The sequence below is a fragment of the Rattus norvegicus genome, chromosome 1 (assembly GCF_036323735.1).
Source record: "Rattus norvegicus strain BN/NHsdMcwi chromosome 1, GRCr8, whole genome shotgun sequence".
NCBI lineage: Eukaryota > Metazoa > Chordata > Mammalia > Rodentia > Muridae > Rattus > Rattus norvegicus.
Genome location: NC_086019.1, coordinates 241,798,629 through 241,942,807, shown reverse-complemented (window position 1 = coordinate 241,942,807; position 144,179 = coordinate 241,798,629). Strand labels below are relative to the sequence as shown.

Below are 144,179 nucleotides of genomic sequence, written 5' to 3'. Positions count from 1 at the left end.
AGATGGTCATCCACACCCCAGATACAGCAATTCCCTTCACATAGATATCCTATGCCACCAGAACTGAAATAGGGGTCAACCCTTCCATAACCTGACCAGGACTGCTTGACTCCATATATTTCCAGCCCTCCTCCCTCTCATGCATATAATCTTGGAGTGTGAAGCTAGGGCTGAAACACTTGGTCCCTGGTATAAATTTACTTCAAGTTTGTTTCCTGCCATTCTCCTTTTTTATTTTTTCCCCATTTCATTGCTGGGCCAAATGGCTGCACCTAATTCATTGGAACCCCCTGAGGTCAAGCCTTTCATAGCCTGTGACTCCAGTGACAATTGGAGTCTGCTCTCCAATTGTCACCACCACTACTCACAATAGCCAAGCTAGAAAATCTACGTAAGAATCCACCCACAGACAAATGCCTCTCAAGAAAGTGTGGGGTGTGTGTGTGTGTGTGTGTGTGAGAGAGAGAGAGAGAGAGAGAGAGAGAGAGAGAGAGAGAGAGAGAGAGTGAGTTCTATTCTGCCTTTTAAAAGACATTTACATGTGAAGTATAACAACAGGATCAAGGCATACAATGCTGAATACTAAGAGTTGTAACTGGAACTGACTATACTGGTCAGACGACACAAACTCTCAATTCCATAGAAGAAACATTTTCAATAGACATGCAGGACAACGTGAAGAAAACGGCAGTTTCTTTTTTTTTTTTTTTTACTTGAAAATATTTTTTTTATTTATTTTTTTTTAGGATTTAGTGCTTTTATTTTTTTGTACCATTTTTTTATTAACTTGAGTATTTCTTATTTACATTTCGAATGTTATTCCCTTTATCGGTTTCCGGGCAAACATCCCCCTAATCCCTCCCCCTCCCCTTCTTTATGTTCCCCTCCCCACACTTCCCCCATTGCCACCCTCCCCCCAACAATCACATTCACTGGGGGTTCAGTCTTAGCAGGACCAAGGGCTTCCCCTTCCACTGGTGATCTTACTAGAATATTCATTGCTACCTATGAGGTCAGAGTCCAGGGTCAGTCCATGTATAGTCCTTAGGTAGTGGCTTAGTCCCTGGAAGCTCTAGTTGTTTGGCATTGTTGTTCATAAGGGGTATCAAGCCCCTTCAAGCTCTTCCAGTCCTTTCTCTGATTCCTTCAACGGGGGTCCTATTCTCAGTTCAGTGGTTTGCTGCTGGCATTCGCCTCTGTATTTGCTGTATTCTGGCTGTGTCTCTCAGGAGAGATTTACATCCGGCTCCTGTCAGCCTGCACTTCATTGCTTCATCCATCTTGTCTAATTGGGTGGCTGTATATGTATGGGCCACATGTGGGGCAGGCTCTGAATGGGTGTTCCTTCTGTCTCTGTTTTAATCTTTGCCTCTCTATTCCCTGCCAAGGGTATTCTTGTTCCCCCTTTTAAAGAAGGAGTGAAGCATTCACATTTTGATCATCCATCTTGAGTTTCATGTGTTCTATGCATCTAGGGTAATTCAAGCATTTGGGCTAATAGCCACTTATCAATGAGTGCATACCATGTGTGTTTTTCTGTGATTGGGTTACCTCACTCAGGATGATATTTTCCAGTTCCAACCATTTGTCTATGAATTTCTTTTTTTTTCAGTTACTACTGTACTTTATTGTGTTCAACCAAATCACCATGTTACAAAAATAGCAAGCTGCCATAATAAAAAATAAGGCTCCTCTATCCAGCACCAGATAGCATCATTTTACTTTCAAGCCTAGAAATTGCACACTTGTATATAAACCAACCGAAGATGAGGATTGAGAGTTCATCTTGGTGGATTTTTCCTTTGATGAATATGAAGTGTCCTTCCTTATCTTTTTTGATGACTTTTAATAGAAAATTGATTTTATTTGATATTAGAATGGTTACTCCAGCTTGCTTCTTCTGACCATTTGCTTGGAAAGTTGTTTTCCAGCCTTTCACTCTGAGGTAGTGTCTGTCTTTGTCTCTGAGGTGTGTTTCCTGTAGGCAGCAGAATGCAGGGTCCTCATTGCGTGTCCAGTTTGTTAATCTATGTCTTTTTATTGGGGAGTTGAGGCCATTGATGTTGAGAGATATTAAGGAATAGTGATTATTGCTTCCTGTTATATTCATATTTGTATGTGAGGTTATGTTTGTGTGCTTTTCTTCTCTTTGTTTTGTTGCCAAGACGATTAGTTTCTTGCTTCTTCTAGGGTATAGCTTGCCTCCTTATGTTGGGCTTTACCCTTTATTATCCTTTGTAGTGCTGGATTTGTAGAAAGATATTGTGTAAATTTGGTTTTGTCATGGAATATCTTGGTTTCTCCATCTATGTTAATTGAGAGTTTTGCAGGATACAGTAACCTGGGCTGGCACTTGTGTTCTCTTAGGGTCTGTATGACATCTGTCCAGGATCTTCTGGCCTTCATAGTTTCTGGCGAGAAGTCTGGTGTGATTCTGATAGGTCTGCCTTTATATGTTACTTGACCTTTTTCCCTTACTGCTTTTAATATTCTTTCTTTATTTTGTGCGTTTGGTGTTTTGACTATTATGTGACGGGAGGTGTTTCTTTTCTGGTCCAATCTATTTGGAGTTCTGTAGGCTTCTTGTATGCCTATGGGTATCTCTTTTTTTAGGTTAGGGAAGTTTTCTTCTATGATTTTGTTGAAGATATTTACTGGTCCTTTGAGCTGGGAGTCTTCACTCTCTTCTATACCTATTATCCTTAGGTTTGATCTTCTCATTGAGTCCTGGATTTCCTGTATGTTTTGGACCAGTAGCTTTTTCTGCTTTACATTATCTTTGACAGTTGAGTCAATGATTTCTATGGAATCTTCTGCTCCCGAGATTCTCTCTTCCATCTCTTGTATTCTGTTGGTGAAGCTTGTATCTACAGCTCCTTGTCTTTTCTTTTGATTTTCTCTGTCCAGGGTTGTTTCCATGTGTTCTTTCTTGATTGCTTCTATTTCCATTTTTAATTCCTTCAACTGTTTGATTGTGTTTTCCTGGAATTCTTTCAGGGATTTTTGTGTCTCCTCTCTATGGGTTTCTACTTGTTTATTTATGTTTTCCTGGAATTCTTTCAGGCATTTTTGCGATTCCTCTCTGTAGGCTTCTACTTGTTCTCTAAGGGAGTTCTCCACGTCTTTCTTGAAGTCCTCCAGCATCATGATCAAATACGATTTTGAAACTAGATCTTGCTTTTCTGGTGTGTTTGGATATTCCATGTTTATTTTGGTGGGAGAATTGGGCTCCGATGATGCCATGTAGTCTTGGTTTCTGTTGCTTGGGTTCTTGCGCTTGCCTCTCGCCATCAGATTATCTCTAGTGTTACTTTGTTCTGCTATTTCTGACAGTGGCTAGACTGTCCTATAAGCCTGTGTGTCAGGAGTGCTGTAGACCTGTTTTCCTGTTTTCTTTCAGCCAATTATGGGGACAGAGTGTTCTGCTTTCGGGCGTGTAGTTTTTCCTCTCTACAGGTCTTCAGCTGTTCCTGTGGGCCTGTGTCTTGAGTTCACCAGGCAGGTTTCTTGCAGGGGACAAGTTGGTCCTACCTGTGGTTCCAAGGCTCAAGTTTGCTCGTGGGGTACTGCCTAAGTCCTCTTTTCGGCGGCAGCAACTGGGAAGATCTGCGCCGCTCTTTCCAGGAGCCTCCGTGCACCAGGGTTCCAGATGGCGTTTGGTGTTTTCCTCTGGCGTCTGGACGTGCGCAGAGTGCCATCTCTTCTGGCCTCCCAGGCGCGCCTGCCTCTCTGAAGGTTCAGTTCTCCCTCCCACGGGATTTGGCTGCAGAGAACTGTTTATCCGGTCTGTTTCCTTCAGGTTCCGGCGGTGTCTCAGGCACAGGGGTCCTGCCGCTCCTGGGCCCTCCCCTACGGGAACCCAGAGGCCTTATACAGTTGCCTCTTGGGCCAGGGATGTGGGCAGGGGTGGGCAGTGTTGGTGGTCTCCTCCGCTCTGCAGCCTCAGGAGTGCCCACCTGACCAGGCGGTGAGGTCTCTCTCCCACGGGGTTTGGGAGCAGAGAGCTGCTGCTCATAACGGCAGTTTCTTATAACCTGAAGAATGCTGAGGAGTTTAGGTACTCAAACCATTTAAAAGTGACTAATCTGAGAGGTAATCGAAGCACTAATTAACCTTGTTCAGTAATTTTGCAGTGTATATATGTCTTTTTTTTTTCTTTTCTATTTTTCGAAGCTGGGAACCGAACCCAGGGCCTTGTGCTTGCTAGGCAAGCGCTCTACCACTGAGCTAAATCCCCAACCTGTATATATGTCTTTAATATGCTACAGAGATGCAACAAGATGGCTCAGTGGGCAAAGACCTCACAAGTCTAGTGACCTGGGTCTGGTGATCAGAATCCACATGTAGGAAGGAGAGAACCAACTCCACAGTTGTCCTCTGACCTCCACATGTGCACCATGACATGTATGCCTACACGCACCTCTCTCATACACACACACACACACACACACACACACACACACAGACACACCATAAACAAATATGCTATATGATGTGTCTACACTTTTCAGACTTACAACTGAAATACGAAATAAATTAAACATTTTCACAATAATGCATGATGAATCTAGCTTCCAGGATATCACTTTTATTATGACCGTCTACATCAAATTTGATCAAGGATTTGACACAAAAGAGCTGAGCACTTGGGAGCCATCTTACTACCCGTCAGTATGTGGCAGAGTCTGCTCAGAAAGCCAACTACAATCACAATGCACTAGGAACGGGTGAGGGAGATGCTTACAACCCTCAGCAGCTTCCAATCCTAAGCGACCACTGACATTTACTCACAAGACCTTAATGACTGTGCTTGAGCAAATTCGTTTGGATCATCTCACAGCAGCTTTGCAAGGCATGCCAACTGGGATTCAGAGTCTTGAAGACCTCCCGAGACTGCAACAGTCCACAGTTCTACGGCTTAGCTAACCCATGTGCAGAGACTTCCTTCCCATGCCTAGAAACAGTTGCACAATAATGAAAGACTTCCATGTCCTTCAGTCTTCATTTTGACATTGATTTCCATCCACAGCAGATCCAGGAGCTGACTAAATTTTTCCAAAGCCAGCAATCCCCATTGCAAAGGTATTATTAAACAGCGATGGCATAATTAGTGTTAGTAACCAATGGAATTCAACATAAAGACCCCTGGGAAAGCAGATTGGATTTGTTCTCTTGCTTCCCCATCCAAAGAGGTTCCCTTGAGCACAACACCCAAGGGGCCCTATGATCTGAGCAATAGAACTGGCAGACTCCTATTTGCCTCACTTGTCCAGAGAGAAAGGCTTGACTGCTGGCTCCTGCTGCTCTTTTCCATGATGGGTCCTTTCTCTTGCAGCAGGAGCTCCGCCGCTGCAGAAGAAGACCAGCTGGAGACCAGCAAATGGGTTTTTAACTCTCTTTCGGGACCTCTCAGTGACAGGTGGAGGTGCCCACAGGAACTGCTCATTTTGTTTCCATGGTAACATGAAGCCATTTAGATAAGCAATGTTAGCATTAACTAGAACTGTTCTATAGGACAAACTGTCTCCTTCTTAAGGAGGAGACTAAAATTCAACTCAAAACACTATTTATTTTATTGAGCATTTACTACAGAACAAGCACCACCTTTATACAAGTACAAAGATAGGTAAAATAGGCATAATCCTTGTCTTTCTATAGCTGGCACCCATCTAAAAGGAAATATCCAAGGTACACAGACCTCTGAGAACACTGGACTATTCTAAAGTCTTTCCATTTGCCCCATCTATTTGCAATACTAAGCAGCAAGTGTGGGGGGAGGCTTTTGTGTCTGTCATTTCCTTATCTACTTGGGAAAGATCGTCAAAGAGATAGATTAGACTTCCACACCTGTCACCTGGTCCAGAAAGAGGTGATCAGAAGTGACCCAGTGACTGTCGCCTGGTTCAGAGGTGACCACAGCTAACCCAATGACTGTCACATGGTTTAGACAGAAGTAACCACAGCTGACCCAATGACTGTTACCTGGATTAGACAGAGGTGACCACAGCTGACCCAATAACTGTCACCTGGACTGGACAGAGGTGACCATAGCTGACCCAATGATTGTCAACTGGATTGGACAGAGATGACCACAGCTGATCCAATGACTGTTACCTGAACAGAATAGAGGTGACCACAGCTGACTCTATGACTGTCACCTAGGAAAGTTGATCTGCACACTAGGACAACTTTTGTTCACCTCACTACTTTCATTGACCTACTACAACTTACATCCTCCTACCCTGCAAGCAGTCACAGTCCCTCTATTTCTTTGTGTAATTCAAAATGCTATTAAAAGCTGGTTTGACCACAAATACTGAGCAAGAATAGGCACTGTGTTTGGGCACATAATAAAATCTGTTATTTTTTTCCTGTTAATCTGGCTATTTTAAATTTCTTTTATAGACTACAATAAATCAAAACAGGAGAGTGAAATGAGGCAATTTCATCCTTTACAACAGGTGTAGACAGAAATGGGGGCATTCATAGCCAAGGTAAAGAGCAGGAATCCATTCATCAGAAGTAGACCTTAACTGAAACCTATTGATGTGTGAAATTCATTGTCCTTAAGACATGCACTGTCCTCTCACAAGATACAATAAGACCAGGCACAGACCCTCATATCAAATCCGGGTGAGGCAACCCAGTAGGAAGAAAAGGTTCCCAAGAACAGGTAAAAGAGTCAGAGACACCCCAACTCCAATTTTTTTAACATGGGTGTGTTGTTATCCAAACTGATGGGGTTGGGAAAAGATCCCCCAAAGCATACTTGACCCAGAGTCTGGCTGCTAAGCCACATCGTCATCTACTAAATGCCAGGCCCAGCTCCAGCATTCAGTAACACTGAGTCCATAAATAAAAATCACTTCCTTCCCCTGAGCCCCATTTCTCACCTGAATAGAGAAGAGCAGATATGAATGAGGCAGTCATGAATAACACACAAGCATGAAATGCACCTTATTTTGGCACTATTTAAATTATTTATTAGATAGTTTATGTATTTACATTTCAAATGTTATCCTCTTTCCTGCTTCCCCCTCCCATCCCTCTTCCCCTGCTTCTATAAGGGTGTCCCCCCTCCCACTCACTCCTACCTCACCGCCCTGGCATTCCCCTACACTTGGGAATTCCCCTTCACAGGACTAAGGCCTTCTCCTCCTACTGATGCCAGACAATGCCATCCTCTGCTACACATGTGGCTGGAACCACAGGTCCCCCCATGTATACTCTTTGGTTGGTGGTTTAATGCCTGGGAGCTCTGGGGTGTCTAGTTGGTTGATATTGTTGTTCTTCCTACAGGATTGCAAATCCCTTCAGCTCCTTCAGTCCTTTCTCTAACTCCTCCATTAGGGACCCCATGCTCAGTCTGATGGTTGGCTGCAAGCATCTTAATCTGTATCAGTAGGGCTCTGGCAGAGACTCTCTGGAGACATCCATATCAGGCTCCTGTCAGCAAGCACTTCTTGGCATCAGCAATAGTGTCTGGGTTTGGTGGTTGCACATGGGATGGATCCCCAGGTGGGGCAGTCTCTGAATGGCCTTTACTTCAATCTCTGCTCCACTCTTTGTCCCTGTATTTCCTCCCTTGAAGGAAGGAAGGACTGATGCATCCACATTTTGGTCTTCCTTCTTCTCGAGCTTCATGTGGTCTGTAAATTGTATCTTGGGTATTCCAAGCGTTTGGGCTAATATCCACTTCTCAGTGAGTGCATATCATGTGTGTTCTTTTGTGACTGGGTTACCTCACTCAGGATGATATTTTCTAGTTCTATCCATTGGCCTAAGAATTTCATGAAGTCATTGTTTTTAATAACTGAGTAGTTCGATGTTTCTTTTATGACTGTTCATTTGTTCTCACCAATGACAGACAAGACAATAGGAATGGTAATTCTAGGTTTTATGGCTTAGTTCAGGAGTTCTGGTTCCTACATTTGTCTAAGAGGAAAAAGGATCAAGAGGAAAACAAGGGTTTTAAGTATTTTGTTGAAGATTTTTGTTTCTATTGTTCTTTAAGAATATTTGTCTGTAAATTTGTTATTGTTTTTCTGATCTGCTTCATTTCTTTTTTTCCTGTAAACTTCATTGCGCCTCTCTTTCTCTTAGGTTTGGACTCCCTTTGCCTTTTTTCACTACCCCCCTGAGTTGTAAACTTAAGATTTTTATATTTTAATATAGGCACTGACTACTATAAAGTTCCCTCTCAAAACTACTTCTGTCAATTCTACCAATCGTGGTATGTTGTGCATTAGAATTTACCTTTAGACTTCTTATATTTCTTTTCTAACTTGATTCTTCAGGAGTATGTTACTCGTGTCTATACATTTGTGAATTTTTATATCATCCTTGTTACTAAGTTCTGGGCGTCTTCTTTTGTGACAGGAAAAGATGGATGTAGTATTTTAGTTACCTTAAGTTGTTTAAAATTTGTTTTGCATGGTATAGTACAATAGATTCTGAAGGACATTCTGTGTGTGTCTAAGGAGAATGTGCATTCTACTGGGTAGACTATTCTGTATGTGCCTCTTAACTGCGTTTGATCTAAAGTATATTACTGGGTAGATTATTCTGTATGTGCCTCTTAACTGCATTTGATCTAGAGTATATTACTGGGTAGATTATTCTGTATGTGCCTGTTAACTGTATTTGATCTAAAGTGTATACCAAGTGCTGTGATTACTTTCAATATTTTTGTCTTTTTACTTTGGGAGTAGAGTATAAAGAACTGCAGTGTCAGGGTACTATGAAGATTATAGCACAATTAGCTTTGCCCATGATTTTCATATTTTTGTGTGTTTTTCTACCACTAACTCATGTGCTGTCATCTGAGCATGGAGATTTTCCCCTTAGTATTCCTTCTCAAATGCATTTAGTGATGATAAATTCCCTTGAAGCCTGTCTAGAAAAACCTTTACCTCCCATATCTTGAAGGGCTCTTTTTCCAATATTGCGAAGGTCTTATCTTGCCCTTTTGAAGTAGAAAATAATGACAGCAAGCAAGTAGTGGAGAAAAGGCTGCTTATGGAAGACTGTGAGCAGCAATGGGGTCGGGAATTGAGTCAGAATAATGCATACACTCCCTTCGGTCCGCAAGACACAAACTCCCAAAGTGTCCATGACTCACTGGTAGTCTTTTAAGTTATCAACCCATAAATGAATCAGGCCACTCATGAGTTCAGAGCTATCATGATGTAACAATCTCCACAAGGCCTTTCTCTGACCATAGCTAAGTGAGGAACTGAGACTTTAATACACAAGCTTCGGGGAGACACTTAAATGTAACAAAATAAGATGGAGACATAGTGTCCAGAAGTACACCCACGTGGCTCCTGCAGGGCCCTGTAGACTTCTTTCCCTCCCTCCTACAGAAAAGGACTCAACACTGTCTTTTCTCAAGTGCGTGAAGCTGGTCTGGATGTAAGCACATGCAATGACAACTTCTTTTTCTCTGTTGCCAACTGTCCCAGAGCACAAAGCAATCTTGTTTATTCCAGGCTTCTCATGAGATAAGACAGAGACCAGCTCACAGAGACATCCTGAAATGTGGATAGCAAAATACATAATAATTCTTTTCTTCTCCTGTGGGAAGACAATGTTAGGTCTCTAACTGCTCTCAATTTCACAATACCAGCTGTACACAGAACCTAGTTCCCTGGGACACCTAGGAATAAAGGAAAAATGCTTCAGTGAATTTGTAGCCCATCTTGAATACCAATACTTGGGAGGCAGAGGCAGGATCCATGAAGCAAGCTTTTCTCCTATCTATTCCAGAAAACCAGGTCCTCCAGGCCATTAGGATAAGATAGAAATTCATGCTTCAATGTGTACTCAAAACTGCCACATACACTCACTAACCTCATAGACCACCCAACACACACTGAAGTCACAGGCTGAGGCAATCTTCTCAATACTGAGCTAAGCTAAGTAATATTGATAATGTAAAATGTCCTTTTTCCCTAACCACAAGTGTTTCTGATTTAACCTTTCTAGGATGCTTCTATTTCTTAGTTGGACTCTGAACTTCTTTTCGAGCAATATTCTTGCCAATATCATCGCTTGATTTTTGTTTGTTTTGTTTTGCTTTTGAGAGAAGGTCTCATTCTGTTAACCAGGAGAGACTGGTACACAACCTATATAGCCTATGTCACCCAGGCTGGCCTTGAACTCATGGCAATCCATCTGCTTTGGTCTTCTGAGTACTGGGAATATAGACACTACACCTTGTATAATATTTGTATTATAGACAAATGAGGACTTTTTCTTCCAACATCTCCATCTTACTGATACAGTAACAGAGAATGGGAAAAGGACTGGCCATTATAAATTGTCAAAAGATGGCTTTTTGCACCCAAATGGTTATCTGGGGATTGTCAGTGTCTGAAACACAAGAAAATTGTAAGAAGTTTAAAATCTAGGGTGTCTAATTGGAACTTTTGATCAATCTTTCAAAATATTAAGGGAAGAGGAAAAGAGGCTTGATAAATGAAGATAAATACCAATGGAGGGGCCGAAAGATCCCAGAGCTTGAATGACATGGGAAGAGAGAGAAGGAGAAAGCAAAGGAGAAAAGGAGGGAGAAAGGGAGAGAGGGACCAAAAGAGGGAGAAATCAAGAGAAGGAAGGAAGAAGAAGTAATAAGAGAATCCCACAGGGCAAGAAATGGCAAGAATTTGATAGGTAAATAAGAATAATGACCAAAGTAACATGGAGACTTGAGACCTACAAACGTATCACACTGTTAGATTGTTGATTTTAAGAATGCTGAATTTGAAAAAAAAACAAAGATTGTGTGTATGTGCATGCATGCGTGTGTGCATGCATGTGTGCATGCATGCGTGTGTATGTAGGGGAGTAGATTATGCCTGTGCATTCACAGGAGCCAAAAAGAGCATGAGTCCAAAGCCACTTCTATCACTTTCCACCCATTCTATTCTCATGACACAGGTCTCTTCTTGAACCTGGTGTTTGTGTTTTTTCTACTACACTGCAAGTTACCAGGTCCCAGCTATCCTGATGGCTATGCTTTCCTTCGAGCTAGGGTTACAGGTATTCGTTCACAGGATCATACCTGGCTTGTTATATAAGTGCTGGTCTCCAAACTCTGGTCCTCATGATTGCACAGCATGAATGCTCCTGACCGCCGAGCTATTTCTCCAGCCCACAAAGAATATTTCTTGAGACAAATATTTCCTGAGTTAATCATCCTAAAGTTGAGCTAAGTGTGATATTTTCCTAGAAAATCGAACCAAACATTTAAACCAACCACATAAAGACACAGATTAAAAATAAGAAAAGGAATCATCTGCTGATAAGTTTCAGAAAATAATTTTTAAAAAGAAAACAAGGTTTGTGGAAAGGAACAAAGATTATGAGTCCAGTGTCTGCACATCTATTTTTAAGCTGTAAGCAATAAAATCCTAATAGGAAGTACATCTACATAAGTAATAGATATTATTACCTCTGCACAAAATTTAGTAAACCTACCAATTTGTAGCTGGGTTTTATTTTCTTAGTAACCCCCATTCACACTATGTAATATATTGCTCTACTTATAATAAGCACTCAGAAATATGTGTGTCGAGCAAATAAATGAAGATACTTAACACTTCCATTTTATCCTACATAATTATCACAAATCATCTTATTTCTTCTCTCGTAAGCCTTTTCTACTGGAAAGGAGGAAAGACATGCTGTGATTAGGTACAGGCTCTATGATTTATCACTTTGACTCAAAAACCATCTCGGAAAGAAGAAATTTTCAAATAGTGCTACAGTCTTAATCTTGCTGCAGGGAGAGATACACTCAGCCCCAATCAGAAATGACAGTTCTATTTTGTTGTTTAGCATATGTATATGTATGTGATGTGTGTGCAAGTATGTAGACATGTGTGCTTAGGTCCCCACCTAGAGTCCAGAGGTTGACATCGGGTGCCTTCTTTGATCCTCCTTCTCTATCATACAGAGTGCGAGATAGTGTCTCATATTTAAACCCAGAGCTTACTGGTCTGTCTAATCTAGCTAGCCAGCTTGCTTCAGGAATCCCATTTCTGCCTTCTAAGTGCTGGGATTCCAGGTGGGCCACAAATTCACCTAGCATTTCCTGGGTGCTGGAGATCCAAGCTCCAATGTTCATGCCTACGAGACAATTACTCTGCCCACTGAGCAATCTCCTCAGCCTGAAGACCAGTTCTTACCTATTTAACATATTGAGCTTCTATTTCAGAAATAGAGACAGTACCTAAGAGATGCAAAACAGGACCAGACAGTTTTCAAGACATTTCCCCTAAAGATCTTCCCAATGTAACAATCAGCTCCTAATGTGGGGTGTGCTTTTTTTAATCACCCCTCTGTACATTTTACAGTTAAAAATACTGACTGCATATCCAATTGAATTTCAATTTCAGATAAACAATGAGAAATGATTATTTGTATCTCAAATACAACTGTGCTTGTTCAATTGTCTAAATATCTGGGTCCATAAACCCTCATAGAATGTGATGCAGTGTCTATGATTTCCATGTACAGCTACTAAGAGACCATGCCTTGAATGCTAGATTGAACTTATAAGCCAGTCCATAAATCATATTCTTCAGCAATCTGTCCTAGGTTGATCTAAGTCTAACAGGCATTGTCATGAGAACCCTGAGGACACAGTAGGGTACAGGGAGGTCTTTCCTTCTGAAGGAGACAGACCTATCAGTGTCTCCTCACATGTAAGTCCCTGCATATATTGACAATTTAGCAATATAATATAATAATATAATTAATTATTATATTATTAATATAATTGATACTATAATTCTAAACAGATTTGCCCACTTAGAGCTGCTGAGAATATTCGTCTCTTAGGGAGTTGTAACATTTATGCTATCAACATTTGGGGCCAACTGGATAATCAAAGCATTGGCCAATCTGTCCTTGACTTTGGTGTCAAACAGTTTTACTTTCCAAGAAAACTCTTCACTTCCATTTCCATTCATTAATGAGCAAATCCCATTTACCAAGCATTGTTATATATACATAGAGGTACAAAAAGCAAAACTCCCTTCTCCGAATACCCCCATTCAGAAAGGGGGCAAGTAGGAAATAAACAAATTCCTTTGACTTTCTCCAAGTACATCAGCATCATCCCCTAGGCCACTAATGGAGCAGAACCCATCTAGTAGAACCCCTGGAAGTGCTGAGTCTCTCTCTCTCTCTCTTTCTCTCTCTCTCTCTCTCTCTCTCTCTCTCTCTCTCTCTCTCTCTCTGTCTCTGAACCTTAGATTTTTTCCACTTTTATGGACACCCCATGTGTTTGGTGAAATACTCCTGAGGTTGGCCAGAGAATAGTTATTATCCTTTTCATTGAAAATTCACAGAAAATACCATTCTGCTTAATCAAAACCCTATCTGTGTGGGGTGACCCATGCTCATAATCCCAGCTACTAAGGAAACTGAGGTAAGAGGGTCCCAAGTCTGAAGCCAACCTACATGACTTAGCAAGAGCCTGTCACAAAATGAATTTTTCCAAGTTCTGTAGATGCACCCCTCTCCCTCTCCCCTGCCCCGGGCCTGAGTTTGATCCCACATGCTGAAAACTTGGGCATTTTTTACACTAAGCCTCTTGTCAACACTTCATTACCCATTGCTATTTCACTTAGGGTTTTTACTCCATTGTCATTTGCATTTGTCAACAGCAGTGATCAATGAGCCTTGACTTCTCTGCCCTGAAGAATTGCAGGCTGTGTCAAGGAGGGTAATGGGACAGGTTCCATTTTCACGCACAATTCTGTGAAAACAACAACAACAAATTCTCTCTATAATAAGGTGAAATGTCAAAATGTACATTTTGGCCCAGAAGTGTCAATAGGGCAGAAGCATTTGGCAGATGGCCCCGTATTTACTGTCAGGCATTTAATTCATGCTGTTTAGGAATAAGGACAGCAAGAAGCAAGGATGTTGAGCTTCCAAGGGCCATGTTTCATCTAAAGGCTTTGTTTGGATACTAAGACCAGCATCTAAATTCAACACTACAAGCACACTTACAGTAGTAACCCTCCAATGATGGATAGATAAGGAAATAATTTATCCCCAAACAACAAGATGAAGTAATAGCAGTTTTCCTGTTTTCTTACAAGTTCAGACCTAGACAGGCTCTCCCTGGCATAGGACCCTGCCTGGCCTCTCTGCTATCCTGTTACAATAGCTTTGAACCTCGTGCTTGTCAGCTCAGGGATAATAATGGCCGCTGCACCTCCAAGGTTCATGCTCCCAGGGGGTTGGGGCAAGAAGAGTGGACAGGGAAGCAAGGTAGAAAAAGTTGTAGTGTGAAAACTTTTGCCATTTTATACAGCGATTCACACACACACACACTTACATAGTATTAGCTGACTCCACTTACAAAGTGGCAGGAGGGGCAGGCCTTGTGACTGTGGCTTTTACTTTTATGCTAGATGTAGGCAAAAGAGACAAGAAAGTAGCAATTACAACCAAGTACTTCAGGTCAAAACTGACACCACTGTTACCCACACATGCTTCTTATATTTATTCATCAGGGACACGGTCTTAAGCTAATTAATTTACTTGCACTACTGCTGGTTGCTAGCTTCAAAATTCTTGAGGTGATCACACTTCCAAGTTTTTTACTGCATAATACATGAGCAGCGATAATCTTCCCTTCCCCATGGTCTATTTCATCAAAATGAGCTAAAATGAGAATTGGTGACTATGTAGAACCCAGTTGAGACAACTGGGTGAATAAGACTTATTTTAGCCAAACTATTAAAAAATTAGTTCCTGGAATAGTCCTCAGTACTTACAAGAACTACCTGGTATGGAAAGAAACAGTATTGAAGATAATTTTACCTTGCTTGCCGTATTTTTGCCCTATTGGTATGTTACATAAATTAGAATTGGCTCAAATGGAGAGTCAGAAAACAGGGTCTGTGGGAACAGGTCCAGCAAACAGTGTTTTGTCTCCATCTGGTGGACGATGTTAATGCTGCAGTGTCAGCAGACCGTGTGCTCCTCTCAGGCCCCATCAATGAGAAGAGAGAATTAAAACTGTACATCTAATTTTTAGAAATCCTTTAACACGATGAGTTTTACAATGTATCCCTTTGACTCTATTAAGAACTGTGCTGTTAATAACAAAAAACAAAACAACCTTGCTTTCTGGGATCAACAAGATGTCGTGATGAAAAGAAATCCTTGCCTGACAAGCTGGGTTTTATCTAGAGATCCCACAGTAGAGGGAAAGCATCACCTCCCAGAAATCTTCTCTGTCCCATGTGCTCACACACACAGGCACATAGTAAATAAAATAGTTTTTAAACTTGGTTTGTGTAGCCTGCTTCTTTCTCACCTTGCTTTTTTTCCAGCTGGTTAGAGATATATTTAATACTGGTACATCAGACACACAGTTGACGAGACACATAAACCATTATAGTTTATGCCGCATGAGCAGTCATCTTACTTTTTTACGTTCTAGGAGACATTTCAAATGAAGCTACATTCAAATTAGTCACTATCGTCAAGTCTTCGTCATGACATATGCATGACTGCTATAAAATTTGTATTTAATCACATACATTAATTTATACATTAAAATGATAGCTGGTATTAGTTCTGAATCCTCTGAGAACCTGAAAATATATTTATCATTAAGTTAGTGAAAAGGAAGATCTGATTTATGTTTACAACATAATCTGTAATGCTGGAGAATTCATATGCAGAATGTAGAGTGCAGGAGATTCAAATAGATAGGAAGGCGGCTGGGGAGATGGCTCAGCAGCCAAGAGCACTGGTTCCTCTTCCAGGGAACCAGGGTTTGATTCCTCGCACCCAGATGGCAGTGTCTGTAATCACTCCCTTTTCTGGTCCCCATGGGCACTCAGCACACATGATACACAGACATACATACAGGCAAAAACATCCATACACATAACAATAAAAATTAATTTTTAAGCTAAGAAGAATTTGAAAAGGCAGGTTGTCATGGAGCTCGCAAAAAGGGTCAGTGGGTAAAGGCATTTGCCAAGCCAGCCTGGTATCCTGAGTTTGACTGTCGAAAGTCAGGTGCAAAGGTGAAGGAGAATACTGGACCACAAAATGGTCCTTCCACTTTCATACATGCTCATGTCACACACACACACACACACACACACACACACACACACACAAACACCACGCATACACTCACACTCATACACACACCATACATATACATGTACACACATACATACATCATGCAACAAATATACGCACACACCATGCATATACACACACATACGCACAGCATGCACACACACAGTAAAATACTATCACTAATCAAAGCACTGCAAATAAAAATTTCACGATATATAACCTGAAACATCTTTCAGAATATCTAAAACCAAAAAGGCAATACTAAACCCATGCTGAGCAAGTGCCACTCCCACATTCCATGGGCGAAGATGAGATTTGGTACAGTCGCCCTGGGAAAGTGTTCGGTGGGAGTTGTTAAGTCCAAGTCGTGTTTTGACTTGTGATTTCCACTTCTGGGTGTGCCTATAGCTATGCAGGGACTGTTTATGTGGCAGCATTGCCTATAAATAGTGAAAAAACTAGATGCCTAGATGCCTACTCATGGCAGGATGGATCAATCATGCTATAAGCTCATAGGATGCAATACTGTGATGAACCCCAAAAGGTATAACTCTTTAGAATAGGGGTAAATCTCACAGATGTGGTTTTACCTAGATGAAGTCCGGTAGTGAATACACACATTTGCAGGCATTCTTGCTGTCAAAAATCAAAATGGTGATTATCTTTAAATGTGTGTGTGTGTGTGTGTGTGAGAGAGAGAGAGAGAGAGAGAGAGAGAGAGAGAGAGAGAGAAAGAGAGAGAGAGAAAGAGAGATTGGGCAGGAGCAAGATACTTGTATTTTGGTAATTTTGTACATTTTATTTTTTTAAACCAACATGATACTTAGAATTTTGTTAATAATAATAATAATAATAATAATAATAATAATAATAATAAACAAGTATTTTTGCATTTTCAACTTAGATAGGGCAGCATTAATCCTTGAGCTATGTACATACTCTGAACTTGACCTGGTATTCAGTGAATAATGTAGTTAAAAAGCAGATTTTTATCAAGTAGTCTAAGAGAGGGCCCATAATCCTATATTTCTTGAAAACTTCAAGATGGGCCAGTGAGATGGCTCAGCTAGAAAAGCCACTTGGTCCCAGGCCTGATGACATGATTTCCAGTTCCATATCTCATGACGGGGCGAGTGAGAACCAACTCCCTAGAGCTGTCCTCGGGGAGGACACATACACCTGCACCCACACACACAATGCTGCAAAGTGATGCCAATGCTGGTCCATGACCACGCTCGGAGTACTGAGGCCCAGGGCATGACCACGCTCAGAGTACTGAGGCCCAGGGCATGACCACGCTCGGAGTACTGAGGCCCAGGGCATGACCACACTCAGAGTACTGAGGCCCAGGGCATGACCACGTTCAGAGTACTGAGGCCCAGGCCATGACCACGCTCGGAATACTGAGGTCCAGGGCATGACCACACTCAGAGTACTGAGGCCCAGGCCATGACCACGCTCGGAATACTGAGGTCCAGGGCATGACCACACTCAGAGTACTGAGGCCCAGGGCATGACCACGTTCAGAGTACTGAGGCCCAGGGCATGACCACACTCCGAGTACTGAGGCCCAGGGCATGACCACGCTCAGAGTACTGAGGCCCATGGCAGAGCTCTTCTGCTTTATGAAAAGTGAAACTTCTCAAGTCATTATGTGTTACTAACAGCCGCGATTTAATGATGTTTTAGATTTTTTTTTTAAATGCTATTGGGATCTTTCTCTTGCTTTGTAGAATTTGCTCTTAAATATAATACCATATGTTTATGCTTAATAAAATAAATAAGTAAATAGGAGATGTACAATACACAAGCTATATATCAAGAGCGCTGTCAACACTACCTCTCAACTCAGAATGCCAAAATACGGCAGGAAAAGATTGCTTGGTAATGAACGCAAGATGTTTGGCACTGCCCTGGATAAGCTGCACTTAGCAACTGGCATCGCTACTGGATTGTCGATTGCAGTGGCTGGCAAACGTTCTACATATGGCCAGATGGTAAATGTTTGAAGCCTTGCAGCACATAGGGTTTCTATCATAACCACTCAGTTCTGCCAGTAAGGCACAGAAGATGCTACAGACAATATGTACAAACCTGGGCCTACAGGGGCGGGGGAGGGCAAATAGATCCATTAGTCTACTAGGCATCATCAATAACAATATGTAGGTTATCTGAAATTTCCATATAGTTTTAAGAAATCATCCTAGCCAAATAGAGTGATACAGATCTATAATTACATCCTTTGGGAAGCTAAGAAAGGACAAGCAGGAGAATGGTGTGTTCTAAGCCAGGCTGGCTGAGCTACATAGTGAGATTCTGCCCCAAGAGGAGGAAAGGAAAAAAATTAGAGTGGGGGAGGGCAGAGCTAAGTGAAAAGGCATGACAGGAACAGAGATGGGGAAAGAATGAGATTAAATCTGTACCTCAACAGCTTTTTTATGGTGTCTTCATGGTTATTCACAGTCAAGTAACTTCATCAATGGTAACCAATGGACAAGACTTCCAACATAAATCATAAAATGAAGTGACAACCCAGAGAGAGTCTTGTTATATAATTTTCATCCTCCTAGTGGGATGCTGGCCTATCTGCCCTATCATTTTACAAGATTAGCAATCACCAATCATATTGCCAAACTGGCACAGAAATTAAATACATGAATTTAAATTCCATGTAGAACTTAATCACACTGAGTCTGCACTATAAAAAATATCATTTATTTTACATAGGTCTATTTTTAATATACATAGAAGTTATAACCAAAAATGTAAATGTGCTTTAGAATTAAATTAAATTTAGCCAGATGTAATGGTGCATGCCTTTATCCCAGCATGAGGGAGGCAAAGACAGGGAGATCTCTGTAAATTGGGGGACAGCCTGGTCTACACAGTGAGCAAGGACTATGTAGAGAGACATGTGTCAAAACAAACACAACAAACAAACACACACAGAGAGAGAGAGAGAGAGAGAGAGAGAGAGAGAGAGAGAGAGAGAGAGAACACCAAAGAAAAAGACTATAGTTGAAAAGTCATCCATTTACTGATCATACAATTTTATTGTACACACAAAATTTGGCTATTTTAGCTCAGCCATGGGTGGAGATGGATAGAAAAAAAAACAGTCTTTAATACCTATTGCTAAGATAGGGATATTGGTGGGGATGGTAGAGATAAAGGGACCTCCCCCTTTGTGGGAACCCTAAAACCAGAAATGGTTTTATTAATTGCCCTTAAGTCTTGTAGCAGTCTCCATCACCCTGAGTTCTTCTTTATAGCAAACTCAAGGGCATTCCATAGACTACAGGAAGGGCAAATATGGTAAAGCTGGGGTTGTTCTTTTACTGTGTGAGCTCTTGAAGTTTCTCTGTTGATAGAAGCCATTGTTCAACCCAGTTATGTCTTGGTTTAGCTTGTATACTATCTGAAAACCATTTTCTCTCTCTCTCTCTCTCTCTCTCTCTCTCTCTCTCTCTCTCTCTCTCTTCCTCTCTCTCTCTCTCATATATATATATATATATATATATATATATATATGTGTGTGTGTGTGTGTGTGTGTGTGTGTATGTGTGTGTGTGTGTATGTGTGCATTCTCATGCTAAATAGATAGCTTGGGTTAGCTAAGAGACTACAGTTAGTCTTCAATCTGGCCAGAACTCCCAGAGCAACATAAAATTTACCTGAAAATATAGGAAGCACCAACATAGCTTCCAAAACTGAAACAAAATGTAGAGACAGCTGCCTACCTACATAGTCTTCTATTTCTCAGCACGTTGGAGCATCAATCTGTGGCCTTCTAGCCCAGGATCATCTGACAGACCTTTTAATGCAGGATTATGAAGGACTCATTACCCTGTTTTGGCAGAGATTATGAGTCAACTATTCCAAATAGTTTGTTCTTTTTCTGGACAGTATTTTTGTCTGTAGAAGAATAGGCATTTTCTGCCCAGTGGCTACCTTGCCACAATGTACAACCTCACCTGGAGGTATAGATGCTCAGTTTCTTCTTTAAATCCAAGAACAGGGTGCTGTCAGGAGCAGATATGTCTCAACAACAAAAGAGTAAATAACTTTAAACATCACATTGTGTGGATTTCTGACAGTTTTGAAAACTATCTATGTAATCTGAACTGTTGTCCTTTAACTACTCTCAGCTATTTCTAATTAAAATATCTTGAAAACACCTTTACAATTAAGTCAGAACCATGACTTTGCCATCTGACCCTTAACTCATATGCTTACTCACCTAAAATCAGTTTGTAATGGCAGTTATAGAAGGACTGGGTCTAAGCTTTGTATACTTAAATTTTTATATCAATAGAAGAAATTCATACCAATGAAAACCTTAAATCTGTTATAAAATAAATTCTGTACCAATGTAAGAAATTATAACTTCAACTTAGTAACAATTAAGATTTCTACCAAATGAGATTATGGCTACATAACCAATTCTAGCTGTTCCCTCCATGTTTAATGACCATTTCTAAATTCCCTAAAAAGACAACCTAGAAAAACCACCCCTCAGAACCCCCAAGCCCAGAGAACCAGGACGAAGACACTTCATAACTTCTTCCTGCTGAGTATGGGCATTGATATATCTTTTGAGGGGTAGGGAAAATGGGGGAGTTGGTTAGGCCTTAAGAAGGTCATGCCAACAATTGTTTTAAGTCTCTGATGTCTAAGCTCTGGCTGGATCTATCTAAAAGGTTGACTAAGGCAAGACAACCTGGAATCCAGGACATCAGGAGTTTGAGCAGGTCAGTTCACCATGTCTGACGAGCTGTACACTCTGCAATATACAAATCTCAAAACAAAATTTAAGTACCATCAAGATATCTGTATGGATTGTGTTAGTCTGTGTAGGGTGTACAGCCTAGTCGAGATGAAATTCTGCTTTGTTTGAGCATGTGAAAGACAGTCTTTTTTATGAGTCAATTTTAATAATAACCAATCATGTCTTCATTTGTGCCATGTGAATGATGGCACAAAGAATCTTTGCCTTCTTTGTTTGATTCTCTTGAATCTAGTTCTTCAGGGGGTCTCCCTCTGTCATATCTGATCCATATAACTCTATAAGGTGTCCAGAGTCTAATCACCTCTTCTAAAACCACAACCACAAAGCCTTTCTCCCAAGTTAATATGCCCTTTAGCCAGAACCAGGAAAACATTTAGCTCGACCTCTCTCCCTAAGAATAATAAAATAACCACAGAACTCAGAATCATACCCATGTTGATAATTAAACAATTAAACAAATAATTTAAAACAAGAAAATTAAACAGATACTATTTAAGCCTGTCTTAGGCCTTTTCTAACCCGTCCAGCCAGGATTTTTAACCCAAAATGCACTCTTTAGAAAGAATATGAATATCCTGTAAGACTTTATTACAGCTTTTTATCTACATACAATCTTTCTCTTATCTTTCTTGGAGACCACAGCTTTCCTGACAGCTCAACTTGTCCTTGCAGTAGTGTACCTTACCTGAGGGCAGAATTCCCCACGTGACTCGGGCAACATCTGTATCTTATACTATCTTCAGATGACAGCCAACGTGGTAGACAAGAATCATCTAGGAACTTAAGATTCTTGGCCTGAATACAGAAAATGTGGTACATCTACACAATGGAATACTACTCAGCTATCAAAAACAACGAGTTTATGAAATTCGTAGGCAAATGGTTGGAACTGGAAAATATCATCCTGAGTGAACTAACCCAATCACAGAAAGACATACAAGGTATGCACTCATTGATAAGTGGCTATTAGCCCAAATGCTTGAATTACCCTAGATCCCTTGAACAAACGAAACTCAAGACGGATGATCAAAATGTGAATGCTTCACTCCTTCTTTAAATGAGGAAAAAGAATACCCTTGGCAGGGAAGGAAGAGGCAAAGATTAAAACAGAGACTGAAGGAACACCCATTCAGAGCCTGTCCCACATTTGGCCCATACATATACAGCCACCCAATTGGACTAGATGGATGAAGCAAAGAAGTGCAGACCGACAGGAGCCGGATGTAGATCGCTCCTGAGAGACACAGCCAGAATACAGCAAATACAGAGGCGAATGCCAGCAGCAAACCACTGAACCGAGAATAGGTCCCCTGTTGAAGGAATCAGAGAAAGAACTGGAAGAGCTTGAAGGGACTCGAGACCCCAAAAGTACAACAATGCCAAGCAACCAGAGCTTCCAGGGACTAAGCCACTACCTAAAGACTATACATGGACTGACCCTGGACTCTGACCCCATAGGTAGCAATGAATATCCTAGTAAGAGCACCAGTGGAAGGGGAAGCCCTGGGTCCTGCTAAGACTGAACCCCCAGTGAACTAGTCTATGGGGGGAGGGCGGCAATGGTGGGAGGGTTGGGAGGGGAACACCCATAAGGAAGGGGAGGGGGGAGGGGGATGTTTGCCCGGAAACCGGGAAAGGGAATAACACTCGAAATGTATATAAGAAATACTCAAGTTAATAAAAAAAAAAAAAAAAAAAAAAAAAAAAAAAAAAAAAGATTCTTGGCCTGAAAGTGGGAGAATTAGTTCTTAGCAAGTGGAGAGAAGTCACATGACTCCAGCGAGCCCTGGGGATTCTAAACAAAGAAACACAGGGATAGACCCAGTTTGGGCTCTGAGTTCACCTGCTATAAATCGAAAAAGTATAAAGTAAAAGCTTCCTGCTTCCTATAAGCAGGTATTAATAGAAGTTTGATTTAATTGTTGTTAAAGATAGAATAAGGTCACATGAAGAATTCTGACTATGGTTCAGAACTAGTGCAGGAAAATAATATAATGGCTTCAGGCAGAGAGCAAAGGTAAAAGCTGCCTGCTTCCTATAAGCAGGTATTAATAGAAGTTTGATTTGTTTTAAAGTTAGAAGGAGAGGATGAAGAGCCAAAACCACATGGTCCTAGGAGCCATAAGTAACCGGGGATTTCACAGATAAATTATTGAGTAATATATGTAGGGCACATTTGTCCAATCTAGGTATGCAGCTTGTATCTGTATCAGTTGAATTTTGAGTTCTTTGTGAGGGCATTTTGGGGTTTTAGGAATTACTGTTACACATCTGGCTGGTAAATTACAAGCCTCTGGAGTTTTCATTTTACAAGGCTATAGGATTGGAACCAGTAGTAGCCAGTTTCCATAGGCTAGCCACTGGGGCAGATGGCTTGGGAAGTGCAGTCCCTAATCTTGGTTATGACTTAAGTGGTTAGGCAACAGCTAACCTTGGGAACCTGAGCAGACCACTGCTTGGGGATCCCCATGGGGGTGGAGAGACCACTGTAGCCGGTGCCCAGTTGGCCATAGCATGAATTGTTTTTGTTTTTTTGTTTTGTTTCATTTTCTTTCTTTCTATCTTTCTTTTTATAACTACATGCTACATCTTTGGGTCAGTTTCATGCCTCAAGTTTTGAGTAATGCTGGCCGGGCCTCACGTGGGGGCCCTCGGGCACCGCGTGGGTCGGCGCGAGGCCAGTCTGGGCCCAGATCCCGGGGTCACGGTGCGAGTGCGCTTCGCTCCCAGCCCCACAGGCTTCTTACACCTGGGTGGCCTCCGTACTGCCCTCTACAACTACATCTTTGCCAAGAAGCACCAAGAGAGCTTCATTCTGAGGCTGGAGGACACTGATCAGAGCCGCCTGGTACCGGGGGCAGCAGAAAACATTGAGGACATGCTGGAGTGGGCAGGCATCCCACCTGATGAAAGTCCCCGCCGGGGTGGTCCTGCAGGGCCCTACTATCAGTCACAGCGGCTAGCTCTGTATGCCCAGGCCACAGAAGCATTGCTGAAATCTGGAGCTGCCTATCCCTGTTTCTGTTCACCACAGCGGCTGGAGCTCCTGAAGAAGGAAGCACTGAGGAGCCGTCAGACACCTCGGTATGACAATCGATGCCGGAACCTGAGCCAGGCACAGGTGGCCCAGAAGCTGGCCACAGACCCCAAGCCTGCTATCCGCTTTCGCCTAGAGGAAGCAGTACCAGCCTTCCAAGACCTGGTATATGGCTGGACTCAGCATGAAGTGGCCAGTGTGGAGGGGGACCCAGTTATCCTGAAAAGTGATGGCTTTCCTACCTACCACCTAGCCTGTGTGGTAGATGACCACCACATGAGCATCAGCCATGTACTTCGGGGCTCTGAGTGGTTGGTCTCTACATCCAAGCACTTGCTCCTCTACCAGGCCCTGGGTTGGCAGCCACCTCAATTTGCTCATCTGCCCCTGCTCCTCAACAGGGATGGTAGCAAGCTGTCTAAGAGGCAAGGGGACATTTTCCTGGAACATTTCGCTGCCACCGGTTTTCTTCCAGAAGCCTTGCTTGACATCATCACCAACTGTGGCTCGGGGTTTGCAGAGAACCAAATGGGCAGGACCCTGCCGGAGCTGATTACACAGTTTGACCTGACTCGGATCACCTGCCACTCAGCCCTGCTGGACCTAGAGAAGCTCCCAGAATTCAACAGGCTGCACCTCCGCCGGCTGGTGAGCAGTGAGACCCAGAGGCCCCATTTGGTGGAGAAGTTGCAGGGCCTGGTGAAGGAGGCATTTGGGAGCGAACTGCAAGACAGGGATGTTCTGGACCCAGCATATATGGAGAGGATCCTCCTGCTGCGACAGGGTCACATCAGCCGTCTGCAGGATCTGGTCTCCCCAGTGTACTCCTACTTATGGACCCGCCCTGCTGTCCATCGAGCAGAGCTGGGCGCCAGCTCGGAAAAGTTGGATGTGATTGCCAAACACTTGCTGGGGCTTTTAGAAAGACCTGGTTTAAGCCTAACTCAGGATGTGGTGAACAGAGAACTGAAGAAGCTGTCAGAAGGCCTGGAAGGCACCAAGCATAGCAGCGTGATGAAGCTCCTCCGGATGGCCCTCAGTGGACAGCTGCAAGGACCCCCTGTGGCTGAGATGATGGTGTCCTTGGGCCCAGAGGAAGTACGGGAACGAATCCAGAAGGTGCTTTCTAGCTAGGGAAAGGATGCATAGGACGATGGAGGTGACCCTGAGAGCCTCTACACATGGAAACTGAATTCTAAGGAGAGCAGGGCCTGGGGCCTACTAGGACCCTTTCAGAATGAACAGCAGTAGAAACAGGCTCTCTGACTACTCTCAGCTGGCCTCTGGGGAGCCTGGCTTGTTTCACCTTGTTAACTCTGGGAAGGATGAACTTGAACCCCTGTTGTGATTCTTTTCTATTTTTTTTTTAAGATTTTATTTTTAAATGTAAAAAAAAAAAAAAAAAGATGAAGGGTTTCCCATGATAGGGAAGGTTTGGAAATGCCAAGGCCAGAACCAAGGCCAGTGACACCATGGGATATTCTTCAAAGTTCTAAACTCAAGCCTCCCTGAAAATTCAGAGAAACCAGTGACCACTCTAAGACTTTTAACTGGCCATTGAGTTACTGAATTTTTTTTAAGGAGAGAAAAAGATAGGTGTTATGGCCAACACCTAAGGGGTTATTGGGGCCCAGGCAGAGGCTGAGGTACCCCTTGTACCAAAGCCTAGGAGTCACTGTGGCCAGAAGATGTCAGTTGTCCCTTTACTGTACCCAGTCCCTTGAGATGGGATGAACATAAAGGGAAAAACAGCCTGCAGCCCTCCTCACGGGGAGGCAAAACGTGGGGGGGATTGATGTCCCTGGGTGGGGGATTGTCCACTTTCCTCCTGTGCATACCGGCAATCTCTGTGCCCCACATTGTGGCACCAGCTGCCTTTCAGGCTCTGCTTCCCTGCCTGTCATGGCTCAAATGGCCAGAGATCAAGACTAGCAGATCCAGAGAGAAGTTAGGCAGGGACAGCCAGGAAAAGAAGAGACCTCAGATTGCTGAGAGGGTGGTAAGAACTTTTATTGGAAATAGATTCTTCTTTCACACAATCCCAACCACAGTTTCCCCCACTCTCCACTCCTTCCACCTAGCCCCACCTCACTCTTTCCTAGATCCACTCCTCTTCCATTTTCCTTCGGAAAAAGCAGGCCTCCAAGGGACAACCAAATATGACAAAACAAGTTACAAGGCAAACGCCCTCATGTCAAGGTTGGAGGAGGCAGCCCAATGGCATGAACAGTCCCAAGAGCAGGCAAAGGAATCAGAGACACATCTGCCCCCACTGTTAGGAATTCCACAAAAGCACCAATATAACAGCCATAGCATACACAGAGGACCTGGGACAGACCCTCGCAGACGCCCTGCTTAACGCTCTAGTCTCTGTTAGTCCATGTGAACCCTACTTAGTTGCTTTGGTGGGCCATGCTCTCCTGGCATCCTCCTTCCTTTCTGGTTTCTATAATCTTTCCAATCCTTCTCTTCTGCGGGGTTCCCCTAGCTCCAGGGGAAGGGGCCCAATGGAATGTTTTTAAAATAGCAGCCCTATTTTTTCCTACCATTTTATATGTAATTTTTTTCTCTTGTACTTTAAAATAGTGCTAACTTCCAGGCATGGTAGCCCACCTGTAATCTTAGACTTGCCAAGTTCAAGGTCAGCCTGCCTATATAGCAACTTCTAGGCCAGTCTGGACTACATAACAAGAGAATCTTAGAAGAAAAAAAGTTTTTGAGAAGTCTTATATTTTGAGGCCAAAATTGTTTACTAATGTTATGTCATAACACACCAGTGTAACTTTCTTTTGAGACTATCCATAGAATTTCACTACTGTTATTATTTCTTTTTGAGACAGGGTCTCAAGCACTGACTGACTTATAACTCACTGTTGACCAAGTTGGCCTCCGAGTCACAGAGCTCCTCTTGCCTTCCAACACTGGAACTAAAGGGTAAGTTTTAACTGGGTATGGCAGAGGCTACTCAGAAGACTGAGGCAGAAACATCATACCATACAAGTCCAGGAACTCAAGACCAATATGGGCAATGTACAAATAATAAACAATTCATGCTCATTATAAAAATAATAAAGTAGGAAGGAGACTGGAGAGATGGTTCAATGGTTTAGAGCACTGGCTGCTCTTCCAGGACCTCCATGGAGGCTTACGACTGTTAATATTGGTGACAGGGATAAGATGCCCTTCTGGCCCCCTTGAGCACCAGCAGCACATGTGGTGCCCAGATATACTTACGGGTAAAACCCACATACACATAAAATAATAAACAAAAATATAATGAAGCAATTTAAACAAATGCTTCTTCACATTCTGTTGTATTCAGTGTACCTTACAAGAACATCGAAAGATGCTTCCCAAAATGTGTCTTCTGTAAATCACATCACACACAGCTCCAAGCAGAAAGAAGCAGTTCCTCTGAAACATGAAGAGCCGCATGGAATCACCATTTCCTTTCCAAGTATGGGGCTGAAACGCGCACTCTAAAATCTGTTTTACACGGTTCCCTCACTACTGAGTGTCGGCGGCTTCCAAAGAATAGAGGGGGGAAGAGAAGGTGTTACCAGTGACGGTGGAGAAGTGCTGTAAACACTACCATGACCATGGCATAGCTTAGAACACATAATACCATAATGCAATGGGAAACAACATTACAATGTTTTCTTTATAGGCTATAATCCAAACCACAAGAAAAGCATTAACAAACCCCCCAAAAAAGACGTCTTTTAGACTGCCTTCCTGACACCCACACAAAGTCGTCAACAGCTTGAGAAATAAAGAAATCTGAGAAACTGTCATAAACTGGAGAAAACCAAAGCAACAGGTGACTAGTTATGACAGGCTGTCCTGTGTAAGATCGTGACTCAAAGAAAGAACACACATGGAAACAGTCATGAAATCCCAGCACGACGACACCTGACTCAGGTGTCTCAGATGGACTTCAGTAGTACAAGATGGTACAAGAAGGGAAACGGAGAGCTAAAGAGGCATTGTTTCCAACCTATCTGAAAATTGAAAAGGAACCTTTAAAACTTAAGTTTTCATCTAATTACACTTTAAATGTTAACCAAAAGATGCCTCCATTTTTGTTCAGAAAATGTTATAATCAAGTAGGTACACTTAGATGTATAGTAAGAAAAAAATGTGTTAATGGGCACTTTGATAGCTTGTATGTGTTTGGCCCAGGGAGGGGCACTATTAGGAGGTGTGGCCTTGTTGGAGTGGATATGGCACTGTGGGCGTGGTCTTTAAGGCCCTCATCCTACCTTCCTGGAAGCCAGTCTTCTGGTAGCCTTTCAGATAAAGATTTAGAACTTTCAGCTCCTCCTGTACCATGCCTGTCTGGACATATTTCCTTCCTTGATGATAATGGACTGAACCTCTGAACCGGTAAGCCAGCCCCTATTAATGTTGTCCTTACAAGAGTTGCCTTGGTCATGGTGTCTGTTCACAGAGATACAACCCTAACTAAGACAGGTGCTATATACTACCATTTCGCCTGGGTTTGTCAGGCTTTGTAGTTTTGGGGTTCTAATCTCATGATCGGCTTATGTGTGTGTACTTTTTCCAGCCTTCTAAGAATCGAAGTTGACAATTTCTTTCCAATTGCATACAGAATATACAACAACCAGGATAGGGAACATGGCTTCCTATTTTCTTCATGTCCATTAATCCCATTTGAACCCCCACCCTCTTGCTCTCCAGCATTTTCAACCTACGGTTTGCAACCTGTAGCAAGAACAGCAAGGCTGCCTCTGTGTAAACGCTGGGGGCCATGCAGACACAAAAGCATCTCCTGCAGGAGGACCAAATTGAGGACTGCCTGAGAGACTAAGGATTGCTGGTGAGGACAATGCCAACCAATCAGGAAGTGCCGTTTAGAAGTGAGGCTTTCTTGGGATCAATGGGGTGCAGGTAGAAGGCATTAAAGGAGCTTACAGCAGTGCTTGGATGAGCTTTCTGCTGTGGTTCTCACCTGCTCCTGGAGTCTGTGTCATTGACTGCATGCCATCTCACCTCCAACCCCCAAGGGCAGGTAGGGTCAGGACACAGGCAACAGCAACACTTTGGGGGTTGTATAGCAGACATCCTGTGTATCAGATATTTACATTACTATTCAGAACAGCAGCAAAATTATAGTTATGAAGCAGCAACAAAAGTAATATTATGGTTCTGGGGGCTCCACAATATGAACTGTACTAAAGGGCCTCAGCATTAGGAAGGTTGTGAATCACAGCTCTAGACAATCAGTATTTTCCTTCTGACATTAGTTTTACCTGATCCTGAAATGCTTTCCCTGATAATGACCTCGATTATCTTCTCAAACAATCTTACCATTGCCTGTGCACCTCCTGATAAACATTGTGTTCCTCTGAATGGATTCAATTAAAGGACACATCGTGACTTACAAGTCCTTTGTCTAATTAATGCATTCTAATTAAGTCCTTCCAGTCAGTAGCTTGTATGCAATGCCTATTTTTTTCTCCTGCTGTTAAATGTATCTAAATCCTTTCTCATTTATCTTATCTTTTTCTATTTTCAAATTCACAAGAGGACTGACTTATTCAACCTCAGCTTCAAGCATGGGGTAACTTTCAGGCCACTCTGCTCCTTTCCGCAAATGACAACTGTGCACTCTTTGTTTGGGATATACAAATAACGCCTTACCAAGTAAGCAGATATGCAAGCTCTGGGCCTGTGGACAATGAAGAGCAACCATCTTTCTGGAACTCACAATGAATACACTTTAATGCTCATAGCACTTAGGTTCTGAATACAACTGCTTTGCTGGAAATAAACCCTGAAGATAATATTTCTCCCAAGTAAAGCACTGAAAATGTTTTTTCTTACTGGCATGGTTCTAACAATCAATTAAAAACAAAAAAACTGGGGAAGGAGAGGTCGGGCGGTCCCGGGAGCGCGGTGAGCCAGACTCCCAGGCGGCAGCGGTAGCGGCGGCAAGGACGGCGGCGGCGACGGCAGAGAGTTCATATGGGAAGGACATTGGGGTGAGCATCTTCTCTATTTGCAGCTGGCTTTTCTGCTCCCAAATAATTGACACAAAGACCTATTAAGTTTACTGACGAAGATGAAAAGTTCTGGCCCGCGGATCCCGGCCCGCAGCAGCTCTCTGCTCCCAGACCCCGTGGGAAAGAGACCTCACCGCCTGGTCAGGTGGGCACTCCTGAGGCTGCAGAGCGGAAGAGACCACCAAAACTGCCCACCCCTGCCCACATCCCTGGCCCAAGAGGAAACTGTATAAGGCCTCTGGGCTCCCGTGGGGGAGGGCCCAGGAGCGGCAGGACCCCTGCCTGAGACACCGCCGGAACCTGAGGGAAACAGACCGGATAAACAGTTCTCTGCACCCAAATCCCGTGGGAGGGAGAGCTGAACCTTCAGAGAGGCAGACAAGCCTGGGAAACCAGAAGAGACTGCTCTCTGTACATACATCTCGGACGCCAGAGGAAAACACCAAAGGCCATCTGGAACCCTGGTGCACTGAAGCTCCCGGAAGGGGTGGCACAGGTCTTCCTGGTTGCTGCCGCCGCAGAGAGCCTTTAGGCAGCACCCCGCCTGGTAAACTCAAGACACAGGCCCACAGGAACAGCTGAAGACCTGTAGAGAGGAAAAACTACACGCCCGAAACCAGAACACTCTGTCCCCATAACTGACTGAAAGAGAGGAAAACAGGTCTACAGCACTCCTGACACACAGACTTATAGGACAGTCTAGCCACTGTCAGAAATAGCAGAACAAAGTAACACTAGAGATAATCTGATGGCGAGAGGCAAGCGCAGGAACCCAAGCAACAGAAACCAAGACTACATGGCATCATCGGAGCCCAATTCTCCCATCAAAACAAACATGGAATATCCAAACACACCAGAAAAGCAAGATCTAGTTTCAAAATCATATTTGATCATGATGCTGGAGGACTTCAAGAAAGACGTGAAGAACTCCCTTAGAGAACAAGTAGAAGCCTACAGAGAGGAATCGCAAAAATCCCTGAAAGACTTCCAGGAAAACACAATCAAACAGTCGAAGGAACTAAAAATGGAAATAGAAGCAATCAAGAAAGAACACATGGAAACAACCCTGGATATAGAAAACCAAAGGAAGAGACAAGGAGCCGTAGATACAAGCATCACCAACAGAATACAAGAAATGGAAGAGAGAATCTCAGGAGCAGAAGATTCCATAGAAATCATTGACTCAACTGTCAAAGATAATGTAAAGCAGAAAAAGCTACTGGTCCAAAACATACAGGAAATCCAGGACTCAATGAGAAGATCAAACCTAAGGATAATAGGTATAGAAGAGAGTGAAGACTCCCAGCTCAAAGGACCAGTAAATATCTTCAACAAAATCATAGAAGAAAACTTCCCTAACCTAAAAAAAGAGATACCCATAGGCATACAAGAAGCCTACAGAACTCCAAATAGATTGGACCAGAAAAGAAACGCCTCCCGTCACACAATAGTCAAAACACCAAACACACAAAATAAAGAAAGAATATTAAAAGCAGTAAGGGAAAAAGGTCAAGTAACATATAAAGGCAGACCTATCAGAATCACACCAGACTTCTCGCCAGAAACTATGAAGGCCAGAAGATCCTGGACTGATGTCATACAGACCCTAAGAGAACACAAATGCCAGCCCAGGTTACTGTATCCTGCAAAACTCTCAATTAACATAGATGGAGAAACCAAGATATTCCATGACAAAACCAAATTTACACAATATCTTTCTACAAATCCAGCACTACAAAGGATAATAAATGGTAAAGCCCAACATAAGGAGGCAAGCTATACCCTAGAAGAAGCAAGAAACTAATCGTCTTGGCAACAAAACAAAGAGAATGAAAGCACACAAACATAACCTCACATCCAAATATGAATATAACAGGAAGCAATAATCACTATTCCTTAATATCTCTCAACATCAATGGCCTCAACTCCCCAATAAAGAGACATAGATTAACAAACTGGATACGCAACGAGGACCCTGCATTCTGCTGCCTACAGGAAACACACCTCAGAGACAAAGACAGACATTACCTCAGAGTGAAAGGCTGGAAAACAATTTTCCAAGCAAATGGTCAGAAGAAGCAAGCTGGAGTAGCCATTCTAATATCAAATAAAATCAATTTTCAACTAAAAGTCATCAAAAAAGATAAGGAAGGACACTTCATATTCATCAAAGGAAAAATCCACCAAGATGAACTCTCAATCCTAAATATCTATGCCCCAAATACAAGGGCACCTACATATGTAAAAGAAACCTTACTAAAGCTCAAAACACACATTGCACCTCACACAATAATAGTGGGAGATTTCAACACCCCACTCTCATCAATGGACAGATCATGGAAACAGAAATTAAACAGAGATGTAGACAGACTAAGAGAAGTCATGAGCCAAATGGACTTAACGGATATTTATAGAACATTCTATCCTAAAGCAAAAGGATATACCTTCTTCTCAGCTCCTCATGGTACTTTCTCCAAAATTGACCATATAATTGGTCAAAAAACGGGCCTCAACAGGTACAGAAAGATAGAAATAATCCCATGCGTGCTATCGGACCACCACGGCCTAAAACTGGTCTTCAATAACAATCAAGGAAGAATGCCCACATATACTTGGAAATTGAACAATGCTCTACTCAATGATAACCTGGTCAAGGAAGAAATAAAGAAAGAAATTAAAAACTTTTTAGAATTTAATGAAAATGAAGGTACAACATACCCAAACTTATGGGACACAATGAAAGCTGTGCTAAGAGGAAAACTCATAGCGCTGAGTGCCTGCAGAAAGAAACAGGAAAGAGCATATGTCAGCAGCTTGACAGCACACCTAAAAGCTCTAGAACAAAAAGAAGCAAATACACCCAGGAGGAGTAGAAGGCAGGAAATAATCAAACTCAGAGCTGAAATCAACCAAGTAGAAACAAAAAGGACCATAGAAAGAATCAACAGAACCAAAAGTTGGTTCTTTGAGAAAATCAACAAGATTGATAAACCCTTAGCCAGACTAACGAGAGGACACAGAGAGTGTGTCCAAATTAACAAAATCAGAAATGAAAAAGGAGACATAACAACAGATTCAGAGGAAATTCAAAAAATCATCAGATCTTACTATAAAAATCTATATTCAACAAAACTTGAAAATCTTCAGGAAATGGACAATTTCCTAGACAGATACCAGATACCGAAGTTAAATCAGGAACAGATAAACCAGTTAAACAACCCCATAACTCCTAAGGAAATAGAAGCAGTCATTAAAGGTCTCCCAACCAAAAAGAGCCCAGGTCCAGACGGGTTTAGTGCAGAATTCTATCAGACCTTCATAGAAGACCTCATACCAATATTATCCAAACTATTCCACAAAATTGAAACACATGGATCACTACCGAATACCTTCTACGAAGCCACAATTACTCTTCTACCTAAACCACACAAAGACATAACAAAGAAAGAGAACTTCAGACCAATTTCCCTTATGAATATCGACACAAAAATACTCAACAAAATTCTGGCAAACCAGAATCCAAGAGCACATCAAAACAATCATCCAACATGACCAAGTAGGCTTCATCCCAGGCATGCAGGGATGGTTTAATGTACGGAAAACCATCAACGTGATCCATTATATAAACAAACTGAAAGAACAAAACCACATGATCATTTCATTAGACGCTGAGAAAGCATTTGACAAAATTCAACACCCCTTCATGATAAAAGTCCTGGAAAGAATAGGAATTCAAGGCCCATACCTGAACATAGTAAAAGCCATATACAGCAAACCAGTTGCTAACATTAAACTAAATGGAGAGAAACTTGAAGCAATCCCACTAAAATCAGGGACTAGACAAGGCTGCCCACTCTCTCCCTACTTATTCAATATAGTTCTTGAAGTTCTAGCCAGATCAATCAGACAACAAAAGGAGGTCAAGGGGATACAGATCGGAAAAGAAGAAGTCAAAATATCACTATTTGCAGATGATATGATGGTATATTTAAGTGATCCCAAACGTTCCACCAGAGAACTACTAAAGCTGATAGACAACTTCAGCAAAGTGGCTGGGTATAATATTAACTCAAATAAATCAGTTGCCTTCCTCTATACAAAAGAGAAACAAGCCGAGAAAGAAATTAGGGAAACGACACCCTTCATAATAGACCCAAATAATATAAAGTACCTCGGTGTGACTTTAACCAAGCAAGTAAAAGATCTGTACAATAAGAACTTCAAGACACTGAAGAAGGAAATTGAAGAAGACCTCAGAAGATGGAAAGATCTCCCATGCTCATGGATTGGCAGGATTAATATAGTAAAAATGGCCATTTTACCAAAAGCAATCTACAGATTCAATGCAATCTCCATCAAAATACCAATCCAATTCTTCAAAGAGTTAGACAGAACAATTTGCAAATTCATCTGGAATAACAAAAAACCCAGGATAGCTAAAGCTATCCTCAACAATAAAAGGACTTCAGGGGGAATCACTATCCCTGAACTCAAGCAGTATTACAGAGCAATAGTGATAAAAACTGCATGGTATTGGTACAGAGACAGACAGATAGACCAATGGAATAGAATTGAAGACCCAGAAATGAACCCACACACCTATGGTCACTTGATTTTTGACAAAGGAGCCAAAACCATCAAATGGAAAAAAGATAGCATTTTCAGCAAATGGTGCTGGTTCAACTGGAGGTCAACATGTAGAAGAATGCAGATCGATCCATGCTTATCACCCTGTACAAAGCTTAAGTCCAAGTGGATCAAGGACCTCCACATCAAACCAGACACACTCAAACTAATAGAAGAAAAACTAGGGAAGCATCTGGAACACATGGGCACTGGAAAAAATTTCCTAAACAAAACACCAATGGCTTACGCTCTAAGATCAAGAATCGACAAATGGGATCTCATAAAACTGCAAAGCTTCTGTAAGGCAAAGGACACTGTGGTTAGGACAAAACGGCAACCAACAGATTGGGAAAAGATCTTTACCAATCCTGCAACAGATAGAGGCCTTATATCCAAAATATACAAAGAACTCAAGAAGTTTGACCGCAGGGAAACAAATAACCCTATTAAAAAATGGGGTTCAGAGCTAAACAAAGAATTCACAGCTGAGGAATGCCAAATGGCTAAGAAACACCTAAAGAAATGTTCAACATCTTTAGTCATAAGGGAAATGCAAATCAAAACAACCCTGAGATTTCACCTCACACCAGTGAGAATGGCTATGATCAAAAACTCAGGGGACAACAGATGCTGGCGAGGATGTGGAGAAAGAGGAACACTCCTCCATTGTTGGTGGGATTGCAAACTGGTAAAACCATTCTGGAAATCAGTCTGGAGGATCCTCAGAAAATTGGACATTGAACTGCCTGAGGATCCAGCTATACCTCTCTTGGGCATATACCCAAAAGATGCCCCAACATATAAAAAAGACACGTGCTCCACTATGTTCATTGCAGCCTTATTTATAATAGCCAGAAGCTGGAAAGAACCCAGATGCCCTTCAACAGAGGAATGGATACAGAAAATGTGGTACATCTACACAATGGAATATTACTCAGCTATCAAAAACAACGAGTTTATGAAATTCGTAGGCAAATGGTTGGAACTGGAAAATATCATCCTGAGTGAGCTAACCCAATCACAGAAAGACATACATGGTATGCACTCATTGATAAGTGGCTATTAGCCCAAATGCTTGAATTACCCTAGATAACTAGAACAAATGAAACTCAAGATGGATGATCAAAATGTGAATGCTTCACTCTTTCTTTAAATGAGGAAAAAGAATACCCTTGGCAGGGAAGAGAGAGGCAAAGATTAAAACAGAGACTGAAGGAACACCCATTCAGAGCCTGCCCTACATGTGGCCCATACATATACAGCCACCCAATTAGACAAGATGGATGAAGCAAAGAAGTGTAGACCGACAGGAGCCGGATGTAGATCACTCCTGAGAGACACAGCCAGAATACAGCAAATACAGAGGCGAATGCCAGCAGCAAACCACTGAACTGAGAATAGGACCTCCGTTGAAGGAATCAGAGAAAGAACTGGAAGATCTTGAAGGGGCTTGAGACCCCATATGTACAACAATGCCAAGCAACCAGAGCTTCCAGGGACTAAGCCACTACCTAAAGACTATACATGGACTGACCCTGGACTCTGACCCCATAGGTAGCAATGAATATCCTAGTAAGAGCACCAGTGGAAGGGGAAGCCCTGGGTCCTGCTAAGACTGAACCCCCAGTGAACTAGACTGGTGGGGGGAGGGCGGCAATGGGGGGAGGATTGGGAGGGGAACACCCATCAGGAAGGGGAGGGGGGAGGGGGATGTTTGCCCGGATACCGGGAAAGGGAATAACACTCGAAATGTATATAAGAAATACTCAAGTTAATAAAAAATAAAAAAAAAACTTTAAGGTTTTCGATGTTTAAATGTCTTTACATTTTAAAAGCCTCAGTGGCAGTGATTTTGAGGTTTCTGTGCATTCATGAGCTATTAGCTGAGTGTACATTAACTGTGTGTTTGTGTGGCTGTTAGCTCAGTACGAATTGGGTTTTTATCTTCACGTTTGTAAAAGGAAGAAAATGTTATCTCTAAGGTCCAAGCTTAAAAATTTTTTTTTTAGGAAAGCAACTTGGACTCTCTCTCTCTCTCCCTCTCTCTCTCTCTCTCTCTCTCTCTCTCTCTCTCTCTCTCTCTCTCTCTCTCTCTCTCTCTCTCTCTCTCCCCCGCCCCTAATATTTTCTAGTCGAAGAAAAGCGAGATCCAATTCTTACGCTTTAAGAAACATAGAGCTATTCTAATTAAAGTCCAAGGATCCTTTCTAAACAGCATGCATACCTGCGTCAGCAAATAAGGCACTGTGCATGCCACTCCCCAAGTCCTAGCTATAGGTAAAGCAGACTTTTAAAATTAGTAATACCTCACAACACAGTAAAAACCGAAAAATGCCAGGGCTGGAGAGATAGCTCAGAGGTTGAGAGCACTCGCCTGTGTTCAATTCCTAGCACCCGAATGGTGGCACACATCTTCAACTCCAGTTCCAGAAACTCTGACGACACTCTGAAGGCACCAGCTAAACATGTGGTACAGACGTGTGCTGTCACCTGAGTTTTTGACCTTAGCCATTCTAATTGGTGTAAGTTGGACTCTCAGGGCTGTTTTGATGTGCATTTCCCTGATGACTCGGGGCTTTGGACATTTCTTTAAGTGCTTCTCAGCCATTTGAGATTCCTCTGTCATGAATTCTCGATTTAGTTCTATAGCCCATTTTTTGATTGGGTTGTTTGGTTTCTTGGTGGTTAGCTCCTTGAGTTCTTTATATATTTTGGATCTTAGCCCTCTATCGGACGTGGGGTTAGTGAAGACTTTTTGCCAATCTGTAGGGACCTGGGAGGAAAAAGAGACAGGGAGGGGAAGAGGGGAACATGATCAGATATTGGGGGTTGGAGCGGGGGAACAGGAATGAAGCCCAGAGGACCAGCAGAAAGAATGAAATGAGACAATCTCAAGATGTAGGAGGTGGGGGACCCTCTAGAATGTACCCGAGACCTGGGAGGTGAGAGGCTCTCAGGACTCAAAGGGAGGGACCTTAGATGAAGTGCCCTACAGCGGGGAGAGGGAACTTGCATAGTCTACCTCCAGTAGAAAGACAGGGCATCAAGTGAGGGATGGGGTTGCCATTTCACAGTCAAAAAATCTGACCCAGAATTGTTCCTGAGTGAAAGAACTGCAAGGACAAAAAAAATGGAGAAGAGCCTGAGGAAAAAGGAGGTCCAATGACAGGCTCACATTGGGATCCAGATCAGAGGGAGGCACCAAGGCCTGACACTATTACTGATGCTACAATGTGCCCTGTCCTGCAGGGCAGTCAGTGTTGTGCAGAGGGTACCTGGAAGAGAAGGACACCAAGACAAGAGTCTGATCAAGGCGACAATTGTATTTTTTCCCAAGGCTGAATTTATACCATAACAGGTATAACAGAGAGAGGGGGGAAGTGGGAAACATTTACGCGGGCCAAAGACACAGCTCTCTTGTGATGTCAACAGGATGTTGGTTTTTCAGAAAGGTCACAGGTTTGTCATATGATTAGTCAGCAGGATGTTGGTTTCTCAGAAAGGTGACAGGTCATATCATTGGGCACCCTGACATCAGATGTATTTCTCAGCAAGGTCACAACTTTGTCATATTATTCATCCTGACCACCAGATTTGTATTAGTCTTCTGCAGCTGGCTGGGGAATTTCCATGAACCCAGTCATATTTAACTCTAATTATACTATTAACATCAATAAGGCCATCACTCCCAACAATAATGTACTTACAGACCTAGCATGCCTGCCCTCTGAAAGGTCCAACAAGCAGGAAGAGTTAGATGTAGGTATTTACATCAAACCAATGGACAGAAGCTGGTGACCCCTGTGGTTGAATTAGGGAAAAACTGGAAGAAGCTGAGGAGGAGGGCAACCCATAGGAAGACTATCAGTCTCAACTAACCTGGACCCCCTAGGATCTCTCACAAACTGAGCCACCAACCAGACAGCATACACCAACTGATATGAGGACCCCAACACACATACAGCAGAGGACTGCAGGATCTGGACTCAGTCAGAGAAGATACACCTAACCCTCAAGAGACTTGAGGCTCCAGGGAGTGGGGAGGTCTGGTGGGGTGACGATGGGGTGTGTGGGTGTGGAGGTGTGGGGTGTGGAACAATTTGAGGGAGGAGCAGGAGGGAAATATATTCTGGACTAAAAAATAAATAGATAAATAAATAAAAATGAACAATTTTTAAAATCATTCATTTTATATCCTAGTATTCATACCCCCTCTGCTCGAAGTCCCCATCTTACAGCTCCTCCCAAGGTCCCCTCCCCTTCTCTAAGGGGGAACCCCCTGGGTATCCCCCTACACACACACACACACACACACACACACACACGCACACACACACGTACACACACACACGCTCACACACACACACGTACACACACACACACGCACACACACACACACACACACACACGCACACACACACGTACACACACACACGCTCACACACACACACGTACACACACACACACGCACACACACACACACACGTACACACACACACACACACACACACACACACACACACACACACACACAGAGCACATTAAGTCACTGCAGGACTAGGTGCATCTAGTACACTGAGGCCAGACATGATGGCCCAGTTAGTGGAATGGGATCCACAGGCAGGCAACAGATTCAGGACAGTCCATACTCCAGTTGTTGGGGGACCCACTTAGAAGACCAAGCTTCAGATGAGTGAGGGATGTAGATCCAACCCATGCTTGCTCTTCGGCTGGTGGTTTGGTCTCTGGGAGCCCCCAAGGATAGAAGTTAGGACTCTTGGTCTTCCTGTGGAGTCCATATCCTCTCCCAGTCCTTTAGTTCTTTCCCCAACTCTTCCACAAGACTCTCTGAGTTCTACCTAATGTTTGACTATGGGTCTCCACATCTGTTTTGGTCAGCTGTAGAGTAGAGCCTGTCAGGAGACAGGTATGCTAAGGTCCTGGCTGGAAGCATAACAGACTACCATTAATAGTGCCAGGGACTGGATCTTACCCATGGGATGGGTCTCATTGGGTCAGTCATTGGTTATTCCTTCCCTCTCTGTTTTACCTTTGTCCCTGAACATTTTGTAGGCAGAATACACTTTGGGCACCCTCGAGTCTCCCTCACTCCCTGATCCCAGGTGAAAGAAAATTTTTTAAGTCACAATATTAAGTAACCATCTTTCTACCTACCAAATTAAAAAGAAAACCAGTAAGACAAAAAAATATCAAAGCAAAGTAGGTGCTTACATGGACCAAAAACAAAACAAAAAACAACAACAACAAAAAAATGCAATTCAGATTTTTCTTAGGGCCTGACGTGGAGTGTAAAAATATCCAGTGTCATTGCTTTGGAGATAAATAATTCTCCTATCCCAGCAAGTATCACTTTCAATTATCTTGTAGGTAGCTTCATGGCCCTCTCAGAGGAGTTTGTGTGGTTTGAACCTATGAAGGTCTCATGCATGCTGTCAATCCTGTTGAGTCTGAAAGTGATTTAATTTTTTAATTTTATTTTTCTTGGATATTTTATTTATTTACATTTTTCTTTTTTGTTTTTTGGGGGTGGTTATTGGATTTTTTTATTTATGTTTCAAATATTATTCCCTTTCCCCATTTCCTTTCCATAAGCTCCCTAACCCATTCTCCCACCCCCTTCTTCTATAAGGATATTCCCATTCCCCAAACACCCACCACTTCTAGCTTCCCCACCCTGACATTCCCCTACACTGGGAGGGGGTCCAGTGTTGGCAGGACCAAGGACTTCTCCCCACATTGGTGCCCAATAAAGCCATCCTCTACTACATATGCAGTTGGAGCCAGGGGTTTGTCCATGTGTAGTCTTTGGGTAGTGGTTTAGTCCCTAGAACCTCCAGATGGTTGGTACTATTGTTCTTATTGGGTTACAAATTCTTTCAGCTCCTTCAATCCTTTCTCTAACTCCTCCAATGCGGACTCCGTTCTCAGTTCAATGGTTTGGTGCTAGCATTCGCCTCTGTATTTCTCATGTTCTGGCTGAGCCTCTCAGGACACAACTATATCAGGCTCCTGTCAGCATGTACTTCTTAGGACCAGCAATATTGTCTGGCTTTACTGGCTGTATGTATATGGGCTGGAACCCAGATGGGGCAGGCTCTGAATGGCCATTTCTTCAGTTTCTGTTCCAAACTTTGTCTCCATATCTCCTCCTATGAATATTTTTGTTCCTCCTTTTAAGGACTGAAGCATCTGCACTTTAGTTATCCTTCTTGAGCTTCATGTGGTCTGTGGGTTGAATCTTGGGTAATTCGAGCTTTTGGCTAATGTCCACTTATCAGTGAGTGCATAACATGAGTGTTTTGTTGTGATTGGGTTACCTCACTCAGGATGATATTTTCTAGTTCCATCCATTTGCCTATGAATTTCATAAAGTCATTGTTTTTGATAGCTGAGTAATATTCCATTGTGTAGATGCACCACATTTTCTGTATCCATTCCTCTGTTGAAGGGCATCTGGCTTCTTCCCAGATTCTGGCTATTATAAATAAGGCTGCTATGAACAGAGTGGAGCACGTGTTCTTATTATATGTTGGAACATCATTTGGGTATATGCCCAGGAGGTTTATAGCTGGATCCTCAGGTAGTACTATATCCAATTTTCTGAGGAACCTCCAGACTGATTTCCAAAGTGGTTGTATCAGCCTCCAATCCCACCAACAATGGAGGAACAATTGTTCCTCTTTCCCAGCATCCTTGCCAGCATCTGTTGTCTCTTGAGATTTTGATCTTAGCAATTCTGACTGGTGTAAGGTAGTAGGGTTGTTTTGATTTGCATTTCCCTGATGACTAATGATGCTAAAAAAATTTTAGGTGCTTCTCAGCCATTCGATATTCCTCAGCTGATAATTCTTTGTTTAGCTCTGTATCCCATTTTTTAATAGGGCTATTTGACTCTCTGGAATCTAACTTCTTGGGTTCTTTGGATATATTAGATACTAGCCCTCTATTGAAAGTAGAATTGGTAAAGATCTTTTCCCAATCTGATGGTTGTCATTTTGTCCTAATGACAGTGTCCTTTGCCTTACAGAAGCTTTGAAATTTTATGAAGTCCCACTTGTTAATTCTTGATCTTGAATCATAAGCCATTGGTGTTCTCTTCAGGAAATTTTCCCCAGTGCCCACATGTTCGAGTCTCTTCCCCACTTTTTTTTTTTTTTTTTTTAGCTGAGTACCGAGCCCAGCCCACTTTTTCTTCTATTAGTTTGAGTGTATCTAGTTTTATGTGGCGGTCCTTGTTAACCATTGTACCGGATAAGAGCGGATTGATTTGCATTCTTCTATATGAGGACCTCCAGTTGAACTAGCACCATTTGATGAAAATGCTACATTTTTCTCACTGGATGGTTTTAGCTCCTTTGTCAAAGATCAAGTGACCATAGGTATGTGGGTTCATTTCTGGGTCTTCGATTCTATTCTATTAATCTACCTGCCTGTCCCTGTACCAATACCATAGTTTTTATCATTATTGCTCTGTAATACTGCTTGAGGTCAGGGATGGTGATTCCCCAAGAAGTGCTTTTATTGTTGAGGATCATTTTCACTATCCTGGGTTTTCTGTTATTCCAAATGAATTTGCAAATTGCTCTTTCTAACTCTATGAAGAATTGAGTTGGAATTTTTATGGGGGATTACATTGAACCTACAGATTGCTTTTGGCAAAATGGCCATTTTTACAATATTAATCCTGCCAATCCATGAGCATGGGAGATCTTTTCCTCCTGAGATCTGCTTCAGTTTCTTCAGAGACTTGAAGTTCTTGTCATACAGATCTTTCACTTGCTTGGTTAGAGTCACAGTGAGGCATTTTATGTTATTTGTGACTATTGTGAAAGGTGCCATTTCCATTATTCCTTTCTCAGCCTATTTATCCTTTGAGTAGAGGAAGGCTCCTGATTTCTTTGAGATAATTTTATACTGAGCCACTTTGCTGAAGTTGTTTATCAGGTTTAGTATTTCTCTGGTGAACTTTTTGGGGTCACTAAAGTACACTATCATACCATCTGCAAATAGTGATAGTTTGACTTCTTCCTTTCCAATTTGTATCCCTTTGACTTTTTGTTTTCTAATTGTCTGGCTAGGACTTTGAGTACTATATTGAATAAGTAGGGAGAGAGTGGGAAGCCTTGTCTAGTCCTTGATTTTAGTGGGATTGCTTCAAGTTTCATTCACTCCATTTAGTTTGACATTGGCTAATGATTTGCTGTATATTGCTTTTACTATGTTTAGGTATGGACCTTGAATTCTTGATCTTTCCAAGACTTTTAAATATGAAGGGGTGTTAAATTTGTCAAATGCTTTTCTCAGCATCTAATGAGATAATCGTGTTTTGTTTGTTTGTTTTTTCTTTCAGTCTGTTTACATAGTGGATTGCGTTAATGGATTTCCACATATTGAACCATCTCTGCATCCTAGGATGAAGCCTACTTGATCATGATGACCTTCTGGCTTTCAGTCTCTAGTGAGAAGTCTGGTATAATTCTGATAGGTCTGCCTTTATGTTACTTGAACTTTTTCCCTTACTGCTTTCAATATTCTTTTTTTGTGCCTTTGATGTTTTGATTATTATGTGACAGATGGAATTTCCTTTCTGGTCCAATTTATTTGGAGTCCTGTAGGCTTCTTGTATGTTTATGGGCATCTCTTTCTTTAGGTTAGGGAAGTTTTTTTTTTTTTCCTATAATTTTGTTGAAGATATTTACTGGCCCTTTAAGTTGGGAGTCGTTGCTCTCTTCTATACCTATAATCCTTAGGTTCGATCTTTTCATTGTGTCCTGGATTTCTTGGATGTTTTGGGTTAGGAGCTTTTTGCATTTTACATTTTCTTTGACAGTTGTGTCAATGTTTTCTATGGTATCTTCTGCCCCTGAGATTCTCTCTTCTATCTCTTGTATTCTATTGGTGATACTCGCGTCTATGACTCCTGACCTCCTTAGGTTTTCTATCTCCAGGGTTGTCTCCCTTTGTGCTTTCTTTATTGTTTCTATTTCCATTTTTTTTTTTTTTGTTCTTTTTTTTCGGAGCTGGGGACCGAACCCAGGGTATTTCCATTTTTTAAATCATGGTTTTGTTCAATTCCTTCACCTGTTTGGTTGTGTTTTCCTGTAATTCTTTAAAAGATTTTTGTTTCCTCTTTAAGGGCTTCTACTTGCTTACCTGTGTTCTCCTGTATTTTTGAGTTTATATCCTTCTTAAAGTCCTCTATCATCATCATGAAATGCGATTTTAAATCCAAATCTTCCATTTCTGGTGTGTTTGGATATCCAGTATTTGCTTTGGTGGGAGAACTGGGCTCCGTGATGCCAAGTAGTCATGGTTTCTGTTGCTTAGGTTCCTGTGCTTGCCTCTCAGCTTGTCTGTGGTGTTAGGTTGTCTTGCTATCTCTGACAGTGGCTTGACCCTCCTGTAAGCCTGTGTTAGGACTCCTGTAGACCTGTTTTCTTTCAGCTGGATCTGAGTTCAGTGAGTTGTGGGACCAAGTCAGCTCTGGGCGCAAGCAGAAACCAGAAGAGTCCTGACTGCTCCTAGTTTCCTATGCCCAGAGGGCACTAGACAGGTTCCTCTTGGGCCAGGAATGTGAAGAAAACTAGTGGTCTCCCTTGAGTTCTCAGGACTGTCTGAACTTGATTTGGGTACAGATAACTGTCTGTGGGACCAGTCAGCTCTGGGCACAGGCAGAACTGGAAGGCTCCTGTCCCTGATTGCTCCTAGGGTTCCTGTGTCCATAGGACACTAGGCAGTTCCTCTTGGGCCAGGAATGTATTTACATTTCAAATGTTATCCCCTCCCCCGCTCCCACATTCCTTCCTGCTTCTGTGAAGATGCTCCCGCTCCCACCTCAACGCCCTGGCATTCCCTTACATTAGGCAAACAAACTTTCATAGGACCAAGGGCTTTTCCTTCTATTGATGCTGGACAACGCCATCCTCTGCTACATATGTGGAACCAACAGATTGGGAAAAGATCTTTTCAATCAATCCTACATCAGATAGAGGGTCAATATCCAATATATACAAAGAACTCAACAAGTTAAGACTCCAGAGAATCAAATAATCCTATTAAAAACTGGGGTACAAAGCTAAACAAAGAATTGTCAACTGAAGAAACCGAATGGTTGAGAAGCACCCAAATAAAATGATTGTTTCTTTGGGGTCATCCACCTCCTCTTACCTGTGGATCCCTGAGCCTTGAGGGAGAGGTTTCATAGAGACATGCCATGAAGATGGAGTCTGGGTGTTCCAAAGTTTCTCGCTGTGGACCTCTACTGATGCCCATCTTCAAGAAAAGACTTCTCTGCCTAATTATGACTTTCCTCATGTGAACTAAGTTTAGTTCACTTGGGATGACATTTTTAATCACTTTGGTCTTGAATCTAACAATATCCTTTCTTGGGATTTGTTGTTGTTCTGTGTATGTTTTCAGTATTCTAAATTTCTTTATGTTAGTCTACAAGTTTATGTCAAATGGCATCCACAATGTGCTCCCACCCTCGGCTCCAGCTCTCTGTATTCTGCTTGTGGGTCAGGATGTAAATTGTCAGCTGCTGCTCCAGTGCCATGCGTGCCTGCCTGCTGCCACACTCCCCACTGTGGTGGTCATGGACTCAACCTCTGAAACTGAAAGCCAGCCCCCACATAATGCTTTCATTTGTAAGTTTCCTTCGCCACACCTCTTCCAACAATAGAAAAGTAACTAAGACATGTAAAAATGACTTACTCTCTTCCCATTTCAAATTTGCAGTCAGCTGGGACTAGTTTCAGCTTTGATTCCATTTCTGTACCCCAGTTCATTGTCCCTCCACTTTTTTCTCTATCGGGTCCTCTACTGCTAACAGACAGCAAAAGTCTTTGCAAACTGCTAAGCTTGAATTTAAAGGGCAAAGCTACTTCTGTTTGCTTCAGAATGTTTGTTATTTTCTTGAATCAAAAAGTATAATCTTCTGGGGAGTGATGGTGCACGCCTTTTATCTTAGGATTTAGGAGGCAAAGGCAGGTAGATCTCTGAATTTGAGGTCAGCCTGTTCTATAGATTGAGTACCAGGACAGCCAAGGCTACACAGAAGCCTGTCTTAAAAAAAAAAAAAAAAAAGTCAACAAAACAAACAAAGTATAATCTAGTTCCCTCCCAGTACCAGGTGGTTGCTATGCTTCTTACTGGGCCCCTCCAGGTCCCACTTCCGCTGCCATGCCTGGATCACAGGTATAACAGAGGGGTCAGTTGTGATTGTTGCCTTCAGTGGAAGAAGTTCAGAGCCTGCCTGGCCTGTTGTCTGCCCTACCTCACAACCCTGACAGATGGGGCCCTACACATATGAGATCAAGCAGTTCGTGAACGATTCTACCACCCAGAGTAACCTATTCTGGTACAAGGATTTCAATGAGGCCCAGGACAGGCCTTCTGGCCCTGAAGACAGGCCCTAGGACATGCCATTGCTCTTTCCCCATTCCCTTACTAATTGGACGTGATCAGAGTTCCTGCAACAGAGAGTAAGAGGAAGACTTCTCACCCCACCTCACAAACTAACAAGACTAAAGTCCAATGAAAAGGCCTACTTTAGACCAATATGTATATTCCAGTGCCACCAAGTGCGACTACCTGAGTTCAATCTCCAGGACTAAAGTGGCAGGAGAATATCAACTTCTATCTAGATTCCTACCAGTTCCCCTCTGATCTCTACATGTGCTGTGGCACACAAACAAGCAAGCACACATACAATAAAGAAAAATTTTAAGAGCTGTATAAAGTACACAGGTATATTATTGATATATTTATTGAATTAAAATTATATATATATGACACCAATCTATACAGAGGCATTTAATACATCATAATATATATAAGTAAACTTTAGAACGTACAATTTACAATGACTGTGGATATAAACTTTACAGTGAAACAGTCTACCAAAGCAATTTATTTGGCTGTTCGTGTTCGAAGCCGTCGTTTGAGAATCTGATGATCAGTTTCTTTTGCTTTCTGTTCCATTAAAATCTGAAATAAACAATTTCAGTTTTTCAAACATAGGTAAAAATATTTGCTTATGAGTGATGTACTTATGTGCTTAATCACTGACTATAATTAATATATTAGATTTCATTTTTTCTAAACAAATACGTGTAAAAGAAAACAGACTTTGTAAAAGAATCACTCAACCTAATACAAGAATTAAAAAAACCTATAGTCTGTACTAAATCCAAGGCAGATCTAAGATTGAAATATGTACTAAAATATTTAGACACATATACCTCAGACCAGTTTTAGGTGATCACCCTTCACAGCAATAAAGGTCGTCTAATGTTAAGAGGAGAGCACACTATACTCTAACATAGCAAAACTACTCTGTAGACATAGGAATCTTCCTTTAATTAAGGGGAGAAATTGTGCACTGCTCAGATGGGAAATATGACTAGTAGAACAGTACATGAAATAGCAAACGGTAGCTGACACTAAATCTTTTCTAGGTGTCTTTTGGTGCCAGCCCACTAAAGCAAAATCAATACTTCTTAGTTTTTCCTGGTCACTACCTGTTGAAACCCCTTAATTATTTTTCTATTTTCACTTTTATTCACTAAGCAAATGAGAATTTTTCCTGTTACAGCTCTCATGGGAACAATGAATCAGAGTGACTACAACCTTCTTTTCTTAAAAAAGGCCTACAGGAAGCCGGGCATGTGGGAACACAACAAGGATCCCAGCAACAGGGAGGTTGAGGCAGAAGGAACCTTACAAGCTTCAGGCCATCCTGGACTACATAGTGAAACCCTATCTCAAAAACACAAACAAGACTAGAGAGCTGCCTCAGTGGTGGTTCCATTTCTACCACCCACATGGCAGCCCAATACCCTCCATAACTCCTTTTCAACACTCCCTTCTGGCCTCAAAAGGTACTGCTCACATGGTGTACATCATATGTGCATATATGTCAAATACTCATACACATAAAATACAAGTATAATTTAAACAAGAAAAAAAAAAACAAACCAAAAACATAAAAGGCTTAAAGATGATGAGAGAAAATGATGAAATATCAATTTAGTGTTTCTAATAGATATATGAACTCAGACTTACACAACTCTTGTAATAATGATAGCACAAGGAAGAATAGATTTTAGAAGTAAATAAATTATTAGTTGGAATATAGATGGAAATATTACTCTGGTAAAATTTCAAATGTCAGTGCATGATGCATGTTTGTGTGTGTATGTATGTATGCATACATGTTTGTATGTGTATATACTATACATTATTGTGGTATTTATATTTAAGTACTATAAGGCTAATATACCTGAGACCAAAAGTATAACACCTGTCTTAAGAGTGCTAAGGAAAAAGTTTGGGAAGATGACTCAGAGGTTAGACGCACTGGTGGCTCTTTCACAAGAGCATTCACATGGCAGCACACAAATGTCCGTGATGCCATTTTCACAAGATCCAACACACTCTTATGACTTCTACAGGCACCAGGTACGTATATGGTCTGTATATATACAGCATCCCAAACGCCCATACATATTAAAAATGATTTTTAAAAAGAAATTAAAAAATCCTAAAATTCAAATTGTTACAAATACTTTGTAATTAAAAAGAAAATGTATAGTTTTATACTGTTGAAAAATAAAATAGTAGCTTACCACTTGGCCAGATATGTTGATGGGAGATGAAATTTCATTTCTGTACAATTTCCGTTTGGCTTTTTTAGGCTGGGATACATTTTCTTTACTTACTTCTACAGTTGATAACTTTGGGGAACTCATTGTTTCAATTATCTTTTTTGCTATAAGTAAAAAAGTTTATTCTTGTGTTAATTTTCTAACTGCAAAGGTCTGAAATTCTTAATGAAAAATACATAGAAATCGAGAAGAAAATGGTGACAAGAAATGACTAGAACATTGATGAAGAAACACATCCAATACATTGTGGGGCGGGGGGTGCACAACAAAGTATCACTGAGGCTCTAGCACCTTCACTCACCGGGAGGTCTGTCCACCATGTAAATTAAGATGAGGCAGAAGAGTTTGAGTTTTAGGCTAGCCTGTGCTATACAGAAGACCTTGTCTCGAAAACTCAAACACTAAATAAACCAAATAAATGAATAAAGAAATAATATGGTAGATTTGCTTTGATACCCATATTTCAAGATGCCCATAATGACAATATAATCACCAACTCTTTACATGCATGCACACCCACTCCACACCCAATTCACAGTAGATAGAGTTTAGGAAATAGACTAAAAAGTTTTTAATTTTCTGAAGCGCTAAAGGCACTGAATCAAGAAAGTTTAGCACCCTCATTAGTTTTCACAAAGTACTTTCTGTCTTGTTTCAACTGTGGTTCCAGTCTTTCCTTCCCCATCTTCCCCACTTTTGTTCTCCAATTTATCTTATTGCTCTCACTCAGGCAATTCCACAAAACCCTGTACACACTCTCCCTACCTGGAATTTCATGTACACGTTATACTGTTCTGCAGAGGAATTTCCCTGATAAAGAGGAAACATAGCCAACCACTAGGTTTTCCAGGCAAGACAGGAAGGGGGGGGGAGTGGGAGGAGGAGGAGTGGGAGGAGGAGGAGTGGGAGGAGGAAGAGGAGGAGGAAGAGGAGGAGGAGGATAGGGGGAGAGAAGTAGGAAGGAAGTTGGAGCAAAAGTGCAGAGCCTGGAGAAACTGAAAGTAACAGCGACTTCATAGCTGAGGAAGAAAGTGGTGTAGAGCCAATGTAGGTGTGCAGTTTATAAACATACGACTGAGTTACATTCTCCTTGCTGGGGCTTATTGAGGTTGGAGATTTACTGCAAGGTTGTTCAAATATTCTATCTTCTACCATCATTAAAACTATTCCCTATAATAAATATGCACTATGCATATAAATATACATAGTACATATTTTAACAAAGACATACTATATAGCATTGTTCCTTCATGGTCTCTGTATCAGTGTCACACTTCAATAATGGACTGTGGTGTGAAATTCTAAGCCAATAAATCTTTCGGCCCCAAGCTGGTATGGTATGTATATGTATATGAATAGTTAATCTTTACATATATGGAAGATCAAAACAAAACCACTGTAAAGGTACACAATACTAACAGGCATTCCCTCCAAAAGGTGGAAGGGTACACAGCCCTACATTTCTCTACCCACATTCCATTCCCTTCCTAAAAAAGCTTTTTCAAAGTTCCCTCATCATTCTGATTGGCTTTCTCTCTCTTTCAATACTGTCTAACCATTTTATTTTACCTCTGCTATATACTATAATATATAATAAATATATTACCTCTGTTCTATCTAGATCTTAATACTTAAATGTTAGCCTCTCTAATCCAATACATAGTGAACATGGAGGAACATCTTGTTTTAATCCAGTTCTTTCCACAGTATCCAGAATAAGACAATGCCTGCCTGCTTTAAGCATTAGACTTATGTGTATGTACAACTGGACATTTGAAAGCACTCTGCATACATTAAAAATGGTCATCTAACTATTCCACCAACCTTTTGATTGAAGGATTGTTGGAGAATGTTGTAAGAAGTCTCCAAATTTCTGTAGTGTTCCCTCTTTTTTTTTAGAGGCTACATTCGCACCAACCGTAGATGCTTGGCTCCGTAAGGAGTATGTCTTCTTAGATGACGGACATAAGAAAACCTAAAAAACAAACACTCTGTCACTGATAATGAAAAGAGTTACATGGAAGCACTTATGGCCATTCTTAAAGGAATTTGGAATTAAATTCGTATATTAAGATCAAAGGTCTAAACAATGGCAGAACCAGTCTGACAGCTCGTGTGAGTGAAGGGAACACCTGAAGAAATGACTGCTAATGGGTAAATGCTAAAGTTATATCCTAGTGTAAATTACATGTGTAAAAAATTTCAACTGAGCTGTAATTGGACACTACTGTAATTAGACATAAGAAAGTTACTACTCAATATTTGACATCATAAATCTAAGCTCCTGCTTTATCATATAAACCACAGAAATGGTCACTGAAGGGAGGGCAAACCTTTTGTTCCTTTTTGAAAGAGGAATTTCTATGCTCTGAAACGGGAAACTTCACATTACTTCTGGGTGTGGAATTCTTCTTATTTTCACATTTCACCAAGTCCTACGAGTAATGAATGTAGTAAGAGTGCTGGTTACTTTAGACTCGAGAACAATGTCTGTAAGTGCTACATTACTAATTAGGATAGTTTTTCTTAAATAGGGGCAGCTACTGTTCAAAAACCAGCAGCAATGCTGGAAGATATCTGGTTGTTTTTGCTAGAGAGAAAGAACATATTACTGGCAATTAGTGGTAAAAGTCCAAAATAAAAATCACAAAGTCCTAGAAAAAAAAGAGAGACCTTTAGCTTAGAACCCTGAATTGTGCTGAGGCTGAGAAACTGTGGGTCAAAGTGTGAGCTTAGCAATGGGACTGCCTGAAGTCAACGGCAGGCACCATTGTCTTGGAACCTCCAAGAACATGTTTCTGTTTCACCTGAACTTTACATGCAGCTCTATATAATCATGTCCTATCTCCAAAAACATAACACATCTAAGATTTCTCACTGAAATCTGTCAGGATCAAAAGGAAAATAAAGGCAAAATAGGGCAATAAGATACAGGGATGGAGAGAAGGTTCATCTGAGCAATTAAGAACAATGGCTAGAACTGTTCTATAGCTCAGTGTGTTGGCACTTTAATTCCAGCATTTAGAAAGCAGAGCCAGGGGTTGGGGATTTAGCTCAGTAGGCCCTGGGTTCGGTCCCCAGCTCCGAAAAAAAGAAAAAAGAAAAGAAAGCAGAGCCAGGCAGATCTCTGTGAATTTAAGGCCAGTCTGGTCTTCTCCATAGTAAGTTCTAACAGCCCAGGCTATGTTAAGAGACCCTGTCTCAAGAAAGAAACAACAAAAATAACACTAGCTACTTTTTCAAAGGACCAAGGTTCAATTCCCCACACGCACATGATAGGAACTCCAGCTCCAGGGGACCTAACGTCCTCTCTGGCTTCCATATGGAACACAAACATATGCAGGCAAAATACCCATCCAACAAAATGAAAACAAATAGATCTTTCTTAAAAGAAAAAAAAAGAAATTTACATAGGATGAAGCATTTCAGAGGTGGGGAGTATATTAGTGAAATTAACTGTTATACTTTTAGCTGTAATCAAAATACAAGTACACATGAAGTAAGGAAAGCACAAGCAAAGAAGGAGAGGGATCTCAACCAAACAACAGAATCCAAGTTCCAAAATAGAAGGCACAAGGCCATGGGCAGACTACATGAAGGATTCAACAGTAATCATGGGAAGTGAACAAGGAAAGACACAGTCCCAAAATGGGACAGTCCCATTTGGAGTGCTCAATAAAGAGCTTCTGGGAACATTTAATGGAATAAAATGCAGGACAGTTGAACAGATTTTCACAGGGGCCCAAGAGCTGATTTTATTACAACAGTGAGGATGTAACAAAGTCAGATAAAATGTTCACATTTCAGCATAATTAAACTTGCAACATCCAGAAAATCTTTTCTGAGATACAGATGAAACATATACGGGGGAGGGGGAGGGTGTTACTGCATTTTAACTTCTTAATAGTAGAGAGAAAAGATGTACCAGTGAAACAATGGAGTATAAATGATAAAATTTAAATATTTTAATCATATTTAAAACGTGCTTGCCATTGGGGGGAAAACATTAAACTCTAAGTACTCAAGGCACTCTATGTACCACAGGAAAGCTCTCTCGCCTCAACAATGTCCACTTGGGAACGGATTGCCTGACAGGCAGCCTCAGGAGTATGACAACTACTAGTTTTGTTCTTCCACCAGCTTGAAAATATACTACTATTTAAAGAAGTAAAAGAAAATTGAGGAAAGGTTTTTTTTCCCCAGGCATGTTAAGCTTAAAACAAATAACTTTAGAAGTAAATATAATCATTTATTATATACCTCCCATAGAAAGTGAGAAAAAGAAGAATTTTTAAAAATATTAATCCACTGCTTCAGAGAACGAAGGATCATGTGACTCTCCACATTAATGGCTACGATGCAATACCACGTCCAGCAGCCCCACCACGACACTGCACCAACAAGCTGTACAAGCTTTTACCCACCACAGGAAGGTCCCTATCCTAATACCATCTGATGGAAAAGGATTCATTTTCCAAATGACCACAAAGACTTAAGATTTTTGTTAAATGACAAAATACTGATCAAGCAAGCTCATCCTTAGTCTACTTTCTGCATCAGACATTTCCCACCACAGTGGAAATGACACGCTATATACTGAAACAATAGCACCACGTGACTACTGCAGATGAAGTGTGTGAGGAGCAAGCGGATGTACACAGCTTTCTCAGGACCATGAAGCTCCGGATCTAGAGTAAGAGCAGAGCTGGGCAGCAGGTATAACTAACTACCCAGATGACCACTGACCTCCTCCACCTCGCCACTCTTCCTCTTCCGTGCCTTGGGGATCTTAATTGTGACTGGTGTGGCACAACCAGGGTGCTTCACTGCCACTTTGTTTGGCTGCAGAGGTGTAAACTGAATCTCCAGTTCAGGCTTTGGAAATCGAGTACTTTGTACATTTTCTGTTGACACTTCACAAGAGTCAAGAACTACAGATCCATCCTACGACAATATAAAAATGGGAGAAGGTGTCATTTACTTTTGTTATGTGAATCAATACATCACAAAAAATCAATTTTCTCAAATGCTATTCAAGATATGAGAAAGATAAAGAATTATACAGGACAACAGCAGGGACAGAAGACTGACATATATCTACACTCTCTGGGTTACACATGGCATATTAAAATAGGAGAAAATAGGGTCAGCGTTCCTGCCTAATACCAACAAGTAAGTTGGAAGCAACTTAAGAGACTGGCATTACTCAAATTCTTATGAACCTAAGAGAGATATAGGTAAAAGTTTACTGGACCTCACTACTAAGAGAGAAAGATCAAGGAAAAAAATTGGTATTTTAAACATGCACCCCAATTATAATAGACGTAACTCCAGAAACAAATTCTTCGTGACTTTTTCATTTGGAAGAGTCTTTCACTCTCCTTCCTTTAAGTGCTTTCTGTGGCCACTGGAGATTACAGGAGAGCATGGCTCTAAAGAGCACAATTGCAGGAGCACTCCCACGTCCACCCTGCCCCTTCTTCCCCGGCAAGCTTTCAAGGACACCTCACCCAAAGTCCTGAAATGCTTGAAACCTAAATCCAGCCACTAGCCTGTGAGCGAGTGGCTAAGGCCACAGCAGAAGGCATAGACACACACATCTTTTCAGCATCAACTATGCAAAAACAAGTCACTTGGCTTTTCAGCCTCGTTGATCAGACCAATCTCACAAAGACAGTAAAGAGACACAGAAGATAATGCCAAACTTGATTCTTCCAAAACCACAAAATAGACAATAACAGCTGGAATTCTTTTCTTTTTTTTTTTTTTTCAGAGCTGAGGACCGAACCCAGGGCCTTCCACTGAGCTAAATCCCCAATCCCAACAGCTGGAATTCTTAATAGGAAACTGGAACCAAGGGATTTTAGGGCAAAGTATATAAGTGTATAAATTTATGGGGAAAGTAATGTTCCATCATATATAATCAGCAACAGAGCAGGAGTGTAATCATGATACCATGTTCTCTAATCCAGCCCACAACATCCCAAGCGAGGGGTTCCTTCTATCCTTCTAATAGTAACACTACTCTACAAAAGGAGCTTCTCGCCAATATTCCTGATGCAAATGACAATCATGTCTCATTTATGTCTGTGTCCTTAAGTATTTTTCAAAATCCCCAATGCTGGATAAGCTCAATACATTTGTAAAATTGAAATATTTTAGATAATATAGAATATTATTTATGTATTTCATAATCCAAAGTGAGGAATTCTGCTTAAACACATAACCCTAAACCCAATGGGGTTCATTACCAGAGCTTGGTGGTAGTTATTACAACGAGTACAATTTTAAAACAAAGTATAATGAGAACAAATATTGACCTTTATTTTATCTTTCATGGAATCTATTTCTGACTATCAAGTTTATTTTTATGAACAGTTCAAGGAAGAGGAAGCAAAAGTCCAAAAGATGACCTGAGCTTCATCACTCCAGGCTACATAAAGGTGGAAAAACAATCAACTCCCAAGGTGCTCTCCGGCCTCCACATGTGCCATGTGGCATACACTCTGCCTACTCGAAAATCAGCCAAGAAGCCAAAATAAAAGTAAGTAAATAAAAGACGCGTGTAATGACATTATACTTGTAGTTATACTCGTCAATGATTTACAGCAGGTAAAGAGAGCAAAGAACCAGCTGTATTATTGAGTACCAACCTCTGCTGTATTCCTAGAAATTTCAAAACTTGTTGACTGAAGTTCAGTTTCAACTCCACCAAGATCGACTGAATCATTACATTCAGGCTTGAGATTCATGGTCTGGTTTTCCTAAAACAAGAAAGCAGTAAGAAAATCATTTTTAATCTGAAAAAAAAAAAACAGTATCATATAGAATTTTTAAAACTAAGCCATGCACAGACTGAATATTAGAAGTGCAGACTCCCATAAACCACTTTTCATTCCCTCAGCGTCCTCATCTTTAGACTCAGGAAAGGCTGGCTGGGCAACTTTCCAGCCTCTTGTCAGTCAGTCGGAGACAAAATCTGAGACAGTGAACCCACCTGCCATTTTACTTTTGTTAGAACTGTCTAGTTAAGACTCACTGTGGGCTGAGCATGGTGGTGAATTGTTGTAATCAGCATTCAGGAGGATGCACAAGAGAATCATGAGTTCGAGGTCACAGTAAGACCCTGCCTCTAAAAGCAAACAGCAAAGTACAGAATAGGACAGTGGTTCAGCAGGTAGAAGATACTGAATTTCGGGTATCACAACCTGAATTCAAACTGTGGAACCCATAATGGAAAGAAAGAACTGAGTCCTAAATGTTTTTTGAAAAACCAGAGGTGGGTTAGAAGGATAGCTTAGCAAGTGAAGACGCATGCCGCCAAGCAAGGCAAGTCAGAATGACCCTAAGTTGGATCCAGTAACCTACACAGTAGAGGACAAAACCCAATTCCCTATAATTCTGCTGACTTCCAGAAGCATTCTGCAGTCTATATGTGCACACACACATACAAAATAAATATATGTAAAAAAATCAAACTAAAGTAAGAAACCTAGATAGAGGCTGCTTAGTAAAGCAACCACAACATTATGAATAGAAAAAGAGAAAATAGTAAATCTTTTCTTACAAGCCAGTCTTCATGCCATTTTATGATAGGGCCTATTCCAAAACTACTTATGTGACTCAAAGAAACCTGACATGTTTTAACTTGGTGAACTCCAATATTCATCACAGCACAGCCACCCAAAGGGACCCATGTCGCCTTAACACTGGCCAGCAGCAGAGCTGCTACCGCGTTCATCTGGAGAGAGCAGCTCCCATGCACGGGCTTCCCTTGTAACACAACTGCAAATTACTAACTTTAAGATGCTAAGGGGACAGTGTTCCCTACTTTATTGGTTGGTTTTATTTATTTTTGCGACAATCTCATTATGCAGCCCTGCCAGGCCTGAAACTTGCTATGTAGACCAGGCTAGCCTCAAATTCAGAGATCTACTTGTGTCTCCCAAGCTTCAAATGTGCCTTGACTGTTTAAGGATGTGCTACCTGTACAAGACAAGCTCCCCACTTAGGATTTCCAACCCCGATTTAAAAAGCAGCTGCTTTGACAACTCATGATGCCTCTCCATCACTACACTTACTTTAGAAATGATTTGTGTCGTCAGAAAGTAAAACTGAGGGTGGGCTAGAATGGGTGATTGGTGGTAATGCCTTTAATCCTAGCAGAGGCGGGAACATCTACCTCTACAAGTTCCCTCACAGCTAGAGCTACCGAAGACAGATCACCTCAATTTTTAAATTAATTAAATAAATAAATAAATAAATTTAATTAAGGGTGGGCCTAATTATAATTATATAAGACTCACCAAAACTTCATGCTGAACCACCTTTCTACATTTTCAAAAAGACTAATAAACTCTAAAAATTCAAAAACCATGAAAAATATCCAAAAGGCTAAAGTGTTTGGTTCCTTTCTGATGCATATACAGCTGAGAAGCAATTTTGAGGAGGTACATACGAGTACGCGTCCACTCACTGTCCCCGTGCTCTTTGCCACGGCCTTTCTCAGTTGCTGGATCTCTTCGTCCTTATGCTTGCTGCTGGAGAGCAGAGCCTGCATCTGTGTCTCCACAGCTGTGACCAGCTGGTCCCGCTCTTCTCTCCACTTCTGAAGCTCACCAGTTTTCTCCGCCAGCTGTGCTGTCAGTGTTTCCTAGCCAACAAGCACAAAGATACTGAAGTGCAGTGACATAGGTATGAAAATGTCAAAATGGAACCCAGCACCTTGTTCCCCAACTTAAAAATCTAGCTGAAAAATTACACAAATCTTTATAATCTAAGAATGTATTAAGATTTTATTAAATATAACACATGACTAAAATATATATTATGCATTCATGTGTGAATGAAATGCTTATAAAATACAAACCATCACTTTATCTTTTAAGTATATATGCCAGGAGCAGTGGCCTACACCTTTACTCCTAACACATGGTAGTCAGAGGCAAGTCGATCTCTGGGTTCCAGGCTAGCCTAGTCTACGTGAATTCTAGGCTTGCTAATTAGTGAGAGCCTGACTCAAAATAAATACATTCTATAAATCATATTTGTCATTATACCATCTACAAAAAAATCAGTTTACTGGAAATTTTTCAATAAATAATTATATCATTTTACAATATTATTTCCAATATTTGAACCAAAAATAAAACTACAGTAAAACAAATGGCACACCTTATAGTAACTAACAATAGGAAAATGAAATAAGGAACTGAAGAGACAGCTCAGCAGTTACGCACACTGGCTGCTTTTCTAGGCCCGGGTTCGATCCCCAGCACCCACAGCAGCTCGGGACCTGTTACTGTAGTTCCAGGGGGTCCGACACCCTCTGGCCTCTGAAGGCACCGCACACACTACACAGTCGCATGTGTAGAACACCCATATCCATAAAAGAAAAGTAACAAAACAGGTAATTCAAAGAAAAATGAACATTAAAACAATTCATCTGTACCAGGCTCAAACAAATGTGAAATATTGTGTCAGAGTAAAGGAAGCATATAGAAAATCTGTGTGGAAACTGCCAGTATCTCCTGGGAAGGACCTGGAAAGAGTTGGTGCAGCTATCATTACGAGGTGAGTTAACACTCAAGAGTTTTTAGTTTCAATCACAGAGTAAAGTAGGCATCTCTACAGACAGAAAGACAAAGTCCAGAGCCCAGTACAAGGTCTTTCCTTCCAGTGAGAGGAAAGGTAGGCAAAGGGTCAGAGCCACAGCTTAAAATAGCCTCAGAAAACCTTGCACTGTACTTTCTGTAAGCGGCACTTTAAAGAAGAGAAAAGGGAGTCAAAAGTCCTGTCAAGTGCACTGACAGCCATCAGCAGAGGAAGGAAGCAGTAGTCTCCCTTTTCCTCTTGACACACCACCAGAACAGTAACAAACAAAACAGTTCTAAAAGCCCTGTGTAGTCCACAGCTTGGCCATTCTAGGCCCCCTATGAACCACACTGTGGGACACCAGAGCAAGTGTTACAAGCTACTACTGAAACAGGGCCTACAGGACATCATTAGCCAGAGGGAAGGAACTGAATCAGAAACACAAGATTCAACAAGGCAGAAATGTAGTCTGAGCCATCATCTGCAGTGAATACAGATGGGGTCAGGGACTTCATCGGTCAGGGAATGCCTAAGGGTGGGACCACTATCAACCCAAGCTACCAGAGAAGGACTTATCCAGAGGTGTGAGGAGATTAGGAACTTGGCCAGTGTTAAATCATTAGGAGGCCAACAAAAGAACACCTAAAGGCATGAACAGATCTACCACACAGCTTGGGAAAGGCAGCTCAGCAATAAAGCTGTCATCTCCAAGCTGGGGAAGGAAAACACCTAGAGTTCAGACTAAAATCTGTATCAGGCACGATCATGGCACTTGAGGAAATACAAACTAAAACTACTTTGAGATTTCATATTACCCTAGGTCAGAATGGCATGTGTAAGGCCCAGCACAGAAATGAATGAATGAATGAATGAATGAATGAATGAACGAACGAATGAATGAGAGAAATCTCAAAACTCAATGACACCCCTTGAGGCCTTAGAAAAACTAAGGCTCAGAGGGTCTGGCAAGCCTGCAGCCTGAGTTCAAACCCCAGTATCCACACACTGGAGGTAGAGAGCTGATGCCCTCAAGATGTCCTCTGACCTCCAGCATGAGCTGCAGCACGTGCTCACGCGCATGTATACACACATATGCAAGCGCACATAGACACTAAATAGAATGTAATTAAAAAATAGGTCATTTGCTAGTTGGAAAAAGAGGTAGAGGCAGGGAGGAAGGGAAAGGAGAGGTGAAGAAGGGAGAAAGGGAGAAGGGGTGCCAAATGCAACCTGAGTAGATAACACAAACAAGATTTGACAAACCCTTAGCTAACTAAAAAAAGTAGAGGGGAAAAACATAAATTTAAGAGAAATTTTTAAAATAAAAAGGTAGATAATACAACAAACATCAATGAAATAGGATTATTAAGACATACCTCAAAAAACTATATTCTAAATTAGAAAATACATAAGCAGAGACAATTCTAGGCATACAGGAAGAGATATACACAATTTAAATAAAATAAACGTAAGAAATATATAGTAAGTAATTAAAGTTAGGCAATAATAAAATGTTTCCCAACTAAAAATTCCTGAGCCCAGATAAATTCAAACTTGAATTCCACCAGGTCTTTAAATTAGAACTTGCACTAGGGGGCTGTGCTGCGGTTAAGATACTCACTGATCTTACTGAGGCCCCAGATTCCAATTCCCAGACTGACAGTGGCTCACTACTGTCTCTAAGTGTAGTTACAGGGGATCTGATGCCCTCTTCTGACTTCACAGCCACCTGACACAAATGGTACACATACAGACACACAAACAATATACATACACATAAAACAAAAACATATATACCGTTTGCTATATTTATGTATGTGTTCATGAGCACAAGTACCTGCGGTGCCCTGTCTCTAAGTCAGAGCATCGGATTCCCCTGGACTAGAGTGAGAGAGAGGGAAGAAGCTCTGAGATGCCATGAGGATGCTGGGACTTGACTCACATCCTCTGCAAGAACAGTGTGTGCTCTAAACACTAAGCCATCTCTCCAACCCTCATAAATCTAGAAAAAAGCCAGAGCGAGCGAGCGAGCGAGCGAGCGAGCGAGAGAGAGAGAGAGAGACAAGCAGACAGAAAGGCAGGCAGAACGCATGTGTATACCAATGTTCATTAAATTATCATTAAACCAGAAAGAGGAAAAATGCTGTCAAATTCATTTTACAAAGCCAGTATTACACTTATACCAAAGCCAAACAAGAACATGAAAAAGTATATTATGCAATCTCATAGTGAATATAGATACAGAATTTCTAAGTAAAATATTTATAAAAACAATGGCGCCCGTTTTCTCCACTCTTATTCTGTAAGACTAGAGGTCTTGGTTCAATAATCCTAGAGAATTAAGATATGAAGCAGAAAAGAAATAAGTCAAACTATTCCTACAAGCAAACGGTATGATTCTGTACAAAAGACTATACAGAAAAGTCATAGAACTGATCAACATCTTGAACAAAGTAAAAGCAGCACACCAGTGAGCAAAACCCAGTAGCTTTTGCTCATATCAATGATAAACACAGTGAAAAGGGAAACTGGAAAAACAATCCTATTTGAATGGCTTTAAAGAAAAATAAAAACTAAAAATAAACCTAGCCAAGGAAGTGAAAGCCCTCTTCAATGAAAATGTTCAAACACAAAGAAAGAAACGAAGACACTAGAACACAGAAAGACCCCCATATTCAAGTATCAGCAGAATTAATATTGTAAGATACCATGTCATCAAACATACTCTACAGTTTTAATCCAAAAATTCCAATGACACTCTTTACAAATGGAAAAAAAGAAAAAAAAAATCAATCCTAAAATTCACATAGAACTACAAAAGGCGGCAGAAAACCAAAGCAATCCTGAGACAAAGGAACAACACTGGAAACATCACACAAAGCCGTGACTAAAACAGCACCATCCTTGCACAGCAACACACGGACATGGGTTCCACAGGGAATAGAAAAGCAGGTGCAGACTTAAACTCACATAGCTATAAACACCTATGGAGATACTCGGCCACTTTAGCACTAGGAAATGTGGACAACCAAGTGCAGAATAAAAATGATTAAGACTATTTCTCTCATCCTGCACAAAATTAATTCAAAGTGAATCAAAAGGCCTGAAGCTCTGAAACACTATAAAATATAACCATAGACAAAGTCTTTCTCCATTAGCACATGAAATAACCTCAAGAGCTGACACACAATGTTACAAAAAAAAGTAAAAAAGCCTCTGTATAGTAAAGCAAAAAATCAAGTAGAGAGAAAGCATACAGAATCTTAGCCTGCTACTCGTCCCACAAAATCATTACTATCTAGACATAAAGAACTGAAAATGTTAAAGACATTTGCAAAAAAATTAAAAAATCAAACAAACCCCATTTGGGCTCATGAGAAAGAAGAGTTTCCCAATGATGAAGGACAGCCAGCCAGTAAACATAGAGACAGCAAGCATCCTAACAGTCAGAGGAATACAGTCAGGCATTTTCCAAGCAGCTAAATGAAGTGAAAAAGGTAGGAAAGTACAAGAACAAAGGTCAGATCAAATCGGGGAGAGGGTATCTCACAAAAATAGAGTAATTTTAGCAAACCAAGGGGAAAAGATGAACTACACCCATGAGTCATTGTACCAACCACTTCATTCTGCAGCTTCAGACAACGCTCCCTGTCCTCAGCATATTTTTTCATCTCCCTGTTTCGTAGAGTCTCTGCTTCTTTTGCTTGAGTTGTAAGAACCGCTTTTTCTTCTAACCACTTCTTTCTATCAGCTTTATGTTTCTCTTCAGATTCCTAGGTAAAGATAATAAAAGCTATTTTCACATGGCAAAGGAGTAGAGTTTTAATAATACCTGCACGTAACCCATCCAGTTCACCTTTTTAAAAACCATCAAGCAAGTGGATTTTTTGTTAATGACAATGTGACAATGACAATATGAATTTACTTCAGATTTTTAAAAAGAAACATTAACTGACTTGCTTTCACTTATAAACAGTATTTTCCTATGTAGTCCCTTCACCAAAGAGCTTAAGACAAACTTGAACAATTGACATTTCTGTAATAGTTTAGTGACTCAAATATTCCTAAGCCCCCCTCCCCCGCCCCCTGTGGGTTTTGGTCTGTGATGGTCACTTCCATCGCATAGCTCCAAAAAGAAAACATGAAATGACCTATAACTTGTATAATTTTTTAAAGGAACATTCAGAACAGATGCTCAGAGATTTTCAAACTGAATTCAATAGATCTAAGAATGTTCTCATGTCACTCTAATTTCAGCCAATGAAAACCCAAAGAAAACTCTAAAAGCATAGGAGATTACATTATCTCAGGAAGATGCAAATACAGCAATGCATGACAACCTTAATATGGCTGATGTACTCCTCCTTGTCACAGTAAATGGGTAATTTGTTCCAGTTGCTTTTGGATTTTCACAATGGGAAGGATTATATACTCTAAAGTATATAATTAATCATTACAAAGAAAAGGTAATTTTTCCTGTTATGTTTAGTAACTCAGGGCATACTCCTTTAATTACAGCACTTGGGAGGCAGAAGCAGAGGCAGAGGCAGGTGGATCTCTGTGAGTTCCAAGAATGCCAGAGCTCCACAGAGAGACCCTATTTCAAAAGGAAAAAAAAGAAAAGAAAAAGCAAAAAAAAAAAAAAAAAAAAAAAACAAAAAAAACTCAGATGCAGAACTAAGCATGAGGCCACACTCTCATAATCCCAGCATTTTGGGGGCAAAGACAGGAGGATCAAAGTCTAAGGTCATCTGTCAGGAGCCATAATTGGGACAAGTTAGTAACTAGCGGGTGATCTTCCTAATATGGCCTGCTTCAGATTATTATATAATCTAAGACAGATTCGCTCTTATTAGGCAAGGCCTTAGGAGAATTCATTTTAGGGAAGATTTCTGCTATTAAAATGCGTTTCCTGTTATCATTAAACATATATAACAATCATTAAGTAATAGCACACCATTGTGAGCAGATCTCTGCAGATTTATGTCTTGCAGTGATGTTATATAGATAAATAGATGACTTAAGTTTTAATGATGATCCTATAAAAATTCCTAAATTATATCAGTGATTATTAAGCTCTTTTATAGTGGGACTACTATTAGGTCCCTTTCTGATAGTCAAAACTATTTGAGAACTCTGCCAGTTTCCCAAGTGTCACCAGCTAATTGCTCTTAGATAGTAACTAGCCTTTCTCTTACTCGGCGCACATTCCAAGAGGTTGTAAAACAATTAACCAAAGGTCATAAAAGGAAGCTAACGATTTATTACAGGTGCTAGGACAGAGGATAAAATATTGGCTGGGTTTATCTATACAAAGCTTCACTAATAACTTAGCTATGGTTTTAAACCTGTGAACCTGTGGAGCTGAGACAGGTGATGGATGTTTATCCAGATTATTACTCCTAGTGGATAAGCATATAAACAAAAGTTCATCACAAGTTCACACACACACACACACACAAAAAAATCAAATCATAAATTGAAATAGAAGTTTACAACAGAGTAAGTTTACATACATATCCATTAGGAGTAATTATCTGGCTATCTTCTCCAGAGCTATATTGCCTAAGTAAAAAATGGAGTAGAAATATATTCAAAGATAGGAAAAGCAGTAACTTAAACATTATACATAGAGTCAGGGAGTGAGCTTAGCAGGTAACAATGCTAGCTGCAAAAGCCTTTTAACTCAAAGATGACCCCAGCACACATGCTTTAAAATATATATGGTGGCGTACATCTGCAATCCCAGCACTCCTACGACAAAACAGGAGGCAGAGATGGAATTACCCTAAACTTATGAAGCAGCTGGCCTGCAAGGGGCTGCTTAGCGGCATAAGCCAGATTCTGTCTAACAACTGCAAACTGCCTTCTGATCTCTACATGCTGTGGCATGTAAGCATACACACACACATACACACACACACACACACACACACACACACACACACACACACACACACGCACACCAAGTCAATTACACTTGATAACGTAACTTTCCTCAGGATATTTTTCAAAGTCCACTGGAAGTTTTTTCTCTATATTACTAATCCCAATTATTATTTTACCCACAAAACTAGTTATAAAATACGAAATGCTGAATTCTCTTACCAGAAATACAATGGACCAAAAGATACAGGAAGCTGCTAGGAGGGGGAGGGGAGGGGAGGGGGATGATACCTGCAGCTCGTCCTGAAGCTTCCTGAACTTCTCACTAAGCACGTCGCTGTCCTCCATGGCCTCTGTAGTTACCTTTTGATTACTTCTAGTCTCCAGATCTTTGAATTTGTCTTTCCATGTATCCAATTCTGATGTAAAGTACAGACAAATGTTATGATATGTAATATCATAACCAAAATGAAAGAAAAATCACAAGAGCCCAAATACAGACCAGGATGGGACTAAAATTATTCCAACAGCTGAACTTTAAGCAGTCTTACAAAATTCTTTACAAAATCTTGTTTGTATGTGTGTATGTGCATCAAATGTATGTGTACCACATGTATAAATCATGTATGTATATCACACACGTACGTACATATCTATCTGTCTGTCTATCTATCTATTTATCTATCTATTTATCTATCTATCATGAGCCTGGTATACAGGGAAATCAGAAGGAGATATCAGATCCCTGGACCTGGAGTTACTATGGCTGTAAGCTACAATGTGAGTGCTGGGAACCAAACCCCGGTCCTCTTTAAAGGCAAAAATGCTCTTAATCTCTGAACTGTTACTCTCTAGCTGCTGTTACCAAATCCCCATTGAACAGAAGCTACAGGGACTTCTTATGCACTCAAAGGTTATTTTTCCAAGTACAGAGTATAATTTATTTCAATGTGAAACTAAGTATAACAATTCTTGTGGTTCTCAAAAAAATAAAAATAAAAAATATTTAAAGCATGAAAATGGCTAAGAAAGTGTGAAAACTTCATGCACCAGCACAGTTCAAAGGCTTACAGAGTACTCTCATGCTGACAGAGCACGAATGTGCAATCATAAACATGCCAGTCACCATCAGCCATGCTTCCCAGACATAGATAATGAGGCTAACTCAGCAAATGTACACAATTATATGTAAAAAGTGTCATGAATTAAGTATATACATTCCTTCCCTTTAGTACCAGACTATAACCAACTTAGTTATTGGTGTTACAATTTTCTAAACAATAGAAAAATGGATGATGTTGATAGAAATGAATCAGTATGTACTCAGATAAACACATTAATGTTAAAAGAACAAAAACCAATCAAAGCTTGCTTTTTCTTTACAGATTTTTTTTTTTTTAATTTTCTGTGGATGAGTGTCTTGTCTGCATGTATGTATGTGTTCCATGTACAGGCCTGGGGTCCACTAAGATCAAGAGGTACTGATCTCTGGAAGTGACGCTACAGAAAGTTGGTTGAAAGCCACCATGCAGGTATTGGGCCGTGGACAGAGATCCCCTGACAGAGAGCTACACAGGCTTTTAATCACTAAGTCTTCTTTTCAGCTCATCATACAGCGTTCTTATTTCTTCATGATATACAATTTCACTCAGAAAAAAAATAATTTTCATCTCGGTGAGAAAGTGTGAAAGCACTCGAAACTTATAAATTATTATAAACTACATTACTTTAGAGAAAGCAGAAATTGGGAAAATGAAGTTTTGAGACGTAGTTGCTCTGACCTCCGGCTAGCCAGTCAGCTTCCTGTGACTTAGCCTCAAGCATCCTGTCCTGCTCTGCCTGAGTTTGCTCCTGCTCCACTAGTGTCAGTCGCATAGCTTCAATCAGCTTCTCCTTAACGCTGAGATCTAAAGGTTTGAAAAAACATCACAACATCACAAACAACTCAAAATAGTTTTAAAAATTCTGAAAATGTGTTCACTAAGAATAAAAGAAATAACCACTGAAACTCAAGACTTAAACGCAAAGCTATATCCACCATCAATGAAAGATTTCGTTAAATAGCAATCTTCCCAATTAAAACAACAGATTTAACACAATCACGACTAAAATTACATATGTTTTTATGCAGTAGTGGGCAGGTTAATCCTAAAATCCATGTGGCAATGCCCAGCACCCAACAGCGCCAAAACAACTGCAGATGAGACGCATAAGCGGGAGGACTCGTATCTCAATCTCAAATGCATCCCATCGCTTCTGTGATAGTGAGACGATACCATGTGGACAAGTACAACAAAAATCAGAAACTGAAGGCCAGAAAATAAATTTATCACATTCTAGTTTATATTTTCCAGCAGGGCTGGAGAGATGGCTCAGCCGTTAAAGGCTAGGCTCACAACCAAATATATTTTCCAGCAAAAGTGCAAAGATAATGAGGTAAGGGGAAAAAACTGGAAAGCAACCACTCTGCCTCCCCCCTCCCCCACCGCCAGCCCCTGGGATAAGTGTAGAAGGGACAAGAAGGTCTTTCATAGGACACTATGCTTAAGACCTCTGTAAAACCAAAGCAAACCGAATTCCAGCACTGGGCATAAAGTGCACTCCTAGTTGAGAAGCTATTGGCAACCATTGCCTGCTGGGAATAACAAGGAACGGACAGGTCAGTTTTCTCTGAGAGGATAGCACCTGCTAAGTCAGCCCTGCTCCAGTGTAAGCCCACACATCCGAACATAAAAAGGTAGCAAAAACTGGCCTTGGAGAGAGAGAGAGAGAGAGAGAGAGAGAGAGACAGAGAGAGAGAGAGACAGAGAGAGAGAGAGACAGAGAGAGAGAGAGACAGAGACAGAGACAGAGAGAGAGAGAAACTAAGAGAAAAAAGGGGGAGGGGGAGGGGAAAAGGGAGAGGGACAGAGAGCAGGGGGAGAGGAGACAGAAAGTTGGGAGGGACAGGAAAGGCAGGGTGAATATGATCAAAACACATTGCATGAGATTCTCAAAGAACTAATAAAAATGTTTTTAAAAAGTACTGAACCTTACCAAGGAGTCAATTATTATACTGAATGAGTACTACTTAATGTTTGTCTAATAATCATAATTTTAGGTTTATAAGTTATTCAGGAGAATTAATCATTTCAGCATTTTCAAAGAAAAATGTTAACTGTTACTGTAACTATTAACAGTCAATTTAATTCTAGAACAAGAACTTGGTTCTGACCTTTGCACACTTTCTCATACTGTTGTACAACTTCTTCCATTTTCTGATTACTTAACTGCTCCTAAAAAATTAAGGAATACAATTAAAGGCACATATAAATCAACACTTACCTACTGCTGATAGTGTGTGTTGGAACATGGTCCAGGATGGAGTTGCATTAAGAATTCTGAGTGCTTGTAAGAACACTCAAAAATGAATGAATGAATGAATGAATGAATGAATGAGACAAGAATCTTGAGACTCCAGTCCTTCAAACCACAGAACTGTTTCTACACTATGTTGCTTTTGTGCTCCCCTAAGGTGTAGTGAATAGGAGTGACTTTACTTCAGATTATTCATTATTACTCCCTGTTATTATTCAACGAAATATTTAAACTATACTTTATATACCTCTTTTGCCATGTGTGGCTTGTCCTTGTACACGACTTGTAATTGCATATAGCTTGACCTCATGACAACTTTACCTATGCAACCTTTCTTAACCCTGAGAATATAAACTGTCTGAGGCTCTGAGTAAAGGAGGCTGTTGCATGAGACTTTAGTCTCATTCACTGGGGCCATTCTCCCAGATTCCACAGCCTTTAGAATAGTGAATAAGTAGGTCTTAATACGTCCTACGTGTGGTGGCACACACATTTCATCTTCCTGAGCTCAAGGACAGCCAGCGAAGGCTATAGAGACACAGTGAGAACTTGTCTGCATTGGAAAAAAAAAAAAAATCAGAAAACAGGGCGAGCAAGATGGAAGCCTGACAAACCGAAGTTCTGTTCCTGGAACACAGAATGGAGAAGAAAACTCTCACAGGTTGTTGGTCCTCTGACCTCCACACATGAAGTGGGGCATACATGTGCCGTGGCATGTGCAGACACACCTTTACTCAAATAAACACATGCAGACACAAATAAACACAAAAGGTTTTGACTAAAATACAGACAACAATCAAAATACTTACACCTTTAATATCAGTTCTGCATTACACCTATTCATAAACGTGTTCTCACATATCATAAAATGTAAAATCAAGGAAAATGGAAATATTATATTCAGAGCTTTTTTAAAATCCCCATTATGAAATAAAAAATATAGAAAACATCAGAGCCCTCTATCAAAAAACCTGCCATAAAGTTTGAGAGAAGAATCAGGAGTCTCAAGGGGAGGTTAAGCAGGGACAGCGAGGCCTGCAACTGTAGTCATAACAGTCAGGTCACCAGGACTGCACACTCATTCCTGTCTCATCACCAGATGTAGAGCAATGGGTCTCAACCTTCCTAATGCTGGACCCCTTTAATACAGCCCACCTGTTATGGTGACCCCCACCATGAAGTCATCTCTGTTGCTATTTCACAACTGTAATTTTGCTACTGTTGTAAATCACAATGTAAGTATCTGCTTTCCGATGGTGTTGGGGGACCCCTATAAATCAGTCATTGAACCCTAAGGGGTTGTGCCCCACAGGTCTCTGAAAACTCATGCTCTCCAATCTGTTTTAGGATGGATTGTTACAAACCAATCTGGACTACAGAGCACTCTATCTGGATTTAACAAACAAATGATCGATCTTGTGGTAGTGGGTCTGGTGGCTTGTGCCTACAATCCTCACACCTGAGACATGACAGAAGATTTGCCATGAGGTCAACTCCAGACCAGACTACAAGGTAACACCGTAGCTATCACAAAGCAACAAAACAACATTTAATACAGAAAATAAGTAATAATGTACTTTATCGGGTAACAGAATATTGCAGCAGAACGGAATACAAGTGTCATTAACAACATAACCACTACCTTAAGTTGCTGAATGGTTCGTTGTTTCATATCTATTTCCTGAGAATATTGGTTTTTCTTTTTCTCCAGTTCATTAATTTTAGTCCTCAACGACTTCTCTTCATCACGCATTACAGATACCTACAAAAGCATAATTTATAGCTCAAACTGAACATCTTCAGCATTTTTACTGTCGTTTATAGTATGTGGCCATGTTTTCAGGAAACATTCCCTTTAATATGACCAGAAAAGAATGAGTACTACTAAGTCTCAGTTTAGCTTTCTTTCTCTTTCTGGTCTAAACACACTTGCTTTCCCTAACTCATTGGTCCTCCTTTCTCCATCTTTACAGCCCCGTGGTCAGCAAGTGGCTTGCTGTATCACATGACCAGTCATACCGCCTTGTTCATTAACTCAAGCACCATTACTCCGATGGCCCCCCTGTCCTCTACACGGTAGCTGCCAAGATATACAGGGGTAGGGTAGAGGTGGGGAGGATACTGAGCATAGGAAAACTAGAGGACAAGAAAATAATTGGTCATGTGTACCATTACCTCCAAGGAAAATGACTTGAAGAAATGGAATGGATTCTTTTCCTTCCCTAAAGATTTCTTTGTATGTTTGACACTTTAGAATTGTGTAATTTCCTTTTTTGAAATTATGTTAGTATATAACTATACCACCCCAAAGGTGGCAAACATCTAAATTAAATTACAATAAATATCTTATAAGTCACTCTGCCTATCCTAAATATTAACTTCAAATAAAACTACTTTTGTCTTTTACAGAAACATGAATTTTATACTTTTAAAAGAAAGGCTCTAGTACTATATGTAAAGCATGCAATATGAATTTTATTATTTTTTCTAACTCTAGTCCTATAAGCACACACACCTTTGGCCAGCAGGGGTCATTTCCGAAGCTATTACAGTCAACCTGTTTTGCTTCATGCTCTCTTCATTTTATTTAAGTTAGTTTTCTTTGGTAAAATATTAGCACTCATCATTTTAGAGTCAAGTTCACAGATGTCCTGTTTAATCCTACAGTCTATCCCTAAACCTAAAGAACACCTGTAGCACAGCAAATGGCCACACAGCTTTTCACACAGCTTACCTCCCTCTGTACCTGCTCGATCTGCTTTTTGGCATCAGTGAACTTCTCCTTTAGCTCAGCACAATCTTCCTCCTTCCGCTGAAGGTCTGCTTGGAGATTCTGGGTAAGAACAGAGTTTGCAGCAAGCTCCTCTTTCAACCTAAAACGAACAGAATCCCAAACTACTTATCTATGGTGAGGTGCCATTGGCTGCCTAGGATCACTGTGTGACAGGGCAACATGTGTCCCAACATAAAACATAAAACATAAAACATGTGAACTGGCAGTGAGCGCTTCAGGGGCTATCACAGGGAGTCAGAGGACTAAAATGTTTATACAATTGTTGTTTCTAAATTTTCTAAAGATTTATATGAAGAAAGTTCAAGTGTTTCTCTCATTATATACACTATATTCTACCAAATTAATTGATGTCCATATAATTGTACAAAAGTTATGTAGAAAAATGAAAGCTTACTTGGTGAACAGAGGAGTTTGCCACCAAACCTCATAACCTGAGTCCAATTCCTGGGGCCCACATGTTACAGGAAATGGAGTCTCCCACAGGTTGTTCTTTAACCCACACACACATGCGGGTCTGCACAAACACACAACATAAAATGGTTAAATAAGACTTAGCTCACTTTTCTGTCTCTTGTCTGCTAATTTCATTTTCTTCTTCCTTTGACTGAAGTAACTGTTTTGTATCATGCAAATTATTCGCCAACTGTGTAATTTCTTCTCTGAACTTGACTTCCTCTGCATTTAAATGTGTGGTACTTCTGATGTGATCCTGGTGCTTTGCTTCCAATTCCTTTAGACTCGCTTCCAGCTTTAGGATGGCAGATTCCTTCTCTAAAATGCTCTGCTCTAACTCAGCTAAGCGCTTACATTCCTCTTTCTGGGTCTCTACCATCACTTCAAGGTCCTTTACTTTTGCCTTATAGCAGGTAACATCCCGGGAAAGCTCTGAAAGAGCTTGCTCTCTTTCCGCTACTAGCTGTACTTGGACACGGAGACTGACAGTGGTTTCCTGAAGTTCTTCTCTAAGCTGCTGGATTAGACTTTCTTTCTCCTTCAGCTGCTGGTCTCGATTCTTATCCTCACTCTCCTTTGCTCGAAGCTCACTGTTCTCATCCCTGCAGTTTTTTACTTCCACCTGTAATTTTTCAATTAGTTCTTCTAGTCCCTGAATCTGATGAGACTTTTTGGAGGAAGCCTTCACAATCTCTTTACATTCTTCCCAGATGGCTTCAATGCTAGAGTGGAAGGAACTTTCCCTGCTGAGCTCCTGAGTATGAAACTCTTTAACCCATGTGCTCGGTAGGTCACTACCTGGAAGCTGTTGTGATGTGTTCAGCAAATTAGCACCACTTGATAGATCCTGGAGATTGAGTAAATCTATTTTTGAAATATGAGAAGGTGAATCAAGAGATCGCAGTTCATCTATTTTTGTTTGCATTTGCTTTATCTGTGAAACATTGCTTTCAATACGTCTTGCCGCAGTTTCCATCTTCCCTGACAATTGCAGGATCCTGTCCTTCTGCTCCTGGTTCACAGCTCTCTGAGTATGCAGCTCAGCAGCTGCAAGGTCATAACTGGCCTGGATTTGCTCTACCTCTGCCCTCAGGGATGAGTTCTTTTCTTCAAAGAAACAAAGTTGCTGCTGCAAACTCACAACCTGTTTATTTAATTCTGCCTTTTCCTCCTTTGCATTTCTGAGTTCATTCTCACCAATAGTTAAAAGTCTTTTTAGCTCTTCATTCTTTTCCTGCAAAACTCTACTGTCTTCTTCTGCACCTTCTGAAACAGACTGTTGCATTTCTTCCCTTTTGTCTTGGTCTTCAGTGATGGGTGGACTAATAAGTATAAGCCCTTTAAGAGAACATTGGTACTACTGTTATTACAAAGTAAAACTTGTATATAACCAACATTCACACACCAGAAGCATGACACTGCTGATGAAAAACTGAAATGAACTTTAATAAGAAAAAGAATCCAGAACTTTTATATAAAGAGTATAGTTCTGGATCAGAGTTGACAAAAAGGTCTAACAAAGTGATGGTTGCTACTTTTGATATGATCAATTCCAATATTTATTATTTAACTTTAATTCCAACCTTTATCAAACAATATAAGAAAGGGAATCACAACAGTGAAATTCTAGCAACCAACTACATCCTGAAGAACAGTTTCAAAGTAAAGTTACTGTTAGTGATTTACAGACTGAAATCTTATTTTTTCATAGATAAATATAAAGAAGGGATTGAAATTCTCAGAAGTTATACGGTATCAAAGGTAGGACATGCAGTCCCAGCTTTCATTAATCTGGTAAATTCTAATTGTTTCCTCAGATGGAGAAAGGAACCAGTGCTAGTGGTTCCTGTGTTATACGTATAAAGATGAAGCGAGGCTTGCTTTAGAGACAAGACAGCTATCAGAATCTGGAAAAATGCAGGGCTCAACTAACCAAACATGAATGCAAGGCATGTTTGTAGGCTTACTGTCTACGCTTCCAGGATAAAGATTGCTCTGCTGGCCCTTATTCAAAGACTCGTGCTAACAGGGTCAAATGAGAGACTCCATTGGTGAAGTGCTTGCCATGTAAGCAGGAAGGCCCAAGATTGGTCCCAAGAACCCACAGGAAAAAAGCTGGGTGTAAAGGAACACTTCTGAAATCCCAGAACTGGGAACACTTTGAAAAGTGGATGTCTGGGGCTTGCTGACTCATGAGTCTAGCCTAATCAATGAGCCCCAGGTCTCAGTGAGAGATTCTGTATCAAGGCTAGAAAGGTAACTCCGACTGTAAAGTGTATGTCAGGCAAGCATGAGGACCTGAGTTTGATCCATAGCACTCACATAAAGACAGGCCTGGCAGCGTGTGCTTATAATCTGGCCAATGGAACAGCAAAGGCAAGACATGCATTTCAGGTGTGATGATAAGATTTCTGTGCAAGGAGGAGCGATAAGGATTTGCCCTCAATCTTCTACAAGAATACAGCCAATTTTCCAAACACCATTTATTAAATAGGCTGTTTGTCCTCCATTGGATATTATCATTTTGTCAAAACTCTAGTGGCTGTGAGGGGAGATTCTAGAGAAAGATCCCTGAGATGGAAATACACCTACATGTGGGTAACCACTCTATGGAGATGGAGACAAAGCAGGCTGAACAGTAATATTCATCTCTGCTTGCTGATGGCAGGTGCAGTGTAACCGGCTGACTCAGGCCTTCTTCCTCATGATGAACTAGACCTTCCAACTGTGAACCAAAATAAACCCATCTTTTCTTAACTCGCTCTGTTCAGAATTTGTCAGAGCAGTAAGACAGACCAGGATTACCTATTTCATTTACTATGGGATAACGTAAAAGCTCACTAGATAAGTTTTAATTACTTATATAACTTTAAATTTGGAATATCTTGGGCTGGGTAGATGGCTCAGCGATAAGAGTACTTCTTCAAGAAGTTCCATTTCCAGTACCCAGATGGTGGCTCACAACCATCGCTAACTGCAGCTTCAGTGGATCTGTTGCCTTCTTCTGACCACTAAGGGGCACTAGGCACACACATGGTACGCACGAATATATGCAGGGATGCTCACAGACATAAAAATAAATGCATCTTTAAAACAACTTATTTTTAAAAACATATAATTTATGTTGCCTTTTTAAAAAGAGGTAAAACATTTGGTAGCGCCTCATTTGGCCTTGGTACAGCCTCTCCATTTATCTTTTTATTTGGTTTTTACCGTTCTGTTGATAGTTTGATATGGAGCCCAGGAAGGCCTCAAACCCACACAGATACAGGCCTGAACATAGGGTCACAGGCACATACAACATCCAGCTGCTAATCCCTCCTTCCTAAAAGCTGCTGGGCAGATTTTCAAAGTTTTCCTATATTTGCAATTGACACTTTTTGTTAATGATTTCTTAGTTTACTCTAAACAGGCTAGCAACTCTACAATCTTAAAGATCTGCCCTTATCTTTTAACAAATTTGATCATTTTTAAGTACTTCAAAAGCATTTTCATTTTACAGTATTTTTCAAGAGACTTTCTTCTGGGATTTTAATACAGCTCAAGTACAGGTTTGTTAGTAATATTTTGCCCAGTCTATCAACTATTCTCTATTTGTCCAAATGCATAAAAAATGAAGAGTGAAAAAAAAATGAATACAGACTTTGGCAAAACCACAACCCTTTTGTGAAAGTGACTTCTACCTATTAAAAGCACAGAATGAAATATGAAGCAGGGAATGACAAAAGCTCAGCACCTAAACCTTGCTGACTGCACATAAGATGATTCTACACACACAGATCCCTGACAGGTGAGTGCATGCTAACAAACCCTCGTGGTGCTTAGGCCTTCCTAAAGCCTGCTCTTGGTCAGGTCACTTCCTGCTTACAAGACACCCTGCAGGTAGCTGAACAGCCAGTACCTTTCTTTGCTGGTGGTTCACCAAGCTGAAGTCCATCTTCATTTAATCTTTTCCTTTCTGAATGTGTCTGGGTTCTACTCTTCTTGGGCATTTCAGTTGTTTCATTACCAGTGGACTTATTGCTGATTAAAGATGTATCAACCTAAAACAAAACAATTCATGAGGAGAGCTACACACACAGGAACTTCCCACATTACTTCTCATCAGTTTGCTCTCAAATTCTGAAATACTTTGCGCACTGTTTACATCGCACCCTAAAATATCTGGAGTCTCTGGCAGCAGAAAGCAGTTACACAGACATCACTGTGCTTCAGCTGTGATGAGAACGCTTATGTTGCAACTACTCGGGAGAATTCTGTGGAAGATGCTCCAGCAGACAAGCTCAAGACCAGCTGACCAACACAGTGATAGCCTGTCTTTAGAAAATCAAAAGCTTAAACTAAATAGTAAGGCGTGCTTTGAAATAAAATACGAACGAAGTATCACATACATACATTTTTATTAATCTAGTTCCAATAACTTATCATAGTAATTAGTAGACAGTAGATAGTGGGTTTGGCCTGAAAGAAATCACTTTTGGTTTCTCATGCTGATGCCCTTACCTTATTAAAAGGAGCTATTTCCCTCAGAACAGATAAGTCAGAACAACATGTAAAATATTTAAAGAATATTTATGAAGTGTAATACAGAGAACTACCTCTGGCCATATATCAAAAATTAAGGCCCATCCAGCATGGAGTATGCCTCAGTAACAGGATGTTTGCCATTATATGTGTGAGGTTCGGCGTTGTAGAATTTAAAATATAGTAACGTATCATGTTCAGATAATTCAGAGAGTGATGGTTGGTACTGAATACCTTTCTGTCAAAAAACAAAGAGTCTGATCAGTAACCATGAGATGTCACTCTTGCATGTTACGATCACTAAAAACATGTATGTATGAGTGTTTCGACTCCATGTACGTTTGTGCACCACATGACTGACTGGTGCTGGCAAAGGTCAGAAGGTATCAAGATCTCCTGGAAGTTGAGTTATTCATGGCTGTGAGCTGCCATGTGGGTACTGGGCAGCAAGCTGGGACCTTCTGCAAGAACAAGTTGTCTTTACCACTGAGCCAACATTCCAGGACCCTAAAAAAGCATTTTAAAGAAAAGAGGAACACTTAGCTAATAGTTTACTTTACATGTTACGGTATTTTCCTGCTTTATATCCCTGTAATAGAAAATAATTCAAAGATGTTCTAATTTAGAAAAAGGATTCATGCTAACAAGTGAGCTAAGCAAACTCTTGTCACAAGCCTGAAAGCCTAAGTTTGATCTCTGAGGCCCATGGGTAGAGGAGCAGAACTGACTCTCCTGCATGTTGTCCTCTGATCTCTGCATTTATATCTTTGAAGACAACAAGCACGTGCCATGTTGTTAAGAATTAAAGGACAGGGGTTGGGGATTTGGCTCAGTGGCAGAGCGCTTGCCTAGGAAGCGCAAGGCCCTGGGTTCGGTCCCCAGCTCTGGAAAAAAAAAAAAAGAACCAAAAAAAAAAAAAAAAAAAAAAAAAAAAAAAAAAAGAAGAATTAAAGGACAGATGTATAATCTTCACCTAGACCATCTGAATAGGAAATTTGATGCTAAAAATCACCAGACTCTCAAGGCCATAGTATATAACTTTCTAAAGAAAACATCCTTGTAATAAACACATGAAAAACAGCGATTTTATTCTATTTAATTTCATGTTTTGGTCCCATGAACTCAGTACCAACCACCATTATCTGAATGTATCCAAATTCCTATATCCTCAGAATCCCTTCCAACTAGCCCAGGTTAAAACGTACAGTGTGCTGGCTAGATTTTAATGTCAACTTAATATATGCTACAATCATTTTGGGAGAGAAAGTTCAATTGAAATAATGTCCCCGCAGACTGTCCACTGGGCAAACCTGTGAGGCATTTCCTTGCTCAATGATTGATGTAATAGGCCCTATCTCAAAGAGGCCGTTGCCATCGCCCCTTGGCAGGTGATCCTGGGTTGTATAAGAAATCAGGCTGAGGAAGCTGCTGAGGAGCCAATGAGCAACTCTCCTCCACAGACTCTGCATCAGTTCCTGCCATCCCTCCCTTGGTCCTTTGGTGATAAACTATAATATGAAAATGAAAGCTGAAATAAATTCTTTCCTCCCCATGTTGCTGTTGGTCATGGTATTTTATCACACCAGCAGAAACCCTAAGACATCCAGTGTTTATGTGCTATTAGTTTTCTATTAGTTTCCTTCTCACATATAGCGCATACTTAAGACATCATGTTTTAAAGATGAGAGTCGAATGCCCTCTTTTATACATTTTCAAGAGTTTAGATCTGTACAACTAAATAAACTGAACTTGGTGGCAGGCGAAAGTAACTCTCCTTTCTTATGTAAACTACTTTTGGATGATGCATATGCAATTTTAAAATATCAGTCTGAACCAAAATTTAAACATCACTAATTAAAACACTTTATAAAGTTAAATTTTAAAATACCTTAAAATGTTTTTCATACATTAGATGACAATTTATTGACAGTGCCACTGAAATTTATCGACAGTGCCACTCCTTTAATTCTACCGCAGAACTCTTAAATTCTCCAGTCTATAAACTTTATGCTTTCAGAGGCAGCAACTCACTATGTAGTTTGATTGCCCTGGAACTCATGTAGACGAGGCTGGCCTCAAACTCAAGAGACCAGCCTTTGCCTTCTCAGTGCTAGAACTAAAGGAATGTATCTTAAAAACCAGCATACAAGGGTTGGGGATTTGGCTCAGTGGTAGAGCACTTGCCTAGCAAGCGCAAGGCCCTGGATTCGGTCCCCAGCTCCGAAAAAAAAGGAAAAAAATACAGAACTATTTCCTTTAAAAAGAAAATGGCAATGATTGGAAAATATATTTGGAGAAAACTAGAATGTAAACAGTGATGCAGCATTGGAATATTTTTCAATTCTGAAAAAAAATAACCAATAGCAACACATTACCTAGTATGATCATACATTTTTACTATTGCTACTTTTATAGGCAGGGTCTCAGATAGCCTAGGCTAACTGGATATTATTGATTCTCCCGCCTTCACCTCCAAGTACTGAAACTATAAGCATGTACCACCATACCTCACACAATATTACATTTGCTTTAAACAAAATGTTAGTGAGGCATGAGAGTTTGTGTTTTTAACCCTAGCATGAGAAAGGCTAAGCCAAGACAGCTGCCATAAATCTGAGTTCAATCTAGGCCACCACTCTGAGGTCCTGACTTTAAAAACTAGATAGGTAGACAAAATTTTAGAGAGTGGTAACCAGTACAATAGATTAGTTAAGAAGAAACCAGAACACCCAGACCAGTCTTCCTAGGTTTAAATCTTTGCTCCTGACCTTCAACTATGTCATCCTACACAAGTCATTTAGTTCTAGGAAAAAAAACTGGCACAATGGTATAAGTCTATTTCAGTAATTGAAGATGAAGACATAATGTCCAAGTCCTAGGCTACATGGCAAATTAGAGAGCATTTTGAGCTACAGAAGACCCAATATTAAAAGGATAAGGAATAAACTACATTGTATCATGAAATTGTTATTTAAATGAGTTAATATAAAAAACAGCTAAAAGAGTGCCTGGGAAAGTATATATACATATATACATGTATATACATGTGTTTATATGTACATGCACATGTATATACATATATACATAAGAATGTATGTATACACACACACATGTATGTTATCTTCTGTTCTTTCCTTTTTCCTCTTGAATTAGAAGAAACATTGTATGAGGGCTTTATTTTCAATTTTAGATCATTTAATATCCTTTTAAACTAGAACTACTTTCTAGTTTAGAAAGTAATTGTGTAAATTTGCTATAATGTACACTGTTTTGACTATTTCTTCAAATATTAGCCACATCTGATCAGAACTTAAAATGTTTTGCTATTTAAAAGCATAACTAAGTTAAAATCAGAAGACAGACATAACTAAGTTAAAATCAGAAGAGACAGGAAAACTGAGGAGTTCTGAGCATTAAACTCACTCCGTCCACACATACTTACAATCTCGTCTTTGAACCTTTAAGCACCAAATCCACCTGGACCCAGCTTGGTAACTATCTGACCTGAAGTTAACAAGCTCTGCCCATCCAGCAGAATCAGCCTCTGCTCCAAGTCTACAGTGCTTGGTCCACCCCACATATAAAACCACTAGGCAATTTATAAACACTGGTTAATGCAGCAAATCAACATAACACACTACTAAGAGAATATAATCTAGCATGTAGTGACAGAATTAATTCAAGATTATTTAATAAGACCAAAGGTATAATCCCATTTTTAGAACTTTTAAAGAATGGAAGTTCTACATATGCATAAATCAAAAAGTTTGAAGAAAGTCTCTACGACCGTCACTGAGAAGCAGTATACAGGTGACGGCAGTGCTGAGTGGCTTTTAGACATTTACTTTTACTTGCAATTGACTGTGCATGTGTATAGGTATGTCAGGGAGAAAGATCTGTGGATGTGTATGAAAGTGAGGAAGAGGTGTGTGCACTCGCGTGTGTGCGTATACGAGCACATAAGGACAGGTGCCCTCTGCGGCCAGATGCTGAGTCCTGTAGACCCTGAGTTATGTGCAGTCTATGAGCCATCTGACGGAGGTGCTGCCAACTGGATGTGGCTCGCTGTGAACTGGTGGACCCACCTGTCCAGCCCCAGCCTCTGCATTCTTCACAGTACCTTCATTTATAGCGCTTTTCAAAATATTTTAAAATAAGCATACAGACATAATTCATTCCACCTCATTTGTCTTATCAAGACAAAGTAAAGTTTAAATTACCTTACTTGATGTCTTGAGTGCCTGAACCAGAGAGTCTGTAAAGATAAAGAACATGTATAAGAAAAAAGCTAAGCGTCTAACAACAGAAAGAACCCCACGTTAAACATAGGCTATCAAATAACATGAAATTCAGAAAAAGACCTTTGTCCATGCTTATATTAAACTACAAAATGATGTTTCAGAAAGTCACTTTCAAAATTTGGAGCAAACTGACAGGCACAGGCTAAAAAGTAGAAACACGGTAGACACACAGAACAAATAGGTAGCGCTTGACTGGTCCACTTCACAAGACACCTTGCTATCTTCTATCTCTCTTCTTTCTCACATAAAGGATGGAAGGCCTCACCTCTCTTAAAACCCAAACGCCACTATGCATGCATGCATGCATTCGTGCATGCGTGCCTGTGTGATTTCCTCCTTAAAGGTCAAATGAAGTATCAATTCAAAAGGCTATTTTAAACCATTCCACAGACATGACCCTCTCCTCAATTATTTTATGAAAAGCTTTCACAAAAAATATAAATAAACAAATTTAACTGCTTTACAACTCTATGCTTTCTTATAAAGACTCTTGTTTTATCTCTGGGTTGCTTCTGTTTATTTGCTCTCATTTTAAGAAGTTTTTCCTAATAACAAACACTCCTTTAGCTATTGTATTTGTGTATGTGCACACCTATCTAAATATGGGGGTCATGTACTCATGTGTACTTGTAGAGGACAGAGGTCAACCTCAAATGTCCTTCCTTAAGCACTGCCCACCTTTCTCCTGTGAGCCACAGTGTCTATCTGAGCTTGTGCTTAATTAAGCAAGGTTGGCTAGTCATCAAGTTCCAAGAGTTGTCTCTGTCCATGTCCCTAGCACTGGGATTACAAACACATGCCACCATGTCTAGCTTGTTCTGTACAGTCTGGGGACTCAAACTCAGGTCTTACTACATGGCACCAACTTTATTGAGCCATCTGCCCAGTTTTAAAAATAATGAATTCACAGTAGTAAATCACAAAACAAATGGTAAATATAATGAGCTTTGCTATGTAGCTGAAAGCATTTTCTGGTCACTACGCGTGATGGTTTGCATATGCTCGGCCCAGGGAGTGGCAGGATTAGAAGGTGTGGCCTTGTTGGAGTAGCTGTGTCACTGTGGGTTTGGGCTTTAAGACTCTCATCCTAGCTGCCTGGAAGTCAGTATTCTGCTAGCAGCCTTCAGATGAATGGAGAACTCTCAGCTCTGCCTGCACCATGCCCGCCTGGATGCTGCCATGTTTGGCCCTTGATAAGAAGGGACTGAGCCTCGGAACCTGTAAGCCAGCCCCAACTAAATGACACCAGGAAGTGAAGTGGAGCTGAATCCCATTGAATTAAGACAGTAATGACCTCATAGCAAGACTCCTCTCAGCTAAATTTAGATCCAGCCATGGTGGTACACACCACCTTTAATCCCACGAGATTAAAGCCAAGCAGATCTCTGAGTTGAAGTCTAGCCTGGGACAGAGCAAGGTCTAGGTGAAGAAAGCTTAAATCCAGGCATGATGGTACACACCTTTAATCCCAGAAGACAGGCATGCAGATCTGAGTTCAAGGTCAATCTACAGAGCAAGATCCAGGACAGTGGAGCTGAGGTAGTGAGGGAGTAGGAAAAGAGGAAGCTGGTGATAAGGTAATAGAACAAGGGGGTCATGTTACAGCTCCTGCAAGCATCAGAACTGGCATCTTTAGCCATGTGTCTCTGGATTTACAGTGAAGAGAAGGAGACTAGTGGGACAATTAAGAAGAAATCAGCATCACTGATTTGAAATGTTCTAGGAAGTCTTTACTGAGATCACAAAAAAAGCTGTGTCCCAGAGATAGCCAAGGTTGTACCTCGTGCTGCAGCTGAACTTGGTAATGTGTAAGGATCACCCACGTGGTACTGGTTTTGAAGGGATGAAGGGGTCATGAAGAGCAACTGAGGCTTGGCACTGTGAAAAGCCATAGAAGGCCAGTGGTAAAAGTGCAGCCTGCATTACAATTGATGGCCCAGGACTGAAGGGGTCATGCAAAGGACTTGAGGCATGACACCATGAAGAAAAGCCTATGAGAGGCTATTGGTGAAACCTAGTTGCAGTAGAAGACCCCAGCGTATTGGAGATGCCAGTACCATGGGATGATCACCAAGAACAGCAGCAGCAGTGGAGTGGATCAACCTGAGCTTTGAGTGCTACAGAGGGCAGAGCTGGAGAAGTGATGCAAGTCCTTTGGAGGATCCCACACATAGAAACAAGAAGCTGTAATACTGAAGTTGCCTTGGTGACCCCAAGATTTTCGAGATGCCAGAGCCACAGGATATCTGCCGAGGAAAGCTGCCAACAGGGAGTGGAACCAGCCCAGGAGAAAGAACTCTGTTGCAGTGAACAAAGATGAAAACAGAGTTGGAAATTTGAAGACCACTTTGTCATCAGACATGGAGATGTAGAGTTTGGAGCTGGTTTCCTGTCTTGATTTGGGGACTACAGTTAAGTGACTGGATGGACATCAGAAGAAACTTTAAACTTTGGACGTTTTAACATTGTTGAAACTGCTACAGACTATGGGGACATTTGAAGTTGGACTAGATGTATTTTCCTTTATGCTATGTTTATACCCACAGACTCATGTGTTTGAACAAGCCTATGGGCCAGGGAGTGGGATGTGGTGGTTTCTATATGCTCAGCCCAGGGAGTGGCAGGATTAGAAGGTGTGGTCTTGTGGGAGAAGATGTGTCACTGTAGGTGTGGGCTTTAATACCCTCATCCAAGCTGCCTGGAACTCGGTCTTCTGCTAGCAGCCTTCAGATGAAGATGTAGAGCTCTCAGCTCCTCCTGCACCATGCCTGCCTGGATGCTGCCACGCTCCCACCTTGATGATACTGGACTGAACCTCTGAACCCGTAAGCCAGCCCCAATTAAATGTTGTCTTTTAGAAGAACTGCCTTAGTCATGGTGTCTGTTCACAGCAGTAAAACTCTAAAACACTACAGTTAAAAAGTGGCCCAAATCTCTATACTCACCAACAGCCTACAGTTAAAAAGTGGCCCAAATCTCTATACTCACCAACAGCTTTTTATGTATTCATAAAACCCAAATAAGTGTAAAATACATGCACTTACCACTCTCTTTATTTTTTAGCTCTTCTTGGGCTTTAATTAATTCTTCTTTAGTTTCAGCTAATTCTGCTTTAACTTGATTATACTTTAGCTGCAAACAAGCAATAGCCTCCTGGGGATCAACAAGAGATGTAATATACAAATGAGCAAGTTCGGCCTGTTTCTTAATATCAGTGACATCATCTTCAAGAGAATCAAAAATATCTTCAACTCCTACATAATTATGAGATTCCTAGGAATAACAAAAATCACATGTCTAACATTAACAGTGGACTTCACTACATGAGGACATAACCTTAAGGATTCTTTAAATTACATGACACCACCCCCCCATCACAATTATACAAACTTTTGTGTCTTAATTTTCATTTTCTAAAAAACATAGAATACAAAGCTATTTCCTCTGGAATATATCATAAATCTTATACTCTCTTCACAGAGCAATCTGATCACCTAACTCACATATGGAGGCTTATGTGGCATTCCTCCATTTCATACCTACGTCCACATTCCAAACCCTGTCACATCACACCAGGATGCAGTGGCAGAGAGCCCAGAGCTGTGGCCAGGGCATCCCGTGGTTGAGAGACAAAGCACAGCACACACTCAGAGAGAACTCAAGCGATCCCTTGGAAAAGCTCATCAGCTTCCCTGGGAGCAGCAATGCTACCAACTTCCCCTGAGTTACTTTCTAACAAAGGCAGGCCTTTTCATAAGTGAGTGTTTCTGTTTTCATCGATCAATTAAGTAAGGACCCTTTACAGGCTCCTTTACATCTTTAATTTTCCATCATAAATTTTAAGACATTTCTGAAAGAAGTATTCTTTAAGCCAACAAAAATGACTGTTACTGCCTACAAGCAATACAACAACTTAAAAAACCCTGAAATGGAAACAAATGCCACAAAAATGTGGTTCTAAAAACATTCATTCTGTTTAAACTATCTGTATATCTAACAAAGTGACACACTACTGTCATCTCAGTACTCAGGAAGCCAGGGCAGGACAAATGGAGTTCCAGACAGCATGGGCTATATATGAGCGTCTGTCTCAGAAATACAATCCAAAAATTCCCATTTACTAATTCTCAATAATGCAGGCCTCACCACAATAAAGACAAAAAGTACTATTTTAATTTTAAACAGTTATATATTCTAACTTTAGCATTTCTCATCATTGATGTTGGGTATTAAATTCTAGTACCAAAATCCTCATTATTTTTAATATTTTCAATGACATACTTCAGTTTCAAGTTCCATGGTACAAAATCTGCTTGCTGGTTCATCTTGACTCTCACCAGGTTTTCCAACCAAATCTTTGAAAATTGCTAAGCGACGTTCAGCATTTTCTTCTAATATCTCCCGTTCATGAAGAAGTGTTTCCCTTTAAAACAAAGTAATTCCATTAAGAGAGAAGTTTAATCATATGCAACATCTTTTGTATAGTCACTACTTTCAAAAATCACATAATATAAATTAAGAAATAGCTATTAAATAAATAAATCTCAATTCTTGCCACATCATGAAGAAATAACTTACTTAAAATCAGCTTCCCTTTGGCTCCAATACTGAGTGAATTCCTGTGTCACTTCTTCTCGGATTTTAAATTCCAATGTTAACTTTTCTTTTTTTTCATTTATTAGTCTTTTTTTCAAGTTTTCTATTAAATCCAACAGTTTCTAAAATAAGCACAAATACTTCATAGAAAAAAGGAAATCCCAAGAAAAATATTATCAGACTGCTCAAAGATAGCTATTATAATTTAGTCAATTATATTATCCTTTTTAATGCTACCGATAGTTTAGCAAAAAAGAGTCCTTAACCTGAAAATCCAAGTGGGACTCTCCACATTTTAGAACAGACCTACCCAAGAAGAGTCTTTATCTTAAGGACAGACCTACAAAGGATGTTTCACTGTCTGGCAAACAAACTACTGTAAAAACACAGACACTTATCTTCCACTAAGAACTGCTTAGTAGTCATTTTTTTTTCATTTCCTTGAGATTGATAGCACCACATTTCATACCCAGAGAACATAAATGGTAGAGGTTGGATTGAAATGTACTATTCACTGGGCATGGTAACCCAAGACTGTAATCTCAACACTCAGAAGAAAAGGGCAGGTGATCTGTGAATTCCAGGCCTGTTAGGGAAAGGAATATGACCCAGAAGATAACATTCTTGCTATACAAGCCTGAGGACAGGAGTTCAAGAGTTCAGACACGTGCATGAGGTCCCTTGAAGCCATATCTACTACTTACTGTTACCTCCTTGTATGAGAAATGGATTAAACTTCTATGCCCATGGTAAAAAAAAAAAAGAGTTTGAATACCACCCCCACCCAACAATCTCTCTCTCTCTCTCACACACACACACACACACACACACACTGACACTGACCTCTGACTTCTACATGCACATACTCACATGATCACTTACACACACACACACACACACATACACTCTCTCTCACACACACACACTCTCTCTCTCTCTCTCTCACACACACACACACACACACACATGACACTGACCTCTGACTTCTACATGCACATACTCACATGTGTCACATGATCACTTACACACACACACACACACTCTCACTCTCTCTCTCTCTCTCTCTCTCTCTCTCTCTCTCTCTCTCTCTCTCTCTCTCTAAGAGAGGGCATCAAGAATGATGTCTAACTTCAAAACAACCGAGCCAAGCAGGGTCCTTAATGCTACCTTGTTCTTCCCGTGACCTGCGCAGACTCCGCCTTCCTCTAACGGCTTATCACTATCTTCATCTGTAAGTTCAGTTTCCATGTTTTGTGTTTCTTCATTTTCTTCTAAGTCCTCGACCAAATCTTCATTTTCAACCACATCTTCCAGACTATTTTCCCATGAAACAGTTTTTCTTTTTACATTTAGTATTTTATTATCCAAATTACTGCCTAGGGATACATCTTGTAAAGATTTGGTAGACCCAAACGATTTCTCTTGAGAAGAACTTAAAGTATCTGGAACATAGACCTGTTAAAATATCCAACATGGCTTTTACAAGAGAAAAGGAAGAAAACTTTTTATTTTGAGAGTTTCTCACCAGATAGCATCAGCCTACCTGGAACTTATCTGCCTCTGCCTGCAGGTGCTAGGGTTAACAGTGTGAGCCGAACTTTCTAAAGTAAGTCAGATGACAATTTCAATACTAAAGCCAGGCAAAGATTTAAACAAGGAATTAGCATCACTAAATGAACCTTATGGTAAGAAATGTCTACTTTGCATGCAACCTGTAGGCAGACACACCTTTCTATGCTTTCTGTATTGTCTGACAGAGACAGCCATCACTCATAAGCAAATGAGCAGCAGAGTGAACAATTCATCCCATAATTACCATGAATCCATAGTCTATCACTAATACTAATAGCAAAGGTCATTTTACTCCTTTCAGGGACAAAGTTCAAATTTTCATGTTTTTATAATTAGTTCAACAATTACAATTTCATTTTCAAGTATTTCCTAGTCTTAGAGTAACAGACACAAAATTTATTTCACAGAACCATTACCCAGGCATGGTGGCACACAGCTGCAGTTTCACAGTGAACAAGCAAAGGCATGGGGGATTTCTGTAATTGCTAGGTCAGGCTAGGCTACGGGGAAAAAAAAGCAAACAAATCCCAAACACTAGCTCTTCCAAGACAAGCAGTGAGGGCTCTATGAGATGTTCATACATTTAGCACAGATCTAAATACACTCACCTTTTGTGCAACAGTTGAGAACTTCAGTACATTGAGTGTCTCATCATAGGCAGAACAACACTGACTAATATTGATGATCATACATATTTTCCCCTTTCCAGTAAAAAAGCTTTGGAAATAGTGGGTCAGTTTACTTTCTCGAAAAGGCACATGTTGTTGAATCCTACAGGAAATTTTGAAAACACAGCAAGTTAAAATACATTTCATGTAGGGTTATGAATATGGCTCAGTATGAGAGCTCTTGCCTAATATGAGCCAGGCCCCAGTGCTGACTTTCAATACTACAGAAATAAATACGCTCCCTTGAAGTTGTGTTGCTAATAAAATTTGGTTAACTCAACTGTATTCCCCAAAATAGAGTAATTTTACAGCCCAAACTATAAAATTGCTTGACTAACGTTGTGAAGCTAATTAATCTATTATTTAATCAGCCTAAAAAGATAATTAATGCAGAAGCAAGCCTATCACATCTACAAGAATGCACAAAATATATTACTTAAGAATACCATAGTTTCAAGGCTGGTATGAAGTTCAGCTGACAGAGTGGTTACCTAGCACACATAAGGTCCTGAGTTCAATCTCAAGCACCCCATGAAGAGGCATGATGGTGGTGCACATCTGTAATCCCACTTGAGAGGTGGAAGAAGGACTACAAGCTCGGGGTCATCCTTAGTACATACTGAGTTCAAGGCCACCCTGGGCTACATGAGACCCTGACTTACACACACACACACACACACACACACACACACACACACACACACACACACAGAAGTTTGAGATGCAAAAACAACATCACAGAGATCTTCTTGAGAGAGAGAGAGAAAATGCATGCATTTTTAGAAAGTACTTTGTAAAGAAAGCAAAGGTAACGATTTTGATATGTGTACTAACAACACTTACTTGGACTTGTCACTGTTCTTCAGAACACTGATGCACTTTCCCAGAGTCAGTAAAGAAGTGTTGATATTCCCAGCCTCTCTTAGCCTTTCTCCTTCGCTTTGCGTCTTCATGCTTCGTTCTGAACCAGCGAGATCACATAGCGACAATCTAAACCAACCCCCCAAAAAAGGTTACTGTAAAACTTCTCAAAATGTTTCAAAATAACTACAATTTAAAAAATGTTCAACTTACTCACTAACTCGTGTTACACGAGGTATTTCCGAGTCTTCTATCTGTAATATTCTAATAGTGAATATGCTGTGACTAAAGAGAGAGGACACAGAGACCAAGTATTAGCATCCCACTCTGCCAGAGACAAGCTCTAAACTGCACCTCTTCACACCAGTTTCCCTGTCATCCGCCACAGATACGCTGCTGCACCTCCCTGCCAGACACGTCAACCCCACACACCACTCCCAGCTACACCCACCAACCAGCTCGCATCAAGTCAGCACTCGCCCAAATCCCCCAAACCTTCCCCTCTTGACACTCCAATTTCTATAAATTATTAATAAAATCATGTGTAATAAGATTCAATACGCAGCTACTCCTGGGGATAAATCAAACAGATCTAAAGTTCAAGGCAGCCTGGGCTACTGAATGGGAGGGACCCTGTTTCAAAATAAAAAGTAAACCGATGGCTGGAGATGGATGTAGGTGAAGAATGCGTGCCTAGTGCGTGTGAGACCTGGACTCCGCCTCCAGCACTCCAGGAACAAACAGGACTGTCCTGGCAGAGGCCATACTATTAGTGAAGTCGCTGGCATATATAGATAGCTACATTCTTTGAAAAAATACCTAAAGCAAAGCATAAATCTGCCCCATACACACTACTGTACATGACATTATCACACCATGTCCATATCAATGTAGAGACAGGGCATTTCCTTAAGAGAAAGAATTTATGCATTTCACTGATAAAGTTTACTGTGTCTCCTACCTCCAAACCCCACTCATCAAACATTCTTCCTTAACCCCCTGAGAGTACGGCCTGAATCATTTCCAAACAGTACATGTTAGGATAAGGCATAAAGAAAACGCCACCATGATAAGCAACTGGGAAAATGATCCAGGGCACTGACATTTACAGAAACATCCTGCATTTTAGAAAACCTAATTAATATCCCCACACAAGTCAACTGGTACTTTTATCTACAGGTAGTTTTCATGCCTACAAATTCACAGTACATTTCAGAGACCCTACTGGTCACATCCACCTAAAATTAGCTCTTACATTTGCACAGACGACTGTGCCGTCTCAGGAGTATACACAAGGGTTCAAGACTTACCTTCTGCTAGAAGCATTGTTCAGTTTTGTGAAGGCAACACTCTGATGCTTCACTCCTAGTTTTAAGAGTCTATATGCTTCTTTAGAATCAGATACCTGGATCCACTGCAGATCTTGACAAATAAATAAGATACGCATTAGTTTAGAAAATGTAACATTGTGTTCCAGTATAATCGTCACAAAGTATTCTCCTAGTAGCACATAGTCTTCCTTCTGGTCACACATCCTAGAGCACCAACTGAAGCTGTTCCTTATTCCACAGGACATGGAAACCTGGGCTATAAAGATACTTAGTACTTAAGTTCCGCAAGCACACATGAAGGACTAGCAACGTTGAACAGTTCCAAATACAAAGTAAAATACAAATACAAGGTAAATAGTGTAAACATTCTATCTCCAAGAATATAATTTACATTCAGGCAAATCAATCAGGCTAGACCCTCTTTTATTCAATTATAATAAACATAACAAAATATACTTCCAAAGCATAAACTCATTTTCTTTCGGTTAATAATGGATAAAAAATTAATTAAAAATTTTTCCCTTTTTATTCCCCATAACTATCACAAAACCTAACAGGCAACTTTGGAACACTAAAATTAAAATGGTCGTTAACATACCTTTTATAAAAGAATAGCCCTTTACATCTTGGGAAAGGCGTAGCATTTTTCTCTTTTGCAACTTAGAGGACACAGGAACAAACAAATCATAAATACTTTCATTGTAAATCTCAAAGAAAGAAACCCACACTGAATATTTTATATTATCCACATTGAGACTAGATTGTTCACAATTGTTCATGGTTTCTTCAAATTCTGGTATAGTCAAAGAGTTTGTTAAGCGTCCTATAACAATAAAAGGCATAAAATTAAGACCTTGGCTAAGTATGAAACAGAAATATATAGATCACGACTCCTAAAATCTTTAATCTCTTTACCATCTATCTCCATTGAAACATTTTAGGGATCAAACAAATGTCTGTGGCAATCAAAGCTTAGTTTCTTTTAATCATACTTTTGAAGAAAGAATCAAATACAAATTAATGCAACTTACCAAAAAAAATAAGAATAATTCTCTAATTCTAATTCTCAATATTAAAGTCAGAGTCAGAGAAAATACATGATACTAAGTGTAAATGAAACCTTACAGCTACTCACAGTTCATACAGCTTTGAAACATTTTGTAGGTACTACATGATCAAAAAAATCAACACTGTAAGTGATTCTGAAATTTCAAGACAAGCAAATGAACGTAAGTGAGAAAAAAATCCTTACCACAAAGAATGTCATAACTGTCATTATGTATGGTAACCTAAAAAGAAAGAGCAAAGTTTAAAAACACTTTTTGTTAAAAGCTAAATAACTAAGAGTTTAATCTCCAATCCAATTAAGCTACAAACTCATAACCTTTCAAATACTTAATTCATTGATTTCTACTTATACCTTTTTACCTAAACAATAATAAGAAATTTGGCAAAGTATCAAGTAAGAATACCTTGTTTTATATCTGCCAACCAGAAATAACTGCAAATATATAAATATGCCCATTTAATTATTTTCCCTACATTTAATTTATATTGTAATATGCTCTTATCTATAATTAAAAATTACATATAAAAGCTTGATAGATGTCTAATATAGTTGATATACAATGACTTGGTTTGGTTTGGTCTGGTTTTTTGAGGCAGGTTTTTATGAACCCCGGGATGGCTTCAAAGTTGCTAATATTATATACCACAGGATGCCCTTAAAATTCTGATCTGCCTGCCTCTACCTCTTAGTTGCCAAGACTACAGGTATATGAACCACGCCTAGTTTTATGCAGTGCTAGGGCATGAACATAGAGCTATGTGAATAGTAAACAAATACTAACAAAGAGCCACATCCCTACCCCTTAAACTTATTTTTATTTCTTTCGATTCCAATTTGTGCTATACATATACCTTTGGGTGTGGGGCTATCCACTTAAGCATGATTGACTGTTTATGGAACCCACTCTTAAAGAATACTGGTTTTCCTTCCCCAAAAGAGACATTAATTGTCCACAACTCCTCTGGTGGGGGCTCATGAACCCCCTTTCCCAATTGTGCTAATGTCTTGACTAGCTTAATCTTATTCAGGTATCCATTCTGATGTGAACCGATGAGTACAGAGGTCCTGTCCACCATGATGTGAACCGATGAGTACAGAGGTCCTGTCCACCATGATGTGAACTGGTGAGTACAGAGGTCCTGTCCACACTGATGTGAACTGGTGAGTACAGAGATCCTGTCTACACTGATGTGAACTGGTGAGTACAGAGGTCCTGTCCACACTGATGTGAACTGGTGAGTACAGAGGTCCTGTCCACACTGATGTGAACTGGTGAGTACAGAGGTCCTGTCCACACTGATGTGAACTGGTGAGTACAGAGGTCCTGTCATATCCAGAAGATATTACTTCTGGTCCTCTCCAAACTTTGGTGCTTATCATTTTTCTGTTCTCTCTTTCAAAATCGGTCCTGCTCTTTGGAGAGGAAGGTGTAATAGAGGTTTGTATTGTAGCTAAGCATTACACTGACACTTCCTCTCTGTTCTTTGACCAGCTGTAAGTATGAAATAGGATCTAGGATGGAGTCAAAACTGAACAGACAGCTCACTTGTTAAAGGCATTGGCTTCTGTTGCAGAGGACCCAGATTTGGTTCCCAGCACTATTATGGCTCATAACTACCTCTAATTCCACTTCTAAGAGATCCAAAGCTGCCTTCTAGCCTCTGTAGGCACCAGGCACGTACATGTTATACATACATACATACATACATACATACATACATACATACATACATATCCTCATACATAAAATAAAATAGAAGTCTTTAAAAGTATAGAGGTAAAGGAGGATCTCACTGTGTTCTCCAGGCTGCCACTAAATACCTGGACTCAAGAAATCCACCTGCCTCAGGATCTGGAATAACTTATAACTACAGGCACATGTTACCAGACCAAACTGATGATTACTCCTAAAGTCTTAAAGAGGAAAATCATTACTATTTTGAAAGTTCTAATTAAATCAAATTAATAGCTTTTAATCTTTAACAGTGAAAATATCTGAAAACTTAAAATCTAGAAAGACAGAAGATAAACTCATTTGAAGATTCTTTGAAACAAAGTATGATCTTCCATAAAACAGTCCCCTCCATAGCATACTATGTATTCATCTTTCTATTTATCAGTCTGTATTATGCTTTGAATATTCCCACTAAGGTTTATATCAAAAAGTAATCCCCATTGTGAATTAAGAGGTGATAGACTAGGCACAGTGGTTCCCTCCTTAATTTCAACACTGGCAGTTAGAAGCACGTCTTTGTGAGTTCAAAGCAAGCCTGGTCTACATAGCAAGTTCCAAGCCAGAGCTGCAGTGAGAGCCCGGTTTCAATTTTGAGGGGGGAAAAAAAGTGATTAAATCACAAGGGCTCTGGCCTCGTGGATTAATCCATTATTAATCAGTGGATTAATGGTTTATCTCAGAATCAGTGAGCTATAAAAATCTGTTTGGCTCTGTACCTGCCATGTGAGCACTAGATCACCTTGGGACTCTGTACTAAGTCCCCACCAACAAAAAGGCCCTCCCTAGCTGAAAATATTGATAACTTCCTGGATCCCGAATCAGTGAAATGGTTAAGAGGATATAGGTACTTGTTGCCAAGTCTGAAGCCCTAAGTGAGATAGATCCCCATGGCCCAAACAGTTGAGAAAAGAGACTTATCTAAGTTTTCCTACAACCTTGACAGAACCAGATACTGTGTTGTATACATATTTAATAAAAAGCAAAATATACAAAAGAGAAGCCAATGACAGTCTAGAAAAGTTATAAGCCATTACTAATGCATTTAAATCTTTTGTGTGTTTTGCTTGATTGGCCTGAGTGTCTCATACATGCTAGGCTAGCCTTCTACCACCACACAAAATCTCCAGCCCTTATGACTTATTTTAACAAATGAGTTCTTTAAAAATAAAACGAATAAATCAAATGGCAACAAACACCTGAAATTTCACAGGAAAAATTCTAAGGTACGCAATTACCTCGTTCATAAAGAAACAAAAACAAAAGCTGAACTGAGACCATCGTTTAGGCGTCTACCTACAGACTAGTAAATCAGTCTCAGGGCCAAGTAATCCCAACACCAGGGAGTTAGACAGGCAGACTGAGTCTAGGGCAAGCAAGGCTGTATAGTGAGATTGTGTCCATAAAAGGAAGAGAAACTGCTCACTCTTGAACTCAGTTTAGAGAAAGTAACAGGAAATATATTTGAAATGGAACATCTACTCACTGAAGCACTGACTATAGTAAGTTCACCAATATGAAATTAGTTTTTAACCTAATTTTTTTAGAGGAAATAAGTTGACCACACAAACTTAACTGTTAATAGACACAATGACAGAGTACTAAGAGATTTAAGTCAGGTTAAATGAGAAACTAGGTTATGTTTAAAAGAATAGTATTTCACTTCTATATAAAAGAAAACTGTATTCTGTATGTAAAATAGGGGAAGCAAGAATATAGTTCAAATAACCAGTATCAGAAAAGTAAAATCTGAAGGTTCTACATATGTGTGTATCATTCAGAGACAAAGCTCTTTTGTCAGGCAGGTGTGTGGTGCACCCAGTTAGTGTAGCGCCCAGGACACGGAGGCAGGAACATTGCAAATTGAGGTCAGCTAAGCTAAGTAGGGAGCCTGTTATAAAATCGCTTTTCACTTCTTAGCCTTTTCTTTAAATTCTTTTCTTTGTATTATTTTCAAATTACTTCATACTTTTTCATAGCATTTCATATTTTCAGATTATAATACTAATTTATAACAAAAGACCAGTATCATTTACTAGTATTGCTTAGTATTGCTATTTGCTGCCTTACATATTTTTCAAAAACAAAAACTAGCATGAACAAAACTAGATTATAATACAAGCTAAAATTATCCTGAAAGGTTAAAAACATTTCATGAGTTTTATATTTTATGTACTAAAATACTGGTGTACCTCTTTAATTTGTCGCAGCAATGTATTTTTGTTAGCACTTTCCTCTTTCTCTTGATCAGATGACAACTGTAGGTATTCTCTACATCTATGTGGTTTGAAGCTCATCTTTGTATAGAGTCTTTCCTGAAGACTATCAAACAATACATTCAGTGTTCTAGGCAGAATGCCAATGTTTTCTTCTGTGCCTATAAAAGAATAGGACAAAGGCAACTGTTTTGGATTAAAAAAGCTCCTTTTACACTATTTAATAAGCAACAGAAAAAAGGAAAAGTGCAAGAAGTAAAGGAATTATTCAGGTTTCTATCATTTTAGTCTTTACTGTATTGTCAACATACTCTGATTCAATACCCAAAAATTTTATTCAGATCTAGCCCTAACATAGTTTCCTATCATCCTTAATTACACAAAATAAAAGTAGTTTCTCATTTATGCCGTGCTTAATTCTCAAAAGCATATCTTATTTTTTAACATCATTTTACTTTCTATTATATGTATAAAAAAGTTTATACATATATTTGAATAAAATACCATCAGCAATATATATGGGACATGTTTTAAAAAACTGAGAGCATCCATGTAGGATGATGTCATCACGCAGGTGTAAGCAGGTACAAGACAGAACAAGGTCTGTCTTTGGACAAGAAGGAAGGATGGGCAGGAGGAGTTTTAGAGAGAGGAGGAGACTGGAAAGGAGGCAGAGGAAGCCACAGAGAAAACATGGAGGCTGATAGTTAATTAAGATTCCTCTCTGCACATTTACGGATTGTTATGAATATTCTTTAGGGATGGATGTGTGCAGGGCTTTGTATGTTTAGGTGGGCAATTATATCTTATCAATTGGATCAGAGGTTATTTGTTGTGTGTTCTTTCATGTGGTGATTTAAGTTTAAGAGATGTGGCAGCTGGAGACACTAAGCCACCACAGATTCTGGCATGGTGGCAACCTGCCTTGGGAACTAGATGGGTAAGATTGCTGCCAGGCTCAGAGAGAAGTCACGGGCAGTGTGATACAGGATGGAGCAAAGCGGGTGAGAGGTTTTGCTGACTGAGATGAAGATATCTAACAGATACCTTGGGGCACTGAGGTGCCAGATCTAGTGTAGGCTAAAAGAAAGCATTTCTTTTTTTAATAATTTCACAGCAACACATCCAGATAAGATGGCTATCTAGAAGCTGTCTCTGTGTAACCAGGCTGAGAGGGAGAGTTAAGACAAGAAAATGATAGAAAACAGCTGGGAGGTGGTATAATTGTAAAGTGCTTGTCCAGCAAAAGAAGGACATCAGTGTTCAGGAAAATAAGCCAAAGGTAGAAATTAAGTGTATGTGTTTCCTCTCCTATGCAGATCTAGATTTAAATCCAGAAAGAGAGTTCCCTAAAGTAGGAAAAGAACTGTGAGAGTGAAGAAGAGAAATGAAGGGAAGAGAAAGCAAAAGCGGGGCTAGAATATATGTAACTATGAAGATATGTATCATATATCTATGATATATACATGCAAGCAGAAAGACTACTGAGAGGAGGAAGGAGACGAGAAAAGGAAAGCATGGGGCGTGAATAAAGTAGGGGACGAGAAAACAACATATAGTGACATATATACACAAAAATGGCAAAATGAAACCAATACTTTCATTTTGTTTTCTGAGATAAGGCCCCATTATTTAGCTCTGGCTAGTTTGGAACACATTACATAAGTGAGGCTGTCCTGGAACTCAAAGAGCAGCCTGCCTCTGCCTCCTAAGTGCTAGGAATTAAGGAGTGCACCAATACCTCCAGCTCCAATACTCTCTACATTAACTTGTTTTTAGGTCTTAATAACATACACATATAAACAATATTTAACACTCAGTAGGCTATGTTTGTATATTTATTCATATATTGTGGTCATCTGAATAGGAATGGCCTGGAATGACCCTCAGGCTCATGTTGAATGCTTGGACCATAGGGAGTAGCATCATTAAGAGATGTGACCTTGCTGAAGGAAGTGTGTCACTGTAAAGGTGGGCTTTGAGGTCTTAGAAGCTCAAGACGGCTCTCTTCTTTCTGCCTGCTAAACTGAATGTGGAAACTCCAAGCTCCTTATCCAGCACCATGTCTGCTTGCACACTGTCATGTTTCCCACCATGAAGATAATGGATTAAACCTCTGAACTGTAAGCCAACCCCAATTAAATACTTTCCTTCATAAGAGTGTTGTGGTTATGGTTTCTCTTTACAATAATAGAGGCTCTAAGACACAAACACACACACACACACACACACACACACACACATATATATATATATATATATATATATATAAAATAATTAAAGAAAATGAGGTCATGAATTGGAGAACAGAGCAGATATAGGAGCTAGGGAAGAAGAAATGTGATTATATATAGTAAAATATTAAAATTAAAAAACATGGACTATATGATGGAAATATTACTGTATAATTGGGAAAATACTAAATTAACGGTTCTTTTTCTTTACTAGTCAAAATAAATATTTACCTTGAAATGTATATGTTTTTCCAGAATTGGTCAGCCCATATGTGAAGATCAGTCGACTGTGCCCTTTTAAGAGGTCTTTTACTGGCTGCATAATGCAACCCTGAAAGAACTCTTTCTGTGAAGTTTCGGGTCCAAAAACCTATGAGACCATTTTAGGATATAGCTTGTAAGAAAATTCATGTTCCAAAACTATTAAACATTACTTTTGAAATATTTATTTAAAATAGGTATCATATCTCTACTGTAAAAGTACACTGACAGGTATTTAACTGCTATCATACAAATGTTTAGGAGAGAAACTTCAAGGCTGGCAGCAAGCCTAATAACCTGAATTAAATCTCTGATAACCACACAGGAGAAGGAGGAGAACAAAGAATCCTGCAAGGTTCTCACATGCAAGTCACACACACCATGGCATGCATACACAGGTAAGAAAAGTTAACTAAAAAATAACTCTAAGATAGAAATCTCACACACCTGGTTGGTCAATTTTTTGAAGTTTGAAAAAATATTTTTAATTAGAATAAAACAGGCAACAAAATAATTTATGATCAATACAATGATTTACTCACTTCACATTATATAAATGTACAGACCTCAGTCTTAGTTTTTAGGGGACAAAAAAAAAAATCATCACAAAAGACTGAAGTTCTACAACCCCAAAGCATAAATTTCATTGCACACAATTATACAACTGAACAAACCTAAGCCAAGTCTCACTCTAGCAAAAAAACAAAAACAAAACAAAACAAAACAAAACAAAAAAAAAAAAAAGCCATGAATTTGAAAGAAAGCAAGGAGACAGTGCTGGGTGTACCTTATAGATGGAGTATGTGCTTTACATGTGCAAGGCACTCCCTTAGTCTACTACATAGCTCCCTCACACACAAAAACTTCCTGTTTCCCAGGGTACTTCCTTACCCTAGAAAAGCTGAATTTCTGTGCCATCTGTCCGGAGCTCTTCTCACTTAAGTGGCCAAGGATGCTTTGAGGGTCTTTCAGCAGAACAGTCTGTGAATCCAGAACTTGCACACAGCCCTAGAAAACATGCCCACGATAAGAACTGCATTCGTGAATGAAAGCGAAATATTAAACTCTAACAAAATTCAACACAAACCTCAGCCTCGTGTCCTTTTTCCGACTGTGTAAATGGTCTTATTCGAAGACAAACCTGGAGGTAATTTTTAGATTCCAAACTGTTTGCCTACAAAACAAAACAAAACCAAAAAGTTTTTAAATAGAAAAGTACAAAACATAGCTTTTCAGAGATTAACCATCTTCCTTCAGCTGACTGTATAATAATCTACGGAATTTTTATCCAGTCACTAACCTGTGTTGGCTCTGTTTCTAAGTGTTTCTATAACCAAGGTCTTGCTATGTAGCTAAGGCTAGCCAAAGAATCACAATTTTTGTTGGTGGTAGTGTTTTTTGCTTTGTTGGGAAGGGGTGCCTTGGCTAGCATGTGGACTTTAGAGGACAACCTTTAAGAGTTGTTCCTCTCCTTTTCCTATATGGGTCCTTAAGGATCAAACACCGATGGTTAGGAATAGCAACATCAGCTATTCCCATGAATACATGCCCCAGCTACTAAATTGTGATTCTTGTATGGGATTATAGGCCTGCATCATTATATCCGGCCACCACTACATGTTAAACTACTTTATATGTTTAAAAAAAGGAAACTGGGCTTAGCAGTGGTGGTGAGAACCTTTAATCCCAGCACATGGGAAGCAGAGGCAGGCAGATCTCTGAGTTCAGGGCCAGCCTGGACTACAGAGTGAGTTCCAGGACAGCTAGGACTACATAAAGAAGAGAGAGAGAGAGAGAGAGAGAGAGAGAGAGAGAGAGAGAGAAGAAGAAGAAGAAGAAGAAGAAGAAGAAGAAGAAGAAGAAGAAGGAGAAGAAGAAGAAAAGGAGAAGAAGAAGAAGAAGAAGAAGAAGAAGAAGAAGAAGAAGAAGAAGAAGAGGAGGAGGAGGAGGAGGAGGAGGAGGAGGAGGAGGAGGAGGAGGAGGAGGAGGAGGAGGAAGAGGAGGAGGAGGAGGAGGAGGAGGAGAAAGAAAAATGGGAAAGGGTTGCAGAGATGGTTTAAGGATTAAGAATGTATAGTGTTCGTGTAGAGGACCTGAGATCAATTTCTAGCATCGACACCATCTGTAACTAATTCCAGGATCTGACTGACACCTTCTTCTGACACCCTAAATCACCAAACAGGCAAACACTGATATACATGTAATAAAATAAATTTTACAAAACAAAATCAAAACCAAATCTGAATGTTCCGGGTATGCTATCACACACCTATCATCACACACCTTTACTCTGAAGTAAAGCAGGAAGATCAAAAATGGAAACCTGCAAGATACACACAAGTTCAAGGCCAGTCTGGGTAACTCAAAAGATCTTAGAGATATAGTGCAGTGGTAAAGTGATTGCCTAACATATACAGGCCATGGCTTTTATCAAGATAATTCAGATTCCTTAAAAATAAATAAATAAAAACCTAAAAACAGGTAACTATGAGAAGTTTTTAACCTCCATAGGTGAGGGGAAGGGAGAAGGAACCCAACTGTGAGAACTCAGTATGTAAGTTTAGCAGAAGGTTCAGAAATCAAGGTCATTCTCAGCCACATACAAGTTCCAGACTAGATTAAGTGACACACACACACACACACACCCTTCTCAAAACAACAAATCCCAGGATGCCGGGGGTGGGGTGGAGAGACTAGAGGGTGGCATGAGGGAGGGTTACAAAGAGAGACCCTGCCTTAAACTTAATTCACATAATTTATTAACTTGATAAAGGTTATTTACAAAAAGAATCATGAAAAAAAATGAAATAAAAATTTTAACTCAACACTGCACTAGAAATAGTCCTACCCAGTGCAATCTGAAAAGACAGAAAAAGAAAACACACCCAATTATGAATGAAGATGTCTTCTCATAGACACGAACATCTACCTACAAAATCTGAGTTACTAAACTATTAAAGTAGTTCAACAATGTAACAGGATACAAATTAATATGCAAATTCGATTATTATTTTATCTACATGGGAACAAATAGAGATTTATTTTAAAAAACAACACCATTCACAGGAATATAAAAAAAATTGCAAAACAGAAACAGATGAGAGAAAAGACCTATACACTGAAAGCCACAGAGTACTGCCAAGAGAAATTAAAGAGCCAACCCTAATAAAGACACAGCTTGTTCGGTGTTTGGAACACTCAACCCTGTTATGATGAATGTTTTTCAAACTGATACATAGATACAATGTACTCTCAATTAAACATTTTCTTCCAGAAGGCTTATATGGAAAAAACTGACATTGATTTTAAGCCTCATTTAGTAAGGTAAAGATGAATTACATAGAAAACTACTGAGCACCTCTGAAAAAGAACCTTGAAGTACATATGATCACTACCTGATTTCAATATTTATTTTTCATGCTTCAGGAACTGAAAGTTTCCTACTATCAGAAACATATACTGGTGGCACAGGTCAAGAATCTTCAGCTGAAAATCTCTGTAACCCTGCTATGCTATGATCCTATCAGCTATTTACTGGATTAGAAGGGTCTCTCTTTTTTTTTTTTTTAGAAAATTTGCATGACAATGGAGACACTGCCGATTCAGTTCCAGAACTTTGTAATATTCAATTCCAGAACTGTATAATAAAGTAATTATTACAACCAATTAAGCCACATGAATATTCTACTTTTAGCTTAACCAGGAGAAAGTATTTTATTATTTAAGTGTTTTCAAATGGCTACCAGGTAAGAATACATACATGCTAAGTTGTTTAGAGCCACTGTTTTGAAAATGAACTGTTCCTTATTACTTTTGCCCCAAGGCTCCATTGAAAAGCTAAAATACAGATGAACAGTTGGTGATATATGCCCTTGATTCCAACACTTGGGAGACAGAGGCAGGCAGACCTCTGAGCTCAAGGCTAGCCTTGTCTATAGATCAAATTCAAGGACAGCCAGGCCTACATAGAGAAACCCTGTCTCGGAAGAAAAAAAAAAAACGAAGAGGAGGAGGAAGAGGAGGAAGAGAAGGAAGAGGAGAAAGAGGAGAAGCAGCAGCAGCACCACCACCACCTCAATACAAATCTGCTTTAAATCTAGAAAGTTTATGGAAACTGTGAAATAAACACATGTACCCTGGAGCACAATAACCAAGTGTTTTTCTTACATTGTACTTACCCCAGGGTTTGCGGCAACTAAGGAAAACTCATGAGAGAGATCAAGCTTAACGCCATCAAAATTGATTTCCGAAGGCCTTGCAATTGGGTCAGCACTAAAAACATAAGATGGTCTAGGCACTCCGTCTTGATTCAAATGAGATTCCATTCTGCAAGAACAGCAAGCAACCTCTTTAGGCAGCCTTAATAAATCAGTACATGAGCCACCCACAATTTGAAATCTACACTCCTGGGAACTTAGATGTAACTGAGTTAACAGACAAAACTCTGGGTTCCCTCCCAAGCATAAACAGGGTGTGATGGCATGGGCCTATACTCCCAGCACTAGGGAGGTGGACCAGGAAAATCATAAGTTCCAGGTCATTTTAACTACATAGGGTAGCCAAGGACAATCTAGGCCAAAGACCTTGTCTGAAAGAAAAAAAACTAAAAATAGTCTGGACAGGACAGCATGAGGCCAGACCACCTACCCCACAAGGGATAAGCAGGTAGATCTATGAGTTTGAAGACAGCCTGATCCACATAGTAAGGGCCGGTCTTAAAATAACCGACTAATTAACATAAAAAAAGTCTACAATCCAGTCTAAGCTGCTTCATTTACAGTGCAATGACCTATGAAAAGACAAAAGGCCAAATTATATTTATAGATCCTGAATATACTAATAACAAACCCTACCTATAGCGAACCTATGAAAAAACTATGAAATGTTCACTTGGCCTGATACCCTCCCTCCTCTCAGAAGTCAAATAGCAGAGAGAGCAAGGGGTTAATCAAGATCTTCTGCTATTGTCATTACTTAGTATCTTCTGAAAAATGTTTCCAACTAAATTTTAACACTTAGGACTAAGACTCAGTTATCTGCAAAATAAATTTCTATTTGATTTTTTTTCAAATTATAGGTAAAAAGTGAAATAATGCATATAAACTCTACATTTAAAATAAGAGACTTGGGTCCTAGCCAGTAGAGTGCAATCTGGATACCTGAGGCTCTAGAGTCAATGGTCAGGACCCCCCAAAATAATAATGATGATAAAAAAGAAAAAAAATCAATAACTGACACATCACAAGGGTTAATCTGAATATGGAATAATGCCATCACTGAACTATTAAATCTGAATTGAACATCAAATCCCTATAAGGTAAACCTGACCGAAAAAAATTTAACATTTACATTTTTTGACTCCACCAGATGCACAATGCCAGAGGGAAAAGGACAACTCTCTCCAAACTTTTCAGAGAAACAGACGAACAATCTAAAGCGTCTAGCACAGTGATTCCCATTTTAAGTAAATGGGTATTCATCTAAATTGGTTTACTCTTCACGGCATGCTCAAAAATACAGACCAACAGAAGTGCTCAACTAAAACTGATTCACTTCCATTTTCTTTATATACACATAAAATCCAAATGAGCTTATTTTCTAGCCACAAAGTGACATTTAAAAACAAAAACCCAAAACCCACTGGATCCACTCGAAAGAGACCTTGTCACGTGACAAAACAACTGCTCACCTCCAGGATTCGGACAGCCAGGGGTTGGCAAGTCTTTTTCTGTCTAGCAGAACTAGTGCCTGTGATTCTAACGAGTACCTCCTTCAACAGACCTGGAAACCGAGGCCTACACAGATTAAAGTCTTGCGCGACTCAAATACCTGAAGGTTCGCCTCAGCCCCCACTTTCAGCAGCCCAGCTCCAAGACTACCGGCGTCAGGCACCCCGTGAACATGACAAGGCCGAGGCGTCGCAGCTTCAGGCCCTCTGTGCAAGCAGCCACCCTCCGAACCCCAAAAGCGTCAGCTCCTCACCTGCAGCAACCCCTTGTCCCTGCCCGCCTCCGCGAGCAGCACCAAATCCTCTCGGTTTTCAAATTCAAACAATGGCGGCTAGGCACCGCGCTGAACCCTGGGAGTGGGCGGGGCTTCCAGAGAGCCCTGGAGGCTGGAGCGGCGCGCAGCCCAGTTTCGCCTGCGCTTCCGGAAAAGACTTTCAAACCTGGGGTGGGGCGGGACTTGGTGCTCTGGGCGACCAATGGGGCGATAGCAAGGCGCGTGGGCTACCTGGCTTTGGGTTTCTCGGAACCAAATTTGGTTTGACCCTATCAATACCTATTCGGTACTCAGTTCTCAGGTTCCGTCCTCAAGACCCACAGCATGACAAGCTTCCACACTGTCTCCCGCGATGTACCCGAGAAATGGTGAAATAGTCACTTCCGAGCCTTGTCATTCACCGGCCAGAAAGGACTTGCGACCTGGGACCAAGGTCGTACTCCCCTCGAGTGATCCGCCCTCGTGTATGAAACATAGTTTTCCTCAAAAGATATTTTAGGAGCATTTCCTTCTTCTTTTTACCCCCTTTTGGTTTCTCTGAAAGTATATATCAGCTACCACTGAGAGACACTGCTTAGCAGTGCCCAAAATCTAAGTGCCCATGCATGCGTCCTTCTCTGCCTCCCTAAAGTAACCCTTTAAGTGCAGGACTAATTTACTAATACATTCATAGGAGAATTTACTATTGAGGCTAGACTCCACTTTGAATAAAAATAATGCTAACATAAATTGAGCATTTACCTTATACCTCTGCTGGCACTAGGTTTATGAAATGGATTGTCTGACTGGTCCAGAGGACCCTTTAAGGTAGGTGTTGCTACTGTCCCATTTTATACACCCTAAATAAGTAATGGGCACAAAAGCGAATGGAACTAAGATAAGAAGTTTTGTAACCTTGCTTTTCTGTGATCACATTTTCAGCTAGTTCACTTGATTAGAAGCATTTTTGAACACTTGCTGGACAAACAGTGTTTTTAGACCTTGATACAGTATTTACATTTCCCACCACCACCCTACCTCTGACTTCTCTCTCTCTCTCTCTCTCTCTCTCTCTCTCTCACACACACACACACACACACACACACACACACACACACACACACACACCTTCCCCACAAAATTATCAAATTTGGGAAGAACTAGTTTGGAATAGATAAGTGGATACAAGGCCAAAATGAAAAATGAACAATGAAATATAAATATGGAAGGAGAAAAGATTAAAATAGAAATTTTTTTTCCTTTCTCAGCTGGAATTTAAGTTTTGTTTTATAAACAAAATTCCGGTGTAGCCGAGGCTGGCCTCGGCCTCTTTCCAATGCTGAAATTATATGAGTGAACCAGTACTTTTATCTAGCTGAAAATCAGGTTCTAGTGGGCTTTGTCAATTTTCACTGCTCCTTCAGATAAGTCTATGCCCTGAATCCAGGTTTTCTACCGAACCTCACAGTGTCTTGTTGCTTTTGCTAGTTATCAATAATTCTCAGCCCTCCAGGGGGCACTTTTATGCATTGTTTTTTGCAAACATTTGGTGGAAATTCTCAATACACTGTTTTTGAGAGTGGTAGAGACAGTAGGTGAGAAGGGCGAGCACAAAGACAATGACTCTTTTTTTAAAAAAATAATTATTTATTTTATTTATAGTAAGTACACAGTAGCTGTCTTCAAAACACATCCAAAGAGGGCATCGGATCCCATTACAGATGGTTGTGAGCCACCATGTGGTTGCTGGGAATTGAACTCAGGACCTCTGGAAGCGCAGTCAGTGCTCTTAACTGTTAAGCCATCTCTCCAGCCCTTGGGGAAATGGCCAAGTCAGAAAATAATTACAAAAATACAACTGTATTGGGTACTTTAAAGGAAATTGTCTTAGTGCTCTAAGATTGTGATGGGGAAACCAGAGCAAATGTTTGATCTGTATCATCAAGGATCATTAGGTATTAACTAGTTAAGTGATATGAACATCCCAAGCCAAGGACACATGATACTTGGCACGAGGGGCAGGGAAAGAAAAATAATCCAATGGGGATCTCCTGTTATTTGGTTCTAACTCGCAGCAGCATTCCCAGGCTGACTATAAATGTTTTACACTTCAGCAGCATTCCCAGGCTGACCATAAATGTTTTACACTTGAAACATTCTTCCCCCGGGGCTGCTGGGTCAGCATACTCCCCTTATCGTTCTGCTCTCATTGGTCTCCTTTCTCACTTACTCAAGCTCTAAATTAAAGGAACAATGAGTTCTGAGACCCCCTACTCTTTCCTGTCTCATTTTCTACTTGAATAAGTTAATCAACTCTTATAAACGACATCATTATTCAGCTTCTCCAGAGAATAATTCTTTCTTCTTCTCAGATCTCACATCGGAGATCTAACTACATGGAAATATTCTATTACTCAGTGTGGTAGTTTGAATATGCTTGGCCAAGGGAGTGGCACTATTAGGAAGTGTGGCCTTGTTGGAAAAAGTGTGTCACTGTGGGAGTGAGCTTTGAGACCCTCCTCCTAACTGCCCATGAGACAGTCTGCTCCTGGCTTCCTTTCAATGAAGATGTAGAATAGAACTCTTGGCCCTTCCAGCACAATGTCTGCCTGCACACTGCCATGCCTCCTGCCATGATGATAATTGACTGAGCCTCTGAAAGTGTAAGCCAGCCCCAATTAAATGTCGTTCTTTATAAGAGTTGTCTTGGTCATGGTGTCTCTTGGACACCCACTTAATGACATGTGACAGATTGATTCCTCTAACATAACATGTTCAGGGTGGGACTCTGGATTTTTCACTATTTTTCTACTTTGTGGCATGCTGTTTTGCTTTGTTTCTTGGAGAAAAGATCTCTTTCTGCAGTGCATACTAGCCTGAGTACAGTCTTTGTGCCCATCCTCTCCACTGATGAGATTACAGGTAGGAGCCGTGAAGACTGGCTACTTTGGAACAGTGTTGAATTTTAAGATTTTTTTTTTTTGATTTATGTGTATGAGTGCTTGTCTGCATGTACTTGTGTGTACCACTTGCATGTGGGATGCCAATGGCAGCCAAAAGAGGGCCCCGGACCACCTGGAACTGGACTTACAGGCGGTAGTGAGACCTGATGTGGGTGCTGAGAACCAAACCTGAGTCTTCTGCAAGAGTAGCAAGGGCCCTTCACTGCTGACCCATCCCCCCAGCCCACCAACTTTAAGTGACATAAATATTCCTTTATCTTTGTCTTTTAATTTTATTTTATGGTGTATATTGTGTCTGTGAGTATACATGAATACGGGTATCCACAGAGGATAAAATCTGTCGTCCCTTTGAGCTGAACTTACAAGCGGTTGTGAACTGCCTGATGTGAATGCTGGGAATTGAACTGAGATCTACTGTAGCTCATAACCAACCACTGAGTCATCTCTCCAGGCTTCCTTTCCCTCCCCCACCCTCCAGCCTATCAAGGTCTCTCGTTGAGATCCTGAACTAAGGTTAGAATATGATCATATCGCTTCCTCGTTTAAAGCCTTTACACAGCTTTTAGAAACAAAGCTATTTAGTAGGATACAGTCATCCCACCCGTCTTTCATCTTCACAATTTCACTTTCCAAACATTCAGTTCCCCAGGGTCCTTTCTGTGGAATCATATTTTCACAAGCTGTCCATATACTAGTCATGCCTGTGCAGCCAAGTCCCCATAAGTTCCTAAAAAATGTGTGTGTGTGGGGGGGATGACCTAGATAGCCATATAAGGAAGCTTGCAGAATGGTAACCATAACCTCATCCACATTTTGGAATGGTAGCATACCTGAACAAGGACAGAAACTATAGAGCATGGGGCCCCTCCAGACCTCAGTCCATATGGCTGCTTAGTTGTATCCTTGGAAATATCCTTTATGATACATTGGTAAATGTCAGTATTTCCTTGGGTTCTATGAGTGGCACTGGTAATCAGTCGTTCCTGAAGAAAGAGTTGGAGGTGGCTGGTCTGCAAGAAACTCTGGAGATCCTACTTGTGGCTAGGTTGCAAGGGACTTTAGGGATCTGAAACTACCTACCTCTAGGAACATACTTTGGAATTAAATTAAAGGATGGCCCAGGGCTAGAGAGACAGCTGTGCACTGGCTGCTTTTACAGAGGACCCAGATTCAGTTCCTGGCAGCCACATGATTGATTGTGTTTGGAACACCTGTTCCACCGGAACAGGAGTACCCATTTCTAGTCAACTCTGGTCAAGCCCATACATATAAGCAAACATACATGCAATCAAAACACTCCACAAAAAAACAATCCTTTTTTAATATGACCCAGAGGAGTCCATTGATGGAAGGAGGGAAAAAAATCCCCACATACTTTAGAATCACAGAAGTGAACTGCTTTGTAAGCACATAGTAGGAGAAATGGACTAGGTTTTTGGGTCTTTTTTGGTGTTGTTGTTTTTTTTGGGTGTTTTTTAAGAAATTGGCTGAAAGTTTGCTGGGAACAATATGCTATCTCAAAGATGTAGTGAATCACTCTAGACATTATTTAATTGTAAAGAAAAAGTTGATCTTACAATGAAAAGATGTATTCAGATGCCTTAAACAAGTCCTTGTACTACAAATCTTTGGCATGAACCCAATCCAAAGGAAATAATCTGGAGGCAAAAAAAAAAAAAAAAAAAGGAAATAGGTTGGGAATTTAGCTCAGTGGTAGAGCGCTTGCCTAGTAAGCGCAAGGCCCTGGGTTCGGTCCCCAGCTCCGAAAAAAAGAAAAGAAAAAAAAAGGAAATAAAAGGTGAGCATTCTGCATCAACCACACGTTCCTTCAACCTGTTGGTGTCAAACAGGAACAACAGAAAAAGTGGAAGATTCTATAACCAGGAGGAAAAACATGAAACTTAGGAGCACTGTAGGGTTCACAGATCTTGAAAAGAAAAATCTCTTTTTATTCTTTTGAGAACTACAGACATTGTATTTTGACTTCCTGTATTATATTTTGAGCATGTTCTACTCCCTCCAATGTCCCCTCCCAGAGCCCCCACCTCTGAGTCTCTACCCACCCAAGTCTACAGACTCACTCTTTCTTTCTTTTTTAAAGCCAGAGTCCAATTGGTGCTGATTCTCTATGCTTGAATATGTTTTGTGACCACCCAAAGGGATGTGTCAGCACTACCGAGGGCCACACCCTTAAATAAGACTAATTCTTTTTTTAATAAAATAATTTCAAACAACATTTAATAAACAACCGAGACTTTTAAAATATGGAGTGTCTATTAGATGACATTGAATTGATTCTAAACAATGCATACAATAAGTTGGGGATTGTATTTAATAACATTAATAATACTCATTATTTTTTATTATTAATTTGAAACAAAGGCTCTGGCTGGCCTCCAGCTCACAAAGATCCTCCAGCCTCTGCCTCCTGAGTGCTGGAATTAAAGGTCTGTGCCACCATGCCCCGACAATTGCTTGTTTTTTAATGTATTTGATGGGCTATTAACCAATGAAGTATCACGGCAACTGCCATTCACCTCAAAAAACCGACGAAACTACATAAAACCAACACCAAAAAATATAGCTGTTGACTCTAGGTGAAAGATTCAGGGGTGTATATTATGTCATTCTTTCAACTCCTAAAAATAACTATGAAACTTTCCACAATGAAATGAGGTACTATAAAAAATAAGTCTGAACATCTAGTATGACGTCAGCCACCCTCTCCCCTCTTTAAGTAGGAAATTCACCTCTTCTGGGTACCTCAAACACCAGGTTCTTTTCTGGTGTTTTCCATACCTGAATTCTCATTTCCACATTCAGTAGCTCATTTTTTAGGTTCCTTTCGGTTCCCAGCAACCACATGGTAGCTCACAACCGTCTGTAATGGGATCTGATGCCCTCTTCTGGCCTGAAGACAGAGCCCTCCTATATAAGAAGGCCAAAATGAATACTTTCATTTTGGAGAGATGGCTCAGTCATTAAAAGCATGTGTGGTTTGTTTGTTTGTTTGTTTGTTTGTTTGTTTGTTTGTTTGTTTTTACAGAGAGCCTGAGTTCGATTCCTAGTACCCACATCACACAGTTCACAACTGCCTGTAACTTTAGCTCAAAAGGCTCTGCCTCGGTTTTGACCTCCTTGAGCACTCACATGTAGATATACATAAATAAATAATAATTTTAAAGTGTTTTTTAAGATGACTTTCCTAGAGAATGCTTTATTACCCCATGTTTTTATTTGCTGGTTTAATTCTATTTTATGTTGACCACAACTGTCAATCATAATACTTGGTTCTTGTCACTACCCTCTTATCTCCTGGCCACTGACGTATCGTCAAGGACCCTATGAATACATGCAATCAAATAAATCTTTGTCCATCAGTTAACTGAGGGCTGACGGGGTAATGGTGGAGGACCAAGTAGTGGAGAGTAATCAGAGATAAGGCTAGACCTGTAGCCTTAATCAGCTACTGACTAAATACTTAATTAAATAATTAGATACTGATGTGTATTTTGTGAAATGATACTGGGCTGTTTTAAAGAGGAAGACCATAAAATCCAACCTGCCTCTCTTTTAAAAGGTTAGACTCTGGAGAAGAACCGGTCAGAAGTCTACTACAGGGACTGGACAGATGGCTCAACGGCTAAGAGCACCACTAACTGTTCTTCCAGAGGTCCTGAGGTCGATTCCCAACACTGACAATCACTTGTAATTTTCTGGTTTGTCTGGAAACACACCAGCTACAGTATATTCCTATGCATAAAATAAATAAAAACTTTTTCTAAAAAGGCTATTCCAGCCGCCCCAGTAAGAGACAATAATGTAAACTTGGGAGATGGCAAAGAAAGTTCAGAGAAGACAGATTTGAGAGCCACTTTTACATTTCTCTCCCCCCCACCCCTTGGCTTTTTGTTTGTTCATTTTTGAAACAGTGTCTCTTTACATGTTCTAGCTGTCCTAGAACTCACTATGTAGACCAGGCTGGCCTCCAACTCTGAGATCTGCCTGCCTCTGCCGACCAAGAATTGGGATTAAAGGTGTGAGCCACCAATACCTTGACTACGTTTTTCATTTCTGTACCCATTACTAGGTTTTGGAGACACAGAGCCAATATGAGAGGAGAGAACATGTGATTTTTGTCCCTACTTCAAAGAATTTAATCTGGACATCAGCATAAAATTAAAAAAAAAAAAAGAGAGGAGTTAAAGGTAATGACTTCCTGTCGGTCTGTTAGTGCAGGCTTACCTCTAAGACAAAAGCAGTCAGAAACGTTTCAGATTTTCAACATATATAAAGTTATGCATGGTGAGATAGTATGTTAAAGTAACTAGGGACACTTAAAGAGATGGTTCAGCAGTTTAAGAACATTTGTTGTTCTTACAAAAGACTCAGACTCAGTTCCCAGCCCCCACAAGGTGGTTTGCAACCGTCTGTAGCTCCAGTTCAAACAGATCCAGTTCTTCCTTCTGACCTCTGCTCACACCAGGCCTTTTGTGTGGATACATATATACAAGCAAAACACTCATAGAAAAACAGTTTTTTTTCAAAAGCTATATCAACAGTATACTGTAGTCTCTTTTGCAGTATAGCACACTGTTAGGTGTAGTGTCTTTTAATCCCAGCACTTTGGAGATGAAAGCAGGAATATTCAAAGTCTAAGGCCAGCCTGAGCTCACCGGACTCTGTCTCAAAAACAAAAGCCAGAAACATTTGATGGGGAATGTTTTTGTTCTCTGTGTACTCGGTTGCTGTTTGCTGTGGAGATCTGGGTGCTGTCAGGATTTTGGTATTGTCATTATTATGAAGGATTTCCTGACTTGGTGTTTTCTAAAACATTGCTCTCCATCACCTCTGACTGGGCAATAGAGAGCTGATTGGCCTACAGTTGGGAGGACAGTTAAGGGGGAACTTCCAGTCCCTGAGACAGTGGAGAGAGGAGAGAGTCCAGTCAAAAAAAAAAAAATGCTTGCTTTGTCCATTGACTCTAGCTGAGATTCCTGGCAATGAGAATTATGGATCCTGGAGTGGCCACCTCTGGTAGCCAGGCAGGACTCCCAGCGGAGGGATAAGGACACCACTCCATCCATCAAAGTTTTGACCCAAAATGTTTCAGGTGTACAAGATGTGCAGTGATAAAGATGAAGCAGAGACCAAGAGAATGGCCAACCAATGACTGGCTCAACTTGATACCCATCCCATGGGCAAGAACCAATCCCAGACACTATTTATGATACTGTTCTGCTTGCAGAGAGGAGCCTAGCATAACTCTCTTCTGAGAGTCTCCACCCAGCAGCCAGTGGAAATAGATGCAGAGACTCGTAGCCAAACATTGGATGAGTGTTGTGGAAGATTTAGGAGGATGAAGGGACCTGAAGGGGATAGAAACTCCATAGGAAGACCAACAGAGTCAACTAACCCGGAGCTTTGGGGGATCCCAGAGACTGAACCATCAACCACAGAGCTAGCATGGGCTGGACCCAAGCCCTCCATAAATATGTAGCAGATGTGCAGCTTGGTCTTCATGTAGGTTCCGAATAACTGGAGCAGGCGCTTTCCCTGACTATTGTTTCCTGCCTGCAGATCCTATTCCCCTAACCTTGTCTTGTGGGAGAGGATGTCGAGACTTGCAGAAACTTGATGTACCAGGGTGAGTTGTTATCCAAGGGGGCCTTTCCCTTCTCAGAGAAGGGAAGGGCAGATAGGGGGAGAAACTGGGGGTGGGCAGAAGTGGGAGGGCTGTGATCAGGATGTAAAGTGAATACATAAATAAATTAATGAAAAAGTAAAATTAAAGAGATTAAAGAAGAACACAACCTGTGTTACCAGAAAATTGAAAAGTAGCTCACAAATGAGATTCAACTAGCTTATTAGAAAAACAATTGTACCTCAAAATCAAATAAATGTTATTTAAGTTGAATATGTAAAAAGAAAGAAAGAAGAAATAAACAACTTACCATGAAGTTTTGCCATGAGACTGAGGCAACTTGGTTACAATCTCAGCATCTAATTCTAGTTTTCTAGGTATTTCCACATTTGTAGTTTTCAAAAATATAGTTTTGTTCTGAAATTTTGTTCTGAAAAACTTTGCCTAACTATTGCGGAACTCGGTTTCTGACTCTGCAGTTGTCTCTTTGACAGTAGTTGAAGAAATGAAAACTGTCACTCCTGCTGCTCATTCTAGTTCACAAGTCTTTACAGGCACACAAGACCTTGGTTCTACTTCACCTTAAAGAGAAGGTACAAAAGAAAACCACCACAAGTTTTTATGTGGTTTGGTTATAGTTATTTCAGAAAGCTGTCCCTAAACTAATTGTTTATACTGTCCCTGTAGTGAACAGCCAGATGTTTGCTCCTTGGAACATTACACCACAAGAAGAGATCATCCTGATTTACATAGAACGTTCCAGGGACAAAGAGTGGAGCAGAGTCTGAAGGAAAGACCATCCAGAGACTGCCCCACCTGGGGATCCATCCCATACAGACACCAAACTCAGACACTATTGTGGATGCCAAGAAGTGCTTGCTCACAAGAGCTTGATATAGCTGTCTCCTGATATACACAGATTCAGATGCTTGCAGCCAGCCAACCATCAGACTGAGCATGGGGACCCCAGTGGAGGAGGTAGGGGAAAGACTGAAAAAGTTGAAAGGATTTGCAAGCCCATAGGAAGAACAATAATATCAAGCAGACCCCCTAGAGCTCCCAAGGACTAAACCACCAACCAAAGAGTACACATGGAGGGACCCTATAGTTCCAGCCACAGATGTAGCTGAGGCTTGCCTTGCCTTATCTGGCATAAGGGGAGGCCCTTGGTCCTGTGAAGGCTTGATGCCTCAAATTAGAGTAATGTTAGGGCAGTGAATTGGGAGTGGATGGGTGGGTGTGGGAGCACCCTCATAGAAGCATGGGGAGGGGGGATGGGATAGGGGGTTTGTGGAGGGGAAACTAGGAAAAGGGATAACATTTGAAATGTAAATAAATAAAATAACCAATAAAAATTAAAAGAAAAGAAAGTTCTAAGCCAGCTACAGCTGCACTGTGATACCCTGTCTGAAAAGAAAAATAAAACAAAAAGCCAAAAATAAACAACAAAAAATCCAAAGCAATAATACGCTTTTCTTTTAAAGTAGGGAAAATTTTAATGAAGGAAGACTTATTGTGTTCACTTGTGGCCAAGTATTTTGATGCAAGAAAATGGATAGGCTTTTATGATCAAAGAGACAAGTGACATCTTTCCTCTGTCAATAAGAAAGTGCTTAGCAACAGTAGTGTTGAGCAACTGCAAGTCATTGCCTCGAGCCTCCTTCCTGCTAGCCTATGTGCCAGCTAGGTACAGAAGGGCACTCAGGAAGTGACTGCACTTGATGATCACAACCAAGTACAAAAGGACAATGTTGAAACAGCATGCATGTGTTCACCGGTCACCACAGATACAATGTTTCTTCCAGTCTTGTTACATTTGACATACATTTATTTTCTGGGTTTTCCACACTCCTGGAATCATACAGATGGACTTAACTGTCTTTATTACGCTCCCAACCCAAAATAACAAACAAACAAACCAAAACAACAACAGCAACAACAACAAAACCCTGCCCTTGCACCTAATGAGAGAGCAGAGAAAGACGTGGGAGTAAATAAACAGTCTTCAGGGTTTTGTAATAAACCACTACATTAGCTTTTGATAAAGGTCCAAATGAGTATGAAGATGGTGGGAATGAGGAAGAAAATTTGCTTCTTTCATAAAGTAATGCAAGAAACACAGACCAGACTGCAAAAGCCAAGTAAATCAAAAGTTGGTAAAGCCTGTGAGTTCTAGAAGCACCTGGTTTTTCAATGTGTAAAATGTATTTCGATTTTGGATTTAATAACTCTGAGTCACATTTAAGATTTACAATTTACGAAGCAGTTAAAAACCAATTAAATCATAATTAAACAAAAAAAATCATATTAACACACCTATAATCCCAACTCTCAAAGGCAGGAGGATTGCCAGGAGTTTGAGGCCAGTCTGGACTCTTTAGTGGATGTCAAGCCAGCTAGAATCTTTTTCTATTAAAAAAAAAAGTAAAGGCAAATTGGTGAGTGTAAATAATGGGGATGCTGGAAACAGGTCTGAGATAAGCTTTTTTTCTTCATTTTGCATGATTTCTCACTGTAAAGCAGTAATCACCAGATAAGCATCAAACACTCGAGTTAGTACAAAAAGGAAAATCAATACTCAATGACTTACGTTTAAACTCTCTAGTCTCATCTTCAGCTAGGTGGTTCACACCGTTAATCTCAACACTCAGGAGGCAAACAGAGCTCTGTGAATTCAAGGCCAGCCTTGAACTTCTATGTAGCAAGTTCCAGGCCCACCCAGGGCCTATCTAAAAGGAAAGAGAATTTTAAGATTTGCCAAGACATCTCCATGCTTGCAGCATGAGGCTCAGTTACTGTCAGCCACACAGCCAAGAATGTCAGATTCCTTTACTAAATAATATTCAGACTTTATTCCCAAGAAGTCTACATTGGACTTCTCCTGGCTATGACAGTGCCAAGAGAAATGGTTTAAAGGATGAATGATTTGGGTTCACAGGGATTCCAGTATATAGTCAGCTGACTCCCTTGTTTGGGGACCCAAAATGAGCAGAGCATCATGGTAGAAGGGTTTGTTGGCAAAGAGAGAGACAGACTCATCTCGTGATAAACAAAGAGAGACTGGCATAGAGACCAAGGCAAATACGCTCTTCAAAGATAGCCCAGGGGTCTACTTCCTCCAACCAGGCCTCACCTCCTAACAGCCTGTTTGGTTCTGGTTTTGGTTTTTTTTTAACAAATTAATAATGGATTAATCCATTGATGAAGGTATTCTCCTCATAATCTAATTCAATCTCAATGACTGGACCCATCAGCTGAGAACCAAGCCTTCAAGCCTTCAGCCTCGGAAGACACGTCATCCATGAATCCCAGTGAATTCCAATTTCTTAACTTCAAATGTTTCTCATTTCCAGGAAGCACCTAGTCTCTAAGCTTTTAGTATTAGATTACGGACACGTAGCACTTATCTTAGCCAGGGCCATCTTATTCAGTTCTTCACATTCATTTTTGCCAATGATGTAAAATGCTTTATTTGTCTACTCACTACCTAGGTCATTTAAAATATTCACGCATGCCCAGCATTGCAACTCATGTCTGTAACCCCAGCAGTTAAGAGGCTGAGAACCCAAATCTGGACTACATATTGATATCCTACCTCAAAAAATAACCTGGGGGTCAGGAGATGGCAGAACTTGATGGCAGATAGGGGAACTTGACATGAAGCCTGATGATGAGATCTTGATCAGGACAACCCAGCTTTCTTCTCCACTGGAAAGCCTGGGAGCTTTTGTGCATGTGTGCGTGCCTGCGTGCCAGCCTGAGTATGTGCCTGCATACGTGCGTGCATGCATGCGTGCATGTCTGCGTGCGGGCTAGTGGGTCCCCGGTTGGAAAGTGCACGTGTGTGCATGTGTAGTTTGAACCCAGAATCATTCTACCACCAAGCTATACCCCCAGAAACTAAGAGATTCTTTTGAAAAAGTTTGATTTAATTTATTTAACATGTATGAGTGTTTTGTCCACATGTACGTCTGTTTACCACGAGTGCACTTGGTCCAAGAGGTGGTCAGAAGAGCCAGCATGCCAAAAACTGTAGTTACGGAGTGAGCCACCGTGTGAATGCTGGGACCAAACTCTGGTCCAACAATGCTCTTAACTACAGAGCCATCGCTCCATGTAATCATATTAAATAAACAATAGCTAGCATTGCCATTATTATTACAAAAATATTATCTAGTAACCTTAGGCTTGCCTGGGTGCTAAGACTAGCTTCTGCCATTTTTGGCAATTTTATAATAGGGAAAATCTTTTCAACTTAAGGAATACAGCCCGCAAGTTGTAAGTAAAAGCACTTACTACTCAAACCAAAATAGAAATTTATGTGAAAATCAAGCTCCAATTGTTTCAGGACAGACTGGGAAGAGCAGAGAGCTCCAGAGTCAAGCTAGCTGCCCTGTGGCTATTCTAATTGAGAGCCAAGAGAGTGAGACCCAAGGACTTATCTGGGTTCATGACCCAAATCCAGACCAGTCCCCCTCGCCAACAAGGCATCCCATCATTCAACACAAGGCAAATGCAGTGCATCCCAATAACAGAATCTGAATTATTTTTATCTTGAAATGTCCACACGACTTAAGCTTGTGGGAAGGTGTGCTTGCCAGAAATAGAATGACAACTTTATTATAGAAGAACACTTAACTGGAGCAAATCTGGATGCGGGCTCAAATTTAAATCAATACATTGTGTAAAAAAAAAAAAAAAAACATGTAACATGGAGTGACTCTTAAGTAGGTCTATTTTTCGTGAATTTTAAAATTATATCCATTCAAGCAATAATTTCATATTTCCACATAGAGGACTTTTTAATTCTACTTTTAAATTTTAATTAGGGGCTGGAGAGATGTCTCAGTGGTGAAGAGAACCTGCTGTTGTTGGAGAGGACTGAGTCCAGTTCCCAGCATCCACGTGGTGGCTTAGCTATAACTCCAGTTCCAGGGGATCTGGCTCCTTCTTCTGACCTTTGCAGGAATGGGGCACACATGTGGTGCACACACAGACATACACACATTCAAACACTCACACACATTAGTCAATAATTTAGACATATTTCATATAAAGTATAAAGAGAAATTATCCCGAAGATCCATCACCCACAGACTCCGGGATCCTCACCGTTAGCATCTGACCTGCTTGGTATTTTTCATTCCTATACATACACATGCAAGTGCATGTCCAAATGTCCTCTTTGTTAGTAACTATCTATTTTAGAACCAGACAATATGTATGTGACATTTCTCATGTCCAGCATTGTAAAATAAGTGGTGTCTTCATTTTAAAAGTAAACTTCAGCCATGCCAACCTGTAATCCCAGTACTCTGTAGGATGAGGCAGAAGGACTTCCCCGAGTTTGGAAGGCCAGCCCAGGCTACAAATGGACTGCAGAATGAGTGCTGGCCTGGTGTTTCACTGTCTCAAGCCACTGAGATTTGAAAGTCATTTTCATACAAGCTGCACTCATATCATGAATAAAACCATGAACGGTATCTTGAAGTAGAATGCTATTAAAACAAAAATATAAAATTGGCTGGGCGATGTCGGCATATGCCCTTGATCCCAGCACTCAGCAGGCAGAGACAGGTGGATATCCCTGAGTACAAGGATAGCCTGGTCTACAGCTGGTCTAGAGCCTGGTGAATTTCAGGTCAGCCAGGGATAAACAGAGAGACCCTGGTCTTAAAGAAGCCAAAAACAAACTGAAAGGGCAACACGAACCCCATTTTTCTCCATTTAAGGACCAGGTGCTACAAAAGACACCGTAAGGCACCAGCTTCAGGAATAGACCATAAGTCCCAGAAACCAAGTCATAAGACAGCAGCTCTAGGAATAGACCACAAAATCCAGAACAAGATCATAAACCCCTCTCCCAAAGAACAGATTGGGGATAACCACAAAAATGGGGACATAACTTATTTCAGAAAAGGCCATCTGTGCTAGGCAGCCCTAGTTCATTACATGGTTGAATGTTCATGACAGAGGAATGCAATCTACTGACCACCTGTGAGCACCAAGCACCCACCAATGAAATTTTAGATCACCTAATCCTTCTAGAGAGTTCCCCCCAGTTCCCTATAAGAAGGCAGGTGCCTTTGTCTGGAGTCACCATTTCAAAGAATGGTTGACCCCCGCGTGCTGGTTATTTCTGCAGAATAAACACTCTTCGTTTTTGCATACTATGAGTCTGGGGCCTTCCTTCAGCTGCTTTTGGACCCTTATGAAACAAACAAAGAAGGTGACACTGACTACCAGTTATGGGGGAAAAAAGAAAGCTGACAGAAGAGGCAGAAAAGTTGGCAGTCTGTGATCTGCGGTGGCAAAGCACTTGGCAACAATCATTGTAATAATAACTTAGAAGGCAAGCCATATGCTTACTAATCTGTCAGGTTCAAGTGAAGCAGCTACAGGGAGCCAAATTCTTCGTGTATATTGACTACTATTGGCTAGCAAGTACTGGCAATTTGCAGAAAGGAAATTGGGAAGATGATGTTTGGAATCTTAAACTAAACTACTTGTAGATCTCAAATTGTGGGAAACTATCCTGAAGTGAACTACAGTAACGGAAGCCTGTTCACTTACCTCTTTACGGCAGAGAGCGCGTTCAAGTTGTAGACTCCCATTGGTGCTGGAACCATCCCAGGGCCTGCCACTAAGCTGCATTATCAAAGAGGAGGCACCAAAGGACAAAGAAGACTGAGAGTAGATCAAGAAAGCATTGAGGAATAGGAACTGTTTATGAATGCAATGTAAACTTAAATTTCTGAAGAAGTTGTGTTTCCGTAGAAAACAAAAGCCTGGGATAAAGACTAGTAGTAGAGGAATAAAACAGCTCTCAGATACCCCCAAGAAGGACATGGACTGCAAAATCTACATATCCTCAGAGAAATCACCAAGCTTTGAAGCCACACAACAAAGGGACATACCAAGGAACAAAGAGGAATTTTAGTGTGGACATGTAAAAGTATGGGCTTTTCTATGCCTGTCCTTGTTCCGAAGTAAATTCCATGGAGACCTAGTATATTTATTAACAAGCATCTGGCTCTAAGCTGGACAAAGTCTACACTGTTGTAATCCGCCTATGTTGGCTTGGGCTACGTCCCAGCCACGTGACATTAGCCTACATCCTGGTCTCACTCTGGCACCGCCTTCTTCCTCTGTCTCCCATGGAGACTCTCCCATAGTGACTCTCCTCTCCACCCAGGACCTCCTCATTGGAACTGGAAGTCCCACCTCCTTCTCTCCTGCCCAGCTATTGGTTGATCAGCTCTATATTTACCCTTCAGAGGTGATGGGAAACAACTTTTACACAACGTTGAGGTAGAATATGCTTGACAATAGCAGATCTCTGGGCACAGTAATCAACATCTGAATATACACGGCACAAAACCATCCTTCAGCACAAGGACGGATGATTGGAACGATCTTCTCTGGTAGAATTCTCTGGTGGATTCCCATGAAGATGAAATTGATGTTGGCAGGAGAGCGGAACATCTGGGGATCATCAGATAAAATGAAAAAGGCCAGACCCCCAAATACTGTTGCTATGTGTTTTCTCTTGCATATGGAATGCACACAAATACACACTCTCAAAAATCGATAGAAAATAAAGCTATTTTGAATGAGGAGCGAGGAAGGAGGTGGAGAGGTTAATTGGAGAGAATACATTCAAAGTACATATAGACCAAGAACAATGTCATCTTGAAATTTACTACTTTGTATAATGAATGTGCACTGACAATTTTTATACACTTGTTTATTTGGATGTGGGAGGGTTGGGGCTATGTTGTGTTTATGGTGGCTAGAACTCGCAGAAGTCAGTTCTGCCATTATAACATGTGAGTTCCAGAGATCAAAGTCATGTCAGGCTTGGTGACCAGTGCCTTTAACCATTGAGCCATCTCACCAGCTGCTTCCCCCGCTTCCAATTTTTTAAAAATAATTTCAGCTATGTTTTCTGATCTAGAAAATAATCTTTTAGCTTCTTTAGGTCAGTGGCAGTTGAAGTATTTCATTTTTCTTTCCCAAATTGGTCACTGAAGATGTCTCTATACTACTATGTATCTGGAGGTGAGGAAGACAAAGGAAATAGAGAGCTTGAGTTCAGCTTTGTGTGTGTGTGTGTGTGTGTGTGTTATTTTTCCTAAATAGGGTTTCTTCGTGTGACTTAACATTTTCTTTGACCAAGGTATCCATTTCTTCTACCATATCTTTAATGTCTGAGATCCACTCTTCCACCTCTTGTACTCTGTTGGTGAAGTTTGTCTTGAGGTTACTGTCCTAGTTCCTAAATAATTCATGTCCAGATTTCCCTCCATTTGGGTTTTCCTTTCAGAGTCTGTTTCCACTTTCAGCTTGCGGTGGTTGTATTGAAAGCCCCCTAGTCTCCTATATTTCAATGCTTAGTCACCCGAAAGTAGAACTCATTGGTAGGATTTAAAGGGTAAGGAGGTGTGAGCTCATTGGAGGACGTGTGCCACTGGTGGTGAGAGTACAGGTTTCAAACGCCCATGTGAGGCCCAGGCTCTCTCTTCCTGCTGCCTGTGGATCAGAGTGTAGTGTAGTGTGGATCAGTACTTATCCAACACCATGTATGACTGCCATACTCCCCATGGTGATGCTAATGGACTATGCCTCAGCACCCCCAATTAAATGCTTTTCTTTCATGAGTTGCCTTGATCATGGTGTCTCTTCACAGCAACAGACCAGTACCTTGAACTGTTTTATTCATTTCTTTCAACTGTTTGTGCCTTCTTAGATATCCTTAAGGAATTTATTCATTTCTTCTTTAAGAACCTCTGTCTATTTATAAAGCTATTTTAAGGTTTTTGGTACTTCAACTTTGTTGGAAGTCTACGTCTACTGTGGTAGGGTTGCTGGGCTGTAGTTGAGACATATTGTCGGAGTTTTTATTGTTTTTATACTGTCGCCCAGGAATCTGGGTTTGGGAAGATGCTGATTCTAGGTGCTGATACCTGGTCTTGTCTTTGTTGGGTGGGTGTTTTGTTATTTGGTTTCTGTTTTCCTCTCTAGTTCTTAGGAGGGTTTTGGTAGTTGTGTGTTGCTTGGTAAGACATTCTCCTGATAGATGTGACCCCTGGGGGTTCTGGGTAAAATGGGTTTGTGGGTAATGAGAACTGAAGCTTAGGAATGGAAACATGCTGTGGCTGGGAAGCTGAGGGAATTCACCTGAAAGAAGAAAGCAGGGTTCCAGAAGATCTGCTTAGTTCCCTGGGAATGGGACAGAGAATAAGGAAAGACAACACGTGGTCTGCTACAGCGGGGGTGGGGAGGAGACTGGGGATTGGATGTGAAGGAACTGATGGAGAGTGATGATCGATCTGAAGCTCACTTACCTGCTTCACTGCATTGCTTGCTTCTCTGGCAGGCTTGGCTGGTGGGTTTCCAGGGGAAACCTGCTGGTGCCGGGGTCTGGGATAACAGGATGAGTGGGAGGAAGGTAAGAGTAGAGGAACCGGAGGCCACAGCAGGTGGTCTGAACAAAAATGGGGGTGAGACTGGAGGACTGGATTTGGAGAGGAGGGAGAGGTAAAGATCTGTAACCACCCTCCCTGCTTTCCTGGCTGGAAGATTAATATAATTCTTTAAGGTGAAGGAATAAAAAACATTTCTGTGTCTCTCCTCAAAAATATCAGAATGTTGGGGAGGGGGAACTCTTAAAAAAAAACCCAAAGAACAGAAAGATACTGCCCAAATATTAACAATTAAGAATTTAGTGGCTATAATGTTTGGAGTGTGTGTGTGTATGTATGTGTGTGTGCGCGCACACGCGCGCACGTGTGATATACCATTTGTTTCAAGGTCAGAGGACACCAGGAAGCATTTTCACCCACTGAGCCAGCTCTCCAAGCTTCGGTGTCCTTCTTTTATCTAAACAGTAAAAATACACACTTTTGAGGCTACATCCACATAAGTCTAACTACTTGCAATTGCTATGCTGTGAGGAAATCCAAGACAGCCAAGCAAGATAGCACACGGACATAAGACTGATGACCAGTCAGCCCAAGACGTCCAACCACTCAAACTTCAGACTCTGGTATGAAAGAACCATCTAGGACACTTCAGTGTCAGTAGACATTATATGGTAAGGAGGGGGAGAGTAAGGGGTGGTGGGGGAGGGGGAGGGTGAGGGGAGAGGGGGAGAGGTGGCTGAAGCTAGTTAAGGCTTTAGTGTTGCCTTCGTCCCTTTCAACTGCTAGAAGGAATATGATGTACCAGGTGGCTTATGAACAAGCTTGTTCCACACACATCTGAAAGCTGCAACTCAGAAGGCTACCAGCATAAACAGGTTGTGCTCAGCATTCCCTTGAGAGCTGCAGACTCCCAACTCCTCACTGACTTGATACGAAGGAGATGATTGGTTATTGATCTTGTAAGTGAAGGTTTCAACCCTTATGATTTATAATTGACCCCTAAAGACGCTATCATACTGGCGAGTAGGACATTAAGAGCAGGAGGGCTTTGCGATCTCCACTAAGCCAGACCAACTGTTCGTAGCTGTTTCAGCCATCCCAGTCACCATGGATCTGAGCCTGAGCTGTTCCTTCTGAGTTCTTTTCAAGTTCCAGATCCCACAAAATAGCATAATAAATGTTGCTGAATGCCACAAAAGTAGGAAGTTGAAAAATACATTTTTTTCTTGCCATGGAGTCGACAAAGATATTTAAATGAGAAACACCTGTAGAAAATAAGTTCAAATACTCTTGCTAAATGAAAATTACAGAGGACCATTGTTATGAACTGAGTTCCTGCATTGAACCCTCACACCCTAGGCTGAAAATCTAAACTAGTCTGAGCTTCTAAACCACCAAGGGAGAGACTAAGTTATTTATTTTACCTATAAAAAACTAGATTTAGAAAGATGACATCAAATTTGTCCAACTGGACAATTTTGATTGGCATAATAATGAAGTTTTTCCCAATTTAATCCTTACATAGAACCTTCAAACTTGAAGTAACCCAACAAACAATAATAACAAACCATCAGTTGTTTCTCTATTGTTTGATCACGAAGTCCCAGCTTTACAAGGAAACTTGAAGTGACAAAATCAGGCATGCTGGCACAAGCCTGTAAGCCAAGCAGACAGGAGGGTCTTGACCCTGAGGCCATCCTGATACACACATTGAGTCCGAGGCCAACATGGGCTACTTACAAACAACCTAGCTGAGCTTTGGTTTTCTTTATTGTTTTTCTGCTTTCTCTGTTTCCTGGCCTTAAAATCAACTTCTGCCCACTTCACTGGAACACATTTTATACTTTATGAAGTATTGCCCAATTCCGTAATTAAAAATAAAGCCAATAAAAACCATTAAGCAGAGTTGCTGTGATTTTGTTCTCTGACGCTACTCTAGTTGAACTGGCTCCTATGTTGTCTGTGTTTGCTTTTTTCTAATGTTGAAAAGCAGTTGGTCATGACTGGCAAACTTTTAAAGACAGGGTCTCACTATGTAGCCCTGGCTGGCCTCGAACTCACAGAGACTCTTCTGCTTCTGCCTTCTGCCTAATAAGATTGAAGAATGTGCCATGACTCCTGGCAAGAATCCATTCCATTTTGTGGTTTTGAGATAAGGTTTCATCCTCACAGTGCAGAATTCACTGTGCATGCCAGACTGACTCGAACTTGCTGATGATGTCCCCTGTTGCAGCTTTCCTGGGCCTGGGATTGGAGGCATGAGCCACCATGTCCTGCTGAGAGATTCTTTTTTTTTTTTCTTTTTTCTTTTTTTCCAGAGCTGGGGACCGAACCCAGGGCCTTGCGGTTGCTAAATCCGCAACCCCCTGCTGAGAGATTCTTAAGAAAGCATGCTGGTAAATGGGGTTGGAGTATAGAGTGAATCTCTTGAGTACTGTATGGACACATCATCCATCAAGTAACACACACACACACACACACACACACACACACACACACACACACAAACTATGGCCTATAGGAAAGGGTAGAATAAAGGGTGGGATATCCAGTTGGAAAAATGATTCCTCGATAGAGCAAGGCAAAGGAAGATGTACCCCCAGGACATGATGGAGGACAGACACAGGATACCTGAGCAGAAGTAACTTAGAATGGAGAAACAGAATGATAAATTTATGAGCTAGTCAGGGATCGGGCAAAACTTATGACCTAGGTATTTGCAAATATATTTGAGTTTCAGTGTCTTTATTTCAGGAAACAATGAGACAATCACGTAGGAGAGACTCCTAATATGGTGCTTCCAGACCCATTGAGGGAACTCTGATAAGTAAAGAAACAAAGTTTGTAGGGCAAAGGAATTTCCAAAAGAAAGAAAACCTCCAGTTGCACCAAAGCCTGACTCTTGACTGCCAGAGCCTCAAGTCTGACCATGCCGAGAGCCTCAGACAAAGTCCTGCAAGGATCACCAATAAGCAAGCAGGACAGAACTTTGTTGTTGTTTGTTTTGACAGCGCTTCCTTGATTGGTTACCATTCTCACCTTATTTGCAAACCCACAGTCAGCCAGGCAGGGCCCAGCCGGCACTGATACATTCTGACACTCCAGGACTGCAGAGACTGAGAATCCTAAAAGCTCGATGGAAAATGAGAAGGATGAACACTTGAGACAAGCTCATCTGAAGTCTGAAACTCCTAGTTCTAGGTACGGAGCCTACTTGAGAGAAGGACAGAGAGCTCAGCTATGCCAGCCTCCAGGATTCTACCATTTGCTTCAAGCATTCTTGTCCCAGCTTCCAAGACTCAGGTTTTGGCTTTAAGACTTGCTGTGGATGAGAGACAACCTCCCCCCAGCCCCATTCTTCCTGTCAGTGACCTATTTTCTTTGGATATCTTCAAAGGATTGCTCTTGGTTGACACCCCAAAATCTTCAGACAGTTTCCCACACTTGTAGCAGTTCTTAGAACTGTATGGCTCTGGGATTGTGTCTTGCTGCTACAAGAGTTCGAACCTGTTCTGTTTCAATCGCCAATCCTGCATGTGATCTGTGTATCTACTGTAATCGCAAGTTAGTAATAAAGCAACTTCGTTTTAAATGTTTCTCCTTGTCTGCCTACTTCATTACTGGAAGGAGGGAAGGAGTGAGAGAAGACCCTGATCAGAAGCAGGAGATGATCTCTCCCAACCACCTCACTGGGCATGCCCATCCTTCCAACACTGGAGAGGATGAGAGAAGGCTAATGAGCTTAAGACCAAGATAAGCTACACAGGGATTGTCATGCTAGCCCTGTCTGAAAACATCAAAATAATAAGCAAAAACTTTAGCTTTAGTTTGGTCTTTGGTGTTGGTTGAGACAGGGGCTTCCTGCTGAAGCCTTCTGAGTACCTGGATTTCACTCAACTAAAATGTTGGGTTTTTTTTTTCTTTTTCTTTTTTCTTTTTTTCGGAGCTGGGGACTGAACCCAGGGCCTTGCGCTCTCTAGGCAAGCGCTCTTCCACTGAGCTAAATCCCCAACCCCTAAAATGTTGTTTTAAATCTACTATTTACTGTTTATTTATGTAGAGACATGTGGTTGCACCGTAGCCCAGGATGCTCTCAAACTCATGGTAATTCTCTGGCTTCATTCTCCTGAGATCTGGGATTGTAAGTATGGGCTACTATGCCTGGATCATCATCTATTCTTCATTCAGGCAAAATAGTTTTCTCATTCACGTGTGTGTGTGTGTGTGTGTGTGTGTGTGTGTGTGTGCACAAGCAAGCGCGCACTCACACAGGGACACCAAAACACCCCATAAATGCCCACCATGTATATGTGGAGGTCAAAGGACAACCTGCAGGAATAAGTTCTCTCCACAATGTGAGGCCTGGGGATTAAACTCAAGTTCTCCTTCTTGTGGTTTGAATAAGAATGGCCCCCATAGACACATATGTTTAAATGTTCATCAAGAAGTGCTTCTTCTTATGGGTGTGGCCTTCTTGGAGGTAGTGTGTCACCAGGGGTGGTCTTTGAGGTTTCAAAAACCCATGCAAGGCCCAGTGTCTTTCCTCTCTGCTGCCTGTGGATCAGAAGGTAAAATGCTCTGCAGTACTATGACAGCCTGTACGTCACTATGTTCTTCACCATGATGATAATGGACTAAACCTCTGAAACCATAAGCTGACCCCAACTGAATGCTTTCTTTTATAAGAGTTGCCATGGTCATGGTGTTTCCAATAGATCACTGACTAGGACCCAGTGCTCCCCAGGGAGCCATCTTCTCAGCTGAATAATTTTATAAGGCAACAAGTGTGAGGCCTTTGTGACCTCTACAAAGGAAAAAAATATTGTTTATATAAAGGGAAGCTATAAAAATCAGCTGTATAAAAAAGAAAGTTTTTTCCCATTATTATTAAACTATCTAACAGGTACAGACCATAAAGGACAGACAAATGCTTTGCATATCCCATGCTCTGCCACTTTCCAAAATAGGGAATCTATTCACCAACCTGCTGTAACAGTCACCAATAACTGTGGGCTAGGGTTGTAGCTCAGTGACAATGTTTGCGATGAATGCTCGCGATCCAGACTTGTGCTCAGTACCCAGCACCATGAAAAAACCAGGAGGACCTTGCAGATCTCAACGGATTTTATGTGGCTTTGATACACATTATTTTTGTTCAGGTTGTCCCATTGTTGGCCATTGGCAGCAACCCCAATTGGTTTACAGTTAGTTCCTTTTGTATTCATTACCCCTGTGTTGCTGTGATAGGACAATTGGCAGAAGCAGCCTCAGAGTGGGAGAATTTATGTTGCTCACAGTTTTGAAGAGTTCAGCCTAGATATGTTTGTCCTCATATAACCAGGCAGAACATCACAGTGGAAGGAACTGTGGTAGTGGAGATCTACTAACATTATGGAGAACAGGAAGGAAGCAGAGAAACAGGTGGGAAGGGATCAGAAACAAGATACACACCCCCCAACAGACACACACACACACACACACACACACACACACACAGAGAGTCAGACACACGCCACATGCACACACACACACATTCATGAACACACACATTCATGAACACACACACAGGACGTTTTCTCAGTGACTTAATTCTTACAGCTAGGCTCCATCACAACCTTTCACAATAGCATCACCAGCTGGGGGTCAAATGTTTAACACATAGGCCTATGGGAAGGCATGTCATATTAAAACCATGATATCTATTTAACCAGAAAGAATATTTGAGACAGAGTCTTGCTACATAGTCTCCCCACCTCCCCCCAAGGTCTGAAACTCATTATATAGATTGCACTGGCCTTGAACTTGAGGCCATCTTCCTACCTTTCATCCTGAATGCTGAGGTTATAGGTTTGTCGTATGACTTCTAAAATGTTTCTAGACCACTTTATATTATCGCTGTGGGACCACAATTGTATCAAATGTCTACCCTGGGTTGAGAGATGGGAATGCATGGAGTTAGGTCATTTACCTTCCCAAAGCTTCATTATCATTTCCCTGAAGTCACGTAACAAATTTCTTACAGAATTAAAAAGTGTCCCTTTCCCCGATTCCTCCCCCATACCTTGACCCATGCACCTCTTTGTCTGTATTCTTACAATATCCCACCTTGAACCATGCACCTCTTTATATCGACTTGAATTCTTACAATATCCTTTACACTCAGCAGTGCTCTTTAAGCCACTCTGGCAGATAATCAAACCTAAGGAGCCGTTCAAGGGAACTCTGATTCTGTCACTGGTTGGTCAGAAATAGAGGTAATAACCTGGCTTTTGCACTTAGCACTGGATGACAGTAGAGGTCTTATGAGAGTCATATCTTGACCTGTGGAATCTGAAAAGAGGCAGAACTGAATTAAACTGCATGTGGAGGATAGTGCTGGTTATTTACTTCGAGTATGTGTGATGGGTAGGAGTTCCCATACATCTTGGTCATTGGGCTGCTGAGGGCTGTGTTAAATATGAAAAAGTAGAAATCCTGGTAGCTTCAGTTGCAGCTGACAATCTTCACTATTTGTTTTTATATGCCTAGAAAATAAGGCAGGAAAGAAAAATCCAAAAGTCCAGAAGGGTTTATCATGTAATAACCTCCCTTCATTTCTATTATTCTTGAGGACATGTGTGCACACCCTCTTCACCAGCATCCCCAGTGTTGAAGTTTAAATGAAAATGGCCTCATAGGCTCCAGTGTTTGAATGTTTGGTCCACAGTTGGTGGTTCTATTTCGGAAGAACTAGGAGGTGTGGCCTTGTTGGAGGAGGTGTGGCTTTGTTGGAGAAGGTGTGGCCTTGGAGGAGGTGTGGCCTTGCTGGAGGAGGTGTGGCTTTGTTGGAGGAGGTGGGGCCTTGCTGGAGGAGGTGTGGCCTTGCTGGAGGAGGTGTGGCTTTGTTGGAGGAGGTGGGGCCTTGCTGGAGGAGGTGTGTCACTAGGGTGAACTTTGAGTTTTCATTACCAGTTAAGCTCTCTCTTTGCCTTGTACTTATGGAGCCAACGTAAGCTCTCAGCTCCTGCTCCAAATCCAGCCTGCTTGGCCACTGCCATGTTCCCTGCCATGATGATCATGGACTTGTCCTCTGTACCATAAGCCCCCATTGCATGCTTTCTTCTATAAATTGCCTTGGGTACGGTGATTTGATTTGCTACAGCAATAGAAAAGTAACCAAGACATCTAGAGTCATGAACTTTGCTCTCCCATTTCTGTACATGACAGGTCACATCTCAACCTTGAGTTAACAACATGATGTGATTTCTTTATTACTCCCTTAATAATAGACCCCTGTTCCACTTACTGTGCTTTATCCTCTTTTACTTGAGGTGTTTCTTAACAGTCTGTATTTATTTACTCACTTACTTGCTTACTTTCCTCTCCTCCCCTCCACCCTGAGAAGACTGCACAATCTGTAATAGGAGAATATTTTGTTTTATCAGCTGATATAAGTTCATTGATGGGATTTTTTTTTTAATTAGTAAAGTTGGATCTCATTGGAGGCAACAACTGAGCTCTATCCTCCCAGGCGGTAAACTCACTACCAATAACAGTGGCCATCAGTTAAACATATTTGCTTAAAAAGTCTGTGGGGCTGTAAGATCACTGGCTTGTTCTTGCAGAGGACCTGAACTCAGTTCCTTGTCCCCATGTCAGGTCGTTTGCAGTCGCATATAAATTCAGCCACCCTGGAGACATCTCTGGCCTCTGAGAGCACCTGAAGCCAGTACAGACACCCAGAGTTAAAAGGAAAAGAAATAGATCTTTAAAATATTTTGTGTGTAAGTCTACATAAAAACATAAGAGACAGTGGCTAGAGTTTGGGGACTAATTACTTCTGTTGTTGTTAGGGATTGAATTTGAAATTCTTACTTGTTTCTACTTTTGTTAATAAGAAATTTACTATTGCTAGTTGTGTGTGCATGTGCAAGTCCCCTGGCTCATGTGCAGAGGTCCAAGGACCACTTTGTGTTGTTGGGTCCTTTACAAGGAAACTAACCTTGCCAGGCTTGCGTTCCATGTTCTTTTTCCCAATTAGCCATCGAACCAGTTCTTTCATTTGCCCTTTTGAGATAGGGTCTCACTAGCCTGGCCTAGGCCTCTTGTGTCTGCCACCTGAATGCTGGGGCCAAGGGTACATCCACCATCCGTGCCCAGCTCAGAATTCTTATAAGGAGAAAAAAAAACTTGTTTTATAAACAAGAATCTAAGATGCTAGAAAGCAAATACCAGTGAGACGAAAGCAATCTAATTCCTGTCATGAACCAGCTGCAGTTCAGGCAGTGGACGTTATCCAGTTACCGGCAGCCATGGCCTAAGGTCTCCAGGTAAAGGGAGAAGCATTTTGTCTGAGGAGGCACCACAGCAAAGTTAGCAAGTGTGTGGGAGAGGAACAACTTTTCTCTGTACCCCCGACTCTGGCAAAACAAAACAAAACAAAAACAACATATAAGGCTGCTCTCACCAGATGTGGGGCAGGTCACTTGTCCAGCAAGAAGGCACCCTACAGCTCAGTTCTAGCACTTTCTACCTGGAGGCTAATTAAGACAGGTTAAGCACTCAGTCCCCAAAGGGTCTCCAGCTCAGATACTAACTCCCGAGTCACAGCTTCAGTCATCACAGTCATGTGACCCGTGCTTCTGACTGGCTATGCATTTGGTATGCCATGAACTTCCTCCTTGGGTTCAAAGATTGCAAGGGTGAATTTAGGTTCCTAGGGAAGAAATAAAGGAGATGAAGCAGCTCAGGTACTGAAGTGTCTACGCAGCCAGATGACTGAATTTCATGACTGTGGAAGTTAAAATGCTGTACCAAAGCTAAATTATCTTGGGCTCTTTTTAGTTCCTCCGAAAGCCACTCCTATGACCAACCTAGCATGCTTATGCCTATCATAAAAACCTTTGGAACTGTATTTTTAGCAATCCACTCATGTCCAGCAATCTAAAAATCTAAGAATATCACTAGATAGCAGATCTGTAACAGATTCTAGTGCTTTGTCTTAACCCACCTACCTGCTGTTTCTAGCAATGTATTTTTAAATTGCCTTGATGCGAAACTTTCCCTTTTCCCTTACTATAAAAGATTCATAAAGCTGAGCATCTTGATCTGTGTCTTTAATCCAAACACTCAGGAGGCAGAGGCAGGGGGCTCTCTCTAAGTTCCAGGCCAGCCTGGTCTACATAGCAATTTTCAGGACAGCCAGAGTTATATTTTCAAATTAAAACAAATAAAACAAACAACAAATAAAACAAAAAACAAAAACAAGTAAAAACTGTGTGAAAGTGTTACTACATTGGTAAAACAAACAACAAATAAAACAAAAAACAAAAACAAGTAAAAACTGTGTGAAAGTGTTACTACATTGGAACATAGAATTTGAAGGAATTTGAAGCAACCTGAATCTGTGTGCATGGGTTGCAGTTATCCATATTTGGCACTACAATAAAGTATCATTTTTTTCTTTCAATATTATGTCTGTTTTGTTGTTGTTGTTGACATAGGAAAGAATTCGTGAAAATACTTTACCTAGGTTTACCTACTTATCATAGAGAATTCAGATGAACAGTCAGACGAAAGGATACACTGGCAAGGTTTGGGTTGGGGTTACCTCTAAAACCTACACCTGAGTGCTGGGCTTGGTGGTACAGGTTCACACCCAGGAAGCAGAAGCAGAGGCATCAGGAGTTCAAGGAGATCCTCATCGACATAACCAATTTGATGATGGCCTGGGCTATACAAGATGACCCTGTCTCAAAAGGAGAACAAGTTAGAACAATAAGGAAGTTCATTAATCTCTCTTTTTATTGAAAATAGATTTGTCTCTTAAGCAATATATCCACCCAGACCACGGTTTGCTCCTGCCTCCACTCCTCTCACACCATGACCCCAGAACCATTTCCCCTCTGCTTCCTCTTCAGAAAAGAGCAGGCCTCAGAGAGATGACAGCCAAACACAATGAAATGAGATACAGTAAGATAAGGCAAAAGCCTTTATATTAAGGTTGGAGAAGGGAATCCAATGGGAGAAAAAAAGTCCCAGGAGCAGGCAAAAGAGTCAGAGACACACCTGCTCCCACTGTCAGGAGTCCCACAAAACCACCAAGCTAACAACCATTAACATATACACAGAGTACCTGGTGCAGACCTGTGTGGGCTCCGTGGTTGCTGCCTTAGTCTTTTGTGGGACCATTATCCACATGGTTTATAGTTCTATCTCTAGCCTCCCATGGGTTGTTGGATGGGACTGAAAAATTTAACCCTCTACCTTCTGTGATGATTCGTGTCTATAATTCCAGTGCAGATAAACTGAGAATTCAAGACCGGTCTAGGCTGCATAGTGAGTGCCCGCCAGCCTGCCTGGGCTAAAGTAAGATGCATCTCCCCATTCCCTGCCCTCCCGCTCTCTATGAAAGACAGCTCCACCCCTCAAATTTCCTGATCACTTGCATACTTTCTGGGGCTCAGCCTTATCTGGTGCCTGCCATCTAATTAGAATAAAATCAGTTATGATTAAAAAAAAAAGGAGGGGAGTATAAAAGATACTGTAACCCCCAATAAATGCCAAGGGTTTTCGGAATTTGGTGGCATGCTCTTAAGATTACAAAGTATAACCCTGTCTCCAAAACAAAGTACAGGTAAGTCAACTAAAAAAATTAAATTAAGGGGCTCAGCATACCTATAAGTAGCATTTGGAAAGAGAGCCACAAGCTTAAGGCTACTTAGTGAGAGCCTGTGTCAAAACGAAAACCAGAATGGAACTGAAAAAAACCTCTGAACTCCAGGCCTAACAGACTCTTTCCAATGTCATCTAGACCATGTGCTGGTGGATCTTGAACTCTGGCTCAGGACCTGACCCTTCTTCTGACATTTCTATTGGCTCAGTGAGCAGCTTTCTGTTAGATCCCTGGTGTCCTGTGTTTAAGATGATGGGGCTGGACTGTATCCATTCTCAGAACAGGAAAGCACAGGGGTTTATCTTTTTTCTCTTTCTTTCCCTTTTCTTCCTGTTTTGCAAGGGTGGCAGTAGAGCCCTGTTTTTGTTTTTTCACCAGCTCAAGCTTGAAAACATTTGACTTTATTTTGTGTCTACCTGCAACCCACTTCCAGAGCTGAGGACCAAACCCCTGGGCCTTGTGCTTGCCAGGCAAGCACTCTACCACTGAGCTAAATCTCTAACCCCATATTTTACTTTATTACTATTTTTGCTAGTATCCAAAATCTGTACAGTAATAGTATATAACAATGGACCAGTGGATGGGTTTTATCCGATTTGTTTTCAGAGATTATCAGTAAGGGGGTGGGGATGGGATAGGGGGCAATTGGGAATGAAGTGTCATATTAGTATCTTGTATGCTACGATAAAAATAAATTTACAAGACTAAAGTGCAAATCCAACATAGAATCATTTCATTAAAATTCTTCGTCTCAAAAACTAACCCGATGGTAGGTCTGATGTCATAAGTCTTTACACCTTTAATCCCAGCGCTCCAGAGGCAGCTGGTCTACACATCAAGTTCCAGGTAGCCAGGGCTACATAATGAGAGTCTGCCTCGAAAAAGGAGAAAAAAAAGAAAAAGAAAAACAACAACAAAAACAGCAACAAAAGGCAACAGAGGTAAATTAAAAATCAGGTTACTGTCCCAAGTGTTAGGCTATGAAGCTAGGAGGTAGAGAAAAGAGAGAGTTGCTTCCAATTAAAGGGAAGCTGGTCTACACAGGGAGCTCCAGGCCAGGCAGGGTTATACAGGGAGGGGGTGGAGCCTCAAATCAAGCAAACAAACAAAACTCAAACCAGGTTACAAGGTGAAGGTCATACTTCAGTGATTGCCCATCTGCCCTGGCTGAATTCCATCCCCAGCACTAAGAACCCCAATGCACACATACACACATAGAAAGGAAGGAGGAGAGGGAAGCAGGGTGTGGGGAAGAAAGCTGGGGAGGGGCTGAAAAGAAGGAAAGCAGAGAAAGAGGGTTGACATGAAGTCAAGCAGGCTTTTCCTACAGTCCATGGTGTGTGGGAGGCTGTGGCAAAAGCACGGAACTCCTTTCAGACAGGATTTCACTGCTCAGCCCGGGTTGACCTTGCACTTCTGGCAATCTTCCTGCCTCAGCCTTCTAAGTGCTGGGGTTACAGACAGGAGTCACCATGCCCACTTTCGACTACAATGTCCCCCTCTCCCCCCCTTCAAAAAAAAAGAAAAGGAAAAAGGTAAAAATTCTCTGTTGGGTGTAGTGTCTATAACCTGAAAATTGGGAAGTAGAGACCACAGAATCAAGATTTCCAGGCCACCCCAGGCTATAAAGTGAGTTCAAGCACTAACAAAAACAAGGACAAAATGCCCAGTGTGGTTGCCCGTGCACTTAATCCCAGTATTCAGGAGGCAGAGGTAGGCAAAACTTTAAAAGTTTAAGGTCACCCTGGTAGACAAATTTAGTCCCAGGCCAGAGAGCCACAACTACACAGTGAGATACTCAACAACAACAACAGCAGACAGCAGGAAAGTTCATTTTTTCAACTCAATTTATTGATGCGGACCTGTAATTCTACTCAGAAGGCTGAAGGGAAAGAATCACAAATCCAAGGCCAGAGCGAATTCAAGACCAGCCCTGGCAAAACAGTGAGAGCATGCCTCAAAATACAAAAAATATTGTCGGGGTACTAACTTGGTGATAAAGTGCTGGCCCGGTTTAGCCCTAGCTGAGCCTCAGTTTCAATCCCCAAAACAGAAGAAGGAAAAGTGTGAAGACTCTGGATGATTTTTCTGGCACTGATGAGGAAAACCAATGAACGATCTACTGTTTTTCTAGTAAAATGCAACCTTCCGAGTGCAGTAAAGGCATTCGCTTTGTCTCCGTATCCCAGGAGTCTGTTTAGGGGTGTTCGTCTTAGTACACACCTGATAAATGGTGGGCCGTGAATGAGCAGAGATGGGGAGAAGAGGATGGTGGGGCTCCCCTTTCCTCACTGTGCCAGCTCTCCTGGAGCACATGACGGTTCACGTTCACCACCTACACATACCCTTGAATAAACCTGTGGGTTGTCCCCTGGCTTGTGCCTGAAAGGGAAGCAGGTGAGAGAGACTTTCTGTACCAGGACTTCTGCCCTGGCTGGGTCTGAGCCACTTGGCTCAGGCCTCCCGCACCATGCCTGTGAAATCGAGCTGGAGGAGGTGTCCTTGAAGTAACTACCATGCCAATCCACTTAGCTTGATCCTGTGGGAATTTGCTTATTGAGAAGTGGCAATGGGGGCTTTTAGCAATTTTGCCGCATAAAGTGAAAAGCCCCAAGGTCACAATCGTTTGTTTAGTTCCAAGTGAGTATCCAGAGCTCACTTCCTCGAGATTCAATGATGGGGAGACATCTGCCTCAACGGAGTGTGGGAGGGACACTTAACTGCTTAACCGAGCAGTGGGGAGACATGGGACCAAGTGGGATGTTACTGCATATCTATTTTATTTCATTTCATTTTTGATGCCCCAATACTATGATCATCTAGTTTCAGGGAACACATGCATTTTACTTTAACAGTACTAGGGACTGAACCCAGAGCTTTATGCTAGCCTAATGCTACAGGTCTCCAGCACCTTTTTATTTGGAAACAAGATTTCGTTAGTGTTGAAAACGGGCTTGAACTGACTAAGGAGTTAAGGCAGGCCTTCAACTCGAGGTCTTCCTTCTTTCGACTAGCTGGGATTGCAGGCCTGTGTCCTTAGGTAGGCTACATGTATTTTGCATCCAGAATAAGGAGGTATAAAGGTTTATACGGGTAGGGAGAGATTACAGGCCTGAAGGAGCGAGTTGCAAGGAACTGGACTGAAATCGGCAGATGGGCTGGGCTGGATTACCTAAAGTCATTTCTTAAAGTCTTCAAATCATATAAGCTCAAGGAAGTAGAGAGGACAGGGATTAAGTTTGAGTTCTAGCTTTGTTCTTAATCTCAGCCATTTCTCAGTGCCTTGGTTTCCTCACTTGAAAAGACAAGTGGACAGATCCAAGTGGCCTCATTGATTCCGAACCAGGGATTTTGGGAAGGGCTCTGCTCGAAGAAATCCTCAAGCCAAGTATAAACCCTGGGCACAGCTAATGCCAGTTCTAGATCATGGAGGATTTAGTTCAAGGGATGGGTAGGTTAACCACAGGTCACTTTTGCTAGGATGAAGGTAGAAGGAAGTTCATATTGCTGAAGCTGGCTTTTGGGGACTTTGGCTCTCATCTCTTTAATACAGATGTTTTCAGAGAGTCCAATTGCTTAGTTTGAGCTTGGTGATGTGGGACATCAGTGAGGGACTTGGCCTCTGCCTGCTGTATTCACAGTTTGAATCAATGGCCTGCAACGTTATGTTCTCTCTGTGCCTTTGTAGGGATAGAATCCAGTGGTAAGAAGCATTCTGCTGTTATATCCCCAGTCCACCTTTAATTTTTACATTAGGCCCTTGCGAGCATTTATTATGTGCAAAGGTTGTATTAAGTACTTTTGTGAAACACAGAAAGTCCCCTTTGGACAGACACAAAAGCTAAGGCCTCAAGAGAACACCATCACCCAAATGTGTCCTGCCCTCTGGGCACTGTATAACAGGTGTGTTCAGTACTGACTTTTGTCTTTTGTTCAGTGACAGTAGGAATCAGAACTGAGGGCTAACTCTGAGGGCTACCACGGTGCTGGTTCCCCTTCTCATAACCAGGGCAACTTTTTACTTCATAAATAACAGAAGAAGACATTGTCCCCCGCTGGTCTTTTCTGCGTGAGGAATGCGCTTTTTATAGCTTGAGATCCTTTCTGTTTACTTGGTTTCTACTAGCACCGGTTGTTCCTGCCTAGTTTTGTCCTTCACTGTCCTTACACTCTCTTCCTAGGTTTCTTCCTCTCTGCAAAGGACAACTAACTCGAGAACACATGCTCTGTGTGTGTGTGTGTGTGTGTGTGTGTGTGTGTGTGTGTGTGTGTGTGTGTGTGTGCGCGCGCGCGCGCGCGCGTGCGCCAGCCAAGGAATTTCACTCCCCCTCTTTCTCCAAGACTTCCTACCTCTCTATAAATAATTGTTCTCTTCCCTCCCTTCAGACCTGGGAGTAGTTTGGTCACATTAACGCACGCGCGCCGGCACACACACACACTTTCGGGGGGCGGGGACGTGGGCATGGGTGACCTTGTGAAGGTACTAGCCCACTGGGGATAGGATTAGCAAACCTGAAACCTCTGCAAATATCTGGCTTCCTCCCGCATTCCTCCCGAGGCTTCTCGCAGTCTAGTGCCTACCTCACCCAGTACCCTTTAGGCTCGCTCCGCCATACAAAGCCCGATCCGCCTATCTCCTCTTCGCAAACCCCGAGAACTTCATTCCGCACGTTGAAACTCGTCGGTGGCGGTGGCGGGTAGGACTGGGCATGCTCAGTGGCGGGGACAGGTCTAGGAGGCGAGGAAGCCGCATTTGAAGTGGCTCGGCCTTGGGATGAGGGGGAGGCGGGCTCCCCGGCCGGGGTCCGCGGAGGTTCCCGCAGCGGCGCGCGATGCCGAAACGCTGCGGGCAGGAGCAGCAAGCCCGGCGCGCCGGGCCCAGCTCGCCGAAGACGTGGGGACGCCGACGGGAGGAGGGGAGGAGCGCCGGGGCCGCCAGCCCCCGGCCGCGGCGCGGAGGCTGCGGGAGAGCAAGCCGCAGGGTGGATCGGAAGACCGGAGGACGGCGGACCGTGACCTCCAGCGAGGCTGCCTGAGCCGGAGCCCGCGCACCGCCCCGCCGGTCCCGGGCATGGGCGATCGCGGCGCACAGCACGAGCGCGCGGCCCTGCAGTCCCCGGGGGCCCCCGAGGGCGCCGCGGCTGCCGTGAACGGGCTGCTGCACAACGGCTTCCACCCGCCGGCCGCCTGCAGCCGAGACCCGCCGCCCCCACGCTTCCAGCTCCCGCCCGAGCTGCAGCCGCAGCAGCAGCCGCTGTTCGCCCAGCATGATTCTCCGGCCAAGAAATGCCGGCTGCGGAGGAGGATGGACTCCGGGAGGAAGAACAGGCCGCGTAAGTCCTGCCGGCAGGGGAGCACCGGTGCCCGCGGTCGAGGGGGGCGGCAGAGCGCCGCTCTGGACTGCGTCCTCCCTAGAGGTGTCGGGCGCCTAAGGTGGCCGCCCGCGGTGGCGCCTGGCTAGTGCTATCCGCCCGATGGGTCGGTTAGACACAAGCTGTAGCTGCTCCCTCGGTCACGGTTGGAGGAAAGGCGAATGCACTGCCCGCTCTTATTGGTGGCCGGGAGCATACACCCGACTGATCTTGGGTCTGGGACTAGGGGGAGGGCGGGCTGACACAGCCCGGGGCTCACTGCTCCCTTCTCCGAGTACATCTTTTGAGGCGTGCAGCTCAGGCTACCAGCTTGCCCTTTGAATCGCAGAGTAACCGCCAGTATCTTGGGTCCATTGGCAAGCTTAAGGAGGCGTGGAGTTTGACAGTCCCCCAAATCACAGCCTATTAAACAGTGTTTCCACACAGCCAGTGAGACCGCTTTTGTAGAGGGAAACACCCACTGACACCATGTGGGCCGGAACTGTGTGGACCAATGAGGACTGCAGGTGGATGCCCCCCCCCCCCAAGTGGGTAGAGTTGAGTGTGTGTAATTTGTACCGCTCCGAAAAGTGCGTTGTTTCACAATCTGAGGCTTGTATATATAATGGTAGACTGTAAAGGGTACCTTCCCCACCTGATATTCTGGAATGTCAGTTTGTAGGTGGAGATTGCGACTTCTTTTTCCTTAGCAGAGCCAAGCTCCATTCAGCTGGTTACCACTTTGTGGGTGTCTTTAATGAAGCTTATAAATGGCAGGAAGCAAAGTAAGTAGGGTACACGGCAGTAGGCGATCGGATTCAAACATGTACTTGTTGCGTACAAATTGCTGTTCGGTGTTGGGAAATGAGTAAATTGGGTTTGAATTTCTGTAAAAATTTGGTCATTGGCAAACAGCGTACGTAGCTCCTTCTTCAGTCTTGGTGTATACTTTTTACCTCTCGTTTCATCGTTTTTCAGAGCCTTTCTGCAATGCGTTCGGTTCTAAAACTTTGGGAAACGCTCTAACAGAACCCGGTGAATCCAGTGTTTGCATTTTGAAGGTTCTGAAATGTTAAGGTGTGTGTGGAGTTTAGGGGTTGCCCAGCAGATTTGATTTGGCTGTGGCTGTAAGACAGTTATTTTGTGTCTGAGGTTTCTTGTCTTTTCGTACTTTTTTTTATAATTCTTGGAAAAATGATTTTATGAACTTCATGTTGGCGGATACCTGTGTCGTATTTAGTTTGTTTTTTACTTCCACAACTCCACATTTCACTTATTTCTCTGGTCTCCATTTTAGACTTTACTAGAGTTTTCAACAACAGTAACTAGCCTCTAAGGAAGAGAACCGGGCAGGAATGTTGTTACAGACCTATAATTTCAACCCTGGGGAGGCTGAGTGAGGGGAATCTCAAGCCTGAGACCAGCCTGAGCTACACGGTGACTTGAGGGGGCAGTAGATAGGCAGTCACTGGTTTGAAGTCATTTCTTTTTGTGGCTCTTTTTGTTTTCTAACACCTACTGTGTGGTGGTGGGTAGGTGGATTCGAGCATGCTCAGAAGTCCCAGAGGTCAGAGGACAACTTGGAGAGTTGGTCTCTCCTAACACATGATCACACTCTGGCCATCACATTCACGTTGATAGGCTTGGTGGCAAGGACCCTTACCTGCTGAGCTGTCTCTCTGGCCTCTTTGGGTATTTTTGAGACCAGGTTTTGTGATACAGCCCCAGGCTGGCCTGTAACTCTTGGTATTCCTCAGACCTCAGTTTCCCAAGTGCTAGGATTACAGGGCTCTACCATCTGCACTTCTTAAAACACTTTTTTTCAAGAAATTGAAAAATGCAACGTCTAACAATGATTTGAAGGAGAGAAAAACTAACCTGAACCTTAACTCTGCTTTCAAAGCCATAGGAATTATTTTGAAATACAAGAGAATGTAATTATCTGCCTGTGCACTCCGTGTCAGAAGCTAAGTGGTTTGGGTTTCTTACAAAAAAAAAAATAAAAGCTTTTAATTGTCCTTTTATTTAGAAATTCTGTTAAGTTATTTGTAAGTTTATTTATGTACTTATTTTGTTTTCATGAGATAAGATCTCACGGAGCCCAGACCGGCCTCAAACTCCATGTGCAGCCAAGAATAACCTTGAGCTCTTTGATCCTCCTGCTTCTACAATAGATCGCCACACTTGGTTTATTTACAACTTTTGTTTGTTTGTGTTTTGAGTTCAGGCCTCACTTTGTAGCATCGGCTGGCCTGGAACAGGGTAGTTGTAAATATTCATCTGGCTTTTGAGTGCTGGGATTAAAGGAGTGTGTCACCAGCCTCTGGTGTATCGATGGATTTTTAAAGGACTGAATCAACACTTGTTTTTCACTATCCAATTATGTTTAATTTTCTTAGATTTGCGCACACATTGATTTTCTTTTATTTTTATATATAGGGATGTTTTACTTAAAACTAGGTTTAGCACAAGAGAGATGGCTTGAGCAGTTTTCCAGAGTATGCACTTTTCCAGAAGATCAGAGTTTGGTTTCCAGCACCCGTATCAGAAGGCTCACAACCGTCTATAACTCCAGCCCTATCAGAGCTGACACTCTCTTCTTGTCTCCAAGAGCGTCTGTACACACACACACACATACACACACACACAAACTTAAAAACAAACAACCAACACCAGTAACCTGCAAATCTTAAAACCAAAAGTATAATAAACCCGCTCTGTCCACGTGAAGGTGTTCCATCCAATCTAGAAAGCAAATCAGGAAGCCGGACGAATAGCTCAGTAACAGAAGATGGGGACATTTAGCCTTCAGAACTCCCTGGGTTTATCTCCCAGCTCCCTCCAAAAGTCACACCAGTTGCTTGTTGGTTTTACTAAGCAAGGAAGGAGAAAGTTATCTATTTAATGTCTTAAGACATTACTTACTCCCTGGAGGCCTTCTCTAAGACTAACTTCTTCAGGTTTCCTCAGTTACTTTGCCTGCCCCTGCTTCCTAACAGTCATGATCTCCACTGAGGTACCAATGCTCTTGAAAGTGCGAGAGTTAAACTTGGTATTGTTCCTGATACCTGCAGAACTAACTCCATGAGGTTTCAGAGTTGACAAATCTTCCTGTGTGACCTTTATACTAGTTATCTACCCTGTCTCATGAGTGAGCATTTGTGTGTGTGTGTGTGTGTGTGTGTGTGTGTGTGTGTGTGTGTGTGTGTGTTATTGAAATTAGGGCCTGCCATTGCCAAAAGCATACTCTCCCATGGAGCTGCTCCTGTGTCCTGCCTGTCCCCTGTCCCCACCTTTGTTGATCGTTTTTTGTTACTTCCTTTCCAGTTAAGTTGGAGGTCCGATTAGAAATGGTGTTTTCTCCTGTACTTTGAAATGGAGGAACGCGCGCATATGTGACTGACTTTGAAGCGGAAAAAGTGGTTCAGGTGGCGTCACCACCTCACTGATAGCTGTCTCCATTTCTGGAGCTGATTTTGGTCAAAAGAACTTCAATGGCTCCTGGCGAAGCATCTGTAGAGAGGGTCCTTTGATCTACTTTGTTGTGTGGATTTAATTTTATGTTACTTTTTCACCTGACAGCTCTCTATTTTATTTTGGTTAATAGATAGCTAATACTCGTCAGCCATTTTATTTCCAGCATTCAGCTAAAAACAGATAATCCTGATGATTTTGTTTTACGTATATACACAAATGGATTAGAGAGTTCACTTGGAAAAGCTGGCTCAAAAGCCCAAAGCCTGTTTCAGTGAGTTTGGATTTCCTGGGTGCTACTCCTAACCCAGAGAGCAGGTCTGGCTGCCCTGCTGTGCTGATGTTGAGGAACTGGTGAAGTAGCTTAGCTGTGGAGGTCAACTCGTTTACCAACATTTGGACGTGAACACAGTTCCAAGGTGCTGTGAACACCGGACCTCTTCAGGGTTGTAAAAGTTCACCTCTCCCTCGAGCCAGAGGACTTGAATTTGAATTTCAGTTGTGCGCGCTCAGAGCCAGTACCCAAACTTTGTGCTTCAGGAAGAGCGAAAGAGGGCGGTCAGAGCATATAGAGCTTGTGTGAGGATGACAGGGCAGAGTTTACTCCGTTATCTGCCAGCCGCCATCACTAAACATTGCCTACCATGAATCTCGGGACCAGCAGTAGAGGCAGAAGATGCTGCTTCCGATTGACTTCCTTTTAAAAGGAAACACGGTTCGTAAACAAAAGAGACTGGACTTTATAAGCTATAACACCCTGAATCTCACGCTTGTCTCGCTTTTCTACAAAACTGTGGGAAAAACAATAGGAAAAAGTACTCATGGCTCCAACCCTCAGAAAACAGCTGATTTAGATAGTGAGGGGACTTAAACATCAAACCTGGGGACCCCAGTGTGACCCCCAGCACCAAATAGGAGAGAGTCAGCTCCTGCAAATTATCCTCTGACTTCCATACCCACACTGTGGTGCATGTGTGTGTGTGTGCGCGCACGCACACACACACACACACACACACACACACACACGCACACAAAGTTAGATTAAAATGAAAAGACAATACACACACCATGCACCATCCACACACAATAACAAGTACTCGGGTTTTTGTTGTTGTTGATACTGGTTTAGTCTGGTTTGGTTTCTGTGTTCGATGACTAGGCATGTAGAGCAGTCACCCAGGAACAAACAGAACCCAGGTTCAATCTCTCGAAGAGAGAGAGCCAGCTTGGTATCACATGCCTCTCATCCTGTCACTTGGGAGTAGAAGCTAGAGCACCCATTTTCAACCACTGGGTTGCAACGCCTTAAGGTCTAACGATCTTAGGGGTAGCCTAAGATCATCAGAAAACACAGGGATTTCAATTTAATCTGTAAAACTAGCAAAATTACAGTCATGAAGTAGCAATGAAATGATTTTATGGTTGGGGGTCACCACAACATGAGGAACTGCATTCAAGGGTCACAGCATCAGGAAGGTCGAGAGCCACCGATCTAGAGGATCGGGTGTTCAAGATCACCCTTGGAATCATAACAAATTTGAATCTAGACTAGGATATGTACCACACTGTCTCAATAAAACAAGACACAACTCCAAATACGGCATTTTAAACTTTTATGTCGTTTATTTGTTTGGGACTGGCTTGCTCTGGAGCTCACGTTGGTGATTCTCTTGTCTCAGCCTCCAGTGAGTTGGGATCACGGGCATGCTACCAGTAATCAGCCGCAGTTTGCCACATAATTTTGAATGTTTCTAAATTAAAATTTTGTTATCATTTATATTGTCTTTTTTTTGTCTGTTTCTTTTGGAAACAGGTAGTCCAGGCTGACTAGAACTTACTGCATGGTTCTGGATAGCCTAGAACTCATGGTAAGCCTCCCAAGGGCTGGCACGTGCCCCTCTGCCTGGCCTGCTAACTTGTTTTTTCTTGCTTGTTTTTATAGTTGTTGTAGTTGTTAATTGAGGCTGAATGTCTGGATTCTAACTTGGTGCCAGATTCACTGTGTAACTGGGGATGACTTTGAGGGTTTTTTTTTATAAATATCCATTCTATCTATCTATCTATCTATCTATCTATCTATCTATCTATCTATCTATCTATCACAAAAATATATAATATAATATACTCATAATAAAATATGAGTGTTTTGCCTGCATGTATGTCATGTATGTCCAGATTACCTGGTACTGGAGTTACAGACAATTGTGAGCTGCTATGTAGGTGTTGAGAATCAAACCCAGGTCCTAATTGCTCTGCCACTTCTCCTGCCCCAACCTAGAGGGCTTCTGATCCCCCTGCCTCTGCATCTTGAATGGTGGGACTACTTCGATTACTGCCCTGCCTAGTTTTAATTCAATGCTAGACATTTGAATGTGGAATTTTGTTCAGTCTATCAACTGAGCTACATCTCTACTCAGGGATAACCGAAAAGGTGTGTGTGAGTATGTGTGTGTGTGTGTGTGTGTGTGTGTGTGTGTGTGTGTGTGTGTTTTGGGAAGGTAGTTGGCACACTTGTACTATGACACTCACGGGAGTTCAGACAAACTTTGTGAAGTCATTTCTCTCCTATTACCTTTACATGGGCTCCAGAGACCAAACATACGTCGCCAAAGATAGCAGCGTCTTATCCACTGAGTCACCTGCAACCTCTTGAACCCCTATTCATGACTTAGAAAGAAATTAAACAGTTTAGCTCTTTGCCTGTCTGTCCCCCGGTGTGGTGTATTCATGTTGTATATATGTGTATATGTATATGTTGTATGTAGGTTTGTGTATGTATATATATGCGTGGAGGCTAAAGAGAGACACTGTAAGTCCTCTAGTGCTCTCTGCCTTCTTCCTCCCTCACTGAACCTGAAGCTTGCCATTTTGTAACTTGGCAGGTGGCCTGCGAACCTCATCCTTCTCTTCTCTCTGCCCCTCCTCCCTCTGTTGCTAAGGTCACAGGCCCGGGAAGGAGCATGACAACCGGGGAGCCAAAACAGCTCTTCCTCACAAAGCCGTCTCCCGATCCCGACAACCCAGTATAAATATTTCCTTATGACTCAATGCCATCCTTAATACAATCCTGTTTTATATGCCCAATATTCTGTTATATGGGTGAGCCATAACTAATTTACCCTCTCTCTGTAGCTAGGTCTTTACATCATGAAGTGCATACACATACAAACCCACTTACAGTCAGTGTGACAACCCTTCATATAACATTCACGTCGGATTAGATGTTATAGGTCATCTGCAGCTGACTTGAAGTATATCCCAGGCAGTTCTGTTATTGCAAATTCTGCGTCATCTCATATAGAGCTAGAACAGACTTTGGTACCCTCAGAGGGGAAGAAGTATGTGTAGGTCCTGAAACTAAAACACCATGTATATAGAGGGATACTTTTCTGGAAGCATGTACAAATGACACAGTGCAGTGGTGTGTGTGTGTGTGTGTGTGTGTGTGTGTGTGTGTGTGTGTGTGTGTGTGTGTGTATGTATGTGTTAGGCATGAGTGATATATTTGTATGTTAGATGTGTAAGTTATATGAGGTGTGTGTGTGTTAGGGGATGCACATATGTTAGGTATAGCTTGAATGTGTGTGTTAGGTGCGTACGTGTGTCGGGTTTATGTGTGTGTTAGGTGTGTATATGTATGTGTTGGGTGTGTGTATTAGATACATGAGGTGTTTCATTAAATAATAAAAAAGGCTGTACTATCCCACGCTAGCACCAGCTACTCTCTGGCCCCAGTGGTCTCTCTGCTTCCATGGCTAGCCCCGTGCAGCGACCACCCACCTCGTGGTTAGCTGTCACAAATCCCCGTAACCTGGTAAAATAAACACTCTAGAGGCTTATAATTTATCAGTCAGATTTACCTCAGTAAATTCTCAACCCACAAAACACCCAAACAAAGAACTCAGAGCCAACTTATACTGACACAAGCTGCCCACTTAGATTGGACAAATTGTCCTGTAATGATCCATCCCTTCTATGATATTCATAGCTACCTGTGGCTATTTAAAGCCACACGGATCTGGGTCGTCCTTCTCTTTCTCCACCTACCTTCTGTACCCTCTGCCCTGTCTCTAAAATTCTTAGCCCGCCTTTCTTTTTCACTGTTCTTATCTTGTGCCTGCCCTCACCTGCATATAGGCAGCGACCCACAGTGAGGTGTATGTGTGTGAGGTGTGTGTGTTAGGTGTGTGTGTGAGGTGTATGTATGTGTTAGCTGTGTGAGGTGTGTGTGTGTGGGGTAGATGTATGTGTGAGGTGTATGTATGTGTTAGCTGTGTGAGGTGTGTGTGTGAGGTGTGTGTGTATGTGTGTTAGGTGTGTGTATGAGGTGTGTATGAGAGGTGTGTGTTAGGTGTGTGTGTGTGTGTGTGTGTTAGATGTTTAGATGTGGTGTCACTTTATCCATAATCCCAGCACTCAGGAGGCAGAGCAGGAAGATCTCAAGATTCAGGTCAGCTTAGGCTATGCAGTGTTCTAGGTCACCCTGAGCTATATTGGGGAGATTTTGTCTTAAAAAAGAAAGAAAAATTAATTTGGGGGAAAGTAACAAAGGAAGTGAGACCTAGTAATTTGTTTTGGACGAGGCAGCACACTTACGGACAGAGGAGAATGCTTCCGTGGTAACTAGACACTCTGTACTCTGGAAGGCAGGTCCCTGAGCAGCTTCTGGTGGCCAGGGTATAGATACCATTACCCTTTTCCTGCCATCGCATGGTAGCAGGCACGAGTTATAGGGGGTGGAAGCTGCCAGCCTTCTGTAAGGCATTCTGCTTCCTGAATCATTCAACGAGAACATTCTGATAGCAGAAAATGGACAAATCCATTATATATTAACATGGGTACAAACTTGAATCAAACTAAGTCTGTTTAGTCAGTTCTCGCTACAGTTGTTGAAGTACAAGGCCTACAGTTTTAAAGTATCTGCCCTTGGACGATTGGGTTTTACC

The 144,179-nt window shown here is 41.3% G+C and overlaps 3 protein-coding genes and 1 long non-coding RNA gene across 19 annotated transcripts in view; 3 read left to right on the top strand and 1 right to left on the bottom strand.

Annotated features, from left to right (window-relative positions):
- Positions 1-23,522: 23,522 nt before the first annotated feature.
- On the top strand, positions 23,523-25,287 carry Ears2l1 (glutamyl-tRNA synthetase 2-like 1). Its single transcript, NM_001408777.1, has one exon. It carries the CDS (start codon positions 23,538-23,540, stop codon positions 25,083-25,085), a length of 1,548 nt encoding a protein of 515 aa, NP_001395706.1. The 5' UTR covers positions 23,523-23,537; the 3' UTR covers positions 25,086-25,287.
- Positions 25,288-46,356: 21,069 nt separating this feature from the next.
- Positions 46,357-101,910, bottom strand: Kif20b (kinesin family member 20B). 6 transcript variants are annotated; one of them, NM_001107609.2, is made up of 35 exons: positions 101,727-101,792; positions 99,919-100,066; positions 96,828-96,914; positions 96,632-96,748; positions 95,711-95,849; positions 93,222-93,406; positions 89,481-89,517; positions 88,827-89,051; positions 88,208-88,319; positions 87,111-87,182; positions 86,880-87,026; positions 85,977-86,139; positions 84,964-85,251; positions 83,779-83,918; positions 83,482-83,623; positions 82,245-82,353; positions 79,120-79,154; positions 78,383-78,419; positions 77,342-77,384; positions 75,455-75,488; positions 74,277-74,418; positions 70,483-71,713; positions 69,863-70,001; positions 68,771-68,890; positions 66,986-67,046; positions 65,553-65,678; positions 64,063-64,190; positions 61,503-61,658; positions 56,768-56,944; positions 54,945-55,055; positions 53,038-53,235; positions 50,625-50,726; positions 50,116-50,266; positions 48,253-48,395; positions 46,357-46,612 (listed from the first exon to the last, which is right to left on the bottom strand). In NM_001107609.2, exons 2-35 carry the CDS (start codon positions 100,063-100,065, stop codon positions 46,535-46,537), a joined length of 5,322 nt encoding a protein of 1,773 aa, NP_001101079.2. In that variant the 5' UTR covers position 100,066; positions 101,727-101,792; the 3' UTR covers positions 46,357-46,534. The 6 variants fall into 6 exon arrangements, with proteins under 6 accessions (NP_001101079.2, XP_006231346.1, XP_006231347.1 ...); XM_006231284.4 differs by lacking the exons at positions 75,455-75,488; positions 77,342-77,384; positions 78,383-78,419 and having other exon boundaries at positions 46,361-46,612; positions 56,750-56,944; positions 101,723-101,910; XM_006231285.4 differs by lacking the exons at positions 75,455-75,488; positions 77,342-77,384; positions 78,383-78,419 and having other exon boundaries at positions 46,361-46,612; positions 101,723-101,910.
- On the top strand, positions 101,870-117,889 carry LOC102549070 (uncharacterized). 7 transcript variants are annotated; one of them, XR_010063240.1, is made up of 6 exons: positions 101,870-102,207; positions 102,507-102,554; positions 108,271-108,893; positions 110,266-110,332; positions 110,824-110,922; positions 111,017-117,889. It is a non-coding gene; the product is annotated as an uncharacterized LOC102549070 (long non-coding RNA). The 7 variants fall into 7 exon arrangements; XR_005499658.2 differs by having other exon boundaries at positions 102,045-102,176; positions 102,507-102,550; positions 108,776-108,893; XR_005499655.2 differs by having other exon boundaries at positions 102,045-102,176; positions 102,507-102,550; positions 108,266-108,893; positions 110,827-110,922.
- A 16,792-nt stretch (positions 117,890-134,681) lies between these two features.
- The window catches only part of Pank1 (pantothenate kinase 1), a 70,756-nt gene continuing 61,258 nt past the window's right edge, over positions 134,682-144,179 (top strand). The window contains exons 1-2 of one of the 5 annotated variants that reach the window (XM_006231278.5): positions 135,785-136,544; positions 141,047-141,101. Coding sequence is in view for 4 of the 5 variants with exons in the window: in XM_006231277.5 (XP_006231339.1) it covers positions 135,183-135,741 (559 nt within the window). In the remaining variant the exon portion in view is untranslated. Of the gene's footprint in view, positions 135,742-135,784; positions 136,545-141,046; positions 141,102-144,179 lie in introns of those variants that run through there. The other 4 variants (XM_006231277.5, XM_006231276.4, XM_039109256.2 and 1 more) reach the window with 4 other exon arrangements.

What these genes read in the sequence shown, in the direction of transcription:
- Kif20b (XM_006231281.4), bottom strand. Translation starts at nt 100,065, where the DNA reads ATGGAATCTCATTTGAATCAAGACGGAGTGCCTAGACCATCTTATGTT. An exon ending in GTATGAGAAAGTGTGCAAAG is followed by an intron (nt 65,679 to 66,985) that starts GTCAGAACCAAG and finishes TCAAACCTTTAG; the next exon opens with ATCTCAGCGTTAAGGAGAAG. An exon ending in AACAATCCTTCAATCAAAAG is followed by an intron (nt 48,396 to 50,115) that starts GTTGGTGGAATA and finishes TTTTACTTATAG; the next exon opens with CAAAAAAGATAATTGAAACA.
- Ears2l1 (NM_001408777.1), top strand. Translation starts at nt 23,538, where the DNA reads ATGCTGGCCGGGCCTCACGTGGGGGCCCTCGGGCACCGCGTGGGTCGG.